A 127,112-nucleotide genomic window follows, 5' to 3' on the forward strand; every position below is an offset into this window, starting at 1 on the left:
GTGTGTGTGTGTGTGTGTGTGTGTGTGTGTGTGTGTGTGTGTGTGTGTGTGTGTGTGTGTGTGTGTGCCACAGTCCAATGTCCAATGACACTATGAGCATGTCACCAATTTGCAGTTTTACTATAAAGTTTATATGGCTTTTCTGACCACAAGCGAGAAAGTGCTATTTAATAACACTCAGTGAGTGCCAGTGGCTCATTTCTAAGATTGTGTAAAAAGCCAGGTTAAACCAATTAGAGAGAAAGATATTTTTCACATAAAACTATAGCATCATCATTGCAGAAAATAATAACTTTATAACAACTGCGTAGTGCAGTCCACGAGTAAGGCTGACACGTAGTGCAAGTTCACCACTGTACACACATGCTTCAGCTGTGTACTGCCTGGGGGCTCAGGTGATCACTCAAGCAGTTACCTGACAGTCCTTATTCTGCTCATAATTATACTGTTGAATACAATAAGACAGCAGTATACAGTCACAAGGCATGTTTTTGCGTAAATGTCCAATGTTGTTTATCATGGAGTGGCTGTAATGGACAACATCTTGAGTGGCTGCTGTAATAATCTTTGCTATAACCATAAGCGCTCATAGCTTACTCAGCACTACAGCACAAACCCAGCAGGCTGAAATCAGATCATTAAGAGATTGGGAGTTTAGAGTGATTAGGTAATTAGCCTTAATGGTTATTTATTCATTCCTGAGATGACGCATAAGTAAGAAATAGATCACACATTCGTATGTGTGTGTGTGTGTGCACACACACACACTGTCAACAATCAGATACTATAAGCTATACTATAACTACAGGGTCCCGGTTGTTTCACTTTTATTTTTGCTTTTTGTAACATCCATTAAGTAAAATCATGTGCAGGTTCCTGCATAAGTTACTGTATTGGCTGTAGTGTCACAAGACACTACTAAATAAGTTGCCAAAAAATCTTCTGGCTTTGTCATTTTGAGGGAGAAACATAGAATCTACTCAATGGCTTTTGTGGAACGAGACTAAATAAGTGTTGTCTTAGAGAGCAGCGTTATACCAGTCTACAGTCTGTCTTTGTTGTACTGGTTTGCTTCTGAGCCTGTCTACAAGACTGGGTGTGAATGAGCGACTTTGATTCCACGGACAGCCGGTGAATACTGATGCGTGTCCAGCGCGCACAGCGGAGCGCTCTGCTGCCACCTAGCGGCCACCTGCGGACAAGCGTAACCGCTCTCAAGCCTCCTAGTCACGCGCTGTCTGCGAGAGCTATCATCATCCGTCACCCAGCCACCTGTAGGCTGATATATGTTCATACTCCTGCCCCATGTGCGGTTTTTTAAAGGCCATTCCGAGAATTAGACTAAAATCACGGCAGTTTGCGCCACGTTACATTTCATCTTTGTGAGACCTACGCTGATATATTATTAACCTAAGGAGCGACACTATCCAACCCTTTATACAAACCAGCACAATGCATCATGTGTGATGGAATAGATTTCTCCTCCGATTGTGGAAGCCATATTGGGAACATCCTTACAGGCTTGGTAAAGAGTTCACTTTGATATCCAGAGTATATGGTATGGTAACGAATGTATGTAGAACTGGGATCTCCTTGAAGCATCTGAACACTAAAGCAACCAACACACAAAGACCTCCAAACACCTCACCAACCTCCAAAAAAATGTCTCTGATGCCTTAGAATGTTGGAAAAATGAGATTGAGGTAATAAACAAACAAGCAAATAAATAAATACATAAACAAACCAAAGCTGGTATATGCTACCGCTCAACCACAAGTCCCTCCTGAGGGGAAGATCCGTCTAATCTTCTGCTCATTATTATGCGCTTATTTGGTAAACATATGCAAAACAGATTAACAAACAGAGGAGTAAACATCCTAAGGAGTTTATACACTTTTCACCTTTTCCCATTAGGTCCCTTTTCCCTGTGCCCTCAAAGAACCGTGAATTTCATTTGCAAGCGAATGAGCCACTCGGGGGCCCTCAGTCCCGGTGCTGGAGAGGAGAGGAACCACTCAGGGTGTAATTGCAGGGGCCCAGAAACACCTGCTGAGGGAGAAAGTATCAGAGAGCAGAGAATGAAAGCTCTATAATGACACGTGTAAGTATCCCCTCCCCCACCACACACACACACACACACACACACACACACACACACACACACATCCAGCTTATACTGGTTTATCTTACTGTAAAGTCAACAGCACTTTAATTCACATATTAAATTTCACATCCAGGGCAGTCATGGCCTGGTGGTAGGGAACTGGTCTTGTGACCGGAGGGTTGTGGGTTCGATTCCCAGACCTGAGGCCATGACTGATGTGCCCCTGAGCAAGGCCCTTAACCCTCAATTGCTCACTTGTATAAAAATGAGATAAAAATGTAAGTCGCTCTGGATAAGGGCCTCTGCCAAATGCCATAAAATGTAATTGTAAATATCCAAATCGCAGTAAAGACAGAAAACATATTTTTAAAAGTCACTCAATTTTAAATGTTATTGTATGTATATTAGTGCGTGTTTGTCGTGTATTTTACTGCCTGCACATCTCTCTGGCTAATTGCTTTGCTGCATATCAATCTGTTAACAAGGCTGTTTGGCCTGACGGTGGCCCGGAGGACTCGATAATGAGCAAGATGGAAATATGCTGGCACAACAAACCCTTTATGTGTCTCCTGTCCGTCTGCAGACATCTGCACGCCTTCCACAGCTCAGTCCGTGCACACCCTCCACAGAACAGGCGTGAATGTCTCACACGCATGTGCTATACTGCACTATAGAGCTCACAGTTAAACTGACGGAGTGTGAAGACTATCGTGCAAATGAATGAACCAGCGTAATGAAGCGTGTAATTATCTTAGGCTCTGCATGATAGAACCTTGACCCCTGACCCTCATTTCTCTGCTATTTTGCAGCCGTCCTTTAGCAGCAGTGCAGAAGGACTCCATGAAAGGAAGTTCATCAGTTCATCAGTGTCTACTACGGATAGGATGAGGATCCCAGGAAACAGGTGCAAGCAGACCTGATCGCAAAAGCAACCAGCTGTGTGTGTAGGACAGAGGTTCTCCACCCAGCTGTGAGTGTAAGACAGAGGTTCTCCATCCTGCTGTGAGTGTAAGACAGAGGTTCTCCACCCTGCTGTGAGTGTAGGACAGAGGTTCTCCACCCAGCTGTGAGTGTAGGACAGAGGTTCTCCATCCAGCTGTGAGTGTAAGACAGAGGTTCTCCACCCTGCTGTGTGTGTAGGACAGAGGTTCTCCACCCAGCTGTGAGTGTAAGACAGAGGTTCTCCACCCTGCTGTGAGTGTAGGACAGAGGTTCTCCACCCAGCTGTGTGTGTAGGACAGAGGTTCTCCATGCAGCTGTGAGTGTAAGACAGAGGTTCTCCATCCAGCTGTGAGTGTAGGATAGAGGTTCTCCACCCAGCTGTGTGTGTAGGACAGAGGTTCTCCACCCAGCTGTGAGTGTAGGTCAGAGGTTCTCCACCCAGCTGTGAGTGTAAGACAGAGGTTCTCCACCCAGCTGTGAGTGTAGGATAGAGGTTCTCCATCCAGCTGTGAGTGTAGGATAGAGGTTCTCCACTCAGCTGTGAGTGTAGGATAGAGGTTCTCCATCCAGCTGTGAGTGTAAGACAGAGGTTCTCCACCCAGCTGTGAGTGTAGGATAGAGGTTCTCCATCCAGCTGTGAGTGTAGGACAGAGGTTCTCCACCCAGCTGTGAGTGTAAGACAGAGGTTCTCCACCCAGCTGTGTGTGTAGGTCAGAGGTTCTCCACCCTGCTGTGAGTGTAAGACAGAGGTTCTCCACCCAGCTGTGTGTGTAGGTCAGAGGTTCTCCACCCAGCTGTGAGTATAGGACAGAGGTTCTCCACCCAGCTGTGTGTATAGGACAGAGGTTCTCCACCCAGCTGTGAGTGTAGGACAGAGGTTCTCCATCCTGCTTTGAGGGAGCCAGACAAGGAAGCTTTGAGCTCCTCACTGAGGTGAGTGTCTTGTGAGCTGGTCTGGAGAACAGGTGTGTTGGGAACTGGGATGGAATAAAAAACGTATTGGGAACTGGTTTAGAATATATGTGTGTTGGGTACTGGTTTAGAATATATGTGTGTTGGGTACTGGTTTAGAAGTTGGGAACTGGTTTAGAATATATGCATGTTGGGTACTGGTTTAGAATATATGTGTGTTGGGTACTGGTTTAGAATATATGCATGTTGGGTACTGGTTTAGAATATATGCGTGTTGGGTACTGGTTTAGAATATATGTGTGTTGGGTACTGGTTTAGAATATATGCGTTTTGGGTACTGGTTTAGAATATATGTGTGTTGGGTACTGGTTTAGAATATATGCATGTTGGGTACTGGTTTAGAATATATGCGTGTTGGGTACTGGTTTAGAATATATGTGTGTTGGGTACTGGTTTAGAATATATGCGTGTTGGGTACTGGTTTAGAATATATGCGTGTTGGGTACTGGTTTAGAATATATGTGTGTTGGGTACTGGTTTAGAATACATGCGTGTTGGGTACTGGTTTAGAATATATGCGTGTTGGGTACTGGTTTAGAATATATGTGTGTTGGGTACTGGTTTAGAATATATGCGTTTTGGGTACTGGTTTAGAATATATGTGTGTTGGGTACTGGTTTAGAATATATGCATGTTGGGTACTGGTTTAGAATATATGCGTGTTGGGTACTGGTTTAGAATATATGTGTGTTGGGTACTGGTTTAGAATATATGCGTGTTGGGTACTGGTTTAGAATATATGCGTGTTGGGTACTGGTTTAGAATATATGTGTGTTGGGTACTGGTTTAGAATACATGCGTGTTGGGTACTGGTTTAGAATATATGTGTGTTGGGTACTGGTTTAGAATATATGTGTGTTGGGTACTGGTTTAGAATATATGTGTGTTGGGTACTGGTTTAGAATATGTGTGTGTTGGGTACTGGTTTAGAATATATGTGTGTTGGGTACTGGTTTAGAATATATGTGTGTTGAGTACTGGTTTAGAATATATGTGTGTTGGGTACTGGTTTAGAATACGTGTGTTGGGTACTGGTTTAGAATATATGTGTGTTGGGTACTGGTTTAGTATATATGTGTGTTGGGTACTGGTTTAGAATATATGTGTGTTGGGTATTGGTTTAGAATATCATCAGGGCTCCATAAGGAATGAAATGGAGGAGCAAATGCAATCGAAGGAGTTTTGATCAATAACAATGAAAATAAAACTCCTCCATCAAGAAAAACCACATGATCCAGAAACATAAAGAACACAAGGACGGCAGGAGCGTAACCGATAGATAAAAACAGATATGCAAACGGAACTGAGCAAAATACAGATACAAACACAGAAACACAGTAACTGAGAGGGAACTGAGGAAAACTCTGTTAAATACACAAACCTGGGGGAAACACTGGTGAAATAACATCAAGGGCCAGAGGATGCAACAAGGAGGCAGAAGACATCTAAACATCTAAACGTGAAAACAACACTAAGAAGCACATGGAACCATCATGTGATGCAAAACTGTGACACATATAGGTGTGTTAGGACCTGGATCTGAATACAGGTGAGCTGATAGCAGCATTGACCAGACTTATAGAGGCCTATTGAATAATGGATGGAGAACTTCAGTCAGTGATGGTTTCTGGTTTTTGAATAGCAGTTAAATCTCAAAGTTCAGATGCCACAGATTATTGCTGAAATATTCAAGTTCTGAAATAAAAATGGACTAAATCTCTATTCTGATGACACATTTTAATATATTTAAGACTCCTTCATCATTGCAAAACCTTTTCTGTCATTTAAAAAAGTTACAAACACATTCAAATTTGAGTAAGAGGGATAGAGAATAAAAAGTGTGAATAACTCTTATTGTGATCCAGTGCGTGCATTACCTAAACACTGACACTGTCATTTACAGCACTGGCAGTAAGACCACAGGAGATGTCATTCAGCTTGGGCAAGAGAAACTAGGGTTTCCCCTTGTTATCTGTGGTCTGAACTTAATCTGTATTATTACCCACATAATCATTCAAATATTCATAATCATTCAAATTACCACCCATCATTCAATATAGAGTGATACTTAAATGTTCATAATTACACTATTACATTTTATTTGAATCTTGTCTTTGGCATAAAGTGCATAATTTCTTTTTTTTTTTTTTACTGAATGAGTTTTCACTAAATTAGCAGGTTACATAAAAAGAAATCAACCAAATATCTTAAGTCTAGATTACGGACATTAATTAATGTGTATGTCACTAAATACAGGATGAGATCAAAGGAAAGGATGAAGCTCTGAGTTCCAGAAGAGGTGAAACGAGTTCTGAAACGAGTTGCCCTGGTGACAAGGGGGGAGGAGTTTGGGACAGGGGTGTGGCCTGAGTCAGCAGTTCTACAGTAAATCAATACAGATGTTCTCAATTACAGGAGCGCTCACGCCCTAAACGAGCTCCATAACCAGTCGTTTCATGTGGGCCAGCGACAGGTCAGAACAACAGGCGCAGGACAAAAGCTGGAACCATTGAGCACAGGACAGATGGACACAGGACATGGACAGGACACAGGACATGGGATACAGATTCTTCCGTTAATGCAATTTTGTAAGGTACTAAACTATTCAATGCTCTGCATTTGACGGAGCAAAGTATGGAAGATGGAGATGGAGGAGGTGGCCTTCCTGAAGGTGTCTCCACATAGATCCCCTGGAAATCCATTTTAATAATATACTGCAAGTCATTTCATAAGTAGTATAGTCATCATATCACTAATGTGATCAATTATGCCATAATAATATTTCACACAGCAAACATTTCAGGAATAGTGCTGGCAGCCTTTCCCACTGTGCAGTGGTCCTAACGGAGGCTGCAGGATTACCCAACATAAATGTCTTTCATTATATCCACTCCCCATCACTTAATTTCGAAACAATTTAAAACATTTGCTGGGGTCTTTAATTAAACTAATGACCTCGGCATTAGTTTGAACAGACTATTACTTTCCCCCCAGTATGAGCCCATAAATATTAAACATGTCATAAAAAAAAAAAAACAAATACCTAAAAACAGGGGAAATTGCTTTTAAAAATGGGCCTTGAGTAATATAAGTATTTTTAGCTGTGTGAAATGTGTTTGCGTACCTCTTCACAGGCCTGTGCTTTCTGTGTCGCATAATACTGGATGAATGCAGCTGTTTGCCACTTGAATAAGCGTAGGGAGACTTTTCCATGTCCCCGGAGACGCTTGCCTGTCCTCAGAGACGTTCCCCTTCCTCAGAGACATTTGACTGTCCTCAGAGACGTTGCCCTTCCTCAGAGACGTTCCCTAAGCGTGTCGTACGACAAGCTGACTTGAAGGTATTTGGGAATGCTCTCAAGAAAAAAGAACCTTCACACTTTTAGCACACGCCACATGGGATCTTTGTGATTGGAAGTGTTTGGAACGGTCCCTTCATATTTCAGTTCCCAAGGCTTGTCATTTACATTTTATTTATTAATTTATGTTTTGTTTATTTATTGAAGTCAGCTGCCAAGATTTGAAGGTTTATATGTGAAGGCTACTCGATTCAGTGCGACAGATAATACTGTTATGGGAATATCAAATCAAATCAAATCAAAGTTTATTTGTATAGCGCTTTTCACAACACATGTTGTCACAAAGCGCTTTACAGGATTTAAAAGGTTAACAATACTATGGGTCCAGAACCCTAATGAGCAAGCCAAAGGCGACAGTGGCGAGGAAAAACTCCCTATGATGGTGGGGATTAGGAAGAAACCTCGGGAGAACCAAGACTCAAAAGGGAACCCATCCTCCATTGGGCGGCCCGTTAACACACAAATTACACAAAATACAGACAAATACACAAATCACACACAAATCACACAATCAGACTAAGTAAAGGTAAAAATGAAAGTTCTGGGTTTTGATATTGTCACTGTAAATGTCTGTTGATAAACGCCAGGCTTTCATTCCATGTCGGAGCAGCGATGCTGGTATTGTAGGCTCCGACTGCAATGTTACTCTCCAGGTGAACCTCGGAGAAAAGATATGAGATGTAGTAACTATGTAACAGATTAATCAAAGGCCAAACTAAACAGATGAGTCTTTAATCGAGTTTTAAACAATGAGACTGTGTCTGAGTCCCGAATAGAGGCAGGGAGATTATTCCACAATTGTGGAGCTTTAAAAGAAAAGGCTCTTCCACCTGCTGTGATCTTTTTGATCCTAGGAACAGTTAATGATATATGGTCTTTTATCTGTACTAAATAATAATTACACAAAGATTATTGGGCTGCAATAACACAATCAAATGTCTTGTGGGATTTGGTAATGGCAGGTAACAATAATTTAACCATTTGTAGCATTTCTGCTAACAAGTTTGACTATTCTTCCATACTGACATAATCTTTAATCCTGATTAATCCATAATCTGATGTATTTTTAACTGAAAAATTAATGGACTGAAAAATCCATTTTACCGTGTAAGGACAGGTGATGAAATGACACAAAATGGCTCAGAACAGCCAAGAAATAAAACTGAACTTTACACATGGTAAATATGAAAATATTCATTTATAGACTGTACAAACAGGAATCCACAGTGGCACAGTCTGAAGAGCTCCCCTATCTAAAACACTGGTCGCATAGAGTTTGTGTTTAATTTGCAGCTTCACCTCAATTAGTTTTATAAAATGTTTATAGCCTTCTTTGGACATTTCACAGATTTCCTCTCTCACACACTCCCTCACCCTCTCAACCCAAATCAGTTCCAATTCAGTCTTCGCTGCCTGAACTGAATGACATCAAGCATGTTGCCAAAGACTCAAATCAGAGGGCCGGTTATAATGTCGCCGATGGGAGCCACTCCAGATGTAAAAGGCTCCATTAGTAAAGGTTGTGGCTTGAATGAAATAAAGCTCCTTCGCTGAATAGCTTCTGATTGCTCTGCGACAGGCCACTCATCCCGCTGCTTTAATGAGATCCAGTGTTAGGCCAATGTTTCTGTGAAACTTTTCTAAAAAACTTTTTTTTAAATTAAAAAAAAAAACAGTGACCACTCTTTCGGTAAGGCCACAGGGCTCTATTCATCTGGACCACCATGACCACGGTGGGGTGAAAAACACAGGCAGTACCACGGATTACTGCCGTGTCTCCCCACTGCTTTAGGTGAGTGCATCCTCATACAACCTGGGGCCCCTGGGGCCTGTACGGACCTACACAGAATTAGCTGAAACCCTGGAATCCTATACACACCCATGCATACACACACAGAATATACACATATACAGTTGTGATCAAATTTATTCAACCCCCAATGCTGCGAAGGGTTTTATGGAATTCAGTGCACATTTGTAATTGTGTTCATAATGAAATCTTACAAGGACTTGTTAAAGAACTAAATGCAACTAAGATAGCATCAATTTTTTTTGTCATAAAGTATTAAATGGCCTTTTTGTGATTTCTTCATTGACACAATTATTCAACCCCTTTACGACTACCACTCCTAAGAACAGAGGTTCATTCCAGTGTTTTCCATCAGGTATTGAAAACATCTGTGGATGTCAACGAGCAGCAATCAAGCATGATAAGCACCAATTAGGCAGATTTAAAAGGACTGTGATACTCAGCTCCTTCTAGACATCTACTGGTGTGTTTCCAAGCATGGTGAAGGCAAGAGAATGGTCCCAGAAGACAAGAGAAGAGGTTATTGCTCTTCACAAGAATGGCAATGGATATAAAAAGATTGCGAAGTTGTTAAATATTCCAAGAGACACTATCGGAAGTATCATTCGCAAGTTCAAGTTAAAGGGCACAGTGGAAACGTTACCTGGTCGTGGCAGAAAGAAGATCATGACCGCGACTGCTGTGCGCTACCTGAAGCGTAATGTGGAGAAAAATCCCCGCGTGACTGCTAAGGAACTGAAAAAAGACCTGTCAGATGTGGGCACTGAAGTTTCAGCTCAGACAATAAGGCGCGCACTGCATAACGAAGACCTCCATGCCAGAACGCCCAGACGCACCCCCTTGCTGACTCCAAAGAACAAGAAAAGTCGACTGCAGTATGCCAAAAGTCATGTGGACAAGCCACAAAGGTTTTGGAACAGTGTACTGTGGTCAGATGAAACTAAATTAGAACTGTTTGGGACAATGGACCAGCGCTATGTTTGGAGAAGGAAGAACCAGGCTTATGAACAAAAGAACACCTTGCCTACTGTGAAGCATGGCGGGGGGTCAATTATGCTTTGGGGCTGTTTTGCTTCTAATGGTACAGGAAAGCTTCAACGTGTGCAGGGTACCATGAATTCCCTTCAGTACCAGGAGATCTTGGAGGAAAATGTGATGGAGTCAGTCACAAACCTGCGGCTTGGGAGACGTTGGACCTTCCAACAGGACAATGATCCGAAGCACACATCCAAGTCCACTAGAGCATGGTTGAACATGAAAGGCTGGAACATTCTAGAGTGGCCATCGCAATCACCAGACTTAAATCCAATTGAGAACCTCTGGTGGGACCTAAAGAAGGCAGTTGCAGTGCGCAAGCCTAAGAATGTGACTGAACTGGAGGCTTTTGCCCATGAAGAATGGGCTAAGATACCCATAGGTCGCTGCAAGACACTTGTGTCAAGCTATGCTTCACGCTTGAAAGCTGTCATAACTGGAAAAGGATGTTGTACTAAGTACTAAAAAATAATGTCACTAGGGGGTTGAATAAAACTGATAATGATGTGAGCACAGTAAAGACATTTGTGGTTATTCCATCATAAATATTATGTTATGTTTGTCTAATTTATAAGTGCCTCTTTGATATAATTGTAAATAAGATGACTGAAATGATCAAAATCAATGTCAAACCGGCCAAAACACTTTATTTCAGTGGGGGTTGAATAAATTTGATCACAACTGTACATACACACACAAACACACGCCTGGTCATCTTGCACTTTATGGAGCGATTCCATTGATTAAAACTGCTAGATACTGCTATAAAAGTATTCATTCCTCCATTGAGAAACACCCAGACATATACCTGCACACATACACACATGACACACACACACACACACACACACACACACACACACACACACACACCTTGTATTTCTGGGTTTATGGAGCGGTTGCATTGAATTAAAGCTGCTAAATACTGCAATATATGTATTCATCCCCCCATTGAGAAACACCCACACATATACCCACACACACCAGCGTGGTGTGTTTCTCCGGGCCGGGCTCTGCCGCAGAGGTCAAGCTGGATCAGCTCCTTACATTCCACACGGGAGAGAGCTGCCCAGATGCTCCGGAGACGCATTGATCCGGCCATCCGGAGAAGCAGAGAGGAAAAGATCTCAGCGGCTCCTCGGCGTGCTGTCAGAAGGCACGGGAGCAGAACTTGAAGCAGCACTTGGAGATGTGCAGAGGGTGTGTTCATGTGAAGACGTTTGAAGCCTCACACCAGACTGAAGCTGAGGATGAAAGCTCAAATGTAAATGTGCAGGTGTTGGGCTGCATGTCCGATTATTAGTACATGTCATATTTAAAGGTCATTCAAATGTTTGCAGAGGGAACACCTTGATTAAGCCGCCTGCTCTGATGAAGCCGTGATTTTCTTTGCTTTCCCCACCAACACTGTTCTGATCTGGTTGTGCTGTCAATATTACCGCCAGACAAAAAGGCAGCACAGAAAATCTGCACTCATCTAAAATAGAAATGGAAGTTAAAATCTATCACCAATAACACTTTTGAAAGCCAAATAAACACATTTTTTCTTTCTTTTTCTATGACTTTCTCAAAATGCTTTGTGACACAGAAGGCCAAATTAACTATAGCCTACTGTTCATTTATTGATTCACGTAAGACATGCTAACACTGATTAGCATCTAATTCTCCAATGACTATATTAGGGTCTGAATATATGAGGGCTCATTTAATTCAGTCGTGGACATGCCGGAACAAGGCCTCATGGATTATTGATACACTAGTGAAATCACAGTGTGTGTTCATTTAAAGTATGTGAGTTATCAACAGAGGCCTAGCTGAAGTGCAAAGGTCCGTGTTTAGAGACCCCGGGGGGCTCAGGCGAAGCAAAGATCTGACCTTCCTCAAACGCTGTGTCTCCTGTTAGTGTCCTGCTAATGGAGCCATATCCTGGTTCCTTGAAGAGCATCTATTAAGTTCTTCTGAGAAAAACAGGGCTCTCTGGAGGCACATAAAACCAGACATTTGTGTTAGAAATATTTTTGTACAGTAACATTAGCAGCTACTTATGTGCTAATGAAAATGGTTATTATAAACATTACAGAAATCAAATAATGCAACGTTTTAATAAAACAGAGTGCATGCTCAAGTAAAAAATGAACACTCCAAGCGTCTCATGATATTTTAACATATATGAGTAACATTGGAGGGGCATTTGAAAATTGTTGGATCAGCAGGTTTGAAGAAGCATGATCATTTTCAGTGTCACCACACACAAAGTCATTGTACACCTATAAACAACTCATTTCCCTTTAAAGAGTGGTGTCGTTTCGCTGAAATCAAGGTGAAATAAGAAATGGATAGAAGCATAAAGTCTATACAGTCTGTAAACCCCAAGACTGCTTCATTTCATCATAGGGGTTTGGTGTACAGTGGATCGATCCATTCCTTCTATTAGCGTTTCTCCAGAGAGCTGTAGCATTTCCACAGCTTAGAGCTTTCACAGCACAGTCAGAAGCAGGCTCACTTCTGCTGGGGATTGTTTGATATGGTTGCTGCAGGTATAAGCTTGGTGTAGCCATTAGCAGGGTTTTTTAAAGATGCCCATTCTTGGGAGGGTGCTCAGAGTCACGGCCACAGTGACGGCTGAATTAGACAGATGCTCTATTCAGCAAATCATTCTAATAAAATGGGCATGTTGCACTGCAAGACTTAATGTTATATGAACAAAGCTCTTGAAATAGAGGATATGTGGATGCATGTGTGTGTGTTTGTGTGTGTGTGTGTGTGTGTGTGTGTGTGTGTGTGTGTGTGTGTGTGTGTGTGTGTGTGTGTGTGTGTGTGTGTGTGTGTGTGTGTGTGTGTGTCCATGAAGAAAGCTGAGTGCATCTATCAATAAATGTGATGATCTGGCAATGTCAGCTGATACTTTATCCACTGTGCTAGAACTCAAGCACGTTAGACAGGAGGTGGACTCAATACTGTCAGCATCCACAGAAATCATTTCAGTTTATCACATGAATCAAATATCCAGAGGTCCCATACGTTCTTGCTAAAGTGTCAGACCACCCAAGAAAATTCTGATCAAAGTTCATTTGTCCATATAGTAAGTGGTCATGTGCCTCAAAAACTATAATCCGTCCCTTAGTGAATTCTTTCACGCTTCATCTTAGACTTTGGCTGTCCAAGTTATCTAACACAGCTTAAATTATGTCCAGGATGGGACTCTGAAATGTTAAGTCTTGGTTTTGGTTCAGTACATTTGAAGTCATTACCAATTTGTTTTTTCTTTTTTCCATTTTCCAAATGTCTTGGCACCTTCATGTATATATCCTACTACATTTAAAACTGAGTTTGTTTTAGCTTCATTTAAACTTCAGGGATCACAAAGAATTTAAAACTAATCACTTAACAGTAAAAAGTTCTAGATTTCAATCTTCTTTCATCTATAAACCCTTTCAGTATAAAAGGGCATCAGGAATATACATAAAAACCATAAACAACATTAGGAAATGTTAGAAGTGACGTTTCCCTTCAGACTTTGTGTCATAGATAAAGCATCATAAAGTACGTATGTAGCCTGTTATAACCTCTGCAGTACCTTCTTAGGGACATTCAGGTAATTAAGAATAATTCTATTGATTAAAATGTTGACCCCTTGTACACTTCATCTCTGGAAACCAACAGCCACTGTTTTGTTGTTTTGGAGTATCAAGGCTATTTGAAATGGCTCCATAATCCCAGCATAGCACACCAAATACAGAATGAAATAATGTTTTACACACCTTATATCTGTACTAAATAAAGGGGAGCTCAGACTAAGTCTTGGCACTGCCATTTTAAAACAACACAGCCATGAAAGCCAGGATGAAAATGGCAGATGAAGGGGGACTGACCTCTAACCTCTAACCTCTAACCTGTGGGTTCTTGCTCTAGCTAGCATAACTGATATCACAGTAAGTGCTGCCTTCAGTGTGATACACACACTTTCAGTGTGTAATTAGTCCACACTCTCTCTGAAGTAAAAACCAGTTTACACACCCATATTTATGCGTTTGGATCGGATAAATTAATGTACATATGTGATGATGTCTCATTATGGAAGTCTGAACATGCTTTTTCAGAGTTCAGTCAGAAAAATATTCTTACCAAGTAGCTCTAGCCTTGTCTGCAGATAAAAGAAATGATGGTGTTTCATCCTGTTTCTAAACCTCTCCAATCTTAAGTTCAAAAAAAGAGTATTGAACAGTACGCTTCCTTTGATTGGTGGGCTCTGGTAGTCACTGATCCTGTATGATCTGTGCCTCGTGACACCTCCTGTATGTGCATAGCAAGTACAAATGCTGGTTTTCTAGTCAGAGCACACTGCTTCCTTTCTTGTATAAAACAGAACAACAAAATAAACTTTAACGAAGTGATTAAATATCCGAATTACTTGGCATTCCAATGGTGCGAGTAGCACCAGCTCAAGTTCACTATATTCAGCTATTAAAAGTCTGTTTGTGTATTTATAAGCCCATATAGAAAACACAGTGACTGTCATGGACTAATCGAACCAAAAGTTGTCTTCATGGAGGTATGAATACAGGAATACACATAACAAGGCCATTTGGACTCAAACTTTAATATGCGCTGCTCACATGACCTTTTATTCGCACATCAAGTAATTCATGAGACCTGCAGATCCCCAAAGCATTTCTGCCCTTGGAAAAGAAAAGACGGTGGATATATTTAAAGCAGTTATATTATTAACGTTCCTGTGTATCTATTTTTCACCCATTCTCTCTCTCTCTCTCTCTCTCTCTCTCTCTCTCTCTGACAGGCCTGTCACAGTAAAGTAAATTAGTCCATCTTAACCCTCGGCCCCAGATCATTTTTCAAAGGCACCTTTCCTAAACAGGTCACTATTCAACTCCTAATTTTAGGTAGTGGGTCGCATCAAAGCACAGAGCACCTCCATCCAGCAAAATAATTTCAAATCCCGATGACTTTATGCTCAGATGGAGGGAAAAGCACAGGGCCAGGCAGCTAGTTTCATGCACGCAAGGCTTTTTCGAGGTTAATTCACGTTAGGAGTGAGGTTTTCAGATGAAGACATGATAGTGGACAGTTTATGACTTTAGAAGGTGTATTAGGTAAACAACATTTTAGTTTTTTGTTTTAAAAAAAATCTCATGGTTTTTTTTTTTTTTTACTGAACATTTTATTGAGGTTTAACCTCAGGAACATTGTGAGATTTTGAGAGAATGCACATATACACACACATACACACACAAACACAAACACACAAACACATACATAGGCTCTATATCAGAGCCTAATGAAACTTGCATATTTATCTTCATCTCTCATCACACATTCATCACAGTTGTTTAAAGCAAATGAATGAATGTGCTACAAAGTGTCATACACATTCAGTCCGTGGTGTGCTCTTTGATCACCACATTAACCATTAGCTGACTACATTTCCCAAAGCACAAACAGCCTGTGTACAAAAATACCCAAAATGACTGTCCAAAGAAACATGAAGCTTGGATTTTGAAGATGTGGGTACGGGGAGAAGCAGGTATATGACCTTTGGTGAGGAAACATCTCAGTGTGAAAGACTACAGTTGAAGAGCATGCAGGCTGCAAATGTACCTGTCCCAAATGAGAACTGTTTAAGTCATGATTATGACAAAATACTGAAAAGCTTAATGATCCAAGAGAAGAAAGAGAGAGAGAGAGAGAGAGAGAGAGAGAGAGAGAGAGAGAGAGAGAGAGAGAGAGTGAGAGAGATCAAAACTAAAATGATGAGCAAAAGTTTGGGTATTTTATGCGGTGCATACACTGTAATCACCTCCTTGCGATAAATGATCATGGTGGATGGGGTCCACTGCTTGAATCATCAGCCTCTCTGCCTTCTGGAGATTGGCAGGAAGCAGATTTATCACTAGCCAACTTGAATTGTGTTACTGGACTTTTTAAACTCCAGCTCAACAAATGGGAACAAATGAAGTTATATTGGCCACCCCACCTGGTGAAAAAGTGATGTGATTATATTTCATTAGAGCTAAATGGTGTTTCAGCTGGGCATTTATAATGGGGAGCAGCTGTGGTTTGGGTTACAATGTTTTTAGGGTCACAAGTGTGCTGCAAGCACTGTGGCCGACAGACCGATTGGCTACAGCCACTAGTGACATGCCGAGTTCAGTGACACTTGTAATGTGCATGTGTTATGGACTTAGTTCATCTAAAAACACAGCAAAGCATTACAATATCGTCCTGACTATTAACTAAATGTATAGTGATATCAACCATATTCCATGTGCGTAGAGGAAATATGTCAACCATGCAGGGACGCAGATGGCACTGGGGACGGGGGGGGGGACATGTCCCCTCCAGATTTATATTGACCCCATCCGAAATCTAGCATCTACAAGCATAAACGTATATATTGTACAGCTTGGTCCCCCTCACTTCTGAATTTCCATCTGTGCCCATGCAACCATGTTCCTTAAGGTTCGGAAACAAACTTACAGAGGGGACTCGACCAGTTCAGACTTACAAACTTACAGAGGGGACTCGACCAGTTCAGAAACCTTATATGGACGTTTGGGAAGAAACATGGTTGCCAACCTGAGGAGGTCATTATGAGGAGACTTAGCAACTTGGCAACCTTGTCATGGTTTATTTTTAAAAACAGGCAGAGAACAGACACCCTCAGGCCAGTAGAAGGACCTTCTGGGACAGCAGGGAGTGCTCTCGCTTCCATCATGCCAATGGCCCGACGGACAGGGTCACCGGAGATCACGCGGGGCCTGGATCACGGCTGATGTGGGCGGGGTCTGGGGCGGAGCCAGAGCTGTGGAGTTCAAGAGCAGAGACGAAAAGCCTTCATTTTTTTATTTTTTATTTTTATTACAAGATGTCAAACAAGTAGAGTTTCTGACACCTTTGCTTAATGTTAACAACACCATGTGACACACCACTGACATCTGTCTTATCGTAACATACACGCACATTGTCCTCCATTTCATATTCTCTTGATTTTGCATAGTGCAGAATCCTCATGAATTCACATTCAAACAGAAACACATTCAGGATTCGGCAGACAGGCACCTTACCAGCTCCGGCTCCAGGGAATAAAACACGCTTAACGTTTCATTATCTTCCTGTTTCCAAATATCCTGTCAAGACTTCCTGCCCGACCCCGAACTGCCAATCAGTCAGAGCACCATAAAATAAACTAAGCTCGCTCCTTTGATAAATATCAGAAGCAATGTTTTCCACCGTGCTATTTTTGATTCAGCAGTGCAGAATATCAGGGTGCAGTTTACTTTGTTGCACTGCGCTACATTGGGGCTGGTGCGTGTGCGTCTCGTGCGGCGTGGCTAGCTGCTCGGAGATGCCGCCTCTCAGGTTGTTTGTGTCGGGTCGCCACCGTGATTGGAGCGGTATTCTTCCACACGAGCCCATCAGGCTCTTTTGTCCAAAAATGTCAGAATGTCCTTTGAAGTTAAGGGGGAAAGGACAGGAGGAAAATCCTCTCTGTAGGGCAGTGAAAGGGTGAAAATGTACGCCCAGCGGGGTGTGCTCCTGCGACCACTGTGTTCTCATCGCTAACAAATAGACCTACAACAACATAGAAGAGTCAGGGAGGAAATATATTCTCACTGGAAGAGAATTTTTTTATTTATTTTGTTTTATTTCTATAAATGATCAAACTCCAAACATTTCAGCATGCTGTGCTCATCACTGCGCACTGGTAAAATGAAAAAATATGGTGTCCATGAACCAAAGTGGTGTCAATGACAACATGAGCATGATCGCTATGAACGTATCCTCCAGCAAATTTCTTCCTTTATTTGGTTATAAAGTTTACAAAAATTCAATCACAACATGAGCAGACAGAATGCCAGTTTAGGCCTTGATCCCCACACACTGGTAATGAGGCATATGTTCAGGTGTTTACAAGGATTAGACTTCGCCGTTCGGTGAGGGGGAGCCCTTCGACTTAATGCATAATTCCACATTTATTTAAACAAACTCGTAATTTTAAGTAGCACTAACAGCATCCCAAAGGCTACAAGGACCCTAAAAACACATGGCACTGAAGGGCTGCTTTACGAAACGTATTTTCTTCCCCGTTTGAGGATGATGAATGTTGCATGTAAAGTGTTCTGGTGATGAATGGAGTGGGTGCAAAAACACAAAACCAAAAACGTAAACACAAACCCACGTCTGATTGTACAAGTGCGGTTAGAGGGCGAGCTGTCGAGCACACGTAACGCAGGCCCCACGAACAGGCAGGTTTCTTTTACCTTCATTATCCGGGGGAAGCTGAACTGAGCAGCAACGTCTTGTTTGTGTCCTTGATTCAGTAGCCCAACAGCAAGAGGATCAAATTGCCTGAAAGGCTGCAAAAACCCTCTTTGCTAATCCTTCTGCAGGTTTACTGAGCGGCATTTCAGTGGTTCAGGAACATACAAACATATTTGAAAGAAATATGTGAACCTATTAAGGTGTTAGTAGTAGTAGCAGTAGTGAATGTACTAGTAGAACTAATACTCATAATTCACATAATCCTGAATTGCATAAACTCACTGAAGTACTCTTAAATAAATTGGTTTGGATCAATGTTATGTAATCTAAAACTACTCCTTAATCTGTAAAAAGTACACAGCAAAATCTTCAGTGTGGCACTCCTGCAGTGTCCATGTGGTTGAGTCATTATTGATCATGCAAATGGTATACAAACCCTGCAAATATCATATTGATTATGCAAATATTACATTAATCATGCTAATTTTGTACTGATCATACAAATCTCTCACTGCAGGTTCAGAAGGCATCCACGTATTTAGGAATGGACAAATATTAGTGAAATTTCTGAAAAAAGCGATCTGATGGTTTAATTAAACTCATTTAAGCTTGCCATCATGTTGAAGATATGTGCATTACAATTCCTTGCTATAGCAGTATACTGTTGCTGTGCTTTGAAGCCCTTGTGTGGTAGCCAGTCCTCTGTATCGAGCTCAGTCTTACAGTGGACTAATTTCTTCAAACAGCATAAACATTCTCAAAGCTACAGATTAATTTCATAAAGCAGTCCAAAATGTTTGGGTGTTTTGTCACCATGGCAGCAGACATGTTCCTTAAAAACAAATGTAAGTATTTGCCTACTTGTTAATTGACACCACTTATAGCTCCTCTTATATCCATCTAATCTGTTAATTTTAATAAATGTAAAGGTGTAACTTAGTAAACAGCAACACAGAATACTTACACTGCACAAAACTGTAAAACACAAACATACTAATATAGTAAAACATGAAAATACTGTAATACATGACGATAACATACATGACGATAACATACATGACGGTTACACACATGACGGTTACACACATGACTAATATACATGACTGTAATATACATGACTGTAATATACATGACTGTAACATACATAACTGTAACACACATGACTAACACACATGACTGTAATATACATAACTAACACACATGACTGTATCACACATGACTGTAATATACATGATAGTAACACACATGACTAATACATGACTGTAACACATGACTATATATACATGACTGTAATATACATAACTAACACACATGACGTTAACACACATGATGGTAACACACATGACTAATATACATGACTGTAACACACGTGACTGTAACATGCATGACTGTAACACACATGACTGTAATATACATAACTAACACACATGATGGTAACACACATAATGGTAACCCACATGACTAATATACATGACTGTAACACACATGACTGTAATATACATGACGGTAACATGACTATAATATACATGACTGTAATACAGTACATAACTAACACACATTAACACACATGATGGTAACACACATGACTAATATACATGACTGTAACACACATGACTGTAACATGCATGACTGTAACACACATGACTGTAACATGCATGACTGTAACACACATGACAGTAAGCCGGTAGAGTTGGAATGCTACACTCCAGCCCCCTGGCTGGGTATTCTGTGGTTCCTGAATGTCTTCATCACTGTCCCTCCTGACATTTTCCTTTGCACTGCTAGAGAAATGACCTTCTCACATTCTGTAACTATCCTCTGTGAAGCTCTGTAGTGGTTGCAGAGAGCAGAAACATCTGGACATTTTTCACCTCCGTGTTGAGAGGGTTTCTCCAACTTGGTAGAGGAACGGAGGCTGTGGTGGAGGGAATTACATCAGTATCCTTTGATTGACAGCAAACTGTTCCCTGCTGACATTTGTGTGATGGAAGCTTACATTACGCCAGACATTATCAAAATTTGGCATGTCATGTCTTATCCAAATCTCCCGTTCTTGAGGATAAGATCTGTAGAGAGTATCCAAGAATATCAGAAGATGCTGGGTCTAAGAATACACTGTAAATACATGCAGACTTACACACTGTAAGTATACACCGGCCTATTCACTGTAATTACATACATACTTGTACACTATAAGTATATGCAGCCTTTCAGCCTAAATTAGGATGTAACCTAGAACACGTGCAGCAGATTGGCCACTTTACAACCAGCATTTAACTACAGTTTCATACAGGCAGCTGCAGGTAGTACTTAAAGCATTTATATTATGTAATATACACAGCTTCACATGAGTTAAAGGTAACACAGGACGGATTTACAAGCCAATTAGTTACATATCACAATTGGTTTGAAATCGTATTTTAAACCAATAAACCAATAGACGTTATAAATAAAAATGCAGCATCAGAAATACCACCTGAATGTTTCCTTATGATGGATAGACAGATTGAATGAGACAGAGTGTTAGTGAGAGATAGAGAAAAGGAAACAAGAGAGAGAGAGAGAGAGAGAGAGAGAGAGAGCCCCAGGGAGAGATTTTTCCAAATCTACCCCTTCAGTCCACCATCTCTGCTCCTGTTCCATTCTCAGCTTCACTCCAACTCTCTCTAAACCCCCTCTAGCCCAAGGCTCAGAACTCATTTTGTCTTATCTCGACCAAGAACGGAGTTTTCCACTGACCAATCAAAAATAGCCACCTAATGGGGTCCCCCATCACAGGAACTCACACTTATCATGACACTGATTTACAGTCCTGAATAACAACTGATTATTGTTGCTGGGATGATGTGACCACCATGGCACGCTCCCCTTACCTCACGTGAGACCCCGGATGTTCAAGTCAGCGGGGGTAGCCCAGAACCAGACTCAGAGTCCATCAGAGTTGGGCTTACGAAAGGCACAGTTTCTCTCAAATGGAACCTTGTAGAGTTGATTCATGGTCATCTGATGGTCTCTTCGACACAATGTATTGCAGAGATGCTGACAGGGTTGATATTTGTGACAGACAGCGTTCCTAGGTAAAACGTCACCCTGGGTAGCTCTCAGTCTAACACCACTGCCTTCAGTTCAGAGTTTGCAGACCTTGTGTTGCGACTGAGGTGTAAAAACAGCTCATCTGACACCTCCTCTAATCCTCCACACTGGGATTCATATTTGTAAATTATATTGCTATATCTGCACTGTGCTATTCTTACACATCCATATTCTTACAGAGTTTGCGGGTTGTATTGGACTAGTTACCGTATCGACGTAACTGCAGTGCTGCGAGATTAATTATTCTAGAACCGAATGAGCACACACCTGTTATCTCTGCAGAATGTTTCGATGACGGAGACACTGTAGGGGTCTCATTAGGCTGTATTTGAGGACCAGCCTCTGATATTGTAAGGCCATGTTTACTCAGTTAATCCTTCATCCGTTCTTGTACTCATCTTCCTATCGCTCTGTTCTACTGTCTTGTCACTGCACTACCAATATTTCCTCTTCCATGAGCAGAATGAAGAGTTACTCTTCATTGGTTACCTGGACACGTTGCTCCACGCTCAGAAACTGTAGTCATTCTGTCACGGTCCAGCTCTATGTATATGTTTGTTGGCGTCCATAAATCATGAGTAAGCACCTGTCAGTTAACTTGACAGGATTGGTGATTGGCTGGTGCGAGAAGGTCTGGAACGTGAGAAGGTTCACCATTTATTAGTAAAGTTCAAGGTTCATCTGACAGCGCCAGCACGTTATTTAGCAGACATTATAATTCTATAATACCAGTGATATTTTCAGAATATATAAAAGACGCATGAATTTTGACGCATGAATGATTTTGCGTGTGATGCTTTATGCAAAGAAGAAAAACTCTACATGTGTTAGCGAGCTGAACTATCCAACCAAGAAGCGACAAATGACCAGTGGTAAGGATTTATTTTTTATATATATATTTTGAATATATGAATTATAATTTATGAACTGGGCCAAAGCAAGTGTGAAAAATGAAAAACATCCTAAATTGGAAGCAGGAATGGAGAATATGGAGGTGGGAACTCCATCCACATCTTTGGGTGGTGAGCAAACTATCCTCATAAGATATGCAGGAAGCTTACACGGTTCCACAAAATGACTTCCACAAATCATTGATACTTTGGCCACACAAAATTCTGGCACGTCCACTGTAGTTCAGGAGGCCTGTTATGTGGCCAAACTAACACCAAACACCATGTGATGGATTTTGTTTCCTTCCCGTTCCATAAATCTCTGTATACAGTAAACAGAATGTCAAATCAGTTATACTATATATATATACTACATATTTTTTTATACTTATACAGCACATTCTGCTACCGCAGGTCTGGCACATTTCTCAGAAATGCCACCTTGTAGAGTTGTTTTTACACTCTATCTGTAGATATAGTGACTGACTTTTCACTTCTGACTGTTCCTCTTCATTGAATACCTGGCCACATTCCTCCATGTTCAGAAGCTCTAATCATTCAGAGAAACTTCCCAATCAATTAAATTAAATGAATGAATGAAACTCCCCAGAACTATTTTGCATATTACTGTGCATATGTTTAATTATTCAACTAAGAGGCAACAAAACCAGTTTTGATGAGCATGATATGTGCATCCACTAAGCGTATTAAACGTGGACAATTATACTCGCTCATTTGCATAGACGTGCTAAAACATTTGCAATTAGCTTAAACGAATGAGAAATTACAATCTGTTCAGAACAAGTGACCAGTGGTATGGAGATTTTCACATGTTGTTTTCAAAATATTCATTTTCATCATTTGAGAAATGGGCCAAAGCAACTGTGAAAAACCCAAATGTGATCTCAGTAATCCAAATTTCAAATAAGGAGAGTTATAGCTAGTATGGCTACCCCGTCTGGTCCGTAAATTGAGGTGAAACCTGAAACCTGATTCAAGGTTCTGTCACTCCTTTGGTATAACGTTTTTATCCTTTTTAACTCCACCAGAAAACCTGGGACTTCATGTAGTGACCAAAGACGAGTTCCTGAACCACTGAAGAATTGCTCCACCATTACAGTGAGCGGGGTCGGGTCATCATGGGTCTCAGGCAAATTGAGCAGTTTATTCACTCCTGTCAAAGCCTCCTGCTACACCACTGCACCACGTAGCGGTGGAGTTCTGCACCTTCTCCCACGGCTGATGCACCAAACCGAGCCAAACCGAACCATGACTGCACCAAATTCCCCAACCTTCCCCAGTCCTGAGCAGTGTTTTCCCCAAAAGAAGCATCAAGCGTTTTACAGTGGCACTTTCCACACGGAATATAGAACAGCGTTCTGAAAATGAAAGTCCAATAAAGAGCGAACAGAAAGAAAGCTACATGGTGAGCTACATAGGCACACATTAAACACATCAAATCTTGCTTTACCCGCATAACTTGTCGGCCATCAGCAAACTGCAAGGCCGTGCCTTACAGAAAAGAAATTCCTATGCCAATATATATTATTGAGGATAGATATAGAAACATGCAATGTCTTAATGGAACAGAAGTCCAGGGAAGTACCTGAAGAGAAATAGATGGATTCTGAAAGGATTCTTCATATTGGGTAAGACCTGAGACTGGCGACACTGAAAAGCTTCCAATTCAGCGGGTAAATGGAGTGGAACTAAAAGGGTGTTATTGATCCACTGGCTTAATTAAGCAGGACACTTTTCACTCTTCTGGTAGCACCTACTTTCTGCTCGCTAAAAAGTCAGATGCAAGAGAGCATGATTTCTTTCTTATCTGCTGTCTTTCTAGTCTCTCTCTCTCTGTATTTGTGTAGCTATCCATCACCCTCTCACTACATCACTATATATATAGAGACAAGAAGTCTCAATATAAATCCACATTCAGGCTTGTTGCACGCACACAGACAAACACACACACACACACACACACACACACACACCCACGAACACGCATGCGTGCAAAACCACACACAGGGCCGCAGGCACGATCTCGGTGCCCATCAGAGGGAGACTGATGACTCCTGGCAGGCAGGCATTTAGTGAGGACCCGATCTGTGCAACAGCAACCAAGCCCCTCCCATCCGTCTCCATTACTCATGTCTGCGTGTCACCAGGAACGGCCCCCCAAGGGTGTATGGTGAGACCGGGAGGTATTCGGTGAGGAGGAGGGGCACATTTAGGGTTGTTAGGTACTAACAGTGCTTCTCATGCCATGCTGTGAGTTTCTTTCATCCTTAAACAGTCTGGTTGAATTTTTATTCCATGCCACTTTTCTCATTTTTTGTGAAGTAACAATACATGAAAGACTCAAAGTGATATATTTGAGTGGAATTGCTTTTGACAAAGGACTCTTAACTTTTTATGTGCATGTAATGCAGGGGTGTATTAAATGTGACAGTAAAATGGTTCTGGCTCTGCCACGTGACCTCTGCAGTGTCTTGGGGTCACCACAAGTGTCACCGTAACCGGCATGTGTTTTAAAAAGGTGGACGCAGAAGAGACTTTTATCTGACACACCGGGAGGAAGAGTTGCAACATACATAAATCCAGATTTGTGGTGGTGATTTAGGAGATACTGCAAAAGATTTTAAAAGTGGGTGAAGAGTATATTTAAACCGATTTCGGTTCGTTTGCAGGTTTATGTCTCTCATTGACGCCTCAGGCTGAGGGAGAATGAGCTTAACGGGGTAGATGCATGTTTTGGCAAATTAAATTTAAGACCACTTAAGCCTCCTGTAAGAGCTTTTACCACCAATCATACATCAAAGTAGATGTGAAAATAGCTGTTTGCTGGCTCTTAGTACTTGTATACAACTAAACAATGAGGACTTAGAGCTACCATTTTAAAATCAACTGAAATAATATTTAATCTTTAACTGATATATAACTAATTATATAACTAATATACTAATATACGGATAAACACACACACACACACACACACATACACACACACACACACACACACACACGCACGCAGTGGCTGTGGACTAATAGAACATGTCCGCATACAAGACAGCCGTCTCTGGGCTTTGAGGCTTTATCAATCTCGGCCAGGACAAGTTTGCTAAACTCGTGAAGGTGTAGAAGTCCAGAAAGATGAAGTCCTCCCTCCTCATGGAGGCTGAGGAGACCGTGACCAAGTACCGGAGCTGCTCAGAAGCTCACCACTGCATGGCCGGTTCCTCCGCAGGTTTGACAGACCATTCGTCAAGCCAGCCAGTCCTGCATGGTTAAGTAGATCCATCACAGATGGAAACCCTGAGACTCGCAGAACAGGAGCCAGAACTCAACACCAGATACCAGAACATCTTAAAGCAGCATGCCGACAGCAAGTGTGGAATCACCAATATCACTGTTGGATGTACGGTGCTGGCTCTTACAGAATATATGAACTGTTGCAGCCAAATAGCCAGCTGCAGCGCTCAGGTTCCTGAGAAATGGTACAAGCACCTGCCTGAATATTTAATTTAATAATGTGGCGCATGGTGTTGCAAGCTGATCGAGCCACGTGTGCGAACTGTCCGCACAGTGTGCTCGGTGGCAGGAAGGAGAGACTTACGGATTAAGCTTACGGATGTTATGGTTCTGGATGAGCAGAACACCGCGATTAAAGAAGCGGAAGCACTCTGTAAATACAAAGACCTTGAGATCGAAGTGAGCAGGGTGCGTGTCGAAAAGCACCTTCAAGGGCTTCAAGGCCATTATAATGCCCTGAGGGCACCGAAGATGTGCCTCATGTGATGATGGCACTCGTGTGCATGACACACGTCCTCTGCCCTGTGTTCTTGGTTAGGACATGGTCAGCTGAAAGTCACCTGCAAGGATTAAGGTTATAGAAACTTTAATAAAACATAATTACTTAAATATATACATTAATTTAATATATTCATGAAACATTTACAGTAAATGTATCCATTTATTGTAAAACACAAATAAGAGCATAGGTGAGGTTAATTGGTTAATCACACCACTCTCCACACAAAACTGCAAGACATAAAGTTACTCTGTAAATGGGAATCTAATACTGTGGAACTGCTTCAGTAAATAATTAATTAGCATGTGTATTTTAAGATGTGTATCACTCAACAGGAAGCTGTTTTTTTTTCTTTTCAGAATAAAACTTCCATTACAGCTCAATGAAACCTGCTTTTATGATAAATTAGTCAGTACACACAAAATAAATAAATAATACCCACGTAGGGTGGCCTAGACTGATACAATTTTAACAAGGCCGTATGCTTTAAGTATTTTAACACCTGCACGTAACTATGGTGGAATAAATTGTGAAATGAGTGAAGTAGTGAGTCCCACTCTGTTCTCCACGGAGTGGTCCACCACGCGGCCCTCCATGGTGGTGAAGCTTCCAGTCGCAACCTCACGCTGTCCCAGACCTTCTCGCACGTGTCTAGGGGGACTTTGTGGAGTTCCTCTGTTATTGCTGCCCGGAGCTCTGGGATGTTATGGATCCTATGGCGCTTGATCAAATTCGTACACAGATAAGTACATACACACACATTTTTTGCAGTCTCTATCATTTTTATTAACATCGTGTGAGTTTCTGTTTGTTTGGTTGATTGATGTTGGTTTTGGGGGAATTTCTTTGAGTATTTTTGAGTTTTGATCAGTAACTATTGACTGGTATTTGAATATTGCTATGAGAGTTTTGGGAGTGGTTTCAGTTTCATCAGTGTAACAGACTGGGACCAGTGATTGGGACCTCATCATTCTTAATTCATTCCTAACAGTAGAATGTTTGCAGATAAATGTTGACAAGATCTGTGTGCAGTTTAATGTTTCTAACAGGTTTTTTCTCCAGGCTGTTTGACAAGTAGTCAAAGTCTGTTCCTTTAAATATTTTGAGCCACGTTTAAGTGAGCTATTTAAAAAATAAATAATCAAGATGAGACGCCACATACTGTCTCGAGCACAAGTGCTTGTTTACAAATATGAAATCGAATCCGTGCAGAAATCAGAGGGCCGCTGTTTCTTTGAAGTGCCGCACACTCGGGCTTTATTCAAAACATAAAAATCATCGCTGCTATAAGCAGGGAGACAGAATGGGTGTCTCTTGATGTAGCCACAAAGTCCACTCCAACCAAACGTGAAATCATGACGGGGTGAAGTCGTCCTGTCTCCCTGCGTGCCTCATCAATGCCTCTAATTAAACGTGCTCGTCAGAATTCTCCAAACACACAATTAGTACTTTCACTTTGATTGAGCTACTGTGATTACGTCGCCGCAGAAAAATCTGGAAGCTCAGCTTATATAGAAGGAATGAGAGAGGTGTGGAAAGAGAGTTAGAGAAAGAGGTAGTGTGGGAGAAAGGGAAGATATGTTTTCATTTGGCCATGTTTTTGTGTAACGTGTAACCAGTGAAATATAGATTCCAACAACACAAAACAGTTATATAATGCTTCTTTTCAAACAATACTGTACAACTTTCCCTTTAGCAAATAATATAACTTTAATTAAAACAGGTTTCTAAACCACAGGCAGAAAGCAAATGTTCCAATCTTTCCCCTCCTGGTGAAATATTACATAAAGAAAAAAATAATAAACTGACCGCCCCTGATTCTATTCAAAATTAGCATACCTCAACATTATTGGCTACCTCATGGGGCACATCCATGCCATTGTTATTTCTGCGCAATTAAGTGTTCAGCACGCCTTCCTAATTGTGATATATTACTCATATTTTTCGAGGTAATTAGAGTTCGGGCTAAACTGCCGTGCAACGCAGGCCTCTCTGTTCACAGGTATCACATTCAGCTCTGATGTCCAGAGTGCATGCTCACTAGCTGCACATGCCCATGCAAATCAGACACGCCCATGCAAATCAGACACGCCCAGGCAAATCAGACACGCCCATGCAAATCAAACACGCCCATGCAAATCAGACACGCCCATGCATAACAGATGTGCCGATTCAAAACAGATGTGCCCATTCAAATCAGACACCCCCATGCACAACAGATGTGCCCATTCTAAACAGACACGCCCATGCATAACAGACATGCCCATGCAAATCAGACATGCCCATGCATAACAGTTGTGCCCATTCAAAACAGACACGCCCATGCAGAGCCTCTGGGTTTTGTGTTGCGACTTATTACCCTCCTGATGGAGATTCACCCTGCACTGTGTGGCCTGGTGTGAGCAAATAAAGAAAGAAAGTTGCTTAAAGGCCATCATTCATCTTGGCCACGAACCTCCAATCCCAGATTAATTATGCACAAGTCCTGGCAGTAAGAGCAACCGTACCCGAGGTTTACCTTCAGGATTAGACTGAGCCTGGCATGTGATCTTCTGGCCAACTCCAGGAGCAAGAGTTCGTGCCTAATAAATATGCAGGATATATATTCCCCACCCACTTTAGGAACATGTGACCTGCACTCAGCCAACGCTTCAGGCTGCGTTTCACAGGAGTCCTGCAGACTCTCTCTGCCGTGTTCTTCCCCAGATACCCCCCATGTGACCACTGCTGATGGGATGTTATTGGGCTGCAGACTGTTGAGACTCACTAGTTCCTGCCCACAGGGACACTACTGGTGAGATATTACTGGAGTACAGACTGGAGTAACACAGCCAGGACTCCGCCAGTTACTTACACACGTCAGCGTGGCTGCAGGGCTGAGTGTTGCCACTACAAACTGTCACCAATAGTCCCGCAACGACACAACAGGCAGGACGTCCAATACAAATAGAGCATGGGAAACAAAAAGGGTGTTTACCTGCACACCTACAAGCTGTTTCCCATAAATACACGTTTTTAAGAAAAATGGGGTAAAAATTACAAGGATTTTCTAAAAGGAATTTATTTCTGCAATATTTCAAGCTTCAGGTGGCATGTTAACAAAAATAACCTATTGTGAAGAAAATGCAGAGACAGTCCTCTGACCTCATTTATAAACAATGACCACAATAACTAAATGACCAACCAGGAATAATACAAAATACCAAAGCTGTAATACCAAAATAATACTTGAGAATTAGGAAAATCACACAATCCAGACACATACCACAGACACATCTCAGCTACCACACAGTCCAGCAGGTCAGAGTAAATATCCATTAGCATCTGCTTTCTGCACGTCTTTCAGATGCCTTGAGTGATTTGGATCTTGTCAAAAACACGTCACGTGTTATCCAGGATGAGATGTGAATGATATCACACGAGTTCCAGGAACAATCCCTGACATTCGGCTCAACTGCAGCATGGACGTACACTGGAACTGCGAGAACAGATGATAATCACCACTCTTATCCAGAGGGGTGTAATGTCTTTCATGGTTATCAGTATGTGCTTCCTTGGTTTTACTAGTGTCATACTTTACCAGCGGAGCTGCGGGGAGGCTCTTCAGCTGTAGAGGAGCTAGTCAGTGGAATACGCAGCAATGCACATCTACGTTCTCTCGGAGATAAGAGGGCTCGTAGCCAGCCCAGCCCGCCGTGGCTCTCTGAAGAGCTGGAGTAAAACGATCTCCATGGAAAATACCCCCAGATTCTCAGCACTCCTTCACACACTGGCCTCAAGTTTTAAAGATCGAAATGCATATACCGCTGAAGGCTAGTCAGACTGTTATCAAACATCTAATACATTAACACACTGGCAAATCAACAAAGAAGTTAATCAAAGGAGAAGAGTTAATAGACCAGACCAAACTTTAATTTATTGTCCAGTACAATCCCACTTAGTGAAGTAGGCAAATGCACAATAGAACCATTTGAACAGTAAAAGCACCTGAAAATGGTTGCAGAAAAGTTCTGATGAACTGTTCCATGAAAGTGAAGGCTGTATTTTAATCTGCATTGTGCTTTATTATTCTGTAAGACTCCCCTGAAATAATATCAATGTTGGGATTTTAAAGACATTATCAGAGATGCATTTTAGCAATCCGCAGTGTTTGATTTGTCAGGGGCAGATAACATTTGTTTAACTAATAACATCGATCACTCAGTGGCACTGAAGGGAAGTTCCACTGTGACTTCATGCTGGTTTTGTAGAGTTCTCAGAGTGCCAGCAGTGAGAACTCGGTGCTCACTGAGAGTGAGTCACAGTGCACTTCCATGAAATGTTTCACATCTGAAAAGTCTTGAGTGGGGAGGGTCTCAGGGAGTGAGATTTTCTGAAGAGAAAATATTTCTGTGTGTGAGTGTTCCTTAAATCAATATGAAGCTCAGCTTTCTGTGTTGCGTATTGTAGTGCAGTGGTGTGGGTTTCATTTCAACTTTGGGGGAACTCCGCACTAACCACTCAACCTAACAACTCTAACAACTCAAGGCATTACATGAGCAGTGTGACATCATCTCCCCAGCCCCTCCCCCCAAAACTACGCTCACGTTGTTAACCTAATGCGGCTACACATCGAGGAATAACGTAAGATGCTGAGACATTAAATTTCGGTTTTAAACAGTTTATTTGTCAAATAATGTGAACACGACCACCGACACTGATGGGATTTTGTCTAAATGAGGACCAACACGCAACAAGGGAAACGTTCAAACATATATGTATACACACTTGTATATGCAGACGCTAACAACACACAGGTGCAGCACATAATGCTAACGAGATGAGAGACAGGTGAAACGGATAACACACACACACACACACACACACACACACACACACACACACACGCACACACACACACACACACGCACACACAAGCCCATGGGAGGAGTCTGGTAACTACCATGACACAGAAATGGCTAAATGCCAATTATAAAAATCTTATTAATCATAACACCACCTACATACACATTCATTCTATTACGTTTCCTTGGGATTCAAGACTCTTACTAATAATCATAACCTTATTACCAAACACAAATTTGCCATTATTCCCATACATACATACATATTCCCATTCCCTTAATACAATAAAAGGTGACATTGTCTTTCTAATTTGACTCTGATTTAAGTACATGACAAAAATAAATTCTATTGACTCCAGTACATTTGGTCTATTACAGGGCACAATATACTGCACGAGTTATGAACTAAAGTTAAAAGCTCTTTATCTTTAATCATTTGAAAGTAGCATGTCTATCACGACTAATTGTGTTTGCTTTGGGCATTGTCTCTTTAATTAAATGTCTGACGTATTCAAAAACCCATACAAACTGTTTGGTTGTTGATGTTAGTTTGGACTCATTATTTTGCAACATTATTTGTGCTTTGTTCAACGAAACGTGTTTTCACCTCAGCGATGTTAATTACTGCAACTTGTTTTAAGGGGACTGAATTAAGGTTGAAACACATTCTGCACACATTCTTGTGAAATAATTTAAAAAACTGGATTTTGTAAAGAACCACTGATGTTTTATTCTGATGGTCTGTTACTCACTGAGAACTATCCTGCCTCCTTGAGACAAAATCTTATCTGTTAGTAGGGTGATTTATAAGCACCTGGATTACCACACTGGCTCAGATTAATTTTACAACACTAATTTTACACATTTATTTTCTGTTGACGAAAGGAAATGGTGTGTAGATTTTCTCTGCCATGACAAACATCTCATGGGATGTACTTTTTATGATAATCTATGAGAGATTCTTAATTAGCCTGACGGACAAAGCTACACAGGAGATTGTTTAATCACTGAGATGCAGATTAATCTGTACGGCCAACACGTATCATATCTACCACAATATTTCATCACTGAAGAACAGAAACAATTAGCTACAGCAGTATCATGCCAAAGTGTCTGTAAGATGTTTTCACACCAAATTAGCCTCATTAGTTATAATTACTGTTTTTTCCTTTTCCGAAGATGCTTGTGTTTTTGTTAGACCCAGATGAGCGATTAATTTTCTGGCATCTTGTTGGGAAAAAAAGGCACAAACTAAAGTGGCTAATGAAATGACATCCTTAACAAAAATCGAAACTGGGAAGTGGGTCTAGCGTTGTATTATCACTTTAATGCCCCTCCACAAAACAGTCTGCTGCTGTGAAGAAAAAAAAAAAGGTTCAAGTGTTGTGAAATAATGTCAAAAACGGTTTTGCTGTTAAGTTAAAAACATTACTGTTAAGGAGCCATGACTTTGGGTGGTTAATAAGACAGGCTGCTTAAACATCTGTTAAACTTAGCGCAGCTGTCATACGAGGTTAAAGGTGCTTCCACTGTGCTAATTGACAGAACCCAACAGCAGTGTGGTGTACTGCTCTTCCCACAGTAATTAATATGCACCTCTGCATATTTTTCACACACATCAAACAGCTCCATAACCCATTCAGCTCTTCATCCAGCCACATGAAGATGTGGACCCACAAGTCCGTTTCAGCACCTCTATGCGCTGCGCTCCGATTGGTCCATTCCCTGAACTTCCAGCGCGTCAACACTGCGCTTACCTCACTAGCCAACGCCCACCACCTGCATTAAACTACACCTTCAGATTTATATAAGAGAGACCTCATTGTTGACTCCACCCTCTTTTATTGCATGCATTCCCCCGAAGCTTGTAAATATGCTCATGGGCAGATTGTGATTGCCTTGCGAACTTTAGTATCCCTGGTGACTACACCCTCAGCTACTCTATGGCAGCTTCTGAAATTGCTATAAACTTCAAAGAATACATCATAACGAGACCAAATCCACATCAAATGTCAGGAGACCAGAGTGTTGACTTTAAGGCAGTAGAATTTTGCAGGGGTTAATTGGTTATTGATGGTGACAGAGGTCCTCTGGGAAGCCAATGGTGTATCCTATAATTTGGGAGGGGACTTAGATAAGGACAGTAGATAAGGTTTTTTTTTATCCAAAGGCCAAAGCTAAGATGTACTATGGTGCTACCAGAAGCCAAAGAGACCTCGTGTAAAGACATCTTTCTATGACTGCCACGATTGCTCCTCTACAGAAGCATCTAAGAAGGATTTTTGGCTGACTTTTCTGAGTTGATATCACAAGCCACACTCCAATGGAGCCTATTATTATTGTAAAGGAATGCTTCCCAAAGATATTTATCTCAAAACGTCTTGCCTCTTGAGCCAGAAATAAACATTAAAGTGATACATGAACATCCACAATTAACGCACTCACACACACACACAAACATCTCAAAAATGCTGTTAGATTCATACGTGATGATTGATGAAGCCATTGAAGTATATTGATGTCACGGTCATGGTCCCAAAAACATGCATCGTTTGAATACCAATGTTTAGTGGGATATTTCTGGTGATCATGTGCATTCTTTTACGGGCACACTGTATCTGTGTTATAACGTCTACTTCCTTCATGATAATGTACAATGTCGCAAAGCACGAGTCATTTCAAACATGATTTCGGTATTATGGGGCCCAGTGTGTGCAAATAAAACGTCCCTCATGCCATTACACCACAAGGCCGCTGGGTCGATGGACTGTTTATGCCAAATTCTAACTTCACCATCTGCATGTCACCGAGATTCTTGAGAATCTTGTTTTTCTAATCTTCAACTTTCAGCGAGTCAGTGCCCATTTTAGGGTACGATTCCTGTTCTTGGCTGACAGGAGTAGAACCTTAATGGCTCTTCTGTCACGAGACCGTCTGCCTGAAGGTTTGACGTTTTTGTACATTCTGAGATCATTTTCTGTTCATTGCAGTTGTAAGGGCTGGATATTGGAGCTACCACAGCTTTCCTGACAGCTTGAAACTAATGTGGCTGGACCCCTCTGACATCCCACATGTCCACACGTTTCTGAAATACTCTAACCAGCCCATCTGGCACCAACAACCTTTCCATGGTCAAAGTCACTCATATCACATTTTTCCCCAATTCTGATGTTTGTTGTTGACTTAACATCTTAACCTGCGTCTGCATGATTTTAGGCACTGCTGCTTATGATCGGCTAAGTGGATAATTTGATGAACGAACAGGTATACAATTGTCACTAATAAACCACCTGGTGAGTACATATATACAAAAGTCCATGAAATTGTGGTTTATCAAGTGATCAAAGAAATAAGTGTTAATCTGCAAACACTAAACTAAGATAAACATTAATATGATAAAAAGTGTCACTAATATATATATATATATATATATATATATATATATATATATATATATATATATATATATATATATATATATATATATATATTGTCTGATGGATTGAAGAACATTCCAGAAGCGTCTCAAGATAATCACTTTGAACATTTTGGAGTTAATGTTCTCCCATTAAATCTTTGGCAGAACTCTGAGCTCTCCCCTCAACATACTTAAATCTGTGTGGAATCAGCAGAGCAGAGGAAGGAACTTTACGAGAAGTTGTTACTGAACCTCTATTTTAAGGCATAAAACACCACCAACACTGGTGAGTTTTTTCCATATGTACTGCCTTCACACTAGTGTAACACGGAGTCACGGGAGGCCGGAAACACTGAGAGGATTTAGTAAAGGACATACATGGATTTGGGGTCAATAAAACGGTCCAGGGTCAGTGAGCCAACACAAAACCAGAACGAGAATACATGACAAACAAACAGAAAAACAATAAATAAAACAAGAGTAATAAACGAACAGGCTAACTATTAAAAAGGTGAGAACAGAGACTAAAACACACCGTTAAAGCAACTGACGGTCTTGGATTAACAGAGGCCGTACATAAACACCGCTTCACTAACAAAACATGCAGGGATTAAATACATGAATTAACAAGGAGTAAACAAGACACGTGAAAGTAATGACAAAAGGCGGAGAACTAAACAACGGCGTAAATATAAATAAAAATGAAAGCACATATAGCAAAACCAGGAAGTAAAGCATGATACAAACATGAGACAGGGTAACCATGGACAGCCAGGCAGGAGACAACCGTGACAGCTAGCACTTGGCTTTTTCTTACTTTATAATTGCTGACCTTCTGTAGTCTGTGCTTTCCAAGTCTCTGTAGAGTTTTGCCACTCTAATAAATGAAGTATTAAAGCTTGCTTTAGTGTGTATAGCATGATGGCTAGATATTTCATATATTCTGATTTATAGTTTGTAACATTCACCATAATTCCCTTTTCATCCAGATCTTTGAATTTGTTCGTGTTATATGGTCAGGTTCTCTGCTTAAGTTGGTAGATCAATGTAATTGAATTAAAAAAGTACAATAAACCAATTTTAAAGACAGTGAAGTAGATGTCCAAAGTCTTCAGAAACATTAATACTCAAATAAGATTATTTCAAATTGTCTACTAGGGTCCCCACTGTGACGGGCAGGAAGTGAAATAAAATCGATCATGCTCTCAGGGAAAAAGGATGGTTTAATGGAGAAAGTGAGCAAACCAAAAACCCGTGACAAGTTCCAAAAGAAGGATACAATGACCAGCAGTCAACTGGTACAAAGACAAGACATATATAGACAAATAAACAACCGTCAGGTGAGGCGGATCATAGGCCCCGCCCACCTGAGGGACGAACACAACGTAACAAGACAACTGCCGCTGTGCGCTGTGAACGGGGGCGACCAACAGGGGGCCCACCGTACCGTGACACCCACCATCTGTGCTGTGCTGCAAAGACCACAGCAAAAAATGGGTGTAAATATTTTAAAAGCTGACCATGCCATAAGTAGCCATTAGAAAACAAATGATAACACTAGTAATGCTCTCCCAGGCCAAATGAGGAAGAACACAAAAATTAGAACCTGCACCACAAAAAGAAGAAGCCACATCACGAAAAGTCTTAAAACATCTGAAAACGTACTGCCCTCTGTGTGTCCCTAGAAGGGATGGATTTGGGCGTTCACTCAAATAAGGAAGGCAGAAAGCAGAAGAAGAAATGGGTGATGGGTTATATGTCACTGTGGGGCAGGTCTGTCCCTCGGTAACCTCCACGGCTCTTTTCTCATTGTCTTCCACCTGCTATTAATGGAAACCCATCTAGTGGCAAATCCATCCTCAAACTCCCTGAAGACGCTCGGGTGTTTCAAGAAGCGAGTGACTGGCTGTGCAAACGACTCAAGGAGCGCGGGATGCTTTGAGAGACGCTTGTTGGGGGAAAAGCAGTTGGATGCAGCTCGGCGCTGTTTACCCGCTCTTTCAGGAGCGTCTGCAACATCGCCTGCGAGTGGAGGAAATGTTGCATATTACAAATGTGTTGGAGTTATTACAGGGTAGTTAGCAAGAGAAATACGTGCCGCGTTTGTCACGTCGGCGAATCACCTTTGCGGCGCCTTGAGCTCACTGCTTTCATAACCGCGTTTATCCGCCAACGTCTTTGATGAGGATTCGTTGGACGGGGTTCTCAGTCACACGGGCATTCTGCAGTTCTCGGTGGAACTCTGAAGCAGTTTTAAGAGTTGCAGTGAGATACAACTCTGCATTGCATCTTTAGCACCATCATATCGTATTCCGTCTTTATGGAATATTAACAGTAAAAAGTAGCATTCGCCAATTTAGAATAAAAATGTGCTCTTTGTATATGCCAACGAGATATAAACCATTATGCGAAGCACATTGCAACAAATATGGCTCATAATGATTATAGGCAGATAGAGGAATGTTTTGCAGACCTCACAGGCCCCCCTAGAACTTGTTTATACCAGATAAGCAAATTTAATTGCCCTCTCACTTTTCTGGAGTTAATTGCTGTGGGTCTTTTTTTTTTTACACTTTTTCCCTCTGTCCTGGCCACTGTGTTTGTTTATATTATTTATTCATGTGGGAAATTATCATTCTTCCCTGTACGCCATCACATGCCCATACCGGTGTGGACTGGCTGGGAGAGCCGACGCTGAGCACGAGGATGTTTTCCCCATAAGAATAAATAATTCATTGATCTACATGAGCTTAAACCATTGAGCTACCAAGAATATCAAATGGCAAACATGGGAAGTGCTAGGATGCCGATCCATGTTATTACACTTCCCAAATCAACAGCAAGAAATGAAATAATGATGGACTAACAGCCTTTCCACTCTAAAAACGAGCCTCATTTTATTATTAAGTGAATAAATCACATCATAGGGAGCTCAGTTTGTGAATTAGAGGCTTTTAGATGCAAGCACGTTTCAGTTGTGTTGTTTTGATTGCATCATGGACTGACATCTCCATAACGGGCAGACAGCTGTATGATACAGCTGAAGTCGCACTCATGAAATCAGTGAGAGGCAGTAAAGGTCAGAATGCTGTGAACTCTGGCTCCAGCAGTGCGGGCCGTCACCAAATACGAAAACCAACCCAATAGCATAAGACTATAAACTAAGTGCAAAGGTAGGTGATGATAAGTGGGCTGGGCAAGGGCGGAGCCAAAGTTGAGACGAGCCAATCAGGAGCCAAGGATCTAGATCACTATCAAGCCGTGTTGACATTTTCTCCAATGAACACATTCAAATTTTCACCTATGTGAAGTCAACTTCAATGGCAGTCTGAGAAAACAACTCTCGAAAATGACAATAACGTGAACAAATACTAATTGTACCTAACCTAACAGACAGAATCATATATACTTAATGACAACAGTCCCATCCAATTCAGAATGCCACCCAATGAAAAATAATACAGCACTTCATAAATTAATAGATACTGATTTCTCTGTAACACAATTTACTTACCAAGAATCTTTATAATTCCACCCTTCAACACTAAGCGTATTTAGGGATGGCCACCACCCATCTTCAGATCAACATCTTCAGAAATCTTCAACATCTTCTGAGAGCACTAACACCAAATTTTGTTGTCTTTCCAAGAGTGAAGTTTGGAGAGATTTGGTGTAACTTGGAACTTGGTCTTGAGCTGCAACGTGGGACATTTTGCAACATGAAAATGCTTCTAGAAAATCACATGGAGCATGCATTATGAATTAGTATACACAATGAAAACCCAACTCATAATGTTGTGCCCAAGTCCCTTAAATTAAAGTACCCTAAGGCAGTCTGAACATGACCAGCTTACCGTATCTCTGCCCAGCTTAAGTGGAGTGATGCTCCATGCTGAAAAAGTCAATAACCCCCAAATCCATTTTTTTCTTGGGCGAATGTTTGCTAACTGTTTTCACAGTAAAGAGTTGCTTATTGAATTATGGATTCTGGTTGTAAAGGTCCACTAAGAAATGGTGAGCATGCAATGATTGTCAGGCCTTAACGACTACAACATTTTCCAAATAATTTCACACTAAATTGATACTATTAATATGTGTTTCAAGTGAATCGTGAAAATGTTCATGTTTTACAGGTCTGCCAAAAGTATTTACATTCATGATAACAAAACTCTATCCAACTCTATAAATATTGCACATCAGTAGTTGCACAACAGTGGGCATCCTATGCAAATGTATGAAGTTGTTCACAACAGATATGTTAATTTGAAATAGGGAAACATTTGCATTTCTGTATAGTCTTTTAGAAGAGACAGCCAAGGGACTGGAATATCTTAACACATCGATGACACAAATGTTGTAAAAAAAGCAAATAAGAATTCTGGAAAAAAAAAGAATTATTTTCTGTGCTGTTCTGTTTTACTCTGAAGGGTCTCAAAAAACACAGTTTGTGAGTGTGGACCAACACCACTCCTTCTGTGACAGTTAAAATGGAGGGAATTTGGTCACTGTGGTAATTTTTACAGGTCACCATTATGGATCTGAAGTCATGTTACTATATAATGAGGAGTGTAGGAATGTCAATAAAGAGTTTTTTTTATGTTTGATATATTTGTAGTTAGCACCCAGCTATCCAAAAAGAGATCATAGATACCAAATATTTTCTGTCTGTATTTCTGTTTAAGCACATTAAAAACAGCCATTATGCACCTGAAGCAAGAGGTTTCTCACATGGCTAATAAAGTTCTCTTGAAGCCTCTCTCAGGAATGTCCTTCTGCCCTGGATAATGGGTTTGGATTGACGTTTCTCAGGAACTGCTAAAGACAAGAGCCAATCACACTGGTAATGGATCTGGCAATGTTACATTGCTAATTGAGTCTCTGCTTTACTTAAGCACTCAAATTATTGCAGAGGTTGTAACAGTACACCGTCCTTTCTGTGACCATCCTGTGGCGACAGGGGCCGTTTTGAGCCAATGTGCAGTATTTACACATCTCAAATACCACCTGTGAGGGTAAGGGAGAAACATAATATCAATTTGATGCTCTAGGGTTGAGAAAAGTCAAAATTACTTACTTTTTAAAGACTCATGAAGCCAAGGTCTGACACTGAAATGCTGTTCTCGATGTAATTAGCTGTATTTCTGATTTAATGTGGATTTACCCGATGTGAACACTTGTTACTGGAATGGTGGTCATGCTAAAGGAAATTATTATTATCTAGTCTAGGCTAATGCCCTTGCTTTACCTTAATCACGGATTTGGTACATAGGTTTTACACAATCTGCTTAATAGTTATGTTTATGAATCCACTCTTGAACTGTGTTATAGAAGAACCGTGTTCAGTGAACAGAGTCCATACTGCCTACCTAAACCACAACTTGATATTCCTTAGCAAGAATACGGCCATCCAAAGCAATTGTTGGCTGAACACAAAGACCTCCACAACATGTCTAACCACATAAAAGCAGATCCATCACAAACATCTGATCTGTTAGCACTACTTTAACAGCTGGGAAGGTACATAGGCACATAGGCATCCTTTGGGTCTTTCAAAACATAAACATGTCTGAATATGAGGGCATATGAGTGGAGGTTGAGGTATCAGACCAACTAACTTTGTTGCAATCCCCAGGTGTCCAGTTTGGTGAGCCTTGCAGATTATGAAAGGCCACCACTCCATTGAATTTCTATTTCGGTGAAGCTCACAGAGTGGGTAGAAAGTGGGTGATAAAGATTCACTTCTCTTTTAATTTTTAAAAGCTAGAAATTTGTGGCATTTAGTAACTATATTCTGTGGATCTGCAAACATTTAACCATGTTCTGAAGTTTGTTGAAAAATTAATATTTATGGAATTTGCCAGACAATCTTATTCAGAGCAACAATTTATCAGGGTGACAGTGCCATGACCTGCCTGGGAACCGAACCCTTGACCTTGATGTTGCCAGCACCATGCTCTAACAAATTTTCAGAATAATTAAAGCCTCTAACTCACTGATATGAAAGGTAATTTTCAGGAGTCTCTCTAGGGCCCGTGAAACCATGTTACGTTTAAGGCTTTTGGGACATTTGTGAAATGAAGTGTGTCTCATAGTCTCATAAAAACAATTTTCTATAAAATGATGTTTTAAAGCTTGCTAAGACACCAACACTGATAACAATTACAGGTGACGTCCTAGAAAAGCCTTCAGGCACATGCATATTTATTTTAGTACACAGCTTTTATGAGTGTTTAACAAACAAAAATGATGTTCTCTTATTTGCTTCCCAGAAACCATCCAGGTTCCAGATTATCCCAAATGGTCATATCCAGGTTCTAGGTTATCCCAAATGGACATATCCAGGTTCTAGGTTATCCCAAATGGACATATCCAGGTTCTAGGTTATCCCAAATGGATTAACATATGGGGAAGCAAACAAATCTCGTTGAATTGAAGTGTACTTTTTGTTGAATGTGTGCAGACAGTGTGTGTCATGCTTATTGCCATGGTCACCTAAAAGTAAAGATGAAAAATTGCCTGACAAGTTTATTCATGCTAGATTTTACACACACACACACACACACACACACACACACACACACACACACACACACACACAAACACACACACACACACAGGCACCAGGGCCAAGGTGCCCAAATTACAGGTGCATCAGTCTCAAAAACCATCCAATCAGTGTGTGTGTGTGTGTGTGTGTGTGTGTGTGTGTGTGTGTGTGTGTGTGTGTGTGTGTGTGTGTGTGTCATGTAGAATGACCTTCAACATCACGAAGGCATCTATCTAACACGGACAAATAGCACTGGCAAATAGGAAAAGGTGTCATAGGTCAAAGGTCACCGATACAGACAGACACAATTAACGCTCGTGGGTCACGTCCCCTGATAGTGCTCTGTTGTTGCATTTACATCATCCAGAGGTGTTCACATCTCTTGGTTTTATGCACAGCTCACGCCGTGTCTCTGACACTCAAAACACTATTGTTGTGGCTCATGTTGCAGGCTGATGGTTCGTCGTTGTGGTGGTCTGCGTGTGTGTGTGTGTGTGTGTGTGTGTGTGCGTCTCTTCTTTTTTACTTTTGTGCTGAAGTATTCGACTATTCCCCACATTAGGATAATGCTGATGGAACACCTGGTTCAAGAAGGGTCCAGTAAAAATAAGAACATGTTGTCCTCTGTGTTGTCTCATTGACATCAAGCAGAATTAGAATGGATTAATAAACTATTAAAGTTAAACGAATTCGATAGATTTTCTGTGAATGCTCCAGGGAGCTGCACCTGGAAATGGAATTTTAAATGTAAAAAAAAAGTGTGTGTGTGTGTGAGAGAGAGAGAGAGAGAGAGAGAGAGAGCGAGAGAGAGAGAGACTTGCACTAGAACAAAATTTGCCATTTCCTGTTACCACAAAGAGAGACATACAATGGACAGAGTAGGACTTTAATAAAACTCTCCTGGGCAATTATCCTTCAAGGTCTCAGATGTACTCAAGAGTATTGACAGAACAAATCAGAGGAGCCCTAGTCACCACTGGGAAACTGGAGCCCACTCCAGTAAAGGCCTGATTAGATTTACTGAGCAGCTTGGATGAAAGGAGAATCAGTATAGCATGAAGGAAATCTACAGACTCATTTTCACTGAGAGTTAAGGGGAGCAAGTCAGAACGTTTTTTATGACTTTGATGAAATTGCGGAAAGTTAGCAAATAGGATACAATGGGGCTAGGCAAGAGCGAACATGCATGAAGCCGCAGGAGTGTGGTCAGCCGTCCATCACCACGAAGACACGCGCGTGCCTACAGGGCGCAAGTGCCACGCGCCTCAAAGTCACACGGCCTCCACGCCTCCGTCCCTATTGAGGAGCATGTCGAGATCCCGCTAAATGCCGACAAGCACTGTTTCATAATTTGAAACATAGCTCTCGGTTTTTTTTCTTTGGATAGCCCTCACAACACTTCAGCATGATGCCTGCGTGGCTAATGGCCATGGCAGGATGTCACTGCTCAATAGCGCCTTGATCAGGAAGGCTGTTAGACGACTGACGAGCTCTCCTCATCAAGAAGGCTTCTCTGTATGAATATCTGCCTACAGACCGAGCGCTAATCAGCGGGCCGACGTCAGCCCTTCATGCTTTCTCTCTGTCCCCACTCTGAGGGGGTATTTGAATCGGCAGAAAAAGTGTCGACAGCCGATCGAGCCATTTACGACTTCGGGCCACAGCAGAGACGCAGATCCACGTTCCGCGTAAAAATAAATAGTCAAGGACGTGATTAGCCAGGGCGCACTTTAGCTAGCGTCTGCTGATCATCCAGTCTAGCTTCTATTTCCAGCTAGCGCCGTGGTTCGTATCCCCCCCCGCTGCCACCACGCTGCTCCGAGCCCGCGGCGAAGATCGCGTCGCCCTGACCCGCGCCGCACTTCAGAAGGGAGGAGCTGCCGTGGCTCGTGTCCCGGCCCGCTGGGCTTTCATGTTGCCATAAAGCAGCGTGGCCTTCCTGTCAGGCTGGAGAGGAAGTCGAACAGCGGACCATTGTAGTCGGAGACGGGTCTGATTATTAGATCCTTTTACTGCGCAAGCTCCATCAGCAGACAATAAACAAGACTCCAAAGATACTATTACATGAAGTACTGCCTGCAAACCTAAGAAGATTAGCTTGACCTCCTACTGATGATAAGTTTTTTTCTCAGCACAGCATTACAACCTCGATGCTGCACTGTGTCCTTCTCTAGGCCATTGTACGTCTAACAATGTATTACGAACAAAAAATAATAAATAAATGTAACTGTCTTACGACTTTCTTATCCTCCAGGTGGGTGACTTTTGTCTGTGGGTAACGTCAGGTTGGAACTGATGAATTCTGAAGCTGGATGTTGAAGTGAACTACCTCAAGTACAACTTCCTGTTTATTTGTTTGTTTGTTGGCCTAAAGTGTTGACGGTTTGTGTTATGTTATGTGTGGCTTCGGCTGACTAGGGCTTTGAAATGCACGTGCTTTGTTGATGCTGCGTCGGACTGCGCACACTAATGACAGACATTAGTGAACCCTGTGGCAAATGAGCGTTTGTGTGCTTCAGCAGATGTTTGACACAGACTCAAGTCATCAGCGAACACATGTAAACAAACACGTGTCCCCCTCCTCTCAGCAAAACGCAGTTCAGAGATGTTTTTGTTGTTGTTGTTTTGTTGATAATGTGTTTGGTTAATCCCTGCTGTTATCAAAACAGAGAAGAAGGGAGACGTCGACGAGAAGACAGCACGTGAGACGGTATAACGAGACAACAGGGTACTGACACAAGCAGACACAGTAGGAGAAGGACTGTAACGCTGTACAGTACTGAAGAGACATACAGCTAACAGGACCCGTTCAGGTGGTAGTTTGAACGAGAAACAGCAACCTAACTAGCATTTGTTAATGTTGTTGTTCCATCTGCAAGGAAACACAAGACAAATGGATGTTGTGATGAACAAGGAGGAAAATCAAAGGTGCCTCTTTGAGGAGAATGTGGCTTCGAATGCTGACTTCAATTTGCATTGTTTGTGAGTGTAGACACCAGAATCCACCGTGCTCCTGTGAAGGGGGCATCACTGCTTTGGAAGAGAGTCCTGTCTTCATAGACCTTCTATTCAGATTTATTGCGTGTCCTTCTGCTGTCTTTCCCTCCCTGAGTATAATGCAAATGTGGTCTACTTTGATTTTGTCACACCTTTGAGTGCCGCGCTCTAGTTGGGCAGAGGTCAGTAGTTTCTCAGTGGTCATTGATTGCGACATTTGGGCATGTTTCTGCTGCCCTCTACTGGTCGGTTGGAGGCATACCATAATAATTCTCCCATTTGTGCAAATAACGTTTGAGTCAAAATTGTTAAGGTGACAGTACAAGTCCCCAAAAAGGAACATGAATTTAAAGCAAATCTTTTGGTTTAAAAGAGGCGATTTGCAGTGAATGTATATGGCTTATTATGTTTTTGAGGCGGGGGGGGGGGGGGGGGGGGGGGGGTGCTTGTTTATTTTATTTATTTTTTTTTTTGGGGGGGGCGCTTATTACCAAGACCATGTCCAGGCTTGGAGAAGCTGCGTAGGGCTGGCAGGAGCCCTTCTGGTCCGCCAGCAGCGACCTTCACTGCTGCCAGCCTTCATTTGGTATGGAGAACCTGCCCGAGCATGACATATGAATTCATCTCCCAATAGCTATTTTCAGATGGCCAGACTGGACGTGAGCCTGAATAGTGGAGAATAGAATTAAACGGCAAAGAAACAGCCTGAGGAGAGAGAGAAATAGAGAGAGGTGAAGGGGAGAGAGAGATAGATAGAGAGAGAGAAAGAGGGTGAGAGAGAGAGAGAGAGAGAGAGAGAGAGAGAGAGGGTGATAGAAAGGGAGAGAGAGAGGGGGGTGATAGAGAGGGAGAGAGAGAGAGCGGGGTGAGAGGGAGAGAGAGATAGAGAGAGAGAGGGTGAGAGAGAGAGAGGGAAGAGAGAGACAGAGAGAGAGGGAGGGAGAGAAAGAGAGTGAGGGGAGAGAGAGAGAGGGAGAGATAGAGGGAGAGAGCAGAAGAGACAGCGGAATAGAGAAGGAGAGACAGTTGGAGAGAGAGAGGGATAGAGGAGGAGCTAGTTGGAGAGAGAGGGAGAAAGAAAGAGTGGGAGAGAAAGAGTGGGAAAGAGAGGGAGATACAGTGGGAAAAGAGAGAGGGAGATACAGTGGGAAAAGAGAGGGAGAGAGCAGGGGAGAGAGAAAGAGAGAGAGATGAAATATGAATTGAGAAATCTGTTGCCTACAATAAAGGGAAACATTTGCATGTTTTAGTGACATCATAAAGACATTTTGGTTAGAGAGAGAGAAACAGAGAGATGAACTATGAAATGAAAAACACGCTGCCCAAATAAAAGGAACAAAACATTTGCATATATTAGAGATACCATAAACACAAGTTCATTCTGGCACCATGCACAACTATAAATGACCTGAAAGAGTAAAACACATGCCTTAATTAAAGCAACGCACAGCATGAAACACTGTAGAAACTCAAGAAATTTTAAAACTACAAAGAATATAAACAAGTAAAAAACTCCTCGGAGATGAGAGTTAGGCAATGCTGCTGTAGAAGCCCAACGTTGTTTAATATTTATGTCAGTGAATTAGCAGTGATCTTATAACAGTCTGAAGCCCCCTGGTGTCGCTCTGTGCGACTCAGGGATTACATTTTCACCCCGAACCACTGACCCGGTGCTGCTGACAGAGCCTGCATCAGAACCAAGCAGCTCCAGAACCCTGGCGTCGAGCCCGAGCCATTCCCAGGGAGCAAAATGCTAAGCACCACCGCTGAATTAAGCAGGAACCAAACAAATGCCCTGTTTCTGCTTTAATTACGCAGGCATGAGCATCACCACCTTCAGGACATGTTTCTTAAGGTAATGAATGAGCTGTCGGAGAAAGCACGTGGGGTTCTCCCCACCACGGCAATGTAGAAAGGTCCTCCCACACCGCGGACGTGGACCAGACACCTGGGATTAAATACTACCAACATAACAAAGGCAATATAAACAATGTGTGTGGGAGAAAATAACTACTCTTGTGATTTTATAATTAGTAAATATCCATTCATTATATGCAAACAAAGGCAAACATTTCTGGAAGCACTAAAACAGCTATTCCCACTTCCTACATTATAATAAACAATAAATAAGCCACTAGTTATTAACACTCATTACTATCTCATAGCACAATGAACATCTCATATCACCATGAACGTCTCGTATCACCATGAACGCCTCAAATCACTATGAATATCTCATATCAGTATGAACTTCTCATATCAGTATGAACATCTCATATCAGTATGAAGATCTCATATCAGTTTGAACATCTCATATCAGTATGGCCTAATCTGATCAGTACTAAAAAATTACACTAACACATTTACACTAACACTAACACCAATTTACAGTAACAGCAGAGACAATAAAACTTGTGCAACCTACAGGGAAACTCACAAAACCATTTCTGGCCATAAACAGACATGACCATGATGGTTAATTTTCTATTCGGCTTCATGAATTCCAGCTGTGTTGAGTCTGGCCTGGCCACTGACTGAAAATTTATAAAAAATAAAGAACTAGTGGGCTTGGTTGTCTAATGGACAAAAATATTCTAGTTAGGTAAACAAAACAAAACATTGCTGCAATTTCTAACAGGATTCTGTGATTCACATAGAAGTCGTTTGAAAAAATGTGTCAAAAATATCTGAAATTTGGCAATCCTAATGCTGAAAAATTAACATATCTCGTCGGCAAGACGAGTAGAACTTTGCATACATCGTGACAATTCAGGGGAATAAGGGCAGATTAACACCTTCTGTACACATTCTCCATATTAGGTCCGTCTGCCACCATATAAAGGTGTATATAAACACCTGTGCACACATATGCGCGTGGTAAAGTAAAGCATACTTAGTGTCACATCACAGAGCAATATCACAGTTTTCCATAACCATTTTTCATTATGGATAATTTTATTTTTATTATTTTTTTCTGGTATGTTTTGAAGTTTTACAAAGTTCAGTCTGTTTTAATATAATTTGATACTCCGAGCCTTTATAGTCCAGTCTATAGCGATTCAGAGGTACCGCTGAATTTCACCACAGAACTGAAGTGAACTGACCTGAACTGAGAGAGATGTTCTTTGGAATGAATGAGAGGACAACAGTGAACGGAATAAATGGTGAAATTCACCAGCAAGAGGCGAAAGAAAAGACCCGCGAGTTACGGAGCATCTCTTTAACATGCCGCAGTACTCGGACATGCAGAGAGAGAGAGAGAGAGATAGATAGAGAGAGAGAGAGAGAGAGAGAGAGAGAGAGAGAGAGAGAGAGAGAGAGAAGAGAGAGAGAAATTGGTGCCTTTTAATCTGCACAGATGGTGTGGCAGAGCCCGGAGTAAGTAACACACAAAGTGATGTACTTGTCTGGCCCGATGAGAGCGCTCATTTAGAACTGTCATCCGCAGACGCGTGATTTATTACCGGGGCCCGCCGCACCCCTGGCACTGCGTCCTTCCACCTCGATGGAGCTGCATGGCGACATAATAACAGCTACGCAGCCCACCACTCGCACACCAGCCCGCTCACATTTTCTTTCCTTTCACGCCAGTCTTCATCGATTCAACATGCCGGCACCTTTTTTTCTTGATCACTGAGAAGTGAATGAACGCTGCGCTGGTAATTCTGCGGCTGATGGAATCGGGCGCGCGTCAAGCGTCCTGCATAAAGACATGATGTGGACGCTTCGAGCGGAATTGACCAAAGTTACCCTGCACAGTTGACATATAATGCGTTAATAATGCCTACCTTGAATAGGTAGTGGCCATTTCTCAGGCCTGAGCAGCAGATTCACATCTATTTAGTCCTGCATAAGAAAATCTATCTGTCTACATATCTGTCTCATACAACAGGGACGAATTGTGTCCCTCTCTAAACCCTGGCTAGACATTCTGTCCGCTTTTCTTCCACATAGCTCTAAGGGGACAGATCGATGGGGACAGAGGTTCGCCAATCAATGGCTTTTGAGTAAGGATGCCTGAAAGATAGGCTTCCCAGTCACTGGTATAGGGCAGGTAGACCAAAAAAGAGAAGCTTTGAAGTGCCGGCAGGATCGATGACGTCTGTGAGACAGGCAAAAGATGTCTGAGGCTTATCAACACAGAGAAAAGGGGCCTTCCATCATAATCTCAGGAAATGACAGCTGCACTGGTGCACACACCCAGAGACAGTGACACAATGACACCTGTTGCATGTGTGTGTATGTAAATATCTATATTTGTCTATATTTTCTATCTAGAGTGTCAGGTGTCCTTTTCGGCGTTTTCATTAATAACAATGGCGATAAAACCTTTATCAACACGCGCAGACAGCTGTTTCGTCTACTTCCACTCTCCATTTAATCTGTCCTGCCCAGTGTGTCTCTGCTGCTCATTATATGTTTGATGAAATGTGTGATTGGCAAATAAAGAGGAGACAGAACACACAAAACACTGAAATCTGTCCTTACCTAAATAAAAGAAAGGTCTGCCTTTCTTCAAGATCTAAATCAAAATATGGCATTGGCTGACTTCTAATTAAATTATTTTTGTATTTTGTTACAGTTGTTATTCTGTGGTTCCATAGTATTTGTTCAAGGCTTGTTGAATTCGAGGTGCTCTTATAATGCTTCTAACAACAGGATTTATATCAAAGCGGCTTCACAGAAATCAAGGTCCATACTAGTAATGAGAAAAGGCAAAAGCAAGACTGACCAGTGAAATCTCTCTGGGTGGCGTTAGGAAGAAACCTTGGGAGCAGCTAAACTTTTAATACAGTAAATGTGTCTCCAAGGTTACATGGGGAAGCAGATAGAAACAGAGAAAGAAATGTTGATAGCTCAGTTATTGTAAGTTATGAAAGTCTGTGGTATCCGGGGGTTCAGTCTGTTAACTTGCACACACTGTTGAAGACATGGTGAGGTCAAAGGTGAAGGGATTGGGAATGGGTGCGCAGAATCACAGCGGTCAGGCAGATGGAGGAAGAGGAGGAGAACGTGAGGAAGAGACGTTCATCAAACAATTTGATGCTGAGAAATGTTCTGTAAATATATAACAATGAATGAGTCATTTGTTGCTGATATAAACTATAGATGTAAACCTGAATGGACTTAAATACTAAACAATTTGCTATTTGCAATACTGCTCAAATGAATTGGGTTACTTAGAAAATCTTTTCAACATAAGATGCAAAAAGTTTGAGACAGTGGTAGTGTTTTCTACTGAGAATGAGGAAGTGATGATGATTAAACTGTTCAGGGAGCAATTCTGCCCGAGTGACAGATCTGAGAACAGGACAATGTGTTCCACCGCAACCACAAATACCCTCACAAATACCCACAAATACCCTCACAAATACCCTCAAATACCCTCACAAATACCCTCACAAATACTCTCAAATACCCTCACATATACCCTCACAAATACCCTCAAATACCCTCACAAATACTCTCAAATACCCTCACATATACCCTCACAAATACCCTCAAATACCCTCACAAATACCCTCAAATACCCTCACAAATACTCTCAAATACTCTCACAAATACCCTCAAATACCCTCACAAATACCCTCAAATACCCTCACAAATACCCTCACAAATACTCTCAAATACCCTCACAAATACTCTCAAATACCCTCACAAATACCCTCACAAATACCCTCAAATACCCTCACAAATACCCTCAAATACCCTCACAAATACCCTCAAATACCCTCACAAATACCCTCACAAATACCCTCACAAATACCCTCACATATACCCTCATAAATACCCTCACATATACCCTCACCATGCCCTGACTGAATTGGCACAACTCTTGCACTCTTCCTCCAAGTCTACCCAGGCAGTAACACTTTTGTGTGGTGTGTGTGTGTGTGTGTGTGTGTGTGCGTGTGTGTGACAGAGAGAGAGAGAGAGAGAGAGAGAGAGAGAGAGAGAGAGAGAGAGCTGGCACGGTGAGCCTTTGCTGAAAGGCGTACGGCTGCTGATTTATGGAGTGAGTTTGCCAGTGTTAATTACAGCTGGAGGGAGGGAGGGAAGGAGGGAGGGAGGGGTTCACGGAACTGGACACACCCCCATTCACCTCGCCTGGAGTTTCCCCTCTCCTCCTCTCCCCTCCCCTCTCTTCTCTTTCTGTGCCTCTCCTCCCTCTCTCCTCCCTCTCTTCACCCTCACTTCACCCTCTTGAAAGTCAGCACCCCTCCCCTCCCCCAAACTCACCTATCGCTCTCCCTTCTCCTGCGCAGTGAGCGTCTCCCTCCCCGGGTGTCTCCCGCTCCCAGTGGTCCCAGTCTTGCCTGTGTTAATCTATCTCCACACCAGACCCCTGTCACACGTCTGACAGATCCTGAAGCCCCAGCCACAGGCCACGCGTTTAATCCTCACAATACGGCAAAGGAGAAATGGGTCACCAATCTCAAATTCAAATGTAATTTTCTTCAGGGTCCTTGAAGGTGAACCCACACTGCTTCCATAGCCTCCTGCCAAATGTTTCTGGTAAAAGTCACATCTCTGTGTACAGATTCAGCCCCTGGCCCGGTGACCTGAAAGGTAATGATCAGTGCCCAGGGACTTAAAATAGAGCCCAGGTTTGAAACACCTCCCAATGGATACACCACCGGCCTATATCCAACCCAGAGCATCCAGGTGAAATGACAGTGTGGGTTTGAGGGGAGGGGTGAGTTAGAGACAAACACCTCTCCTGCACATTCAACTGGTCTTCCCATCATGCCACGGTTCTGGCTGGCTTTACTGGGACCTCGGCACAGACGTGTCTGATTTTGCTCAGGACTGAGTCAAAGAGCCTATCAGCAGTTGCAGTTGGCAAATCAGTTTTGGGGACTCCAGCGGTGGAAGCGTTCGATTGGCCACGTAATACGCTGACCATGCTGCGTTAGGATACCCAAGGGTGCCCCATTAAGGGACTAAAGAGCTAAAAATGAAAGAAACTTCAGTTCCCATGCTGATAGATTCTGGATATGTCCAAGTTACTCATTACTTATGTGGGTAAATCAGTACAATGTAATATATTCCTTTAAGATCCCACCAAAAAAAGGTGCAAAGCAACAAAGAGTCAAAACAGGAGCAGTTACATGTTTACTTAACGTTAGTTAATTATTGTTAATGTGCTACTTCATGTGTTGTTCATGTTAACTAATGCATTACTTCACGTTAGTGTTCCCCAGTGTTCAATATGAGGAGCTAGCACTAAATAATCTATTCATCCATCCATCCACCCATTTTCATCCACTTATCCGGGTCTGGGTTGTGGGGACAGTAGCCCAATCAAAGGGGCCCATTTTTCCTCTCCCCAGCCACTTCTTCTAACTCTTCTGGGGGGATACTGAGGTGTTCCCAGGACAGCTGAGAGATATAATCTCTCATGCGTGTCCTGGGTCTTCCCAGGGTCTCCTCCCAGTTGGACATGTCCAGAGTCTCCTCCCTAACAATGCCTTTGCTTTAGTGGTCTAATGAGCGTTTTTTGGTGGTTGTGTTTTTGGTTCCTAAGGAGGCGCACAGGACGTGCCATGTCCCAAGAGCCAGCTTCAGTAACCGAGGATTGATACACCAAGTGCCCCCCCCCCCCACCCCCAGGCGTGGCTCCAGGGTGAGGCCCCGATAACCCTGATCCGGGTGAGGGTATCTGGTCCTGTTATTTGTGAATTCCACAGGTGTTTTTGAATCACTCTTTGGCCCAAAGGCATTAGCTACTTATGTTAGTAAAGGAGTTGGTTATGTTAGCTAAAGCCAGCTCTGCTATGGGCCAAAGAAAGCTTGTAAAATGTGAATTACCTCCAGTAAACTGCTCCTTGCATGATCTATTTAGCACGGCTGATGATGTAAAACCAAAATCACATAATTCATGTGTAGTTTCATGTCTAAAATGAATAATTTCACATCTACGTGTGACAACATTATTAAAATAACAAATGGAAGTAATTAGAAACAGTGAGAGCTCAAAATATGAGATATAAGTTATAAGAAATTATAAGAAAGCATAATAACAATATGATACCGAAGTAATAATGCTGTGCAAAAATACTGTAATAACACAATGTAATAGCATTGACATTGACTATCTTTAAAGTTAATTGTCTACAGTTAAAGTTTCTTGACTAGCATGAACGTTGTCTTGGACTAGACCAGAGAGAAGATCTTGTGAAGTCTGCTGGTCATGGATCTCCAGCAGAGCCCCAGTGAGTTCTGACCCACTTCATACCTCACAATCATGACAATATTTGACAAAACATATATTTCCAAGCAGATTTACATGAGCACCTAATTGCAAAGATACATATAAATACAAAACTGTGAATATAATCAAAGTAACTTAAAAAAGCACATTCCTGAGATGTCACGTGGTAAAATAAAGTCACTACTTTGGAAAATGCGACAAAGCAGCCACCACTAGAGGCGGAGCTATAGCTCCAAAGTCCCACCCCCTTTCCTGCTCTGATCTTAATAAATCAGGACTCTGCATATAATTACAAAGAGATACATTTAATGTCCCAGAATGCACATGGCCAGTTCTTTTGTCCCATATGACTTTAGATCTGATGGAATTTCTGGAGTATGTGGGTTTAGGGATTCTGAAACTCTTTTGAGTCTGAAGAGGCTCAATGATGTATTTCAGTCTGTGAATTCCAACACTTTAAAGAGACAGAAATTCTGGGGTCATGGCCGAGAAGTTCTGGGGTCATGGCCGGGGTGATGAACCCTACCCACTCAGGGACCTTAGTGCAGATTTATGATGGTGGTTGTCAGATATCTTGGCACCTCGGGGTGCAGGTCCCTGTGAGACAAACGGTGCCATGGAAGAGATGAAAAGTTCAAACATAAGGAAAAATAAACACACCCACACTTTAATCAGAGGAATAAAGAGAAGCCATCACTGCAGATAGCTATTCGTGTTCTTGGATGTTAAAAATGTTCAGTGGTTCTTTGGAATCTTTCATTGTATTTTCATATCCTGCACCTCCAAAAAAGCAATAAAGCTGTCTGCTGTGAAAAGACCTCCAGGTGTTCTTTGGCTATTTATTGGTATGGAAAAAAATAGCCTCAAAAGTACTGGACCACAATTCAATGTTCCATTTCCGCAGATTTCCAGTGGATACGCCGCCCTCTGAGACGCGGTGTCTTGAGGCAGCCATTATAGCGCTAGCAAGGTCCGCAGGAGGCCACCTCTGTGATGTGACATCCAACAGAAGCATGCATGAACTTACCGGAGGTCATTTTTGATGGGCTTCCGTGATGTCAGAGTTAAGATCTAAGTGGAGGTCAGATGGGAGATAAGTTAAAATGAACTGATTAATTAGGCAGAAGAGTGTATTGATATTTATGATTGTGCACTTGGTAAGATTTACTGTAGCCCGTGTAAGACGTTCAGTGGTTTTCCTGAATCTGTACATCAATTAAATACTCAGGGTTGTTGGTCTCCGAGGAACAGCGTTTCCATTACTTGTGATGTTTGCTGGATGCCTTTATTAACACATGGGTGGCTTCTAATTACCAAATGGATGGATGGATGATTTCTTTTTTTTTATTATTTTCTTTTTTTTTACTCCAGCTGGTTGTGGTTTTGACAGGTGTCTATTCTTCTTCTTGCCTGTCTGAGGTGTGTAGAGAGGTGCAATGAGTGAACGTCTCCTCCTTCAGCATTTCACACGCACGAGTCCATTTTTAGCGTGAGGTTTGTTATTGCTAAGACAGCGTAGAGTAGACAGGTCGGAGCGCTAACGTTTTTCGCACCTCGTTACTCCAGCCGCTCATTAAAAAAAAAAAAACTCGCCGGCTTGTGCCGTCAGCGTTTCGAGCGAGGCCGAGGCCGTCTCACCAACTGCCCGACCAGATGGTGCGCTGGGAGGCCAGAGCCAAGCGACGGGCGCCTGTGTGACTGAATAATGGCGGCTGCGGCGTCCGCGCAGTGGAATAAATGACGGGTGTCACGGATAATGAAGTACGGCCAGAGTCCTGCCCCCCCCCCCCCCCCCCCCCACCCCCCCAGGCCTCCACCTCCCCCCAGCCCCCCCCCCCCCGCTGCTTGGGAGTCTCGCGGAGATCAGGGAGCCGCCAGCCAGACCTCGAGCTCGTTTCAAATCTAATTATTTGGCCATGGCCAGCACAATTATTTATGCACCTCGGTTCCATGCTTGCGAGCGGCCGACGGATCCTGTAATTATATCCCTTGGCTTCTGTGGAGTAATATTCTAACCTGTCCACTAATTACTCATTACCATTCAATGATTTGTGTAGATTTGTGGGTGTGGGTGTGCGCGCACGTATGGTTATGCAGGACGCTGTTGCATAATTCAACTTTAATGTGTGCTTTGAAAATAGCAGATATGACTGATTCATTGCTTGTGTCAGTCGTGCTTTGGCAATGGAAGCCCAAACAGTCACCACACACACACACACACACACACACACACACACACACACACACACACACACAAGCTGTTCGGGCATTAAATCTAAAGGTAGTGACAAAATAGGCCACAGCATAAGCAATCAACCACTAGCATCAATACAATCCAAGCAATGATTCACAAAGAAAGACATGGGTAAGGACATTGAAGAAGAGAGGCTAACGTTAAAGATGCTCTTGGAGAATTAGGATAGTGTGACAATATCTCACACCATCGATAATCCCAACACTGTCACTCCCCGTACAACCCTTCAGGCACGCAGGTGACATGGGGATGTTCAGAAACCGCACACATTCCTGCCTGCCCTTGTGTGTAAGCGCACATTTTGTATTTGATACTCATTTGATGGTTTCTCCTCTGTGGCATAAGAGCTCAAGATATTTCCCATCCAAGAGAGATGAGGAAGAAACACACACACACATACATACACACACACACACACACACACACACAAAAACAGCACACAAGCCCGACAAGCCACCAAACATGAAACTGAAATGATCTCGTGCGCAGGGGGATTCTCGCGCTGTGAATTGAAATGTGCTTCCTTCTGCAACAACACTAGTTCCAAACTAAAATATGGATAATAGCTCATTTAGCATGGAACATTGGGCATTCAACTGCAAAATCAAGTTGCTCTCAAAAAATGAATAAAAAGGTCACAAGTACCCATCTTTCTTGTGCCTGCCTGTCTGTTTAATAACCTTCGACAAACTAACTGGTTTCTGCCTTTGTAACGTCTGGTCTGTGAAGCAAGATATGAAAAAATTCTTCAAAAAAATGTTAAATTAATTTTTTTAATTAAAATATCCACTACATATTACAGCACTTGGTGGTATGCCAGTATTACTTCAAATAAAATGGGCTCATTTAGGCATGGCTGACAGGCGCCTTGCAGTGACTCACAGTGAATCAGGAAGCTCGCAGTAAAGTAAGGAACTATGTCCCCCACACAGAGGTTATTTCCATTCTGCTCATGCCATGGCTGGGGCTGGGGGGGGGGGAGGGGGGGGGGGGGGGTACTTGAACAGAACCCAGTCAGGTTCCATATGTCACAGGACTTTCTGCTTGCTGTACTGCATGTGTGTGTGAGGGGCCCCACAGACGCAGAGGTGCATTACCTACAGTACACACTGGTACATCCCCGCCTCCCCGAGGCAATACACCGCCTTCCTCCAACCTAAGTCAACACAGAGGCCGTGTGTGTGTGTGTGTGTGTGTGTGTGTGTGTGTGTGTGTGTGTGTGTGTGTGTGTGTGTGTGTGTGTGTGTGTGTGTGTGTGACGGTAGTGGCGGGAACAGGGATATCCCATGATGGCATCCGTCCAGGGAGCTAGCGGTTTTATTATCGGTGTGCAGGACACAATGTGAACACGGACCTTGCGGGCTAGATGGAGCAAGGGGCGGAGCCTGGAGCTGACTGACCGGGGGGGGGGGGGGGGGGGGGGGCGGACTGGCAGTAGTCCTGGGTGCAACCGTTGACCCGTGAACACAGGAGACCTGACACTTTGTGGTCAAGTGCACAGAGGTAATAGAAATAGCCATCAGACAGAGGTTTGTGTTTGGAGGCTGCAGTGTTGTGAACCAGTAGCCAATCAGATGGCTTCATTTTCACTGCAAGAGAGTTCAGTATGTTGGAGTCAATGCTTGGTAGCCAAAATCCAACAAATTTCAGTCCGACTGAAATAAGTTCCTCTACTGGCTTACTGCCTGGCCAAGGGCGACGGACTTCAAGCACTGGATATCAAAATATGATAACCTGCAGTAGCAGTTATGCAATCAGCCATGTAGAAATATCCTGCTGACTGTGGTGGTCAACTGGGAAGGCATGAAACCAATTAACACACCAAAGATGAGGCGTGAAAAACCTCTGCATTTCTAAAAAGTTCCACGGGTGTAATTATTCATTTATTTTAGTTAACTTATTTACATATTTGCTGATTGATAATCGGAGCAAACAGGCTGTTGCTTTTTACGCTAGTCAATTTACCAAGGTAGAATGACAGAAACATTGAAATACAAACTTTTAATCTAAATCTTATTTAAAATATCTATCTTGCTCTACTACCTCTCTTTTTTCGTCAAAGAATGACAAAGGTATAAAAAAGATTGATATATGGACTTAGAATCAACTTAATTCAGTCATCCATCTATTTCGTACGTCATAAGTGTTCAGCGCGTTGATATTGTTGTGGCAACACTGCCCTCTAGTGTAGAGAAACGGTACTTGCGTTGGCGCATCACTGCTACATCTATGGGGATGCTTTTCAGGGAACGGCTTGAAAAAATTACGGAGGCTCAAAGATTGAATCAGTTGCGATTACAAATCGCTTCTGAGATGAGAGTGTGCACATGCATACGCCCCTAAAACCCCAGAGGAGGGATTTTATTATACTGAAAAGGAGATAAGCGCAGGAAATGTTTGTAGTCCAGTGGAGGGAGTCTGTGTGTAGGCAGATACTTCAAAATGACAGAAGCATAGCCCAAGGAAAGGTTTAGTGTTGGAACACTAATGCGAGTCCATTCGCTTATGTGAACACATACAAAATAAAGCTGAGATATAGCGATAAACAGCATGTCAGCTAGCTAAACCCAGCACGTTACACTGGGACTGCCTCATCCGTAGGTCTTATCTCGGTAGAAAACAACTCCACATGATTCTGCCTCGACCCAGGTTCTTTAAAAACAAACAAACAAACAAAAAACTTTCTTGCTACGGTGACAAAAACGCATCGGTACATAGCCAGCGGTGTCTCCGACGTAGAATCCTGGTGTGCCACAGTAAAGTCTGGGCAGTATCTGACTCGTTGGTGAAACCACACACACACACACACACACACACACACACACCTGCCTGATCAATAAATCCAAACACAAACACACATTTACTTACAGCAGGAATTAACAGAAGCGGAGCTCACAATTTGAGTGGCATCGCCAATGACGGATAAACTAATACGGCCCAGACCACAACAGCAATAGGAGGACAAAAAAATGTATGGCAAAGGGGAAAATATATTTGCAAGCACTGAGTAAATCGCCAGGAGTGCCTAACGATTCACGGGTATACCGTATATATAAGTGAATGAAACGTGAACCCTTCAAATGTCAGCTGCCCTCTAGTGGCTGGCTGCAGTACAACGTTTAACACTTAACTTTTACTTAAGTGTAATTTCTTAGGTTCACCAGTACAACATAGATACATCTGCTGTACAATATAGATATATCAGCAGTACAAGTAGATGTTAAAGTAGAAGTTAAAATGGTCTATTTTCTAGAACAATTCTATCAAAGATTTGCTAAACACAGCAGCAGTGGCAGTAGGACTGGGGTGCCTGGCGGTGACTCTGGGGACCTTTGGGGGCTGAACCTGAGTTATACAAATCCATCTCTGATCAACCTGTGTGTACGCCTGCTGCTGGCTTAACTCCTCTTCCTCCTCACACAGCACTTCCTGCAGTACATACAGCCCAACCAGGTATTGAACTTCATTTAAGGAACTTATGAAGTACTTATTAAACTTACTGTGAACACTGGTTATCAATATAAATCAGGATAAAAGATCAATGATCTCTTTCTCTCTCTCCCTCCAGCTGCCCTGTGCTGCATTATCAGGTGTTCTGCACTTTCTCCTCCTGTCTGCATTTGTGTGGATGTCCATAGAGGCTGTGCTGTTCTTTATCAGTATAAAGAACCTATCAGAGATCAGATCAAAGCAGGAGGAAGTGCTTACAAGAAAATGCCTGATTCATGGTGTCAATTTTCACTGCTATGCAGATGACACTCAACTTTACATATCAGCCAAACCTGATGACAAACTCAGTTTAAGAAAAAATGAGGCCTGTGTAAGAGATATTAAATGCTGGATGTGCCTAAACTTCCTCCAACTTAATGAGGACAAAACAGAAGTTCTCCTCCTGGGCCCTAAGGCCTCAAAACTGAAAATTCCAGATCTAATGCTTAATCTCGCAGACTACCCCATTACACCTGGCACAGTAGCCAAAAACCTAGGCATCATACTCGACTCCGATCCTATCATTTGATAAATACATAGATAATACTACTAGGATAGCTTTCCTACATCTCCGCAACATTGCCAAGTTAAGAAATGCATTATCACAGGATGATGCAGAAAAATTGGTACACGCCTTTGTTAGCTCCAGATTAGACTACTGTAACTCACTACTGTCAGGATGCTCAAATAGGAATCTAAATAAACTTCAAATAGTTCAAAATGCCGCAGCCAGAGTTCTGACCAAAATTAGAAAATATCAATATATTACACCAGTCCTATCAGCCCTGCATTGGCTCCCAGTTAAATTCCGTTTTGACTTTAAAATTCTTTTATTAACTTATAAAGCATTGCACGGGCTTGCTCCTGAATACCTTCAGGAACTTATTTCCTATTATGAACCCCCACGTCCACTAAGATCACAGGGTGCAGGTCTTTTATTAGTTCCAAAAATTAACAAGGTAACAGCAGGGGGAAGAGCCTTTTCTTCTAAGGCCCCCCAGCTTTGGAATAATCTTCCTAAATGCGTCCGGGACTCTGACACAGTCACAATCTTTAAGTCTAGGTTGAAAACCCACTTATTTAGTTTAGCGTTTGATAATTAATATACCCCCTTAGATAAAGGTACAGATCCAGGGGTTCATAGACGAAGGGTTTTATGGTAGACTGGGGCGCTGGTGCTGTCATCCTGTCACTGCTCGTGGTCACTCAAGTTTGTTGACAGTGCAGTGGACGGATGCCATTGTCTCAGAATGCCCCCAAGCCTATGTTACCTTCTGGTTCTGCCTTTTTAGCTAGGCTGTAATAATTTAACTTAATGCCGGAGTTGCTGCCACACTCCGGAAATGTTTATAATTTCACCTGTCCTGTATTTCACCTGTCCCTGTTTCATTTCTCCACATGGCTGCCCGCCTGCTTGAGGAATAATGAGATGAGGAGACCAGTGATCCATCCTGGGCCGGCCACCTCATGCCTAACCGGATGCCTACATCATGATGGACATTATTACATCTTTTTCATTTTCTTTCTCTTCTTTCTGTCTAAATTGTTGTTGTTGTCATGGTGACCGGTGTCGGCCAGAAGAGGATGGGTTCCCCCCCTGAGTCTTGGTTCCTCTCAAGGTTTCTTCCTCATGTAAAAACTAGGGAGTTTTTCCTTGCCACTGTCACCCTTGGCTTGCTCACTGGGGGCTAGGACTCGGCACTTGTAAAGCTGCTTTGTGACAACAACTGTTGTAAAAAGTGCTGTATAAATAAAATTTGATTGATTGATTGATTGATTGTGATTGGATATGTTATTCCCTTGGTCATAGTAGGGGTGTCTGTTGGATAGTTTCTCAGTGGATATGGCAGTGAACAGTGTGTGTGGGAAATGGGCAGGGGTTTTTTTTCAGCTGCATATATTGCAATGCCATTATTATTAATTATTTTGTGTGGTTAAATATTTTTCATGATTACCAGGCAATGCTTATTATGCATGTATTCTCCCATGTGTTACATGAAATGTTAATTCTACAGAACCTTTTATGTGATTTCCTCTGTGCAGATGTTGGGTTAAGACAGACAGGAACTTCATCTGGAGGTTCCTGGGTCCTCTTACTTTCATTCTCACAGTTAGTTCTCAAATTTTCCATTCCATCTTAGATGTCCACTTTCATTCATACATTCAAAACATCTTTCTAGAAGAATGTGATCTTTTGTTACATAAACCCAGTCTCCTTCAAATTAATTGTAACCCCAGGGGAGCATCTCATTCTATGCCCTCGTCACCCATGTGTGCAGCACAGTGTCTCTAATATTGTCCCATACAAACTCTGTTTGTGTTTTAGTCATATAATTAATCCATGTCCAAGTCCATGTCAGAAAAAATGACAAGTGCCATTAAATGATGCTGAGAACTTCCTTAACACACAACATAACTGTAATGCCGGAGGCGTCATAAAAGAAGCAGCAGCAGTGGGCGAGGATGGCAGAAGGATATCTTTACTGTCCATACTTATAGATCAACAACAGAGTCACACACTGAAATCTGATGTGGAAATTCTCCATCCCAACAACCGTTTTACCGTTTTTACTGAGAGACCTTCTAATTTCAAGTTTGTAGTGGATTTCACACTGAATTTAATAATAATTCATGTTCTCTTTAGCAAGGCTGAACACCGGCACGGTACGGCACACCCCCTGCTGGTCGCCCCATATACAGCAGCAGTTGTTGTGTTGTTGTGTTGTGTTCATCCCTCAGGTGGGCGGGGCATATGATCCGCCTCACCTGAGGGTCGTTTGTTTGTCTATATATGTCTTGTCTTTGTACCAGTTGACCGCTGGTCATTATATCCTTAATTTGGATCATGTCACGGGTGTTTGGTTTGCGCACTTTATTCATTAAACCATCCCTTTTCACTTGGCGTGATCGCTTCCATTTTATTTTGCACTCCCTGCCTGTCACAGAATAACCAGTCGCCCTTCGGAAGCCGCCAATCTCCTTTACTTTCTCCTTCGTTCGTGGTCATGTCTCGTGGTAAATATGATCGTTAAAATTTGTGTATGTGTGAATGGGCGTGTGCAGTTGAGTGTTGGGTTTTCGCGTTCATCTTTGTTTCTGGTTTTGCCGTGCTCGCACAATTTAGTTTTCTTTTTCTTTTACGCGTTGAGGTTTCCGCGTTGTTTTGATTTGGTTAACCTGAGCTGTGTTACGTGTTTACCCCTCGCGCTTGCATTTAGTTCCGCCAAACGCATTAGTGTTGCTAACCGGCACTTGGGTCCACCCTTCTCTCTGTCGCTAAATGTGATGTGTACATCCCCGTACTCACCGTGTTACAGTGGGGTTCAGCGGCCAAATGCCGGTTAGGGTGTGAGGGCGCTGTGACCGACCAGGCGTGGTTTCGTCTTGTTGATGGCCCAGTCAGCCCAGGGAGGTGAGCTAACGTTTGTTTGTGTTTTGTGTTTCAGCTTCAGGATTGCAGGGGGTGTGTCCCTGCCTTGTCCCTGCCTTCCTGCCCCTTCATGTTTCGTGTGCTGCCGCTGTGTGCCGCACAGCCGTTGGAGGGCAGTGAGACTTGGTGGGGGGATCTGTCACGGTACGGCGGCCCCCACATTTATTAAATGGTTAATATTACAATTGATACAAAGCATATGAATGATTTGGCTCAAATTGAAACTAAACCTATATGTGAATCTACTAATTTAAACCAGGGATATAATAGTGAACAACAAAGAATATAAAATTAAACAACAACAGCGAATGATAAACAACTGTCGGATCATGAGATTTATTTATTTAACTATCCTAAGGCTTGCCTAACTAGCGTAGGACCCAGGGACGGACACGAGGTATTTAGAGAGAGAATAGAAAGGAGAAAGAGAAGGTTTGGGCAGGTTAATGGTAACAGTATTTACTAGGGATGCACCGAAAATTCGGCCACCGAAAATTTTCGGCCGAAATGGCTTAAATTTGCATTTTCAGTTTTCGGCCGAAATACTTTCATCACCGAAACAACACGGCTGAAACAATGTGTTGTGATGACGCAAACAAAAATCGCCACCTGCACGCGCTTATTTGGATAAAGGCTAGCAAAAAAGTTTTCCAGTGATGGCGCCGAGGCAAAGGACATTACACCAAAAATTATGGAATTCGTTGCCTTAGACGATCAGCCGTTCTCTGTCGTAGAGGATGTGGGATTTCGTAGGCTAATAGAGCACATTGAGCCCCGTTATGTTTTGTAGGGCAGACGACATTTCTCAGAAGCGTGTTTACCTGAGCTGTTTAATGTTGTTGCAACTCGCGTCACGTTTTTATGAGAGAATTTATATTTATCTTTCAGGTCAGTCAGTTATAATTAAATTTAACTCGTATAAAATACATATATTTATCCTCTCAGATAAAAACGGTCTGCAAGCGAGTTAAATTTAATTAGTGGTCGGCCCTTGTCAGCGTTATCGCCGTTAACGGCCCACCACTAATTTTATTTTATAATATGCATTACTGTAATGTCAGTGCTAAATAAATATTTTCAAATCAAATTTTGTAGTTGATTTATTCTTTGAAAAGCAATGCCTTGATTTTAGTGAGGTTAGCCAAAAATCCAATGTTACTAATAATTGGCATAATGTATTTCGGTTTTCGGCTTTCGGCCTTGGTTTCCTCATTTTTGGTTTTCGGTTTCGGCTAAGAATTTTCATTTCGGTGCATCCCTAGCATTTACTATTTTGGACTCCGGGAGAAATAGAAGCTGGCAACCCCAAAACAGCACATGAACTGAGCGTCTTACTTCGAAGAAGAGGCGTGGTGACGCGGACCAACCGGTGCGCGTTCACGGTTCGTTTCTTGAGGGAGCTAAGGTCTGCGGAGCAGGTCACGTGAGACGGCTCGAGTTGCGGAGACTTAGCGGTGACGTCACAGTCGCAGCTGGAGTGCGCAGACAAACTTGTGAAGATACTTGAATGAGAAAGATGATCTTGACTTGAACGACTAGGCGAAATAAAAGTACTTTTGACGACGAAATGTAGAATAAAGAAAATAAAATAAAGAAGAATCTTCTGTTGGACTCGGTGAGAGCTTTAGTTGCGGTCTATTGGCATCGCTCTTCTGGACACTGCGGTGTTCGGCGTGAGTCCAGCAAACAGTCGCGATGGTTTGGCGTGTTCGAGTCTTTGAGTCTCGACGAGTCTGGCGAAGTTCTCAAAGTCTTCCCAAATTACCAGACTGCCAAGCTCATTGTTTCGCTTCAAGCTAGGGCTTTTAAAACAAGTTTTAGGGGCGTAATTGTAAGGCGCTTTCATGTTCATCAGGCCATTGACCATTGGCCTTTATTAATGAATATTCATGACCTCTGCCCAGACAGGGGAGAGAAAGAGAGAGAGAGAGAGAGAGAGAGAGAGAGGGGGGGGGGGGGAGCGAGGAGTGCCCGTCTTAACCAAAGAAGACAGATTAACACAATTCGAAGACAAAGTAAACTATTGCTAAATAAATTGTCTTACATACTCTGCCTAAACAAGAATTAATTTGGTTCTATTAGTCTACACATCGAGCCATTCTTAATTTCCACTTTTGGACAACAAATGACACATAATGCACAGACAGGCATGAATGTGAGGTCACATACGTACACATGAGAATGATTACATTCGATGAGTAACATACAAACTAATACATAGATATGCATCAATGTGGTGTGTTTATACAGTAACACGTATTCTAATAAGATCACTTAATACTGAATACATGAAAGATCATAAGTTGTGTCTTTATATCAACCACATGGCACAGTGTTCACATTTAAATGGTCTTGTGGTCATTTGTTCTTAAGGCTGGAAAGCTGAATACTGAATACTTTCCTTGTATGGAAGGTAGTCAAGTTCGGTGTCTCTAGACTGCATTCGCCGAGCTGGTTCCTGTAGGCTGAATCCCAATTCTGTGTACAGTTCAGATTTGGAGTTACAGAGATCTCTGAAATATTTGTATCTTCAGCTCTGGATTATAACACAGGACGTAGAGTGGGTTTAAACTGTGGGCAATCAGATAAGGTTGGAATTTAGAGTTCTTCCTGACTGTGGTCCTTCCTGACTGTGGTCCTTCCTGACTGTGGTCCCAGTGTTCTCCGACGAAGGTTGGTTTTGACCAGCCTCTCTTAGATGGCCTCTCTCTCCCAAGCTCAGGAGATCATAAGGTCAGCATTGTAGGCTTTTGGGAGGTAAACACCGTTATGGATGTGCGTTCTTTGGGGCCTGTTGCTGTTGTAAAGAATCAGTGTTTATCTTTACATACCATCAAAGAAATCTGGGTGAGTCAGTCGCTCAGTTCTAGGCAAAGGATTCCATTTTGGGTGTCACAGTGAAATGGCGTTTAGCTGTCTCCACTACAAAGGTAAGACTCTTAAGTTATGGCAGAGCAGTTTAAATGTAACATGAAAAGAGATTAACAGAATAGAGATCAATTTCTGACATCCTGTGTGCATGGTGGTGTGGTAGTGCCACTAGTGTGCCACTAAGCGATCGCTGAGATCTGCCTCACAGAACTTGTTAGCTGTTCCTAGGGCTCGTCTTAAGCTTAAGGGAGATCGGGCGTTTGCAGTTTATGCTCCGAGGCTTTGGAATACTCTTCCCCTAAATATCCGCCTCGCACCTTCAGCTGCTGTTTTTAAATCTCAGCTAAAAACCTATTTTTATGAACTGGCATTTGAGTAGTGAGAGGTGATTTTATTTGATTTGATTTTATTTCATTTACTTTGATTTTAATCTCATTTTATTTAATGTATTTTAGTTCTTGTTCTTGTTCTTGATCCTTTTATATTGTCTTTTTTTTCTCTCGTTACTTTTATGTACAGCACTTTGGTCAACGAAAGTTGTTTTAAAAGTGCTCTATAAATAAAGATTACTTACTTACTTACTTACTTACTAGTTAGCGCTGTTGACTCCCAGAAAGGTGGTAGGTTTCATTCTGAACTGGTGGTGAACTGGTGACCCTGACTGATATATAAAAGCACTTCAACTATTATTAATATAAATTATTATTATTATTATTATTATTATTACACTGTAAACCCGAACAGTATTGTTAACTTATACTCTTTATTGGTTTAACACTCAAATCTTGTTATTTAGTTAATCCAGCATTAAGGTTTTGCGCTGTCTTAACTTTTTGTTATGTTTTAAGTTTAAATGAGTACATATTTTTGAGTAATGACTGTCACTAACATTATAATTTATGAGTATCCAAAGTCACGCAGCGTCTGACGTCACCAACATGCCTGGTGTCCCGGATTTACTTTTTACAGTGGTCACAATGGTGGCGTGTCATGGCCTGGCGGTTAGGGAACTGGTCTTGTGACCGGAGGGTTATGGGTTCGATTCCGAGACCTGAGGCCATGACTGAGGTGCCCCCTGAGCCCCTTAACCCTCAATTGCTCACTTGTAAAAAAAAAAAAAAAAAAGAGATGAAAATGTAAGTCGCTCTGGATAAGAGCATCTGCCAAATGCCATAAAAAAAAGGGTTAATTTGGGGAAAATTATATAATTATTACTAAAAGTGCTGTAGTATGTAGTACTTAAATATTAGTGGTGGGCCGTTAACGGCGTTAACGGACGAGGCTGAAGTTGCTTACTTATTTGCAGTTTGAGATTCGTTTGGTTACTTATTCGCAGCTCCGTATTCGGCGGCTGAAGTTGGTTACTTATTCAAAAAGGTTATGTTCACGATGCGTGTTTGCTGCGCACTTTGTTTAAAAGCGATAGATTAAACGTTACATTAAACGAGCGTAGGAGCAGACATTTAAGAGGTTATTGTTTCCCATACTGATTTTGTGAATGTAAAAAATAAAAATATAATGAAAGCATTTCATTTGTAAAATGGTTTCTATTTCAAGTCGTTTCAATTGTATGCAGTTTGTACATGATGATTGAATTCGTCAACATTTCTAACGTAAGGAAACATATTCTTAGATTTGAAAACTAAAAACACAGAAATGCTGTTCTAGAACACAAATAATCGGAAGAAGAAATACCAGCACACAACATGGCATATTGAGCAGTGGGCAGATAGGTGAACGCATTTTGAAGGGGCAGTTTCAGAGGATTATTGAAAGCCTTATTGATGGTGGGCCAGAGAAATAACAAATGCATCATGAAGAACAGGTCACTCCCTAAGAGAGGAACCTGATTTTAGCCTGATCCAACATCATTTTATACCTTAAATCTAACTGGAAACACGGCATATTGAGTAGTTAAGTGCACAGAGAGCACACTGAAATGGTTCAGAGGGCCTGGCCCAGAATCATTTTATGCCTCAAATCTAACTGGAAACATGGCATATTGAGTAGTTAAGTGCACAGGTGAAATGGATCAGAGGGGCAAGTTCAGAGGCCTGCTGTATGCCTGTAATGTCTTGGGCCAGGCAAAACTCAATTGAATCATACATAACTAGTTCCTATATGTAAGAAAAACCTGTTTTTGGCCTGGCCCAGAATCATTTTAGCCCTCAAATCTAACTGGAAACTTGACATATTGAGTAGTTAAGCACACAGGTGAAATGGGTCATACGGCCAAGTTCAGAGGCCTGCTGTATGCCTGTAATGTCTTGGGCCAGGCAAAACTCAATTGCATCATACACAAGTAGTTCCCATATGTATGAGGAACCTGGTTTTGGCCTGGCCCAGAATCATTTTAGCCCTCAAATCTAACTGCGAACATGGCATATTGAGTAAAGCGCATTGGTGAAATGGTTCACAGGGCCAAGGTCAGAGGCCTGCTGTATGCCTATAATGTCTTGGGCCAGGCAAAACTCAATTGTATCATACATAATTAGTTCCCATATGTATGAGGAACCTGGTATTGGCCTGGCCCAGAATCATTTTAGCCCTCAAATCTAACTGCGAACATGGCATATTGAGTAAAGCGCATTGGTGAAATGGTTCACAGGGCCAAGTTCAGAGGCCTGCTGTATGCCTGTAATGTCTTGGGCCAGGCAAAACTCAATTGTATCATACATAACTAGTTCCCATATGTATGAGGAACCTGGTATTGGCCTGGCCCAGAATCATTTTAGCCCTCAAATCTAATTGGAAACACGGCATATTGAGTAAAGCGCACAGGTGAAATAGTTCAGAGGGGCAATTTCAGAGGCCTGCTGTATGCCTGTAATGTCTTGGGCCAGGCAAAACTCAATTGTATCATACACAAGTAGTTCTTATATGTATGAGGAACCTGTTTTTGGCCTGGCCCAGAATCATTTTATGCCTCAAATCTAACTGGAAACATGACATATTGAGTAGTTAAGCACACAGGTGAAATGGTTCACAGGGCCAAGTTCAGAGGCCTGCTGTATGCCTGTAATGTCTTGGGCCAGGCAAAACTCAATTGTATCATACATAACTAGTGCCTATATGTATGAGGAACCTGGTTCTGGCCTGGCCCAGAATCATTTTATGTGTCGAATCTAACTGCAAACATGGCATATTGGGTAGTTAAGCACACAGGTGAAATGGTTCACAGGGCCAAGTTCAGAGGTCTGCTGTATGCCTGTAATGTCTTGGGCCAGGCAAATCTCAATTGTATCATACATAACTAGTTCCCATATGTATGAGGAACCTGGTTTTAGCCTGGCCCAGAATAATTTTAGCCCTCAAATCTAACTGGAAACATGGCATATTGAGTAAAGCGCACAGGTGAAATAGTTCAGAGGGGCAATTTTAGAGGCCTGCTGTATGCCTGTAATGTATTGGGCCAGGCAAAACTCAATTGTATCATACATAACTAGTTCCTTTATGTATGATGAACCTGATTTTGGCCTGGCCCAGAATCATTTTAGCCCTCAAATCTAAATGGCAAAATGGCATATTGACTAAGCGCACAGGTGAAATGGTTCATGAGGTGGATTTCAGAGGCCTGCTGTATACATGTAAGGCATTGGGCCAGGCAAATAACATATGCATCATACATAACACTTTACTATATGTAAGAGAAACCTAATTTTGGCCTGGCCCAGCATAATTTTATGCTTCAAATCCAACTGGAAACATGACACATGGAGTGGTGCGCACAGGTCAAATGATGCAGAGCAGCAATTTAAGAGGCCTGTAAGGTACAAGAAACCTGATTTTGGCCTGGCCCAGTAACATTTTAGCTCTCAAATCTAACTGAAAACGTGACACATGCAGTGGTGCGCACATTAAATTGTTCAGCTTGATTTCAGAGGCTTCCTGTATACCTTTAAGGCGCTGGGCCAGGCAAATAACATATGCATCATACATAACAGGTTCCTATGTGTAAGAGAAACCTGTTATGGATAAGTAACAAACTTCAGCCGCCGAATACGGAGCTGCGAATAAGTAACCAAACGAATCTCAAACTGCGAATAAGTAACCAACTTCAGCCTCGTCGTTAACGGCGGTCGTTAATTTGATACTCTTATCGGGCGATATAAAAATGATCGCCGGTAATCTATTTTTAAAGTTGGGTTGGGAACTTGGTCAAAATGGATAAACAAACTAGGATGACTTTCAACTTGATAGTTTAGCTCGGCTGTATTCCTAACCAAATTGCACAGTAGGGGCGAGAACGAGTTTTCAAACCTGTGAATTACAAATCGTACGTGTTTTTAGATGGATGCAGCCACGAAGTCGCCAGGTTTGCTTCATGGAAAATTCATTTTTAGGAACGTAAAGTGTTACCGGAGCGGAGCTCGGAGCGGTCGTTTTCTGCATGGTCCTAGCGCCAGATTCGTCGCTATTTAAATATTTCTTTTTAACCGTTAAAACTACAGAGGACCAAAACTGACTTTTGAAAATTACGTCCGTGAGGTTAAATGTACTAAATTATTGGCTTACATTTCAAATATCATGTTTAGCTGAATAAACATGTTATTTAATGTACAGTATGTAGGCTTACAAATTCATGTTTAACTGAATAAACCTTTGAACACGAGTAGCCTACATTTTATTGAGCATGTTTTTTTTTTCTTCAAGTATCAAAGTAGAACAGCTTCCTCAAGCAGTCATTGATGCATTTTGGAAACAGGAGATGAGCCCCTGGTCTAATGCACCCTCTGTCTGTATTAAGAAACCCTATCTCAAAAACAGACTTTTAGTCATTACTTGGGTAGCACGCATATGAGCCATTTTAATATAGATTAATCTAGATTAATTTCAAGATTTCAGTGAGATTAATCTAGATAAAAAAAATTAATCTATGCCCACCCCTATTAAATATATATATATATATATATATATATATATATATATATATATATATATATATATATATATATATATATATATATATATATATTATATATAAGACCCCGGCCCCTCCCTTTTGGGCGTGTGTTTTTACGTCGTCTGCGTCTACTCGTCTGCGTCTGTGGATCTCCGTGGGTGCAGTTACGTCTTGTGATTATTCGTCTCACCTGTGGCTCGTCTCGTCATCACTTAGGGTTTATGGGGTTTGTCTATTTAACAGTGTATTATTATTATCCAGGAATCTCAACACTGAGGTCTGGTGTCTCACACCTGTCTAAGCTCACTTTTAAACCGAGCCACATCTCTAAACCCAAATGGCTGGCCTCAGCCTCAGAACATAGTAACGTTGGTCCAAATGGGGTAATGGGGGAGAGCATGTCACTACCCACAAACACCTGTGGTCTTCTAATGGTTGTTAGAAGTGTTTAAATTTCATGTTCATGTCAGTTGGGTATTTGTGCTACACTGGTCATACATGTTATCAGTTAAGCTGCCATCATTTGATGCCATGCACCGTTGTGATACAAGTGAGGAGTTCCTGTTTTAATGCGCATTTTGACACAATTCACTGTAAAAAATAATAAACTCTTTTCATGAGTTGAGATGGACTTTCCTGGGACTCCTCGCTGTCACACCACACCACAATATACTAAATCTCAGAGGCCCAGGTAATCTGTGTCCTCCTAACTCATCAGACCTTATCAGGCTCTAACCCAAACTGCATGACATGAGATTTGACAGATGTTCCAACATGTCCCTGTAACCGGGCAGCGGGCACAGGCGCGGCCGGGCAGCGGGCACAGGCGCGGCCAGGCACAGGCGTGGCCGGGCACAGGCGCGGCCGGGCGGCGGGCAGCGGGAACAGGAGCCGGCAGACAGGCAGCGGGAACAGGAGCCGGCAGACTGGCAGCGGGAACAAGCCGACGTGGCCAGTACTCCTCCCCAAAAAATACTTGGGGGTGTCGTGGGGAGTAGATGGCGGGATCAGCGGCGGTGGGTCCTCTTCCACGGGGTCCGGGTTGAGCCTGGAAGAACACACAGGGGACAGGAACCGGGTTGAGCCTGGAAGAACACACAGGGGACAGGAACCGGCGTGGACTGCCGACGGGCAGCGGGGACAGGAACCGGCGTGGACTGCCGACGGGCAGCGGGAACTGGAACCTGAGGTGAGGAGATGCGCTCGGGGGGCGGAGCCGCCAAGCAGACGTCCTCGGGGGGCGAAGCCGCCATACTGACGTCCTCGGGGGGCGGAGCCGCCAAGCCGATGTCCTCGGGGGGCGGAGCCGCCAAGCCGACGTCCTCGGGGGGCGGGGCCGCCATACTGACGTCATCGGGGGGCGGGACCGCCATACTGACGTCATCGGGGGGCGGGACCGCCAAGCCGACGTGGCCAGTACTCCCCCCCAAAAAATACTTGGGGGTGTCGTGGGGAGTAGCTGGCGGGATCAGCGGTGGTGGGTCCTCTTCCACGGGGTCCGGGTTGAGCCTGGAAGAACACACAGACACACACGCCCCTCGGTGGCTCTCTCTGCGATGGCTCTGCCTCCTCTGAGGCGTCGGGAGCTCGCAGCAGCCATTGAGAGCCAACCGAGGGTTAAGCCAAGGCTCGTCTGTGCATTCACTCCGTCTGCCCGCTGCTTGCACCACAGGTTGCTCACCCCTGTGGTGTTCGTCAAGCAGGGCAGACTCACAGCGCTCAATAGGAGTCTCGTCGCGAAAGCCAGCGGTGAGAGACTGCGCTTTCTTCGATCTGCGACGAGACTTCCGTGTTCCCACAGCGCCAGGGGTATTCCTGTCTCCGGCTCGTTCGCGCTGTAACACATGAGAGTTAAACTGCACGGAAGCAGCCAACAACTCGTTACAGCGACTAAACTCACCGGAGTCTCGCTCTCTCGCTGTGTCCTGGTTAGATCCGTGATTATGTAACGTTCTGCGCTGGGCAGAACAGGGAGGCGGACACAAACGCTGAGGAGAGCGAGATTTATTAAAGGAAATTCCATAGGCAGAGTCGAAGTGACAGGCATGGGTCATAACGGGCAGGCAGTCCAGACATGAAATACGAACAGACATAATCGGACAGAGAAACTAAACGCGACGGGGAAAACACGGAACAGGCAGAAATACTCGCTGAGGAAACAATACTCATGAAGAACAGGATTGAACAAAGCACAAGGCACAAAGTAGACAAAATCACGGATACTGGACTGGGGAAATACTGGGACTTTATACATAGAAACTAACTAGGGACAGGTGATGGCAATGACACTGGGGCGTGGCAACAAACAAGGAATAAACGCAACAAACGAGCAGGGCGGGACAAACAGGCAGGGAACACGGACATGAGGGAACCCAGAGTGCCAGCTACGAGAGGGGGCGTTGCCTTACGTGACAGTCCCTGGACTCTTTCATTTTTGCTTTGCAGTTAGTTTAACCAATAGATGTACAAGTTGCATTCCCCTCCGTTGTCTATTTCACCATAGAAAGGTCACGCTCTTCAGTGTTGTTGTGTTTTCTTTAAATAAATATTCTACTTTGCAATTGCGTCACTTCTGTCCAATACAATCGTTACACATACATTTCGTCTTTTATATGTTCGGTTCTTATGAGGGATTATTTTAACTTTTGTCCTTGTACCCAGCTGTGGTTTCTACCATGTGGTTTTAAACCACAATACTTTATGTCTAGTTATAGTCTGTGCACTGAAAAATAAGACAAATGTTCAGCCTACTGGTCTACAACTGCTATTGTATGATACCTATTTAACCTATTTAAAAGATGTACACAGAAAAAGCTCTGAATCCACTTTCAAGCCACTATTCAGTTGTCTCATATGACAAATAAATTTGCATTTGAGGGTTGTGGACATCACCTTATTAAAGGTAAATATACTGTATATCTTTCTGTGCATTGAAGTGATTTAGACATTTGCAACATCTTGCAAACTAAAGACAAATATAATATGTTCTTCTGTACAAACAGACTCCTATAATGACGTCACTAAGAATTACCCATCTTCTTCTGATCTTTCTGCACATGATTACAGGTGAGTCAGCACATACAACTGAACATGCATTCTTGAACAAACTGATTTAGTCAATAGTGATGTGATATACTTGACCTTGTGTCTGACAAACAGACACCACACTTCCTATGAGAGTTGCTGTCACAAGTCCATACCAACCAGCTCTTGCCTAGACAACTAGTAGACAATTAGATTAGCTAGCAACAATACCCCACAATGTGTGTGTGTGTGTGTGTGTGTGTGTGTGTGTGTGTGTGTGTGTGTGTGTGTGTGTGTGTGTGTGTGTGTGTGTGTGTGTGTGTGTGTGTGTGCTGATGCTATGTGCTGGTATGATTTGTCTTTTTGTGTTTCCGTTTGGGAGGGAGGGGGTCAGTTTTTATCACAAAAAAAGAGAAGCAAAATAAGATGAGTTTGTATTTCATTGTATTACTGTTCTTGCTTCAAAATATAAAAAACAAATCAACAATACCCCACAAACCACAGGTAGCTGTCACGTTGTGGGGGGGCCCCCTACCGGTCGCCCCCGGTTACAGCGGCAGCGGTCCTGTTTTTGGTCACGTGATGTTCGTCCCTCAGGTGGGCGGGACCCGTGATCCGTCTCACCTGAGGGTCGTTTGTTCGTCTATATATGTCTTGTCTTTGTACCAGTTGACTGCTGGTTATTATTTCCTTAATCTGGATCTATGTCACGGGTATTTGGTTTGCGCACTTTCTATTAAACCATCCTCTTTCCCTGAGACTTGGCGTGATCGCTTCCTTTTTAGTTGCTCACACTGCCCGTCACAGTAGCGATAGTCCGCTTTAATATGTAATGCAATAACACCAATATAACAATGTATATATAATATAATGATAAAATAGTTGGCTTAAATATAATAATCAGGTAATAATCAATAACAAAATAACTATAATCATAATGGAAGTAATGTCAATTATGATATATAATATTCCGACTACAGTGTGGTGGTAAAATAAATCAGGTGGGCGGCTACTAGGGAGACTGGGGTGGAGCCCAAGCAAAGCAGGAAAGATAATACATCTAAACTAGGCTATTTAAAGAATGTGATATATTATAATTACAAGGGTGCCTCCTGCCCACTACTCTGGTGTATCTTTACAGAGTTTCCTATGTGATATAGTATGTGCGTACAGCTCTAATCTGTCCCCCAACTGAGTAACAGTCCAGCAAAATACAAAACATGCTGACATACACACAGGAATCAAACACAAGTCCACAATTCCATACACAATCCTTTTTATACAAAAAAAGGGTCAGTGACGTAAAGCCAGAAGAAGCATGATACACAGACAACAAACACGATTTGACTCTAATCGAGTGAACAGGACGGTAGATGGAAACAACCAACACAAAAGCGTGAATAAACTGATAGCACACGAATAGTAAGAAGAATAGTAAGTGATGAATGAGCGAGGGCACATGTGCACAAGTGAGGGTTACACAGAGGGTCACAGAGGTTTCAGAACAACATCTCTCCCCTCCCTCCTTCCCTCCCTCTGTCTCTCCCTCTCTCTCTTCTCTTCTTCACTTATGATGATGTATCCCCCTACCCATTTAGTCTGAGAGTAGCCCTCATTGGCTGTCCACGGGGAACTTTATGGTCCAATGGGAGAGGACTGTCAATGTGTGTAACAATGGCTTTTTTCTGATATTTCTGACCCCCCCCCCCCCCCACCACCACCACCCTACTGCAGGGATTCCAGAGCCCTTCTCACTTTGTGGTTCATCTCAGAATCAGCTCAGTGTTCTGCAGTATCTGCTGGACTTAGAGCGGAGAGAGAAGTGAAGCTGTAAGATACTCCCACTCTCTTATGGGCCCAGACTCCTCTAATCCCCCTCTGTCATGTGTTATTTGTTTCAGGGGCTTCTGGAGGAGGATGGAGTGTGAAATACAACCAAACTGAAATATGTGCTCCACAGGGGTCCACAGTGTCTTTCAATGGCACTTACACATACCCAGCAGGCCTTGAAGTGAAAGAGGAGTTTTGGGTCATAGACCTAGCGAAGCCTGCAATATGTAACTGCACTAAGGACTCGGGCAGGGTCCAGTGTTCAGTAGATAAACAGCAGCACTTCTCCCTCACTCTGAGCAATATAACGAAGGAGGATGAACATGAATACCACTTCAGAATCAAAACAAATGTGGAGAAAGAAAAATGGCTGGGAGGTGCTGTGAAGATCAATGTCACTGGTGAGTTCAATCCATCATCCTCAGTTTGGTTGTTATTTGTTATGCACATTGTCCCTCTGCCCAGAGGACTCTTGAACTATTCTGAAATGTTAATTCTGCTACACAAGCTTTTATTAATGTTTAAATAAACACCTACACAGTTCTGCATATGAACATTAGCATGAGCTGACCTCCAATAGAATGATCTAATCTCCAATAGAATGATCTGGCCTCCATTAGAATGATCTGATCTCCATTAGAATTATCTGATCTCCATTAGTATGGTCTGACATCCATTAGAATGATCTGACCTCCATTAGAATGATCTGATCTCCATTAGAATGATCTGACCTCCAATAGAATGATCTGACCTCCATTAGAATGATCTGATCTCCATTAGAATGATCTGATCTCCATTAGTATGGTCTGACATCCATTAGAATGATCTGACCTCCATTAGAATGATCTGATCTCCAATAGAATGATCTGACCTCCATTAGAATGATCTGACCTCCATTAGAATGATCTGATCTCCATTAGAATGATCTGACCTCCAATAGAATTATCTGACCGCCATTAGAATGATCTGATCTCCATTAGTATGGTCTGACATCCATTAGTATGGTCTGATGATTCTCTTATTGTGTTAGAGCTCCATGTGAAGACTCCTCGTGAAGTGACGGAGGGAGAGACAGCAGATCTGGCATGTACAACCACCTGCAGTCTGACTGACAGTCCAACATTCATCTGGTACAAAAATGGACGTCCTTTATCCTCAAATACAAACCCACTCCACCTGCAGTCAGTCAGCAGTGAGGACGCAGGCAGTTATAGGTGTGCTGTAAGAGGATATGAACATCTCCCCTCTCTACATCAAACTCTCACTGTCACATGTGAGTTTATTATGCTTCCTTCATGTCGAGACATCAATAAGTATTATGTGTTATTACCATTTGCAGGAATATGATGGAACAAAAATGTTTTAATCAATAAAACACCTGGCTTCTGTTACTATTAAGATAATTTATTTAAATTTAAATTTAGATTTAATTTTCAATTTAAATCATTTTCCCCAAAATAATTAAATTTCTGTTTTAGATCCTCCAAAGAATGTATCAGTGTCCAACAGTCCCTCTGGTGAAATAATGGAGGACAGTTCAGTGACTCTGACCTGCAGCAGTGATGCCAACCCACCTGTGCAGAACTACACCTGGTTTAAAGAAGGAGAAACCTCACCTGTAGGATCTGGACAGAGTTACAGCATCACTAACATCATTGCTGAACACACTGGACTGTACTACTGTGTAGCTCAGAATGAACATGGAGCTCTCAATGGAACTGTGACCATCACTGTTAAGAGTAGGTGGTAAACAATTTTTGCTAATTGTACATTTTAATGTTCCTCTATTGTATGTATGAATAATAGTACAACAATACTACAATAGTACAAAACACTACAGTGGTAGTGCATATGTCTGTGTTTCTCAGCAGGTCTCTTCTACATTTTGCCTATTGCTGTTGGAACTGGGCTCTGTGGAGTTGTCCTTTCTGTCATGATAGTTTTATTGTTGAAGAGAGAAAGTTTAAGAAGGTAACATGACTTGTTATTATTGTTGTGATATTGCTGCAATTCAGAAATTATTTATTTTATAATTATTTATGTGTACATAATTATATGATGATATCATGATTAATGTTTATTCTGTGTTTTATGGTTGGAACATCATCGACAACATCAGATGCAGGAATCAAAAGAGAAACACAGATGAACCTGATCATGAGGTGAGGCATTGCAGACATGTGTCCATTAGGAGTTTCATTTAGTGAGTTGAGTTTCATTTGGAGTTCTTACTCTCAAAGTGAAATCTCTGTATGAGATGCAGCAACTGACAGCAGCAAAAACATCATCAGTGGAGAAACTCCAGTGGGAGATTTATGAAGCATGGAAATATAAAGCTATTCAGTGTTCATTATTAACCTGCATGTTAACTCTTTGCTTCACAGTATGTTGGCTTCGACCCCCATCCTAAAGACCACACTTCCACGTCCAGCTGCCCTGTCTATGAGAATGTTGAAGTGAGTTCCACATATTATTACAATCACATTTTTAGATGGGTTGCATCTAGATTTTGCCATGTTAATGAAAATATATAATACATATATTTCTTAGTATTAATCCACATCACGTACACATTTTTTTTCAGTTTCTGAAAAAAAAAGTGTGTGTATGTTTGTGTGTGTGTGTGTGTGCCCATGTTAATTTTTATTCCTTTTATAGACCATGAGGAAACACCATTATGAGAATCGTCACTGAGAACAATCAAACTTGCAGCTTTGACCCAATACAGTCAAAAGAGTGAGAGATCAAGAAGGGAAAATAGATAGATGGATGGATGAATTAATGAAATTAAGTACACATGTATGGTTTCCTTTGGCAAAAAAAGCTTTTTTATGTTTTACATTTTCATTAATTAATCCATACAAATAAATGTTTAAATAGTATATTTTTAATGTATAAATTTAGTTTATTGAACTCCACTAACTTTGTCTTAGCTAGCTGGACATGTATTTATTTTAACCTACATGTATCTAAGCTTATATCTCAGTGTTCGCTCTCATTTACATTAGTTTAATTTAGTACTCACTCTGTTCATGTAATTTTAGGTAATGTCACCTCTTTTCATGGTTTATTATCTTGTTTAATATGTCACCCCATCCTGCTGTCAGTGGCAGCATTGCTTCTCTGTTATCTCCTGCCATGTGTAAGTAGTTTACCCTTTTCCCTGCCTCTGTTCAGGCCCTCGTTTCTATCATGTGTTTCTTGATCCTATCATCATTAAGCTGTATATTTAGGCTTTTGTTTCACCATAGTCTTTGTAGGTCTTTCTCCCCCTGAGTTTCTTGTAGCTGTTCTCGTGTCTGTCTGGTTGGTTCTGTCTTTTGCCCCATGTCCTCTCTAGGTAAGCTTTGCTTTGTTTGAGTGAATTTTCCATTAAGGCCTCTCTTTCTGCATGCGTGTTTGAGTCTAGTTCATGTTGTTCTGTCTTCTGCTTAGTCCAAGATCTATATTTACCTCAGTGTGTTTTAGCCTGCCTTCCATTGTTTGTTTTTTTTTTTTTGTTTTTGTCTTTCATTAGTGTATTGTTTGCCTCATCATGCCCCGTCGTTCACATAAGCGTGTTTCTGGGTCTTTGCTCCCCTCTGGAGGAGAACCCGATATAAACTCAATAAAACCTTATTCTCTTCTCATTTGTGTCCACCCACATCTCTGAGGCTAAAATGCCACTTGTTTCAAAAGTCTTGTACATTCCAACTGTTAATCCACACAAGTCTGGCTTCTTTTAAAGGAAAACTATAAAGGAAAATACAAATAAAATTTAAGACATTGAATGTGTCTCTCAGTCGAATCTTATTCCTTAAGTTTTAAAGTTTTGTAAACAAAAACTATTATGTTTGTGGGCAGTTATGTTTTGTAAGAGCCCTTTGCGTTTCTACCTCAGTGTTATTTGTTACGTTAAACATGTTTTATAGAAGTTATTTGGGGTTAATTAAACCTTGGCTTTCACAGTCCCTCTCCTGAACAGTGCATCACAGCTGTTGAGACTTCAATGTTGGGCACTGGAGGTTAGGACCTGTGGGCTTAAATAGGCAGTGAGTAATGAGTATGAAATATGCACCAGGTGGAAAAGGTGTTTAGGGAGGGGGATGGAACCATGGGAGTGATTTGGGGTGTGTGTGGGGGGGAAGAGGGGCGTGGCTGTGAGTGAGTGGGCGTCGCCCCTGCAGACTGGGACCGGCTCACTTCATGAACTTCATCAGTAAATCTTAATGAAGTTCAGCAATCATTTTTAATCACAGTCATTTCAGAAAAGTCATATCAGCAGTGTTTCAGCATTTATGATTCTTATGATAAAGAAAACGTGTGTAAATTATGTTCAAAGTCTAAGACATTGTCCCTGACATTTCATCAGTGACCTCCTTTCAGACTCATTCAATTCAGGTTTACAGCCAGGTGAAAGAGACTTTTTAAAGCGAGCGACAGCTGCAGTCCACAGTCCTTGTGAAGATCAAGCCAGGATCAACAGGCTGGCCCAGCTGATAGCGAGCAAGCTCGTTGGATTTGACGTTAACCAACGTTTGTTCTTCAGACATCATGCTAAGGACACTGCTTCTGTGTTTTGCTGTGGCTGGTAAGGATTCTCTGCCTGTCTGGGTTTGTCAAAGGCATTTAAAACAGAGGCCTTGTGTAATAATGGGTTGCTTGATCATTACACACACACACACACACACACATTAGGCACTGTTTTATTTGTAAAATGATGAGACTGGAGTGAGAACCAAGGGAATTCGTATTGCCATAGCAGCAGACTGTAGGTCAGTCTGTTCTCTCATCAGATGAAATGCAGGAAGCGGCATCATCTATAGCTTAATACATCATCTATAGCTTAACACATCATCTATAGCTCAATACATCATCTATAGCTTAACACATCATCTATAGCTTAACACATCATCTATAGCTCAATACATCATCTATAGCTTAACACATCATCTATAGCTTAACACATCATCTATAGCTTAACACATCATCTATAGCTCAATACATCATCTATAGCTTAACACATCATCTATAGCTTAACACATCATCTATATCTTAACACATCATCTATAGCTCAATACATCATCTATAGCTTAACACATCATCTATAGCTTAACACATCATCTATAGCTTAATACATCATCTATATCTTAACACATCATCTATAGCTCAACACATCATCTATAGCTCAACACATCATCTATAGCTTAACACATCATCTATAGCTTAACACATCATCTATAGCTCAATACATCATCTATAGCTTAACACATCATCTATAGCTTAACACATCATCTATATCTTAACACATCATCTATAGCTCAATACATCATCTATAGCTTAACACATCATCTATAGCTTAACACATCATCTATAGCTTAATACATCATCTATATCTTAACACATCATCTATAGCTCAACACATCATCTATAGCTCAACACATCATCTATAGCTCAACACATCATCTATAGCTTAACACATCATCTATAGCTTAACACATCATCTATAGCTTAACACATCATCTATAGCTCAATACATCATCTATAGCTTAACACATCATCTATAGCTTAACACATCATCTATATCTTAACACATAATCTATAGCTTAACACATCATCTATAGCTCAACACATGATCTATAGCTCAGTACATTATCTATAGCTTAACACATCATCTATATCTTAATACATCATCTATATCTTAACACATCATCTATAGCTTAATACATCATCTATATCTTAACACATCATCTATAGCTCAACACATCATCTATAGCTCAATACATTATCTATAGCTTAACACATCATCTATATCTTAATACATCATCTATATCTTAACACATCATCTATAGCTTAACACATCATCTATAGCTCAACACATGATCTATAGCTCAATACATTATCTATAGCTTAACACATCATCTATAGCTCAATACATTATCTATAGCTTAACACATCATCTATAGCTCAATACATTATGAGCTTAACACATCATCTATAGCTTAACATATCCAGTCATGAAAATATTCTCACATTTCCAGACTTGTCTGGAGGAAATCTTTATTGATTTCTTAAGTTAACAGGACTTTGATCTTTGATCCATGCTGAATGGCAGATTATAAATGATCTGTTATCTGTGAACACCCTGATATAAGTTGCACGTCAGATTGGTTTAAGAAAACCTATAAAACTGATGAAATTGATGTTTGAAAATGATGTATTCAAAATGCATTCAAATATTTAAATGCACGGCATATTATATTTGACTACAAACATATGATAGATGGCTAAAATACAGAAACATTTCCAAATTTTCCCTTTTTCCCCTGATTTCATGAGATACTTAACTCATGCAGACTGGGATTTAACCAATACTATGATTGTTCAGGATACAAATGTAATATGTAATTTGAAAATGTGGATGTTAATATTTGATTTTGTGTGTGTGTGTGTGTGTGTGTGTGTAGGTCTTCAAGCCAGACCTTTGCAAAATGATGCTCTTCGTTTACAAAATGGTGGATGGATTCTCAATTCCCCACAGCTGGTCCAAGATCAATACCTGGGTGAGAATAAACATTTGATCTACCACAGGCAGGACACACAACCCTCTGCACAGTGAGCTAGTGCTCATAAGAGTTGAAGAGCGTACATGTGGATTTTAAATCTGAATAGTGCATGGCAGAAAATGTGAATTTAACTCTGTCCGCACAAATCCCTTCTCTTATTTCCCATGGGTACTATTTATTTTGGATTCTGTAGATAAACCAGTTTGGGAGGTTGTTCGTGCTACTGAAAATGAAGCAACGGTTCAGGACAAAACGAGCTGGACGTCTGCTCCTGTTGAAGAACGCAGACAGGGCACAGAACCTTCTAGACGTTTCCTCATGGACCTCAACACCGGCATGCTGAAGGAACACATCAGTGAGATGAACAGAAGAGTCTCGGGCTGTACGAATCACATGACATGTAGCACGGACACGTTTCACACCACATGGCCGAACCACATGACATGTAGCACAGACAGGTCTCACACCACATGGCCGAACCACATGACATGTAGCACAGACAGGTCTCACACCACATGGCCGAACCACATGACATGTAGCACGGACCCGTCTCACACCACATGGCCGAACCACATGACATGTAGCACGGACCCGTCTCACACCACATGGCTTCTACCCAGATGTTGTGTTGATGCTGCTCTACTCCTCTCTCCACAGTCTACAACTACCCATCCAACTATGAGTTCAGGCAGGGCACCCAGAACTCTCATGCCATTCTGGTGGACACCAAGACTGGGCAGATGTTGCCCCAGAGTTCACAGATGCAGAGGAACCCAGGACCATGTGAGTGTCCCAAGTACGAACGACACCATCTAGAGGCCATTTAAAAGTCCTGTACTTATGAAGAGAGTCTATGACAGAGTCTATGTCTGTGTTCGAAATAGCCTACTACATACTGCATACTGCACTCAGTATATACTGGATACTGCATACTGGTCCTCGTAGTAATATGCAGTACAGTTTCCAGTATGCGACAAAAGCAAATCATACTACGGGGTCACGTGAACGTAGCATTGCATGATGGGATGCAGTACACCACGAAGATAGCTCTGTTCACGTACTGGAATATTTTGTGGAAGTAGTATGTCATCCGGTGATGTTTTGCGTACAGGAAAAATTATTTTTATTTGCATACTGCATACTGGATACTGATTTGGGGCCCAAGCAGCATGCCAGTAGTATGTAGTAGGCTATTTCGAACACAGCCTATGATACACCTGGTGGAAGGTGGAAATGGAAAGTTGTGGCCAGAGTGACTCAGGTGTAACATAAGGGTCCATGTGAATTTTTACTGAGATGCGAATAAAACTGGAACAGGTACAAAAATAATGCTAACAACAGCTGTCAAAAACCAGACAGTCAGAATGTAAAAATCGGACATGGAATAGATATGGCAACAAATCCCAAAAATGGAATAGATATGGCAACAAATCCCAAAAACGAAGAGCAGGCAAAAAGTCTAAAAAACCAGAGAGGCACAACAACAGGCTCAGGAAGCAGAGACTAGATGCTGTCAATACTTTGCAAGAACTCAGGGGAACTGAGGGAGTTGCACAGAGAAGTTGAGGAGAGTTACTGGGGACAGGTGAGTGATCAATGATCGTGAAGACCGTCAGTACTCAGGAGATGAGGCCTTCTGTGGCCGTAAGGGAAAACAGCCAGAGCTCCCCTGACCCCTTAAGGTCCATATTTTCACATTCTAACCTTGTATTTTAAAATTCAATACTTTCTCCAGCGGCTGAGTCCAGGCGAGGCATGGAGAACAGTCCAGTCTCACAGATTGACTTGAGGAGCACTGATGACGTTGCTACAGACATAACTCACGAAGCAGTTCCCCCTGAGCTCCGGAGACAGGGCACAGAACCTTCTAGACGTTTCCTCATGGATCTCAACACCGGCATGCTGAAGGAACACATCAGTGAGATGGACAGGAGAGTCTCGGGCTGTACGAATCACATGACATGTAGCACGGACCCGTCTCACACCACATGGCCGAACCACATGACATGTAGCACAGACCCGTCTCACACCACATGGCCGAACCACATGACATGTAGCACAGACCCGTCTCACACCACATGGCCGAACCACATGACATGTAGCACGGACCCGTCTCACACCACATGGCCGAACCACATGACATGTAGCACAGACCCGTCTCACACCACATGGCCGAACCACATGACATGTAGCACGGACCCGTCTCACACCACATGGCCGAACCACATGACATGTAGCACAGACAGGTCTCACACCACATGGCTTCTACCCAGATGTTGTGTTGATGCTGCTCTACTCCTCTCTCCACAGTCTACAACTACCCATCCAACTATGAGTTCAGGCAGGGCACCCAGAACTCTCACGCCATTCTGGTGGACACCAAGACTGGGCAGATGTTGCCCCAGAGTTCACAGATGCAGAGGAACCCAGGACCATGTGAGTGTCCCAAGTACGAACGACACCATCTAAAGGCCATTTAAAAGTCCTGTACTTATGAAGAGAGTCTATGACAGAGTCTATGTCTGTGTTCGAAATAGTCTACTACATACTGCATACTGCACTCAGTATATACTGGATACTGCATACTGGTCCTCGTAGTAATATGCAGTACAGTTTCCAGTATGCGACAAATGCAAATCATACTACGGGGTCACGTGAACGTAGCATTGCATGATGGGATGCAGTACACCACGAAGATAGCTCTGTTCACGTACTGGAATATTTTGCGGAAGTAGTATGTCATCCGGGGATGTTTTGCATACAGGAAAAATTCTTTTTATTTGCATACTGCATACTGGATACTGATTTGGGGCCCAAGCAGCATGCCAGTAGTATGTAGTAGGCTATTTTGAACACAGCCTATAATACACCTGGTGGAAGGTGGAAATGGAAAGTTGTGGCCGGAGTGACTCAGGTGTAACATAAGGGTCCATGTGAATTTTTACTGAGATGCGAATAAAACTGGAACAGGTGCAAACATAATGCTAACAACAGCTGTCAAAAACCAGACAGTCAGAATGTAAAAATCGGACATGGAATAGATATGGCAACAAATCCCAAAAATGGAATAGATATGGCAACAAATCCCAAAAACGAAGAGCAGGCAAAAAGTCTAAAAAACCAGAGAGGCACAACAACAGGCTCAGGAAGCAGAGACTAGATGCTGTCAATACTTTGCAAGAACTCAGGGGAACTGAGGGAGTTGCACAGAGAAGTTGAGGAGAGTTACTGGGGACAGGTGAGTGATCAGTGATCGTGAAGACCGTCAGTACTCAGGAGACGAGGCCTTCTGTGACCGTAAGGGAAAACAGCCAGAGCTCCCCTGACCCCTTAAGGTCCATATTTTCACATTCTAACCTTGTATTTTAAAATTCAATACTTTCACCAGCGGCTGAGTCCAGGCGAGGCGTGGAGAACAGTCCAGTCTCACAGATTGACTTGAGGAGCACTGATGACGTTGCTACAGACATAACTCACGAAGCAGTTCCCCCTGAGCTCCGCAGACAGGGCACAGAACCTTCCAGACGTTTCCTCATGGACGTCAACACCGGCATGCTGAAGGAACACATCAGTGAGATGGACAGAAGAGTCTCGGGCTGTACGAATAACTTCCATGCCTGTGCTCACATACCAACACTCAACATCCAATGGGCGCGATGGTCCATGATGACCTTTTCTGTCTGCAGTCTACAACTACCCATCCAACCACGCGTTCCGGCAGGGCACCCAGAACTCTCAGGCCACTCTGGTGGACATCAGGACCGGGCAGCTGCATGAACCGATCTCCGAGATGCAGAGGAGTGCGGCGCTAGGTAATCGTGCTAATGTCAAACGACTTCTACAGTCAGCCCACCAATTATTCCTGCAGATTGGTGGTGTGAGTGGCGCCCCCCCCCCCCCCCCACCAAAGTTGAAATGAAACATATGCCATCAATCGAAAGGAATTGACAAGTGACCCATTTCTCTGATGACAGTAATCACAGCAATTTATCACTTACCGTGCGACCGTGATTACCATATTTATTTATCATCAGTGTCTGAGGACAGACAAGGTAGCGTCCATTCACAAGGCAGTCCAGAGGAGCTGCAGAAGCACGCTGTTGAGAGCACCGAGGGTTCGTATTGCTAATTCAGTCCACACTATCTGCGTTGGTGTGTTTTTTGAGTGTATATTAAACTAAATGGGCACCATTTTGGGTCTTCTCTAGACCTGACGTTTCCCCCGAGTTCAAAATGTGGGAGTGAATATTTGCAAGCTCAATGCATCTATAAAAATATATATATACTTTCAATATTTTAAAATATTATCTAATCTAGTACCATTCTCTCCAGTGTTTATTTCATCAGTCATAGAGGGACCCTCTCATCTAAAGGAGTTCAGACACGGTATGAAGAATGTCTGTTATAATATAGTATTATAACAACCATATCATGACAACCATATCATGAAGCCCTCTAAATCAAGGAAAAGTGTGGTAGACAAAAATACAGTACAGCCTGTTTGCAAAACTACAACACTATCTACAATACTATCCTTTGTTCTGTTCTGTATTGAATGTTGTGCTAAGGACTTGTGATTTTTTGTAGTACAAAATGTAGGACATTTTGAAAAACCTAGTAATGAAATCTATCAAGGAATGAAGTACATGTGGTTTGATATCAGAAAAAATGTCTGACAATCTCTTTCTACAGTATCAAAGAAATGTTACACAAAATCTTTGTTTTAAATTATTTAGTGAGCATCTTCAGGAATGTAATTATTCTTTTTGAAAGGTGAGGGAGTTGCAACCTGTCAAGGGCTGATTGTTGACGGCAAGTGTTATCACCTCAACCGAAGTTCATAGACCTCCAGTGGATCAGAGGTAAACCACTAATCCCCCATCAACCTGGGCGGCCGTCTGATTACGTTATCAAACACTCAACTGAGTGTCAGTACAGACTCTGACAGTAATGATGTTCATAATCTGTGAGACTTATAGTCTCCACCATTTTAGAACAACATTTGTGCGTGTGGCGCATTTGTGTGTGGTCTGAACCCAAACACACAATCAGCTCAGGGTCTCAAAAATGCAGAATCTTCAGATTCAAAGTTTCTGTTCACCATGCCAACACTCCTTACTGATTAGATCTATATGTGACTGAAGTCATCAAAGTATATAGCAGTGTAACAAGTAACACAGAACGAAGAGATTTATGATGTACAGTATAGCAGGTTGCATAAGTGTCATGTCCTGTTATCATAATTTCAACTATCACTGTGTTGCGTAAAATGGCACTGGGTATCTAGAATGAGAAAGACTAGATGGTACATTTTAAACTTAAACCACAACTGGAGCTAGTAAAATAGATATTTTTTCACCACATATTTATGATATGCGTAGCCATGGATGTTACAATAACAATGATGATGATGTTTTCTTTCTCTCCCTCAAACACACCCACCCACCAGAACAGCTTGTGGACATGAGTAGAGAGTAACTTGAACGTCACCTGAGGTCTTCCACCTGTAACAGCACAAATATCCACATCTCTGTCTATACTGAATATGTTCTTATTAAACACACCATGTCTTAAACGTTTAGCCTACAGTGAATAGATTGAAAGTAACTTCAAATAATTCGACATACATGAAAAATGTCATTGTGTTTCATATCAGAAATGCAGTAGTTTGTCTAATTGTAAAGATGACCTATTGTGTCTAGTATGAATTCATGATCCAAGACTTTAATAAAGCAATAAATACTGAGCACATCATAACATGGACTTGTATGTGTTGTACCTTACAGAGTACCTGATTCAGGGTTAAATAAAGTGTACAATACAGACTAGACTGCATTGGCTAGCGGTGACAGTAAAACATAATTGGTGGACACGTCTTCCGTCGTATTTTGAAAACCAGGACTATATTTCAGGTCTTGATTTGAGGTGGGTTATGAGGAGACCCCCCCAGTTAAGAAGAAGCATGGGGGCAACCCCCCCGTAACACTCATCTCCCTTTCAAAACTATTTGGATTAATGTGATGATATTTATGTGATCTTGATATTTGACTCGAACCACAGGCACCATTTAAACACTTAGTTGACATGGTACAGATCTGTGAACTAGCTTCAAAGATTAAAACATTAACTACCACAAACAGTGGAGTTAATAAGGCAAAACTGAACAGCTGTTCCTATGTTAGGGGATTGTCTTAATAATTAATTAAACTAAAGGTAAAAAAATAGGCTAATATAAAAGTTATATTGTCAGCTGCATCATCAAGGTGAGAACTGCTTAGCCGACCCTGATGGTAAATATTTATTGCAGAGCTAATGACACTGGCTTAAACAGAAATATGAGGTACAGTAATAAAAACAACAAATTTGCTTGTCTTCAAATGCATACACTTAAGACTTTTACTGCAATAAAATTCTTATGAAAGCCATCTTATTGTATACTTTGCTTATGTATATTATTTTTTTAAATGAGTCTGAAGTATGAAAACTATGAAATATTTTTATCATTATCTTTTTCATCGATGTAGGTATATTCAATGTAAAATTAATTGAATTGGTTAGCTACAGACTAGCTAACAGAGATTAGCTGTCACTACTTTCTAAAAAGACAAGTTTCTAAGATAAACAACAGATTAAAAGTATTAAAAGTAAGAAAGATCAAGCAAGAAATCATTCGGTTTAGCATGCGGATGTCAGTTTAAATTTGTAAAAGTGTTAAAACTGGACTAAAATATAGATACTTCTCCTGTTTGCAGAAACAATTAGACACCTTCTACTGTCCTGAGCTGCTCAACAGTTCACTGTAGGACCACTCAAAGAGATAATCAGAAATAAGTATAGAAATAGGCCTCTACACCAAACAGCTAAAACATATTTTTGTAATTGGTTAAATGGCACAAATTTAAAGACAAATAAAACTAATCAACAATCGATTCAACGCCCGACATGTAGTATTTTTGGGTTAAATGCCTTTTAAATTATTGTAATTAACGAGCGAAATAGACGCATAGCACAACGTACATAAGACGCTCACATACGAGTTTGGTGATACAATCAAAAAAGATTATCCACCGAGTGCGCGCGCGGCACCGACTGCGCGCTCCCACCTCGACTGCGCGCGCGGCCCCGACTGCGCGCTCCCACCTCGACTGCGCGCGCGCGCGCACCTCAGCCCCAGTTGTTGTTGTTAAGGGGGATTGTGGGATATCGGGTCGCTGCAGACTGAAGAGTGTGATGGCGACCAACATTGAGCAGATTTTTAGAGATTTTGTAATGAATAAAATAAAAGAGATCGAGGACGAGAGCCAGGACAATAGGTATTTGATTACTTTTACGTGTTCACGGTGTAGCTGCGTACCGTGCGTGTCACCTTTATTTCCACACCACTGACCACGACCGGCTGCTCTCAAACGAGTCAGTTAGCCGGCGAGCTAAACCGTTAAAAGCGCTAGCGTGTTAGCTTTAGCATGTTAGCACGTTAGCCGGCGAGCTAAACCGTTAAAAGCGCTAGCGTGGTTAGCTTTAGCGTGTTAGCACGTTAGCCCCCGAGTTGGTGAACTCGCTCGCTGCACAACTTTGTGGGCGAAAAATTAAATTAATCAGTTGGTACCGAGATACCAGGTCGAGTCCATCCCAACCCAACAGAGCCGCTAGAGAGCCGCGCTGGTGGTAGCCAGGCTGAGATTACCGATGAACACGAAGCCCCCACCAAAAATACAAACCCGAACGGCTCAGTTCAAGATTCATGTTAATTGATGGTCTCTCACTAAACCCCCTCGGCGTTAACGACCGTCCCGGCCTGTTTGGGTTTAACGCAGCCTGCTGGATCTGCTGCATCCTGTTTTAAACTAAACAGGTGTTTCAGTAACTCTTATTTTTTTCCTTCATCCTTTTTTAATCGGTTAAAATCTCTTGATTAAACATTTGAGAGCTAGTTTCCTCGTCGTGGATTAGGCCTAATCCTAAGGAGTCCTGTAAAGTCTCTTGGTAATCCGTGTTGGGATCTCCTTGGTCCAGTCTCCTTACATGGCCAAAGTTTCAGGACCATGCATCACATCACATGTGCCCTAATTAATTTGATCACATTTCATTATGTCCAGGGTTGGGAGGGACAATCGGATATTTTATTGTAACGTTCTTTAAATGCCACTTATTAGCCTAACATCTAAAACATTACTAATGGATGAATAACATTACACACATTTTTCCGATTAGATTACATGAATATTCTGAATATGTAAATGTTTTTTAACCAGTATATGTATTTATATATTATTAATATATACATTCATTCAATGTATGTAATTAATTTGTAATTAATATAATACTATATATATTGACAGAGGTTCAGTGGACAGCTTACATGTTTACTGCCTAAAATGCTTTAATTTAAAATAAAAAAAGAACTCTGAACTCTGAACTGCCTCATATAAAACTTTATAATTCTGTTGATCCGTCCAAGAGGAGGAGCCACAGTTTAACATTTCTATTTGGGCTGTGTGATATTGGCTTTATCGGATACTATTGGATACTGACATTATTTGTTGAAAATGATCATTCATTGCAGAGGCTAATATTGTTCTTTTAATGAATATATATGTTGTGCTGCTCTAACAAACTTTTTATTTTCCTATTTCAGTCATAAAAGTCTGGCAGATTCCAATGATGGAGAGCTGCACGCTGACCAAGCAACAGTAGTAAACAAGGAGATGCAGCCTGCTGAAACAACAGCCATAAACATGGGTGAGTAACCATTAGCCCGTGCTTTCAGATAACTGTTCAATACAGAAACTCTTGTCTAAAATGCCTCATCTTTGTGTTCTCCCTTTAGATAAAGTCACAAATTCTAACTCCCAAGACAACAATAGCAAAGAGGAAATTATTATCAAACACAAGAAAGCGAAAAAGCACAAAAAACACAAAAGCAAAAAGAAGAAGAAAAAACGGAAGGAGGAAAAAGGGAGCAGCTCGGAGTCTGAGTCGGGTGGAGAGAATCAAGCAAGGTCTGATGCAGTCCTAGCTACGTTTGATTGGTCTGATGCAGTCCTAGCTACGTTTGATTGGTCTGATGCAGTCCTAGCTACGTTTGATAGGTCTGATGCAGTCCTAGCTACGTTTGATAGGTCTGATGTAGTCCTAGCTACGTCTGATAGGTCTGACGCAGTCCTAGCTACGTCTGATAGGTCTGATGCAGTCCCAGCTACGTCTGATAGGTTTGATGCAGTCCTAGCTACGTCTGATAGGTCTGATGTAGTCCTAGCTATGTCTGATAGGTCTGATGTAGTCCTAACTACATCTGATAGGTTCACTTCGACATATTGGTTCCTTAAAAAGTAGTTAAACAACTTAAACCATGTTCCATACAGATTACGTGCACTTTGCATTTTAAACTGTTAGGAAAATACCAAGGTATCTAATTGTGTAAAACAAGAACCCCTTGAATTCAGATTCTAAGAGTTTGAATGTCCTACAGAGTTTTTAGTGTTTGATGTTTTTTTTCAAAGATATTTAAATTTGAAAAATAGCACCAAGTGTTAATAAAAATTGATTTGACCTGATTTTACATGGTTTTTCAGTGTAAAGAAAAAGAAGAAGAAGAAGAAAAAGAAAAAGCACAAAGATGGAGAGAAACAAAGAAAGTCAGGATCGCGGTCTGGGAGCTCTTCTGCCTCCGAATCAGAAACCGAGCTTGAAATTAAACCTTTGAGCGAGATTCCCAAATCCTCAACTGGGGACGTGCTGGCCAAATCTGACCTTTGTGATGGAAGTAATGCTGAGAAACCTCAAGGTTTACCTGACATTATTCCTAAGGTTGAAGCCACTGTAGAGAAGAACACAGAAACAGAAGGAGGCAATGAAAGGAAAATAAGTTCCATTGACTCTAAACCAAGCCAACAGGAGAAGACTTTAAGACAGCGTTCGCGTTCCAGGTCAGTAAAGAGAAAGTCAGGACATAGATCCAGATCTCGATCACCCAGAAGATCCCGAAGATCAAAGTCAGCATGTCGTTCAAGGAAAAGTCCCAGAAGGAAGTCGCCACAGCAGAAACGGAGAAGCAGATCGAGGTCACGGTCAAGGTCACAAAGACGAAACAGGCGGTCTCGATCGTATTCAAGCCGAAAAGGCAGACATTCACGATCCAGGTCGAGGTCTAGACGAACTAGATCGAGATCTATTGTAATCTTAAGAAAGAATAGAAGATCTCGATCAAAGTCTAGGTCTCCCTCAGGCCACCTTTCCAGGCGTTCTAGATCTAGGTCTCAGAGGCGGGCAAGACATTCCACATCTAGGTCCCAGTCAAAATCGAGGTCTTTTTCGAAAGATCCTCAGACTGCAAGTGAGACCAAAGAGAAGGATAATGTTCCTGAAACAAAGAATGACGGAGGAAGCCCTGAAATCCAAACTCTTAGTTTAACAGAAAATGGAGCCAAAAACGGAGATCAAGCGGTGACTGAGGTATCTGAGCTTTCTTCCGAGAATGTTGCCAAAGACGCCAACATCGATGACCAGGTTAAGGGTCTTACTGGATCATGGCGACCGGTTCCTTTCTTGAATGACACCTCTTCTGCTGCTGTTACTATCCCCCCTGAGACCAAGCCTTCTGTAGAGTGCACTACACCAGAGGGGCCTTTGCATGTGAAGAGCATTTCTGCAGATAATGCTAAAGATGTGGACGATTTTGTTAACACTGAAAAGAAAGAAGAAACTACCAGTATAGAGTTGAAAGACGCCCAAATAATTAAGCGGCAACATTCCAAGTCGAGATCAAAATCCATATCGCCAGTCCATCAAAGGCCCTCAAAATCACCCTCGAACAAGAGATCAAGATCTAGATCTTGTAAACGAAGGAAGTCCAGATCATCCTCCCGGGACAGCAAGAAGTCTCCAGTGCAAAGGAAAAGATCTAAATCTAGAACACGAACTAGACGTTCAAAGTCACCAAAAAAGAAGAAGTCCAAATCACATTCACCGGGCCGAAAGAAGAGGTCTAGGACGTCTGACAGAAGTAGACGGTCGAGATCCAGACGTAGGTCTCGCTCTAGATCAAGAAGATCAAGGTCTGGTTCTCGCAGAAGAAGGGGTGGTTTCAGGAACCGAATGTTCAGTCAGAGGGATCGGTGGAAACGAGAACCAAGCCATTCACCTGTAGTCATCTTGAGGAAGAAAAGATCACCATCTCGAACACGCCGTAGCACCAGCAAGACACCACCACGCCTTACCGATCTTGGTGAGACATTATCGCTCATCCTAACCTTAAAGTCAACATCATTTATGCATTATAAACCGGGCTATAAATCACTATCCCTTTAACTTGGCTTTGTGTGTGGTCACCCATGCGTAGTGTGAAGGTGTGTCTCCTCCTGTTGTAAACGGTGTTGATTCAGTTGTCATTACCTGGCAACTGACCCTTTCAGTTTTGAATCACCTTCATTTCTGAATAAACAGACTGGCTTTGAAAAACTGGTCCATGTAATTTTTAGAGGTGTCAATTCCAGGTTCACAAATTAAAAGTCCTCACCAGGATTTTGCTCAGGCTTCCTGGATTGTGTTGATTCCACTAATTTTACCTGGATTGCTAATTAGAAAATCTGGCAAGCTTGAGCAAAATCCTGGTGAGGACTTTTAATCTCTGAACCTGGAATTGACACCACTAGTCATTTTTAGTGGCAGAGGTATTTTATGAAACCAGTTGACGACCTGGAAAGTGATCTGCCTGTTTGATGGTTTAATTTTGACATGATTACAATTTTGCTTAAGAGTTTAATTCCACTGTCTCAGTGTACTAAATTGTTATTCTACAATTTGGTTAATATTGTCAAGTAATATAACTTTCAGAAGCTCAACACAAGGAAATAATGGGCTGCTAAAATAGCATTTGTAACACAATTGTGAACATTTGTAGCATTACATTAAGCCTGCCCTCTTCCACATCTGTGCTTCATGTAAGGGGGTTTTATAAATGTAAAGCACAGACAATTTTACTTAGTGCAAAATTATTACTCAGATATACATTATAGCATTTTAATTGAAAGTATGTAATGCTACTATTGATACATAAGCACTGACAATATACTACCTCAAAACCTTGTGTACTGTTTCTAAAATAAATGTTGAGGTACTGAAAATCGGACCGTGTAGTAGCACAAACAGCTTGGTGGATTCAGAGGTCGTTTACAGCCGTTGACCGTGCGATTGCTTGGACTTTGTTTGACGTCACTCCGCCCTTCTCCTCACAGATAAAGACCAGCTGCTGGAAATCGCCAAGGCTAACGCTGCAGCCATGTGTGCTAAAGCTGGGATGCCTATTCCAGAGAGCCTTAGGCCCAAAGCCATCCTTCAGCTACCTTTGCCGGCCCCGAATCCCGCACCTTTGCCCCTGCCCCTGCCCCTGCCCTTGCCCCTGCCCGTTATGGGTGTGCAAGGGATGGCCAACATGACCATGAACGCTGCTATGGCTAGCATGACGGCCGCCACCATGACCGCCGCCCTGTCCAACATGGGGGCCCTGGCGAGCGTGCCACAACTGCCCCCCCTGCCCACCATCACCAACAAGCCTCCGCCCTCAGCCGCCCCAAATCTGGCCTCCATCGAGGAAGCAAAGAGGAAAGTCACGAAGCAGGCCAACAGCTACAGTATCAAAGAACTAACGGAAGTAAGTGCTGAGGGAGGCGAGGAAATGCTTCTACTACCCCCCCAACCACCCCAAACCCACCCACCTTCCGTCAAGTGATATTAGCTATATATTTACTGAAAGGATCATGCTGAAATATATCTTTCTCTCCTCTTCAGAAGTGCAAGAAGATCGCAGAGAGCAAGGAGGAGATGGCTATTGCGAAGCCGTATGTGTCGGACGATGAGGACGACGAGAGGCCTTTTGGAGGTTCTGCCCTTAAGGAGAATAAGGGCATCACCTTCAGTCTCAGTGTAGGTGTCTCCCTCGAGCGCCTCAACGCGTCTGTGTGGATGGATATCGATGGCTTTAATGTCCGGCACATCAGATACAATTATTTTACAGGCTGCTGAACCATTTTGTGTAGTGTTTGAGACTGTGAAATAGAAGTGTACCCAGTTTCATGAATGGTTGAAGATGGAATGTTGGAGATTGTTGCTGTATGCGTCTGTTTAAGCGAGGTCAATAGTAAATTTGTGCTTTGCAAACCGTCGGCCTTCAACCATTCATAAATTGAATACATTTCTGTCTTTCCCTAATTTTGCAGTAACCCCCTCCCCCCCCCCTCCCCCCTCCTGTGCCGCCATGCCCCTCCCCCTTCTTCAGAACCCCTCGGCGAAGCCGGCGGTGAGGTCAGAGGCCGCCTTCGCCAAGGAGTTCCCAGTGTCTTCAGGTTCTCAGCACCGCAAGAAGGAGGGAGACGGAGCGTACGGGGAGTGGGTGGCGGTGGACAAAAAGACGGACAAGGCGGGGGCGCCGGGGCCCGAAGACCACGGCAAGGGGAACGACAGCGTCTTTCCCGAGGCACCCGCGCAGGTTTGGCTCGCGCCGCTCTCCGCCCCTCCGCGCGGGCAGCATCGGACGCCGCTAGTTATTCGCGTGAGCTTTAACGCGTGTTGCTCTGCGTCTTCAGCCGGTGGACATCACGGTGGCGGTGAGCGAACGGGCAACGGCGCAGAAGAGGCTGGCGGAGAACCCCTTCGACATCAGTGCCATGTGCATGCTGAACCGTGCTCAGGAGCAGGTGCGGCAGGCGCTTCGTGCTAACGCCAAGTCATGGTGTTGGCTCGTTTTAAACAAGCACTTTTCCCTTATTTTTACTTGTTTCTTTTGAAGTCTTTTGAAGCATTCATAAAAAAATTTACATAAATAGTTACATAAAGTTGTACATACAATACAATAAATAAATAAATATGAAAGTAAATGTTTATTTATACAGCATCTTTCCAAGACAAGCTACAAAGTGCTTTACAATAAATAACAATCAGTACAGTATAAAAAACAGTCCAAAATTTAAACACACATTACACACAAAATACACAAACAATATGTTCCAAAGGGAATAAAACAAAACAAAAAATAGCCAATATGGACTTAAAACATATAAGCAGCATCACCCCATTTAAAAGACATAAAAGACAGCAAAGATCAACTAATGCCCATTTTCAAAGACTAATTTATAAAATGTATGTCCTAAACATCTAGGAGCAGGAATTTCTGCTAGGTGTTCCACAATACAACTAGGTTGTTGTGCCATTGAAGTATTCTTTGACCTTCTCATTTGAAGTGAGTGTGTGGTGTGTGTTAACAGGTGGACGCTTGGGCCCAGTCCAACACCATACCGGGCCTCTTCACCGGCTCCACAGGCGCTCAGGTGCTCTCCTCTGAAGAGTTGTCCAACAGCGGCCCGCAGGCTTGGATCAAGAAGGTAACGTACCCTTAACTGGGACACTGGTTACATACTGCTGTTGACATTTTGTGCGCTTTGTTTAAATGTGTCTGCCACAGGTTAGACACAGAGATGTAAAATGTGTAATAAGATGTTTATCATAGCCAAAAATAACGACTTTGATCCTTACTAATATTAGCAGCTTCAGTTGGGCGTCTGCTAATAAAACCTTAACATGTACGAACCTCCACGTAAACGTCAGGCATCGTGGAGAATTAAATAACATTCCGCCATTCATGCGTCTTACCAAAGATGCGTGAATATCGCCATCTGTTTTGTCTTTGCCGATTTGCTGTACCCACCTCATATTTGAAGATTGTCTAAGACTTGAGGCTCAGTCATTGTTGTTCCTTGCTGGCATTTTGATTGGATGACGTCTAAGTAACCAGGGAAACAACTGGGGGCGGGGGGGGGGGGGGGGTGAGTGGTCTGGAACTTTTTACTTACGGTTTGAGTTTACAGGAATCAGGCCTGCGTCAGAGTTCAGCAGACAGATGGGATCACTTGTTTGGACTTTGTCTATTTCGAATGCACACTGGCGTCAGGAATCTCTCTACTTTTCAGAAGTCCACTATAGCTTGGTAAAATGCAGTGGCAAAGTTAACACATAAAACCAGTGATTAAAATGACACATTCAAAAATACACATTCATCAACCAATAACCTTTTAACGCTGGGGCATTAAAAAAAATGTAACACTCCTGTTTAAATTATGGTTTCCCATTTAGCAGAGACCAAACCAACATTAACTATTTACCTTTGTTTCTGTTTGTATTAGGGGCAATAGAAATCGATGGAGCTCTGTCAATATGCTCAAAACGAAATACATTGTCAAGATAAACACAATTACAAAAGGCAAACATACCGAGTGAATCACATTAAAAGTTCCTAATTTGGAACAGTAGGGGGTATACGCTGGTTGGCGGTAAAACCCTGCTTGTGATCAGCGTTGGTTATATTTGTCATATTTCAGAGTTTGCTTGGCACTAGTAAATAAGGACGACATCCTTCCATTCATCCCATGCAATCATTACAAAACTAATAAATACTAATACAATTTATTATTGAATTATTGACCCATTGGGTTTCTGTTGTAGAGTGGGTGCACCTTTTCAGCAAAGACATAGCGGTGTATGATTTTTGAAGACTTTTATTTTGGGACATTGTGTTGTAGCAGGTCTATTACAGGAGAGGCTCCACCCCTCAGGGTTTGGTTGTAGTCCTCTTAGTCTTCTTTGAGAGAGGCGGGGGAGGAAGACGAAGGAAGGTCCCCTGGCACCCTCCTCTCCAAATGAGCCCGGAAACTCAAACTGGGTAAAAAGAACGACGCTGAAGCAGACTAAAGAAATCCCAGGATTGGTCAAAGGCCAATACCACCTTTTCTAGTGTTATTAAAAGTTATTTTATTCCACCTAAAACACTTAAAAAATTTTTACAATCAGAGTTAATTTAAGTTGATCTGTGTATTACCACAGAAGCAGCGACGTGCCTGCCCTTGCTACATCTGCTGGGTCTTATTTTAGGTCACTGCTTCCAAGGCTTCTGATTGTGGCTATTGTGTAACGCAACCCTGATATTTGCCCTCGGTGATCCCACGTCTCTTTTATAGAGTTCTCCTGAGCTAAATAAATGGCGGCGACGTGCCGTCATGCTGCCCATCTGAGCGGCCGGGCACCTCTGTCAGGGTCAGCCGGGTCAGTTACCCCACAGCCTGAGAGCGGAGTTGCTGTCTGCCTCTCCAGCCCCGGGCCCCAAATCCACATTCTCCCCCCTGTTATAAGATGCCTGCGGCGGTCATTCCCCACAACACCCGCGGGCTTTTCCCATGGTGACCAGAATGCAAATTAGCGAGTGAAAGTTTGTTAACCTTTAAAGTGAAACTTGCCATGCTAAAAGGTCCATAAGAACACAGAGACACTACAAGTCTTTTTTTATTTGTTTTATTTTATTTCGTTTTTGGGTTTCAGTAACCACTGGCATTCATTTGCAGGTACAGTGTTCCAAAGTTTTTCCCTGCTGACGGGAGTGTGGGGGCTGGGGTGGGGGAGGGGGGGGTGTTTGGCACGAAACGGGACGAGGGGTGGGGGTTCACAGTCTGACCTGTGAACTCTCACCCCTCTGTATGGAAACTTGTTGCAGGGTCAGTCCTTGTAGCAGCCTTGTTGCCATGGGCACTGTCAGGCCCCTTCTGTTCACGTCAGATGCTCAGGCCGGTGACGTGGGCCTAGGTACGTATGTCATCACGCTCCCTTACTTCTCTTCATATCGGACTTTTGTGTTCGCGCTGATGAAAACATTCCTGCCGTGTCTTTTGTGCGCGTTTCGACAGAACTGTGAGGGTGCTGTCACCTTGTCAAGGGTGGTATGGATGGCCCTGTCAAGGACAATGCAGCCATTTAGATACATATCTCGTTTTTGTAGCATTTCAAATTATTGCCTCTTGTTTAGTCCGTTGGACTAAACAATGCTATTATTATGCTATGCTATTATTGATTTTACCCAAAATAGTTAAAAATGAATATACCTGATGCTTAAGAATCTAGATGATCTCCAGAAGGTAGCCAGAAGGTGTTAGTATAGCTAAACGTGTTAGCGGTGTGTATATGGAGCTGTTAGCCTGCTCCTGCTGTCAGCCCCAGTGTTGCTGCGTGGTCTCTTATTGTCTCACTCTGCCTGTCTGCCTTCTCTCTCCACTCTTTCGTCTCTCTCTGTCTCTCTCCCCCTCTTCGTCCATCTCTGCGGCCCACCCCCGGGTCGGTTCAGGACCAGTTCCTGCGGGCGGCGCCCGTCTCCGGGGGGATGGGGGAGCTGCTGATGAGGAAGATGGGCTGGCGTGTGGGGGAGGGGCTGGGGAAGCACAGGGAGGGCACGGTGGAGCCCATCGTCATCGACTTCAAAACCGACCGCAAGGGTGAGGACGCCAGCACACGCACACCAGCACACGCACACCAGCACACGCACGCCAGCACACGCACCCCACACATGCCAGCACACGCACGCCAGCACACGCACGCCAGCACACGCACGCCAGCACACGCACCCCACGCACGCCAGCACAAGCACGCCACACACACCAGCACACGCACCCCAGCACACGCACGCCAGCACACGCACCCCAGCACACGCCAGCACACGCACACCAGCACACGCACACGCAGCCAGCACACGCCCCCTCACACACGCCAGCACACGCACGCCAGCACACGCACACCAGCACACGCCCCCTCACACACGCCAGCACACGCACGCCAGCACACGCCCCCTCACACACGCCAGCACACGCACACCAGCACACGCCCCCTCACACACGCCAGCACACGCACAACAGCACATGCCCCCTCACACACGCCAGCACACGCACAACAGCACACACACGCCAGCACACGCACGCCAGCACACGCACGCCAGCACACGCCCCCTCACACACGCCAGCACACACACGCCAGCACACGCACACCAGCACACGCACACCAGCACACACGCCAGCACACGCACACCAGCACACGCCCCCTCACACACGCCAGCACACGCACACCAGCACACACGCCAGCACACGCACACCAGCACACGCCCCCTCACACACGCCAGCACACACACGCCAGCACACGCACGCCAGCACACGCACACCAGCACACACGCCAGCACACACACACCAGCACACGCCCCCTCACACACGCCAGCACACGCACGCCAGCACACACGCACGCCAGCACACACGCACGCCAGCACACACGCACGCCAGCACACACGCACGCCAGCACACACGCACGCCAGCACACACGCACGCCAGCACACACGCACGCCAGCACACACGCACGCCAGCACACACGCACACCAGCACACGCACACCAGCACACACACACGCCGGCACATACACACGCCCCCTCACACACAAAAGGCACACGCCCCCCAGCACACGCCAGCACACGCACAACAGCACACGCCCCCTCACACACGCCAGCACACGCACGCCAGCACACGCACACGCCCCCTCACAAACGCCAGCACACGCACGCCAGCACACGCACACGCCCCCTCACAAACACCAGCACACGCACGCCAGCACACGCACACGCCCCCTCACAAACGCCAGCACACGCACGCCAGCACACGCACACGCCCCCTCACGCACGCCAGCACACGCCCCCTCACACACGCATGCCAGCACACGCCCCCTCACACACGCCAGCACACGCCCCCTCACACATGCCAGCACACGCCCCCTCACACATGCCAGCACACGCACACGCCAGCACACACTCATTTACATTTACATTTATGGCATTTGGCAGACGCCCTTATCCAGAGCGACTTACATTTTTATCCCATTTTTATACAAGTGAGCAATTGAGGGTTAAGGGGCTCAGGGGCATCTCAGTCATGGCCTCAGGTCTGGGAATCGAACCCACGACCCTCCGGTCACAAGACCAGTTACCTAACCACTAGGCCATGACTGCCCCCCCACTCGCGCCATCACACACTCGCGCCATCACACACTCGCGCCATCACACACTCGCGCCAGCACACACTCGCGCCAGCACACACTCGCGCCAGCACACACTCGCGCCAGCACACACTCGCGCCAGCACACACTCGCACCAGCACACACTCGCACCATCACACGCTCGCACCAGCACACACTTGCACCAGCACTCTGACCTCAGCAGCTCACATGTTTGTGCTTCCGTCTGCCTGTACAGGACTGGTAGCTGAGGGGGAGAAGACCCAGAAATCTGGCAACCTAGTGGTGATGAAGGACCTTCTAGGTGGGTTTGTGTGTGTGTGTTTGTGTGTGCGCGCGTGTGTGTGTGCGCGCGTGTGTGTGTGCGCGCGCGTGTGTGCGCGCGCGCGTGTGTGCGCGCGCGCGTGTGTGCGCGCGCGCGTGTGTGTGCGCGTGTGCGTGCTTGTGTGTGTGTGCTTGTGTGTGTGTGCGTGTGTGTGTTGCCAGACTCTTCTTTTGGTAGGTGAGTCATGGTAACTGCTTTGTGCTCATTATATATTATTTAAAATCAAGAGACAGATTTATTTTAGTTTTAATTCTTGATATCATATTTCCAGTGCTTCAGGAGTCTTTTAACGGCCCGGAAGGTTACAGAAATTGATGTAATATCTTTTATGCTATTCTGATGGGGCAGTTGTCATGTGTGGGTGTACACCTGGGGCTACTTTTAGAGCCTGTGCCTTTGTGCCCTTGATACCATGGCAACACCCGAGTGTGCCAGGACACGAGCAGCACACGCCTCACTACAGCCAGAACGTTGCCATGGTCACAGTGATCCTGGGTGTTCTGTCTGCAGTGGTGACCAAGTAACTTAACGGTCGGCGTGAGTTGTATCCACCGAGCTTTCGACTTCAGCCACTGAGTACACATGTGGACATCTCACCCACTGACAGTTTGATGTAGTTAATAAAACCTGACATGAATCTCTCAGTTGAACCGATCGTTTCGAAAGTACATCTCAAGGAAATAAAGTATGTACCCTAAAAAAATATGTGCGAACAGGAAATGTATGTGTACAAAGTTGTGGATATTAAGTGTTTGGTGTGTGTGTGTGTGGGTATTGGGTGCACACACCAGTCACACACTATTTGACTATACAGTCTATAGGTCATGTGTTGGCCTGCTTGATTCTGACCACATGGCCGTGGTTAGATATTTTTGGCAGACAGATCACTTTCAGCCCAGCATGGAATATCCTACACACCCACACCCCACCCCAATACCACACACATACCAGTTCAACACATACAGTCTTGCACGTTCGTGTTAACGGTGTGCTGTGAATGGTCCACAGCCCAAATGTTAACTAGAAAATGCTCTCTGGTCAGATTGTGACTAGCGGTGAATGGAGTAAAGGCTGATGAACAGTGCGTGTGAATGTGCCCCTGGGTCTAGAACGCTCCATTTGGACAGGGAGTATCTGGTGAAGGGCTGCTAGGCTGTTATGAAGGTGGGCGTATGTTAGAAATGTGGCCACTCACTGCCTGTCTGGTCTTCTGCGTCTGAAATGCTCTGTTCCAGGGAAGCACCCGGTCTCTGCACTGATGGAGCTGTGTAATAAGAAGAAGTGGCCCCAGCCAGAATTCGTCATGGTGCTTCACAGCGGCCCTGACCACCGCAAGAACTTTCTGTTTAAGGTCAGCAGAAGTGTGTGTGAGAGAGACGTTCTCATGAAGGAACTTGGTCAAATGAACAGTATTTAATCGAAAGAAGGTACATTAATGACACTCTATGGCTCAAGCAATATGCACTGGACCAGTGGAACTGGAAGAGTCCGGCTTGCTGTTTGTAAGGATCTGAGGATCCCATACCACACACACACACCCAGTCTGACAGCACAGTCTACACACACATCAGCGATGGCTAAACTCATCACCTGTCGTTTTGGTTGTCCATGGTTGGCAGACCTGTTCACTAAATTGTGTTCAACTTGAACCTGTTTAATAATAATGATAATAATAATATTTGCATAATAATATTTGCATAGCATCTTTCATACATGCATAACTCAAAGTGCTGGATATCATTTGTTTCCTGGTTCAATTAGTTTTTCATTCACATGCTCCTGATTCAGTGTCCGTTCTGTTTCCGGGCGGATGACGACACCAGTGTTTCTTAGGACACTGACATTCTGAGCATGAATGCTGCACCTTACTGAGCTAATGTGAAGTATTACCTGCTCACGAATCATAATGTTTCATTACTTTTTAGTAATGAAATCACCACGTAATCCAATTTAATCCTGGTACTATGTGGTATGAGTCTGGGTATTCTCGAGCGCTCGCCGGCCGTGTGAACTTTATTACTCCGAGGTAGTGCGTTTCCTAAGCGAGCACCACACACACGACGTGCTCGCTTGGGTTTCGGACATTATCAATCATCCCATTCGATGGTCCCCAGTGATCCAGCCGCCACTCATGCGTCTGCCCCTCCCCTCTGCGCCCGCCCACAGGTGATGGTGAACGGATGTGATTACCAGCCCCAGACGGCCAGCCCCAACAAGAAGCACGCCAAGGCCATGGCTGCCACGGTGGCCCTGCAGGCCATGGGGGAAGTTGCAGGAGACAGTGTCCACACGGGACCTGTGTTTACAGCAGCCAGCAGCACCTGATTGTCTCTCCGCAACACACACACACACACACCCACCAAGAGCACATTTCATTCTGAAAATGCAAAGGACACAATTTCAGTCTGAATCATTTCTCTTTTTTTTTTTTTGACTTTGTAGATAATTTAAAATTGAGAATGCATTTTGCTTAATTTCTCTTACTGGTAATTTTGTTTCTGATGTTGGTTTTCATTGGTTTTTCTCAGACATACTCCCAACCGTTACCCTAACGAAACAATGATATACTCCCAACCATTACCTTAATGAAACAATGATATACTCCCAACTGTTACCCTAACAAAACAATGATATACTCCCAACCGTTACCCTAACGAAACAATGATGTACTCCCAAACATTACCCTAATGAAACAATGACGTACTCCCAACCATTACCCTAACAAAACAATGATATACTCCCAAACGTTACCCTAAAGAAACAATTATGTACTCCCAACCGTTACCCTAACGATACAATGACATACTCCCAACCGTTACCCTAACGAAACAATTATGTACTCCCAACCGTTACCCTAACGAAACAATGACATACTCCCAACCGTTACCCTAACAAAACAATGATATACTCCCAACCGTTACCCTAACGAAACAATGATGTACTCCCAAACATTACCCTAATGAAACAATGACGTACTCCCAACCATTACCCTAACGAAACAATGATATACTCCCAAACGTTACCCTAAAGAAACAATTATGTACTCCCAACCGTTACCCTAACGAAACAATGACATACTCCCAACCGTTACCCTAACGAAACAATTATGTACTCCCAACCGTTACCCTAACAAAACAATGACATACTCCCAACCGTTACCCTAACGAAACAATGACATACTCCCAACCGTTACCCTAACGAAACAATGATGTACTCCCAACCGTTACCCTAACGAAACAATTATGTACTCCCAACCGTTACCGTAACGAAACAATTATGTACTCCCAACCGTTACCCTAACGAAACAATGACATACTCCCAACCGTTACCCTAACGATACAATGACATACTCCCAACCGTTACCCTAACGATACAATGACATACTCCCAACCGTTACCCTAACGATACAATGACATACTCCCAACCGTTACCCTAACGAAACAATTATGTACTCCCAACCGTTACCCTAACGAAACAATGACATACTCCCAACCATTACCCTAACGAAACAATGATGTACTCCCAACCGTTACCCTAACGAAACAATGACGTACTCCCAACCGTTACCCTAACGAAACAATGATATGCTCCTGCAGAACTCATAAACAAAAAAGTTAAAGTGAACGTGCTTGAACACTAATGTATGTGATGGGCATTATTTCACAGAGAAAAGCTCAGTGAGCCAAGCAACTTTAGCCAGAAAGGGAAGGAGAGTAACTGGTTTGCCTAGCCAGTCCTGGTTTTAAATTTATCCTGTCCATACTGCTTTGACCCCAGTAGTTTTTTACTGTTGTAGGTTTTATGCACGCTTGCTTCAAGGTTCATTTGGTGGTGTTTTTCTTTTTTTGTTCTTCTAATGTTAATGTTCAGATTGTTTGTGTATGGTATGGTTCATATGTATATATGATGTCTTTTTGGACCACTCTCCAACGTTGCCATTAAAACACTGTATGGTTTTGATGAATGCATGTTGTGTGTTGAACTTTTTATTTGGTAAAAATGAAAATAAATGAATGACTCCGAACACTTCTGTTGTGACTGTAACCCACTTGAATGTTAGAGAAGCAGTTAAGTTTTATGTCATGAGCAGAATGATTGTTTCAGTAATGAAAAACTGCACACACAAAAAAAAAACTTTATGCAGGAGTCACATTTAAGAAGATTGATCACTTGAGCCCAAATGTTCTCACCTTCAATTTTTGATGTGTATTGGAATGCAAATCACTTAAGATGATTTGAGAAATTTTAATAGCGCATCTGGATTTACATTTACATTTGCAACACGACCCTAAAGGCTAAGATATACTTGCTGTTAACTACGCGTTCGCGTACGCATCATGGCTGCTTCGCGTATCCTGCGTCGGTTTGGCGCGTAGGTCTTGCACGTCCTCCAATAGTTAACGCGACGCGTACGCGAACGCATGGGCAAACAGCAAGTATGTTTCCAGCCTAATACTAAGCAGGTAAACATTGTAATTCAGATACAAAATGGTTTATCACAGTGTAACATCTATGTAATGCTGCTTACTGAGTCAGCAATTTAAAAGGTCCATATTTAAAGAAATCACCTGAGAAGCTGAAAATAGAATTAGCACCAAAATACAGATAATTGGAAATAATTCCAGACTGCCTCACCTGTATCAGGCAGGCAGTATGGGGCGTGGCAGTTTCAACCTTTTAGCAACATTAACAAGACCATGAGGTTCACTGTTTGGGTGCACAGATTCAGGAACGCTCTCTACCCCAAAGTTGAGGATTGACAGGATTGATGTCCACTTCCTATTAGAGTTTCCCCAGTGCCACCATTATGCCCAGGAACACTGCAGTGGCCAGTATAACTCCACCGACAATCCCAATACACACCCATGGTACTTTCTCCTTCCACACTTCTGAAGGATTTCCAACACCTGAAAACAGTTTAACATTGTGAATCCAAATGCCATTTCCAAGTCCAAGAAAAACCGAGTAACTTTTGAGAAGTTGAAGTGACTTGATTTGCTTGTGTTATGTTAGTAGATTATAACGTCACTCTGCACGTGTTTTCGATGACCTCGTGTAATCTTACAGCCATTCTGAAAGACCAAATGCTAATTAAGACCTTCCAGCTGGACAAAAGTGTTCGGGTTTCACTTAGAGTTATAATTAACCACTGGAAACTCGAGCAAACACACTGCTTGAGATGTAGAGTTGACTGGCTCATATTTCCAGATGCTACACACCACACACTTACTAACAATGTTACATGTCTGCTAAGTTAATATGTGAAAATTCCACTTCCTCACAGTTGATCCAGTGGTGTTCAGTGAGCTAACCAAACACTTTATTTTTTGGCTTTTTTTGGTGTTACTATGAGATTGGTGGTGACAAAAGGTTTGAAATAGTTCTTTTGTTACATTTCATTTTTCTTATCCTTGTGTCCACTATGGTATTCAATGCAATGTGGTGTTAGTAAACTTTTAACCACTTGTTGGTAATGGCTGATAGTGGCTAGCAATATACTAACTGGAATATCAGTAGTAGTCACAGTTACACTACCTTCCAGAGACTCTTGTTCTGTAGTGCTGTCAGCACTGGCATCGGCGATTAACCCAACAAGGTCAGAGGTCAATCTGGCCTGTAGTGGTACGTCTGACATCACTACAAGGAAACACAAACTAATTAGATCGCTAAACATGTAACAGTGCAAGTTACACACAGGTCAATATTTATCATTGCAGCAGTTACACATAAGTATTACAGTAATTTCCATCATCCGTTACAAACCAACTATTCCATTGACTCAACATAGAAACATTCAGCCTGATAGGAACCCTCCAGTTCTTCTGATTCTCTTCTACCCACAGAGTGCCATGAACGAACCTCTCCCAGAACCCTGTACTGTGGTGCTGTCTTCACCGTCAGGAGTAATTAGTCCAGGTTCCTCCATGCTGGTGCTAGATTTGGTCTTGTCTGTGATGCCAAAGGACGTCTCCAGCAAAGCTGTTGTGTCTTCAGGTGTAGATGTTTGGAAAACTGGACAGAAAACATCAGTGCACATGGTATAAGTTGCAATTATAATAGCGCCATTTGAAGCAACTTCTGAAAAATTTTTTTTTTTGAGAAATGTGGCTTTGGTCAAATTTCTAAAGCTTGTTTGTAATTGCAGTGGGTTGCAAATCCTCAGACTAATAAATGCATTAATCTGGAGAAATAACAGAGAAGAAACACAGAGGGAGTTCATGTGTAAAATGTGTGATGACGGAAACTTAGTTATAGAGATAGGAAGACTTCTGTAAAATTACTACACAAGCAATCAAGAGAAAAGTGATGTGGGTGGTGGACGTGAAGATGTGGACAAAACTACGAGGCAGAATGAGAAAAGTTGTACCGTATTATATATTAGTATATGGGCACTTTCAGTTTAAATATAACAAATAAAGATAAATAAATAAGGATCTGAGCACTGATTGGTGTACATCTTCAAATATATGTATCTACAAAACAATTCAAGATTTTGTGTGAGTAATGTTCAATCAAGAAACATCTTGATAATATGTGATACTGCATGGATGATGACGGTCGGACACCTACCGGTATGTTGTGTTGTAAAGTTGAGTTACTTTGTGACAATTAAAGAATGTCCTATGGTTAATTGTTTGGAAGATATTGGAAACTATTGGAATGCCATAGAACTGTGAAAATGTGGGAAACATTATATGAGATTGGTATTAACTGGGGTGGTGATAGGAAGAGTATTATGTATGGGATATTTGATAAAGAGTTGTCTAACAATGTATATAAAATTATGCATAATAAAGTATGTTTTGTTTTAATGTCATATTGATATTGTAATGTTTGTTGATATGGTTTTTGTTTCATTCTCAATTTCAATAAAGTACACTTAAAAAGCAAATTAAATACTCAGTAGATCTAGTACTCATTACACTACCTTCCATATTCCTCTCTTCTGTACTGCTGTCGGCACTGGTACCAGCAATTAACCCAACAAGGTCAGAGGTCAATGTGGCCTGTGTTAGTAGGTCTGATATCACTAGAAGGAAACACGTTGTAATTAAATCAGTGTACAACAATTACAGTGCAAAAATACATGTACAACTGTAATTCCCCTTGTCCACTCCACAAAGTTCCTGCATGAATGACACATAATGAAGTCATAATTTAAGTCACAATGATAAAGACTTTCTGTCCTGTAATAACATACACTCTCTATCTGGGCAGTTTAGACAAATGTTTAAATAGTCTGGGTCACTGGCAGCAACATTCTGAGAACTTGTACTTTTAGTACCTTTTCACTAGCAGTAACTTTAACCCAATGCTTAACTGTAGCTGTTAATCTGTCCTGACCAGAAGTGAGGAGGTGTTTTCTCCCCTTTTATGGTACATCAACACTGATGTTATCAAGCACAAAGGATTTGCATATCATTAACTGTCATCATAGGAGCTGTGCTGTTTGTTTCTACAGAATTTGTAACGTCTGAAGCTAGTTTTATTAGCTTCTAATTAGCTTTTCTTCTAAAGTCACCTTTTAATAGCTTGTTTGTGATGGATGGCAGAAGTGGTAAATTTAATATTTCCTCATAACACTACCTTCTGTGGTACTCTGTTGTGTAGCGCTGTCGGCACTGGTACCAGCGATTAACCCAACAAGGTCAGAGGTCATTGTGGCCTGTGATGGTAGGTCTGATATCACTAGAAGGAAACACATTGTAATTAGATCACTAAACAAATATTAATGTGCAAAAACTATACAAAATTGCAACAGCCATTGTGTATCTGCAGTCAACCAATATCAATTTAAGAGTGCTTATTCCAGCTAGGGGGCGCTGTATTGTTCATTACTGTTTATTGGGCACCTTTGTTCCCATGGTGCTTTGCGGGGTTTTTTTCTTCGCTGTAGGAAAAACAGCCTCATCGGAACTGTTTGTAATCCTTTACCATCTAAGAAAGAGTGCTGGAAACTTTATAGATATAAGCTCCCGTCTCTTCACGAGCAGGCAACATGTCGTACTGTTCCTCCTTTAGCCACGACACGGAAGCTTCTGGCGCCTTTAACAGATGCAATAACGTTGGTGTAATGACACCGTGTTAGGGTAAAAGTGTCGGTGATACTGCAACCCAGCGTTAAACATCTGTTAAAGGAGCCGGAGCCTTCCGTGTCGTGACTAAAGGAGGAACACGTTGCTTTCATCCATTCCAGACCTGTGCTGCCATTGTCTGAACCATGCAGTCCTGATACATGACTTTGTACATTTCACAGTCCAAAGAGGACACGTTCACTAAGATGCCATTATGAAGTGGCAACTGCTGATTTGTAGATCCTGAGATCTTTGCAAACACCAAGCAGGACTCCTCCAGTTCTACTGGTCCAGTGCAACAAAGGCCTAGTGCTTGAGCCACAGAGTGCCATTAACGTACCTCTCCCAGAACCCTGTACTGTGGTGCTGTCTTTTCTCTCAAGAGCAATTAGTCCAGGTCCCTCCATGCTGGTGCCAGATTCGGTCTTGTCTGTGACACCAACGTCTTTCTCCATCATAGCTCTTATGTCTTCAGTTGTAAATGTTTGGAAAACTGACCAAGACAAAACCCAAGATAAATGTAAGAGCTTCACTTAATAACACCATTTGAAGTCTGAATGTTTTGCCCTGTTCATTTGTGGAATTAACTGAGAAATGTGTCTTTAGTCCACTTATAGCTTGCTCATCATGGCTGTCAGTGGTTGGCAAATTAAATTGCTGCCCACTCAACTTGTAGTCATTACATTAGCTTCTAATTAGCTTGTCTTCTAAAGTCACCTTTATATAGTTTGTTTGTGATGGGTGCCAGTAGTGACAATTACATCTTTGCTCATTACACTACCTTCCATGGTACTCTGTTCTGTAGCGATGTCAGCACTAGAACCAGCGATTAACCCAACAAGGTCAGAGGTCATTGTGGCCTGTGTTGGTATGTCTGATATCATTAGAACGAAACACATTATAATTAGATCACTATACAATTACAATGCAAAATCTACATGCAGATACAACTGTCATTTCCTTTGTCCATTCCACACCAATTCTACTTATTTTCACTTTGTGATAAGGTAAGACACCAAACATTCAGAGGCTTGTGTGTAATATTTTCTACAAATGTATTTGCCATTTGGTAAGTAAAAACAATATTTTATGAGCATAATCGTGGCAAAATGTGAAAAAAAAGATGAAGATGCTAATTTTATTATTAAATTACTAAAAAGTACTAGTAAATTGTAATAGTAATAACGTACTATGTATAATGCTTTACATGAGAATGCAGAAATGTTAAGTTGTTGTGAATGACCCTTAAGAGACTGTTGGACATCACCAAAACAGAAAGAAATGGCCAGTCTTAAGCAATCTGTGAAGGTCTATATATGAGTGAAAAGTCTGAATTACCTAGATTTCTGCATGAATGGCTTAACTGTGATATTTTATCATGTAAGTCATAACTTTCAGTCCTGTAATAACATGCTGTATCTTTATCACACACTTTAGAACAATGTTTAAATACCCTGGGTCACTGGTAGAAAAAATCTGCTTGTACAACTTGTACATTTATTAACTAAGCTTACCTTTTTACTAGCTATAACTTTAACCAAACACTTAACTGTAGCTGTTAATCTGTCCTGCCCAGAAGTGAGGAGGTGTTTTCTGGTGCATCAACACTGATGTTATCAAGCACAAAGGATTTGCATATCATTAACTGTCACCGTAGGGGTTGTGTCACTTGTTTTGAGGATTCTACGGTATTTAGGATGCCAGATGCCAGTTTGATTCACTTCCTTTTACTTTATCTTCTAAAGTCACCAAATTACAAATTACAAATTACATCTTTGCTCATTACACTACCTTCCATGGTACTCTGTTGTGTAGCGCTGTCGGCACTGGTACCAGTGATTAACCCAACAAGGTCAGAGGTCATTGTGGCCTGTGATGGTAGGTCTGATATCGCTAGAAGGAAACACATTGTAATTAGATCACTATACAATAATTACAGTGCAAACTCTACACGTAGGTGCAACTGTGACTTCATTTGTCAATTACACACCAAATCATCTTACTGAAATATTTGACATTGGAAAGAAAATGTGTCTTTTATGAGCTTGGCCCTTGAAGCAGAATCAAAATGTGAAATAGCTGACAACTGTAAATACTTTAATGGGTGAATACACTAAAATTCAATTAAATGTATTGGTTCCATTGTCTGAAAGCAATATCGAAACATCACAAAAGGTCCATATTATTTAGTCCAAAGAAAGTGTTTTTTTTATATATGTATTTAACCCTTCACTTAAATGTGCTTTTATGTAGCATCAGATAAACATTGCAGGTTTGATTGGTAAAACATAAATTAGCTCTGTGTTCCTAACACCAAGCAGGTCTCCTCCAGTTCTGCTGGTCCAGTGTGACAATGACATCCTGCTACTCGGGCCACAGAGTGCCATGAACGAACCTCTCCCAGAACCCTGTACTGTGGCGCTGTCTTCACCGTCAGGAGTAATTAGTTCAGGTTCCTCCATGCTGGTGCTAGATTTGGTCTTGTCTGTGACACCAACGTCTGTCTCCAGCAAAGCTGTTGTGTCTTCAGGTGTAGATGTTTCGAAAGCTGGACCGAAAACATCATGGACACACACACTTTATGTGATGCAATTTTTTGCACCAGTTAAAATGATCACATACATTATGACTATTACATTTAATGCCCTAGAGAACCACATCAACTTATGACAGGAGATTCTGCTGAGCTGAAATCTGTTGCCTCAAACAAAATACTTTTAGTTAGGCTTCCATGCACATAGTAGTCAGTAATCAATAAGATGACCACTCCAACAGTTAGAGTACTTTGGGTAACTGTAATGGCAAACTGTAATACTGCAATGGCACTGCATTCATCTCAATACTCATACTGTTATGGCACGGTGTTACTCTCAATACTCATTGTGTTACTCACAATACTCATACTGTAATGTCACTGCATTACTCTCAATAGTTGTTGTATTACTCACAATACTCATACTGTAATGTCACTGCATTACTCTCAATACTCGTGTCACTCACAATACTCATACTTTGATGTCACTGCGTCACTCTCAATACTTATTCTGTTACAATACTTATACTGTAATGTCACTGCGTTACTCTCAATACTCACTGTGTTACTCTCAATACTCATTGTGTTACAATACTCATACTGTAATGTCACTCCGTTACTCTCAACACTCATTGTGTCACTCACGATACTCTTACTGTAATGTCACTGCATTAATCTCAATGGTCACTGTATCACTCACAGTACTCATACTGTAATGTCACTGCGTTACTCTCAATACTCATTGTGTTACAATACTCATACTGTAATGTCACTCCGTTACTCTCAACACTCATTGTGTCACTCACGATACTCTTACTGTAATGTCACTGCATTAATCTCAATGGTCACTGTATTACTCACAATACTCATACTGTAATGTCACTGCGTTACTCTCAATACTCATTGTGTCACTCACAATACTCTTACTCTAATTTCACTGTGCCACTCTCAATACTCAGTGTTACTCACAATACACATACTGTAATGTCACTGCGTTACTCTCAACACTCATTGTGTCACTCACGATACTCATACTGTAACGCCACTGCAATGTCACCAGGCGTTCTGGAGGAGGACAGGATAGCAGAACTACGGCAGAGCTGTGGTTGCTCGTAGGTTTGTGGGAGGAACACACTCAGTGTGCTAACCTATCTGGTACTCTTCACAGTGAACCCTAACGCACCGTTGGGGCTCCCTGAACTCGATCCTCCTGGGAAGCGATATGGCGACATGCCATAGATGGTTTAGATATACGGAACGAAGCCTCACTGAAAGAGCATCTGAGGGGAGATGTCTCACTGAAAGAGCGTCTGAGGGGAGATGTCTCACTGAAAGAACCTCTGAGGGGAGATGTCTCACTGAAAGAGCGTCTGAGGGGAGATGTCTCACTGAAAGAACCTCTGAGGGGAGATGTCTCACTGAAAGAACCTCTGAGGGGAGATGTCTCACTGAAAGAACCTCTGAGGGGAGATGTCTCACTGAAAGAACCTCTGAGGGGAGATGTCTCACTGAAAGAGCGTCTGAGGGGAGATGTCTCACTGAAAGAGCGTCTGAGGGGAGATGTCTCACTGAAAGAACCTCTGAGGGGAGATGTCTCACTGAAAGAACCTCTGAGGGGAGATGTCTCACTGAAAGAACCTCTGAGGGAAGATGTCTCACTGCAAGAGCGTCTGAGGGGAGATGTCTCACTGAAAGAACCTCTGAGGGGAGATGTCTCACTGAAAGAACCTCTGAGGGGAGATGTCTCACTGAAAGAGCGTCTGAGGGGAGATGTCTCACTGAAAGAACCTCTGAGGGGAGATGTCTCACTGAAAGAACCTCTGAGGGGAGATGTCTCACTGAAAGAACCTCTGAGGGGAGATGTCTCACTGAAAGAACCTCTGAGGGGAGATGTCTCACTGAAAGAGCGTCTGAGGGGAGATGTCTCACTGAAAGAACCTCTGAGGGGAGATGTCTCACTGAAAGAACCTCTGAAGGGAGATGTCTCACTGGAATGGACGTCACTCGTGCTTTTGCCAGCCCAAGTTATGCGTTTATGATTCCATGCCCCTTTGTGGTGCTTTACGTCAAAGGTACTCAGTAGAACTAGTACTCATTACATTACCCTCCACAGCATCTTGCTCTGTAGTGCCGTCAGTTCTGACATGGACAGTCGACACGGTAAGATAAGCAGTAGTGGTCGGCCCTGCTTGGACTAGAGGCGGTAGCTCTGATTTCGCTAGAAGGAAACTCACTGTAATTAGACCACTCAACAAAAATGTGCTAAAACCCTCACAAAGGTGCACCTGGTGCAACCCCTTCAGCTTGTGTGGAGTGATTACCATTAGGTAGCATCAAATAGACTTGGCAGAGAAAGACTGTTTGTGGGCTGTTTGGTTCTGGAAAGATCTAATCAGGAATCTTATGTGATATGATTTATATGACTATTATCAATATAAGAAATCCTTTATTTACAAATACACCAAAATAATACACTTCTCCAAATAACCAGCACTTCCTAATTTACATGATCAGTTTTCCAAAGAATATTTTCATTTCATATTACATCCTTTCTCCTGCGTAATGGATTTCAGGGGGAAAAGATGCATCACCAAAGGTCACTGATCAAACTCATTTAGCAATGAATGTCATGTGACTCATTTGCATACAGCTCAGGAAATCGTCAAATGAGAGACCAGAGTCTCAGACCCAGTGTGGGTCAGGTTTTGTAGCTCTACTGCACCTGATTCAGCTCACCTGCCCGGTCCCCTGGCCCAACCACAACATGCCACACCTGTAACGATGAGGGCGTACGTCTCCGGGTCTCCGCTTCGTAGAGTCTCGGAATCGTCCTTGTAGAGGCATTTGTAAACACCTTGGTCCGAAACCCTCGCTGACTTGATGGAGAGGAAAAAGTTGCCCCGGGTGACATCCTCCATGGAGGATAATGACAACCTAAAGGAGCTGACGTGCATGAAGGACCCGCCAGAGTCTAAGAACAGGACCACCTTGTCGTTTTTCAGCCACCGAACATGAATCTTCTCCCAAGGTTGATCTTTGGGGATTTGGCCAAAGCAAGGCAGTGTGACGTCCTCGCCCTCCGCAACCACAATACGAGCATTTGGGAACGGTGGGGCTTCAAAAAGGAACGAAAATGGCAACTTAATGTGATGTCATTAGCCTTCGCGTGTCCAAGTATTATGGGTTGTTTACATTGTTCAAAGGTACTCACACAGAACATTCAGCGTCACTGTGGTTAGGACTCTCCTCCCCTGCCACACACACTCATACAGGCCGGCATCACTCATCACCACGTCGGTCAGAGTCAGGGAGAATGACCCTTCCGAGTCTTCTGATTGGCTTAGCTCCACTCGCTCCTCAAATCCCTTCCCAACCACCAGCTGGCCATCCAGGTAAGAGGCCACGTCTTTGCCCTTGGCCTCCCACTTCAGATCGAGATCTCCTCCACCATGGTTGCAGTGCAGAGACACCGTGCCACCAAACGGCACCTCCACCGAAGTGATCTGCGTGATCACTGCTAGACATGCTAGTGGTGCAGATACCATGTTCAACAAATCAAGAAGTAAACAAATGGTTTAAGAAGGTGGCATTCAAGCACTTTCATGTAGTTTAACAATAAGTCATCAAAATATTCACATAATCCGGCCTGACTCACCTGTTAGGGCTGATGCTACAATCACTGCATGACCAAACACTTTCATTTAGCCAGGAAATTTCTCTCAAAAATCCAGAGAGCTGTAGGCTAAATATAAAAAGGCAATAAATAACATTGTAAAGCAATAAAACATAACTTTTTGAATATGGCCACAAAAATGTTGAGTAATAAGAGGGTTATCATCATCATCATCATCATCATCATCAATATTATCATTATTATTAATACTAATAGTATGAATACTGCTAATAATAATAATAATACAAAAAACACACAACTAAAATATCAGAAATAAATAAATAACCATGAAACAAGTGAAAAACTGAATGAGAGCAACTGCAGGCCTATATTAATAAGGTGTCATTTGACCTTGCTACTATAGACGTAAAACAGCTGTTTGGATCACATCGTTTCCGATCTAAGCCTGGATGCAATCACGTTTTATTGCGTGTTCACATTACACCAGCGCAAATGTGACACTGACAATCTGCCCGGGCAACTGAACTGATGCAGCCTTTCAATCAGAATGTCTAACCTTTATATTCTTATAGGCTATATTGCATTTTTACATTTTGTAAGTAATTATCCATTTAACTGAGAAGAGGACTTTTAATGTTATCTTAGAATCTGTTGACAGACTTTGTCGAATTATAGAAGTAAGAAGCCTAACATGATAAATAATTATGAAGGACAAGTCTAGTAAATATTTAAAGACATTTTAGAAAAGCGTACATCATAATTTTAAATATTTTACTACATACGTTATTGAAGACAGGACAGTTAATCTGCTGAATTAATGCTACCTACTAAAACTACAAAAAAAAATCTAGTCTAGCCTACCAAGAGACATTTTAGATTAACACTCAAAGACAAACGAGTTCAAGAAAACATTTCACACAGCTTCTCTTCAATTAAACAAACAAACAAACAAATATTTTTGGGGTCCATATACCATAGCGTCGATGTTGCTGCCAAAAGAAAAGACGAAAGCTTGTGTCTGAAACCGGTAAAAAAAAACCCCGCATAGCCGAGATTACTCTAATCTCCGCAAACATGAGCAAACGGTATAATACTTACCGAACTGAAAAACCCGGTTTAAACAACGTAATGGATAAGACCCGCTTAGCTGTTGGACTTTTTTAGATACCACTCCAGATATGCTGGTGGCTTCTCCCTTCAATCTAAAGCGTTACATTAGAATTTACCTCAGAGCTGTAATAAATGTAACACGGACTGTAACACAGCTATGACCGTCCCAGCTCAGAGGTGTCTGTGTTCAAACGGGAACCATGTTCTGTTTTTTCCAAAAAGAGTAGGAAAAGGAGGACTATAAAGTATACAAAACCACTTTTAACAAATGTATTTTACAGATAATATATAATTAAATAATAAAAAGCGTACAAACATATCATACAATACATGACAATCAGTTGTCATAAAAATCCACTACGTCTCTACACTTTTAAGTGTGAAGTGAATCTTAATGTGTTTAAGATACGAAAATACAACAGTTAACAGACATGTCTGAATCTAGTCTTAATACAGATTTCCACACAAATTGAGTTTTTTATTACTCTTCCGATCAAGCTGTATATATACATCGTCTTTGCCAATCATACCGAATAATCTGGAGGATAAACAATCATTACGAGTGGTGGCACACTGAAATTCGCAATCACAAAATAGACATTAAAAAACAATCTCAGTCCTTCTGTGTTTGGACATTATTAGACCTACAAGGGAATTCTTCAAAATAACTTCAAAATTCTTCAAAATATGTTTCCTATCCTCTCTGGCCTTGTGATTCTGAGAAGCGAGAAGGTATTTTATACCGTCTTTATAACATCTTTTATGTCAAAAGATGTGTAAAGAAGTTCCAAAGTAAATTTGCCCTAGAGTAGAAACGTGTGGGAGCGCTTGGAAATCCACGCGAGACAGTGGAAAGCCAAAGTGATCAAAATTCACTTCAAACCAAACATTTTATTTGTAATGTTTTATATTTGTGTAATTGCAATGTAGGCTATTAGTTATTATAGTTGAGGTAATGTGTAATTACAATGTTATTAGGGTTATGTTACTAACCGGTTTGTCCATGGTACATAACATTTCAGGCATATTCATTTTAATATTTTAGAACATAGAACTGTAAGAAGCAAATTAACATAAAATCACTCATTTGTTTTCCAACTTTTAACTGTAAACAATAAAAATCACAAAATTAATCAATGTATTCTAAGCTATTTTAATGCAGCAGTTTTCGAGTTTTTTGGTTTGACACGGGCGTACCTGTCTGCAGTCATTTTGTATTCAGAATTTCACCCACACGTGAAATGCACATAATTTTGTCTACAGGCATAATTTATTCTGTACACGCGTTTTATGTACACATGCAATATTGGCTGTACATGCTAATTACATGTTTTATAATAAACCCCTGGACAAGTCTTAGCATAGTAATCTTAAAGAATAAATCAACATTTTGTGATGAGCTGCATTCTTGTTTTTACAGCGTGCAAGCAAGGAAACAAAGATCATGCAAGGAATATACAAGAATAGAAAAAAGACAGTTAATTTAATGTTATACTTAAAATTAAAATGGCCATAGACTACTTATTTATCCGTAGGTTCTCACTTGAAATAACCATAGCCAGAGGGTTTTGAAAGAGATTCATTTTTTGTGTGTTATAAACTTTGGGCAAGTTTACACAGAATCAGAATTCAACATTTTTCCAATGACAGGTTTCTAGAGTATGTGCATATGATTAAAAGATCACTACTGCCATGTATGAACAAAGTAAAAAAAAAGGAGTCCTTCATGTAAACTGCTGAGAAGCATTTGCACGCGTACACGCCCCCCACCCCAAACATGTCCACGTCTGAAACTTATATGGCATCACATTGTTTGAAACACTTGATAGACAATCCTGACATTTAAATCGACAAAGACAAAGAAAAGTGCACACTGTATGGTCACAGAACACACAAACTCTGGACACACATTCCCCAACGCATAGTTTCACACCTAGCCACACAAACAAACAGCTTGTTCAACAGAGGACTGAGACATCCCTACTGGTCAGCCTCACACTCTTTCAGGTCCCACCAGGGTGTAGTTTGGCTGGAGGGTGGAGGCCAGCCCTCAGGTCCTCCAGGTGTAGGAGTAGTCAGTCAGCTGGAGCTGACGGAGGGCGGCCTTGCCCAGGGCGGCCGGCTCCACCAGCTGCTCCACCGTGCTCCTCTGTAGGCCGCACTGTCCCAGCTCCTGCACCGCCTTCTCCTGCAAAGACGTGGAAGTTAAGTTGGTGGCCACCACACTGACACTGTGTGCTCAAGTGAGGGCGCGTGATCTGATTCTGGGATGGGACACGAGTTTGACCGGCGCAGCTCAAAGTTTCACGGTAAAGTTCAACGAACATCGTAAGTCTCATTTATTATGTGCTGTTCTGAAAGTGTCACTCAGGTGAATGTTTATTTTGTGCAGAATACTGGCAACCAAACGCGTGCACTCTAACTGGGTCCGTCTCCGAGCTATCGTCCATCAGGTGATTGTGTTTAGTTTGACATGAGTTTGAATTTAACTCATGAATGAGGTAGCGTTCAATAAGACTGAATTAATTTGTAAGTGGTGAAATCAACCAGTTTGCTTTTCTTGTAAGAAGAATGTGAAAAAGAATTAACAGATTTGTCTTATTAATTAAACAAGGTATCAAACTTGCAAATCTCGAATAAGAGTGAATTTTCACACATTTGCATTGATACAGTATATGACCAGGTGGGTATTAAGTTAATAAACCCTGGTCATGTACTAATTTGAGCCTTCGTTTACTTGAGAATTACTTATCTGAGAATTTATCTACAAGCACAACAAACCTGCTGGTCAGGTTCGGATGTCTTGGTTGTGGGCACGTTGGTGCTGGGCACGTTGAGGACAGCGCTGGGCTCGTGAGTGTACAGCACGGCGGAGAACTCCCCTCTCTGGGCCGGCCTCAGGAGCTGCGTGAGGGCGTGCAGCGTGTGGGGCATGATGGGCCCCGTGACCTCCAGACTGCACACGTCCTTGTAGGCCGCCCGCTCCTGGGTCTTCACGTTCACGCTCCTCGCCTGCACAGGGAGAGCACTGAACTTGATGCCACTCAACACAGACACGGGTGGGTGAAGGTGGAGGTGTTGCAGGTGGAGCTGGTGTTCACCTTCAGAGTGTGCAGGGTGGCACCTCGGAACGCGGATGGAGCCAGCAGGGTTGGGGGCAGGCCAGCCTGGGAACCTGCTCCCGCCACAAGGCCCTTGCAGTTGATGAGGAAATTGATGAGGGTGAAGGTGTTGGAGCCCGCCACCAGCACCACCGACTCTGGTCTGTGGTCCAGCCGGACAGCATCGTGCTCCTTTCGTCTGGTGGGAGACAGAGGGCCATGCCATGTTGGTGATATGAACAGATTCAACAGGCATTCACATGTACAAACCAACGGGGAACTTCAAGTGTTCAAGACAAACGTTATACCCGGCTTGACCATTCGAGGGATCTAAAAGCCCCTTCTAACAAGGTAGCACTATACCCATCTCATTTTAGTCATAGTGTGAATCTTAGAACATGTGCACTTTGACCGGCCGAGACGGTAGTTACGTTCAACGTACAGCTTAATCGAGATGGCATCAGGCTTCTTGATCTGGTCCTGAACTCCCATCTCTTTCAGCCATGAGAACCCACCATCATCATCATCCTCTTCCTCCTCATCTACATCCTCTTCATTATCGCTGTGCTCTGAAGTCCTGGAGAGAAGACGATTCCTTTGCTTACACAGCTGATGAAGGACCTCTGAAATGACCTAGTTCTTTGGAAACCTCGTGTATTTTACTACAACTGTGTCTACCTTTGTGTATTATACATAATTAAAAGTACCCACAGTATCCATTGTTAAAACTGATGTCCCATTAAAAATTGATGTGTGATACATGCAGTACAATTACTTACAATTTATGGTTAGCTTCATCTTGGGCCTGCTGAGAGCTGTTATTCTGGGAGGAGCAGGATTCCTTGTTCTTCCTCTTTTCCTCCAGTAGAGGGAGTGAGAACTCTATCCCTGCAGAAAATAGGATGCCAGACAACTGAAAACACTGGAATGACTCGGGAAATGAAACAGTGCTATTCAGCTCCAAACCAGACTATATGAATTTCAAAGGAGTTCTACGGCTCCTGATTTAATTCAGTCTCTGCATCACTTATAAAACAATTCCTGTGGGACTCCTGTGTAAATACGAGGATTTGGTTTCTTGAAAGAGGAAGATAAGAACAATACATGCAAGTATGTGAGAAATCAGGCTTTGTGCTTCACTGAATTCCAGTGTAGTTCAGTTCACAAAATGCAGACTTGGATATGAAAATGAAATGCAAAATAGCATTTGTCTCATCCAGTGAGTGAGTTATCTATCCATTAATAATTAAGCTGTTCCCTCCTGTACAATGACATGACCTCTCTACAGGCTGTTTGTAAGAGTGTAATGAACAATTACATCAGGCACAGGTTCTTTAGTTATACCATAAGATTCAGTCCCAGTCCAGACCGGTTTGTCCCGAGATGCCCTACACCTGCTCTGCTCTTTCTGCGTGCTGTTCTTACCCTCGGCCTTCATGGCCTCCCGTAGACCCCTGGTGGTGGGCGAGAGTAGTGCAGTTATGCCCCTCGCTCCACTCAGGCCCGCCGCTCTGAACAGCGCCGTGAACTGGTAGGAGCAGACATAGAAGTACGGACAGAGCTTGGCCTTCAGGAGGCTGTAGAGAGACGTGAGGCTCACGGACCTGCAGGGCGAAGTGCAGACGACGACGGCTTAGACACGTGTGGCACCAAGACCAGCCAGAACATCAAGAAGAAAGGCCAGTCCATCGTGTGGTGGAGTAAACCAACAGGTAAGCTTAAGGCAAGTTTCCAAATCACCCCCCCCCCCCCTCACCATTCCCCCATCAGGCTCTGCTGGAGGGCGGTGTCCTGTGCCCACGGCGTGCTCTTGCCCTGGAAGGCACGCTCCGCCCCGATCCTGGGGAACAGGCCCAGCCACGAGAAGGTCGGGTGCTGCCAGTACTGTAAGGACTGTTGGAAGGCAGAACGCAGCTCACCACAGGTGCGGGGCTCCTGGGAAGAGAACCAGACCCCAGGACGATGAGACAACGCACTCATTTAGCTCCAGTTCAAAACGCAGACACGGCCATTCATCACATCTTGTATTCATCTGGTAATTGCTGTATTAAAATTGCAGTCAAAAATCACAGTGCCAGATCGGAGCATTTTTTTTTTCTTTTCTTTTTGTACCATAATCCAGTATACATCATTCCACACCTCACGTTTCTGCGGACAGGGCTACAGTTGTACCTGGATATTCTGGGGCAGACGAGCATATTCTGCCCTGCAGTGCAAACTCAGGCCCTGCGCTTCCTCCTGAGCCTTGAGGTGCTCAGCCCAGGAGAACGACTGTGTGGAGGTGAAGAGCAACCGGGTCTTCAGACTCCAGTCCGCTGGATATTCTCTACACACTTCAACAGGTGGTGTGTGACAACCAGCAGGGGCCTCTGGGCTCTAAATGGGGTACGAAAACACCCGACACGTTAATCCTTGGTAGTTTGACGCCAGAGGAGGCTGACAACGTGCTTATGTTCACCCACCTTCCGGTCAGGGCTGCATTTCTCCACCTCTGTTAGATCATCTTCAAATAAAGAGTCTTCAGAAAAAGAAGCAGGTTTCTGTGGCTAGAAGAACAAAATCAAGCGTTACATCACTGCTTATGCAAACTGTGGATTTGATTCTCATCACATTAGGAAGGAAATCTGGGATCTTTGGGGTGTTTGTAACCTGAGTCACCACCACAGCTGGACGTTCATCCACCACGTTCTCCTTCAGCCGCTCCGCGCGGTCCAACACGTCGCTGAACGCGGCCAACGACCTCTTGGGCTCGGGGGAGCCCTCCGTGCACGCCGCGGCTCTCTCCTTCGGGCTGCCGTACGTGTTCTCCAGCTTCGCGAAGGGGTTCCTGCGCTTCAGGCCGCCGCCGCGTCCCCGGACGAGTGACGGGCGACCCGGTGAAAACGGCCGCACCGCCGCCGTGGACGGACCGGACCCGGGGGAGCCGGCGGCGGCGGCGGTCCGGTGGCCCTCGCTGCGGGCCCGTTTCCTTCTCATCCGAAGGACGTCGGACGGTTTTTTAAAGCTCGGGGAGTAGGAGCCGAGTTCCGACATCGTTGAGAATTAACGTGAACCGTGTTTTAAACGTGTGGCCGCGTTAACAACACCGAGCGCCGCGGCCGCGTCTCTTGTTTGTGTTTCGCTTCCGCCGTTACGAATTTGGCGCCTGGCGTGAGCGCGTCACGGGCGCGCGCGTGCCCGCGAGCTGCGTCGCGAGCTGCTTCACGAGCGTGCTGGGTGCGCTCCGGCAGCGCAGTTGTGCGCCGCGCGCCCGTGTCCGTGCAGGGTCGGCAATCCCGTTACGTGTTTGATCAGTTCAGGAGAGTTTTATTGGCGTGAATATACCATGAACAAAATGGTCCACAGCAAATAATGTGGAGCTGAATATGACAATTGTCAAGGTAATAAATAAATAATCAATTCAAAAAGTAAATAAATACACAAGAACCGACAAGCTATAATTAAATGCACAACGGTAAAGGAAAACGACAGCTAATAGAAAAAAACACTACATGTATTAAAATAACAAAGATTCGTATTATATAAGGAGAAGAGCGGTGGTTGTGTTAGTGTGGCCTCTTAGGCGGTGACTTTACTGCATATTTTGTAGCGAGAGGCGCCGTGTTTCCTTCTCCGATCATACGCTGTAGTTTATTTTTTATAGTTGTGGGGAATTTGTTAGTAGACTATTAAGTTTAACTGTGAAGTTTTGATTATATAAATGGAGGAATAAATGGAGGAATGTAAAATGTAATACATGAAATGTCCGGGTCCATAAAAGCGTTTAAAGTAGAACATCAGACAATGGTAGAGTCACTAACAGATGTCCAAATAGACAATAAAGAATAATAGGAACCGTAACGCTCGATTTTGACGTTTGAATGGTACTAAATACCTTATCTTACACGTTTCTCATGAAATCGGAAGAGTCGATTATCAAAATAGGCAGTTAATAAAAGTGCTGTGACCTCCAACATTGTAATATTTGACTGTAACGTTAGTGCTCTGATAATCTGCATTCATTGTGCCTCCCATATTATGTAATATAGAACAGCATAATTATGACATTGGTTTCATCAACAAATTGAAATATATACGCTAGTTCCCTGTAGGTCATGGAATGTTATTTATGGAAAGGTGCCAGTAACTAACAAATAAATAATAAATCTATACTGTTTACTGCCATTTTCTATGCATATGTGATATGGGAGCCTTAATTATTGAGACATCCAAGACGAGAAAAGGTTATAGTCCTGTAGGCCATTGTCTGCATAAAGGAAATTAATTTTCAGAATTCCATGACGAGCGGGATAAATCTCCTCCAATCAGCAGCTCCGCAGCCTGCACGTGCAGTGTCAACCCTTTAGATTAATGGAGCTGCACTGCCTTTTGCCACCGTTAATTTTCCCCCTGTTCATCCTTTGTGATTAATCACAGTCTAAAATCTGCAAGCTGAACACAACTGGAATGACAGTGGACGGGTCTAGGGAGGTTACTGCCCCGCGTATTGATCCTGTAGGCTGCCACGGATGACGTGGTAGACGGACCATCTACTTGATGAATGGCTTTTAATTGATAGGTGAGTGACCTTGACCCCTGATCAGTCCGTTTAGGCTAAATTGTGTAAGAATATGGAGATTGGCTCTGGAAATCACTGTAAATATTATTTGCTGGGCTAAAGATGGGACCTGAATGACGAGTTAGAAAGTTTGCACTTTTTCGTGTTACTTTAATTGTTTATATCTGTCCAAAATCCAGCTGAAATGAAATGTGCTTCAGTTTGAGTCAGACTTTTAAACTTTTTATCAACTGTCCATTGATATGAATCATTCTGTTTTCAATTTTCATGTGAATGTTGGCGTTGCCACTGTGGAGTCAGAGTTCCTCCTGCAAGATGTAGGAGAACTGAGATCTGAGGTTTATTTTAAATGATGGCCTAATTGCTGTAAATAGCTCCCATTTCACCTCAGTCCACTCTTTCACACACACACACACACACACACACACACACACACACACACACACACACACACACACACACACACACACACACACACTCTCACACACACACACACACAACCTCCCCAACATGCGCTTGTCACTACAGAGATGTTCTATTGACTTGTGTATTATTGCAGCTAAAATTATATACTTGTTTATGTAGTTAGCCAAAACTTCATCCATAATCTGCAAATCTCATCTGTAATTTCAATGAAATCTTTTACTTTTGCAGATAAACCTGCATTTTATACAAAAGCAAAGCATTCTCAATCTTTATCTTGCTATCACTGTGGTGACTTTGGTCACTATAGAGATAGTAACCCTAAAACACCTACACACACACACACACACACAATCTACATATAAATACAGACGGTGGTATGTGCTTGTGTGTGTGGCTGTCGGGGTCATACTGCTCTGACACCCTGGTCTCTTTTTATAAAGACGATTTGATTTTATGGACCTTGGCCCGAATCCTGGAGCAGGATTATAGTTGGAGCTCTGCGGTCTCTTCCCGGTGACTCTTTGGCCAGGTCTGCGTTTATATATCCCTCTGTCCTCCTCTTTCCTCTGTGTGTTTTATGTGTGAAAGAAAGGAAGAAAGAAGAAAAGAAAAAAGAAGCTAAAACATACTTATAAAGAACTAAATATGGGGGATTATATCCAAAAGACCCCTTTGGGCCAAAATGTATTGTCTAGAGAATTATTATTTTTTTATATTTTTTTGGGGGGGGGGGAGGGGGGGGGGGGTTGTGAATGTGGAGGAGGTCTGTAAGAAGAGACTGGTAAAGGAGAACATAAAGAGAGCTTGTTTGTCTGTAAAATAGTGTTGACTGGCACAGGGCAGGTTAGGGCCTGTGTGCTTGTCTGTATAAATTCTTCTTGGGTCAGGAATAGCACATGGCAGCGTGAGGAGTGGGGGTGTTACAACCTGGCACTGGCTCAGGAGCCAGGACGTTACTGCGCCATCAGCACGGGAGAGAGAGACAGGCAGAGCCTGAGAGAGAGAGTCTGAGAGAGAGTCTGAGAGAGAGAGTCTGAGAGAGAGAGTCTGAGAGAGAGTCTGAGAGAGAGACTGAGAGACTACAGACTTTTTCTCATGAGTTGGACATTGGACTGTTGCTTAGTGAAAGGGGGAAAAAAAGACACCACACGGTCTACAAACAGTCGACTTCTTCACAACAAAGGTTTACATTCACAAAATAAAGACAGACTAAAAAAACATATTGGCTAAGCTGCATTTATGCTAATTTCCTCACGTGTGAAAGTCAAGGACAGTGTCACATGGTTGATGACATCATCAAATGGCTACTGACCAATGATATCAGAAAGTAGTTTACAGTCTATTTACACAGAAGTATGTGGACCGAGTCCCTTCCATTTTATTCCAAATCATCCACTATATTGTTGTTCGAAGGGAGCAACTGGAAAAATGAAACACATTGCAGCATAAATGTAGCGGAGAAAGAGACCTTGAAAGGCAGTGACCAGATAAAAAAGCAGCCTCGTAAAACTGGGACTGCGTGTGCTACAGAGCCTGTTTGAACTCTCGAATGGAAATATCGCATGGTGTCGGGTCAGTGTTGATCTCTGCCAGTGCTAACAATGCTAACCGTAGGTCTGTCACGAAACACTGACACGTTTCCAACGAGCAGGCCGTGAACCCGAACACCGTGCTGGTTCACCTCAGTCACGAATCCTCACACTATCGTTATCAATCAACAGTCAGCGGTGGGCAGTGGTGTCTAGAATTGATTGTTGTTGGGTAAGTTGTGTGAATGGTTCCCGTTTTTTTGGCATCTACAAATTGTTCGTTGTTGTGAAATGGTGGCTTATGTGTTTGTATGTATTCCGTCAATTGTGATTGGACAATATTTGCCAGATTATTTTATGTTGTTTTGATTCAAATAGGTTTAGTGGGAGGGGTTTGTCAGTGTATTCATGTGAATATGGAAAGCTGGTGTCATTGACAATTAGGAACAAAGATACAGAGTCATTATTGCAAAAAATAATAATAATAATAAAAATCCAGAACTCTCAAAAAAAAACAAAACAAACATGAGTCTCATGCCGTGTAAAATGAGTCCTTCACCCTCTGCTCCAATGAGAGCACACCTAGTTCAGCTGCCTGCCTCTTATTGGTCAACATGCCAGTCCATCACGGCTCAGTACGGCCTCCACACGGCCTCAGCAGACATGCTGGTGGGGGAGCTGCTGTGACTTCCCTCCGCTTCCACGACCACGTCACTCTGACTGGGCAGCGAAGGGTGGAGCAGGCCGGAGCCCGTGGAGGCGTTGGTGCAGGCCGGCAGGATCCGCGGCGGCGAGCGCTCGCCTCCACCTCCCCCCGGCATCATGGAAAACTGGTACGACCCGGCGGCGGTGCTGTAGTAGAGGTGATAGGGCGAGGAGCTGGCTTGGAACGGTCCACCTTGGCCCTGGGAGGAGCCGGCGGGGTAGGGGGGCGGTAGGTAGGTGTGGTAGCGGCCGGCCTGCGCCGTCATGGCGGACATGCCGATGCCTATAGCATTGGTGACGGGGGTGGGGGTGTAGGTGAAAGCCCCGGTGGGGTAAGAGACGCGAGGGTCAGAGAAGCGGCCGTCTGGGAGAGAGGGCAGGGAGGAGAAGGGCCGCTCCAGACTCACGCGGGGGTCGGCGAACGCCGTCAGGTCTGGACCTGCAGGGATGAAGGTTCAGGGTGAGGAAGAGTCCTTCAAGACGGCACACAGCGATACAGAACAGCCACAAAGACGCAGCACGTATCCAGACACGTAACCTTTCCAGAAAGCCATTTTAAAACCATTTTCCATTGTTACACGACTTTTATTACCCAGCTCAAGTGTACTGTGTTTTTGGCTGAATGGTCTGACCAAAAGACCCTTAAACTTCTTCGGAGAACCAGATTTTCTCATCGTAGACTGCTTTACACATTCGGAGACTGCCATACAAGTCATTATATCATAAACAGCTTACATACATCTGAGGACTACATGAGAACCTGCAATCATCTACTGATGGAGCACTGAAGACAGATGGAGGTAGCGTGTAAAGGGCTGGTGCAGAGGAGATCTTACAGTGGATGGCGTTGCGGCTGGGGGAAATGGGTGTGGTAGAGTGGACCGCTGGCGCTGAGATGGGGCCCAGGTACGGGTAGGACTGCTCGTAGGACCAGGATGGAGACGTCTGCATTTGCCTGGAGTCTGAGACAAAGTGAGAAGGGTTGAAAGGTCAGTGCTGAGGTCACCCCTGATCTCATGAAGAACTCGCCATAAGTATAAGGCTCAAGCACGGTTTCACTTTGAGCCTTAGGAACGTCCTTATAAGCGTCTCATCCAGTCATAAGAAAGATCCAGGAGTGTGGGAGTTCATTTTTATTACATATAAGACTTACATCAACTAATTTTGAATTCTTTCTTCTTTGAAGTCTTTGAATTCACTTCTTTATTTTAAAAGTTTATTCATCCCTTTAACATCTCTTTAAAACTTACACTGTGTTCTTTAAATTATTAAATTTTTTCTTCCATTTAATTATCGCAAATACCTCCTTGTGGTGTTTGATCTCAGGATGTGATAAGCATAATTATTCCTCTATGCATTTTATTATCTGTAAAGCACCTTGTGCATTGTGATAGACAGTGCTTTAAAAATCAAGGTTTTTATTATAGGTGATGTCTAGTGTGAATTTCAATGCATTTGTAATATGCTACAATATGGCAGCACTGGAATTCAAATTTCCTAGAAAAAACAAACACCATAGCAAAAAAAGACCCAAACAAAGTAGGCACGCTAAAACATCAACAACAAAAAAAACAACTCAACTACACACACAATTACA

General features: G+C 42.8%; 5 protein-coding genes across 20 annotated transcripts in view; 2 read left to right on the forward strand and 3 right to left on the reverse strand.

The window, feature by feature from the left end:
* The first annotated feature begins 64,137 nt into the window (after nt 1–64,137).
* Nucleotides 64,138–86,419, forward strand: LOC143484440 (B-cell receptor CD22). Of its 7 annotated transcripts, none has more exons than XM_076983149.1 (13): nt 64,138–64,419; nt 78,483–78,687; nt 80,564–80,659; nt 80,856–81,044; nt 81,320–81,445; nt 82,398–82,607; nt 82,973–83,098; nt 84,051–84,260; nt 84,349–84,474; nt 84,697–84,777; nt 84,995–85,048; nt 85,436–85,524; nt 86,112–86,419. In XM_076983149.1, exons 2-12 carry the CDS (start codon nt 78,651–78,653, stop codon nt 85,504–85,506), a joined length of 1,326 nt encoding a protein of 441 aa, XP_076839264.1. In that variant the 5' UTR covers nt 64,138–64,419; nt 78,483–78,650; the 3' UTR covers nt 85,507–85,524; nt 86,112–86,419. The 7 variants fall into 7 exon arrangements, with proteins under 7 accessions (XP_076839264.1, XP_076839266.1, XP_076839268.1 ...); XM_076983151.1 differs by having other exon boundaries at nt 86,117–86,419; XM_076983152.1 differs by having other exon boundaries at nt 64,144–64,222.
* A 1,406-nt stretch (nt 86,420–87,825) lies between these two features.
* Nucleotides 87,826–103,808, forward strand: sonb (SON DNA and RNA binding protein b). 4 transcript variants are annotated; one of them, XM_076983338.1, is made up of 13 exons: nt 87,826–87,975; nt 89,298–89,401; nt 89,490–89,661; nt 90,235–91,886; nt 92,896–93,311; nt 93,449–93,583; nt 93,936–94,145; nt 94,243–94,353; nt 94,921–95,037; nt 97,821–97,968; nt 99,758–99,823; nt 101,080–101,195; nt 102,011–103,808. In XM_076983338.1, the coding sequence occupies exons 1-13, from the start codon at nt 87,893–87,895 to the stop codon at nt 102,167–102,169; spliced, it is 3,489 nt and encodes a 1,162-aa protein (XP_076839453.1). In that variant the 5' UTR covers nt 87,826–87,892; the 3' UTR covers nt 102,170–103,808. The 4 variants fall into 4 exon arrangements, 2 of the variants coding, with proteins under 2 accessions (XP_076839453.1, XP_076839454.1); XR_013122661.1 differs by lacking the exons at nt 99,758–99,823; nt 101,080–101,195; nt 102,011–103,808 and adding an exon at nt 97,197–97,285 and having other exon boundaries at nt 97,821–97,949; XR_013122660.1 differs by lacking the exons at nt 99,758–99,823; nt 101,080–101,195; nt 102,011–103,808 and having other exon boundaries at nt 94,921–96,371; nt 97,197–97,857.
* Nucleotides 103,809–104,138: 330 nt separating this feature from the next.
* LOC143484421 (uncharacterized) lies at nt 104,139–115,324 on the reverse strand. 3 transcript variants are annotated; one of them, XM_076983118.1, is made up of 13 exons: nt 115,185–115,324; nt 114,108–114,194; nt 113,664–113,978; nt 113,226–113,567; nt 110,351–110,467; nt 109,711–109,812; nt 108,701–108,793; nt 108,260–108,412; nt 107,432–107,533; nt 106,773–106,874; nt 105,704–105,856; nt 105,380–105,481; nt 104,139–104,751 (listed from the first exon to the last, which is right to left on the reverse strand). In XM_076983118.1, exons 2-13 carry the CDS (start codon nt 114,151–114,153, stop codon nt 104,627–104,629), a joined length of 1,752 nt encoding a protein of 583 aa, XP_076839233.1. In that variant the 5' UTR covers nt 114,154–114,194; nt 115,185–115,324; the 3' UTR covers nt 104,139–104,626. The 3 variants fall into 3 exon arrangements, with proteins under 3 accessions (XP_076839233.1, XP_076839231.1, XP_076839230.1); XM_076983116.1 differs by having other exon boundaries at nt 105,740–105,856; nt 110,315–110,467; XM_076983115.1 differs by having other exon boundaries at nt 110,315–110,467.
* Nucleotides 115,325–115,642: 318 nt separating this feature from the next.
* On the reverse strand, nt 115,643–121,521 carry donson (DNA replication fork stabilization factor DONSON). Its single transcript, XM_076983304.1, has 10 exons — nt 120,947–121,521; nt 120,760–120,843; nt 120,470–120,673; nt 120,054–120,232; nt 119,723–119,901; nt 119,077–119,185; nt 118,740–118,874; nt 118,298–118,496; nt 117,978–118,208; nt 115,643–117,384 (listed from the first exon to the last, which is right to left on the reverse strand). The coding sequence occupies exons 1-10, from the start codon at nt 121,328–121,330 to the stop codon at nt 117,247–117,249; spliced, it is 1,842 nt and encodes a 613-aa protein (XP_076839419.1). The 5' UTR covers nt 121,331–121,521; the 3' UTR covers nt 115,643–117,246.
* A 2,914-nt stretch (nt 121,522–124,435) lies between these two features.
* runx1 (RUNX family transcription factor 1) overlaps nt 124,436–127,112 on the reverse strand; it is a 37,964-nt gene continuing 35,287 nt past the window's right edge. For all 5 annotated transcript variants that reach the window (XM_076982589.1, XM_076982588.1, XM_076982587.1 and 2 more), the window contains 2 exons: nt 126,352–126,477; nt 124,436–125,954 (listed from right to left, as the gene is read on the reverse strand). In XM_076982589.1, coding sequence (XP_076838704.1) covers nt 125,443–125,954; nt 126,352–126,477 — 638 coding nt within the window. In that variant the 3' untranslated portion in view covers nt 124,436–125,442. The remainder of the gene's footprint in view (nt 125,955–126,351; nt 126,478–127,112) is intronic.

This window comes from Brachyhypopomus gauderio, chromosome 20 (genome assembly GCF_052324685.1).
Source record: "Brachyhypopomus gauderio isolate BG-103 chromosome 20, BGAUD_0.2, whole genome shotgun sequence".
Lineage (NCBI taxonomy): Eukaryota > Metazoa > Chordata > Actinopteri > Gymnotiformes > Hypopomidae > Brachyhypopomus > Brachyhypopomus gauderio.

Bases quoted from the DNA above. Each gene is read 5' to 3' on its own strand.
- LOC143484440 (XM_076983149.1), top strand. From the start codon at position 78,651: ATGCTAAGGACACTGCTTCTGTGTTTTGCTGTGGCTG. The intron at 84,261-84,348 runs GTACGAATAACT...TTCTGTCTGCAG, and splicing joins GGACAGAAGAGTCTCGGGCT to TCTACAACTACCCATCCAAC. The intron at 84,778-84,994 runs GTTCGTATTGCT...CATTCTCTCCAG, and splicing joins CGCTGTTGAGAGCACCGAGG to TGTTTATTTCATCAGTCATA.
- sonb (XM_076983338.1), top strand. From the start codon at position 87,893: ATGGCGACCAACATTGAGCAGATTTTTAGAGATTTTGTAATGAATAAA. The intron at 95,038-97,820 runs GTAACGTACCCT...GGGTCGGTTCAG, and splicing joins CGCAGGCTTGGATCAAGAAG to GACCAGTTCCTGCGGGCGGC. The intron at 97,969-99,757 runs GTGAGGACGCCA...CTGCCTGTACAG, and splicing joins CTTCAAAACCGACCGCAAGG to GACTGGTAGCTGAGGGGGAG.
- LOC143484421 (XM_076983115.1), bottom strand. From the start codon at position 114,153: ATGAAAGTGTTTGGTCATGCAGTGATTGTAGCATCAGCCCTAACAG. The intron at 113,568-113,663 runs GTGAGTACCTTT...TCCTTTTTGAAG, and splicing joins AGTGACGCTGAATGTTCTGT to CCCCACCGTTCCCAAATGCT. The intron at 108,413-108,700 runs GTAGTGTAATGA...TGTCTTGGTCAG, and splicing joins AGAACAGAGTACCATGGAAG to TTTTCCAAACATTTACAACT.
- donson (XM_076983304.1), bottom strand. From the start codon at position 121,330: ATGTCGGAACTCGGCTCCTACTCCCCGAGCTTTAAAAAACCGTCCGAC. The intron at 119,186-119,722 runs GTAAGAACAGCA...TATTTTCTGCAG, and splicing joins GGAGGCCATGAAGGCCGAGG to GGATAGAGTTCTCACTCCCT. The intron at 118,497-118,739 runs GTACGTTGAACG...GTCTCCCACCAG, and splicing joins GATGCCATCTCGATTAAGCT to ACGAAAGGAGCACGATGCTG.